This window comes from Pieris rapae, chromosome 18 (genome assembly GCF_905147795.1).
Source record: "Pieris rapae chromosome 18, ilPieRapa1.1, whole genome shotgun sequence".
Taxonomy (NCBI): domain Eukaryota; kingdom Metazoa; phylum Arthropoda; class Insecta; order Lepidoptera; family Pieridae; genus Pieris; species Pieris rapae.
In genome coordinates this window covers 6,772,340-6,916,518 of record NC_059526.1, presented here as the reverse complement: position 1 = coordinate 6,916,518, position 144,179 = coordinate 6,772,340, and the positions used below count along the sequence as shown (strand labels likewise).

Sequence of the window (144,179 nt, the reverse complement as noted above, 5' to 3'; positions counted from 1 at the left end):
GGATTGCCTGAAACACCCATTTTGCTGACATTTCATTGATTCGTCTACGTCGGATTAAGGGTGTGGACGGCGGAAGCAATCAAGTGTCGATCACGTTGCATTACGGATTACATTTATTGACTTGTTAACTGGTGTAAGCTTAATTCAATTTTGATTTATTAATTTGTAATATTACATATTAAAAGAAAACACATATACGATATACAAAGCCAAAACAGATAACATTGTTAGATGTAGTAAACAGAAATTATAAGTGTATTAAAAGAAAAACTTAAATTAAACAGACGACAACTTAATATTATAAAGAAAAAAACTAAATTGCTACTGCTATATAAAGTCAAAGTCTTCACCATTTAAATGCGGATTACAAGATGTTTGACAATTTACAAGAATAAATACGATCCAATTTTTTTTTTATAGAACAGAGGGGCAAATTGGCAGGAGGCGCACCTGATGTTAAGTGATACCGCCGCCCATGGACAGTCTCGATACTAGAAGGCTTGAGAGTGTCGAGAGGTTCTAGTCAGGTCATTGTGTTTTTATTATAAATGAATCAAGTATCGAAAAATAGAATTTATTGGAAAAGGATGGTGGTGGATGATGCTCTGTTACTGGAATAAACACAATCCTTGACATGTCTAACAACTGACTGGCCCGAAGGCCCAAGTGGCTAAGTTCTAATCTTAATGTATATATTTCTTGTGTGCGTGTGTATGTGACTGAACTCCTCCTAAACGACTGGACCGATTTAGACGAAATTGTGTGTTTTGTGTGTGTTCAAGGGGAATGGTTTAGATTCACAATTTTGTCCGCTGGACAATGTTTTTTTAATTAATTTTCAATTTATTAGTTGTTGTTGATTTTGGAATGTTTTACATTGGATCCGACAGACGGCGCTACCATCGCAGTGTCAAATTTTAAATAATATTCGAATTTTAATTTTAGTCTGTCCCGAAATTTAAAAAAAGTTTTGTTATCATTGTGTTATATCGTGTGTGACCATGTGCTGGATCGTTAGATATTGTCATAACATTTGAATAATAATTTTCATCAAAATGGCTTATTAAAAATTGAAATTTTGAAATTAAAGACGTGTAGACAGGACAACGTCTGTCGGATCAGCTAGTATATCTATAGTTCTTAAAATATCTTCGTTAGCGTGTCGCTACATTATATCTAATATTATCATTAGTTCATGTGTTACAAATTTATTTATTTCGTAATCCTGCAGCTAACATAAATTATATACAATTACAAACAAATATATATTACATCAGTTAGAATACATCATACATTTTACTACAAAAAGATTTACAAAAGGGAACAAACAAACAAAAATAATACTATACATTTAACTAAGTGTGATTCATTTTTTTTAATAAGCCTAATTTGGCTGTGTTGTGTGATGGTGTAAAAGTGAGGGTATGTACGGGATGGTGTGTAATGAAAAAAAAACATATCAACGCGATTTGTAGTGGTAATATTTTTTTCTAACAATAAAGTTCTCAAAAGAAAGTCTTTAGATGAATTACAATCTAGCCTGTACAATAATTATGTCTGAGTAATTTTATGTCGACTTAACTTCAAAAAGAGAGATGTCAAGAGATACTTGGAGAAGCGGGAAGACTCTGATTTTTTTAAGTAGTAGTTTTAAATTCTTAGTATTATTTGTTGCTTTTAAATGTCAAATTTCAGTTTTGTATTTTTTTTCTTTTGTTTTTTTTTAATTTATCTTTTGTCTTTTAATGCGCTTGCTTGTTTTCTGTTTTTTATACATAAATTGTTTATCTGTTTTGACTTTCTGTATTAACTTAATTGAGTATAAGATTACTTATAATTAAATAAATAAAAAAACTTTCTACAATACTAATGAAAAGCTTAAACTAAGGTACTGTTCATTAGCGTTCTATAATCTTTTGACAGTTTGTTCGTGTGTTTGAGATACCGTACTTGCATAAACAATACACTAGTTTTAGTTTATCAAAATGTTTAGTTCTCTAGCATATCATTATTCTAGAGGTGTACAAATTATATTTTAAAGGCCGGCAATGCACTCGCTGGTATTGAGAGTGTCCATAGGCGGCGGTATCTTTTAACATCAGATGAGCATCCTGCCCGTTTGCCCCTATTCTATAAAAAAAACTTTTCTGTCTACCAGGCGTCGAATATTTCTTATTTACTAAATAGGGAAATTATTTATATATTATATAATAGCGAACTGTGGAATCGACTACCCGCGGGGGTCTTCCCTGAGAGATACGACCTTCAAATATTAAAAATTCGAGCGTACTCCTCCCTTTAAGGCCGGCAACGCACCCATTAAAATGAGTGGGCTGCGATGACTGCCCTTTTCCGGCGTTCCTCAGGCTCGTTTGCCCCCTATTATATAAAAAAAATTATACATCTCTTAATAACTTTTAAATATGCTGGTATTTACGAATTCTTGAGACAAGAGTGTAACCATTTTAAGACTGCACTTGCAGCCTCCTGCTGTTGTAAGTGGTTAGCACTTAACTCTAATGCCGAGATCTATAGAGCGCGCTTTGACTTAACTCAAACTTTACTCACGAAAAACTTAGCTTAGTGTACACTTAGCATAAACTATGATTTGGTATTTATAGACATTTTAACGGTAAGATTAAGCTAAGCACAAGCTAAGACAGAAAATGACAAAATACAAAGTGATGTTTCATTTCACGGAATACCTTCTTTATTATTCTTTAAAAAAGTATAACAATAACAAATATTTAAACGTCTAAAACGGTACACATTGATTGATATCTATTTATTTTATTATTGCAATAACTAGAATTTTACAAGTTTACCTTTAGAAAAATTATTTAAAAGTTTAATGACATAATTACAGAGATGACAATAATTTTTTGTTATGTAGAACGGATCGCATTGTTATGACAACTTGTATTTACAATTAAAAATTTTCAATCGCTTTTTCACTTTTGCTGTTTCTGTTTGTGTGAGCTGTTACAAATGTTTAATTATACTTTAAAACAACGACTGGCTTTGACTTGGACCTGGACCTAGCTTTATCGAAAGTGACATAATAGAGAATATAGAGAGAGAGTTCTATCTTTAATAGAAAACATTGCAAGGGTAGGAACTGCAGCCGATATGAACCCCCGAATACCAAAAGTATATGTGCGGAACGAACACAACCAAAATGAAGGACTACGGTCAAAATTGACAAATACCAGTAATATAAATATTGCTTATGCTGTACTGCATAATATAGGTATAGAGTGATGGGATGCTTATGACGATGGCCATCTTGCTGATCAGACACCAGAAGTTGAAGAACACAAAAACAATGAAATATATCCTACCGGTCTAGCATTCCGGCAATCCGTGATTGCCCAATTTAACTACGTTTTTGGTAATAAAGAAAATCAAACAAAACTTATTGTATTTTAATCATTTATTTTCCGATTCTTTTTTTAACTGTAAAGCTTCTAATGATAATTTATTTTTTTGTTGAAGAATCTATTTCTAACTGATTTTTTAATTTTAAATGTTCCATTTCTATCTCATATTTTCTTTTGTTGTTGTCCAACTCTTGCCACAGCAATTTTTTTTAAGGTCCTCAAATGAAGGTTTATTTTTTCTGCTTGCTGATTGACTTTTAGTGGTGACTTCAACACTGGTTTCCGTCAACTCAGCTTCTTCAGTCCAGTTGCGGCTTGTTCCCGGCTGATTTACATATTTAAATGTGGCATCTATAGTGGACGCTCTTGCCCTCTTTGGTCTCCAGCTTTCACTATTATTGTCATGATCAGTATCAGCTAAAAAAGTAAACAGTCTAATAAGTAAACATTTAGGAATGTCTTTTATTGGCTAAGATAACCATAAAATTTTTGCCGCGGGCTTATACCTAATTAGTGAATCAAGTGTATGAAGATCTTTGTATTTATCTTACAGCATATTGATATTTATAGATAGTGTAGATACTTACAGTATGTGACACGGTAGAGAAGATTAAATATCTAAGATATTAATATTTTTAGGCAAACGAAAATAACAGATTTGAAGCGAGAGTTGAAGTTAGTTTGAATTTTGTTGTCAACATATGTCACTGCTATAGGGCAGATACGACAAAATAAAAAGTCAGGTAAAAGATATGATGGCAAAGTAAATTTTGGGCCATTATTTTTGTTAGGCTTATAGTCAAAGTTTTTGGTAAGTCGTCGATTTCGTGGACTTGAGATTAAGCTAAGCCAACACTCCGAGAGATTCGTAGTTTGCTCTATAAATACCAAATATGACTTAACTCGATAGTTTAGTCTGAGCAAAGTGTAAGTGCGCTCTATAGATCTCGGCATAAGTGCCCCACCACTTTGACATATCTCATAAAGAATAGGATAGTAGGTGATCAGCCGTCTATCTGTGTCTAATAGGGTCAGCGCCTCAAACTCAAAAGTCAGTAGAGGTCTATATTCCTCACCGAGTTTTCCTTCACAGTTTAATAAAATATTAATAGGTTTAAAGACTTTATTTCTCAAAAAAGACTTTAAAGTTTCACTTCCGTGAGAATAATACTTTAGATTAATATTACATTGTAGTCGTTCTTAAAATAATTACATTAATTCGATAGCCGTTGTACTTTAAAAATAATACTTTTAATAAATTACTAATAATACTTTTAAAATATATGTAATATATATATAAGTAATTAAATGTGTAAATTAATTAATTAAATTAATAAAAGTGTTTACAAACATCAAATACATACGTGGATCCAAACACACTACCTCGCTCCTAGCTTCCGTATAACTTTTTATCTTCAAGTCAAAGAAAATGAACACCGGCAAAACTTTTACGAAAATTATAAAACAAATGGATGTTTAAGACTGCGGCACGTCAATCCAAGTTTTTAAATTAAAGAATTCGAGATCTTTCGTATAGGTATACTAACAAGAAACTTTTGGTTTAAATACTTTACAAGCTTTTCATTAGGGTTAAGTTTGAAGGGGCACATTAAAGTGGAGGAGGTTTTCATGAATATTGTTGATTCTAATACTCTGAAAATTATAATTTAAGCGCAAAATCATTAGTCATAAACTTCGATAATCCTTGAAGAGAAAAGTTTTTTCACACTCGTTTGATTCATGCAGACATATAAACGTGACAACTTTTTTCTTAATGTAGATGACCCCCAAGTGCAATGGTTAACCCTGATATCATGAATTCGATTCACGGTAGTGCATTTGTGTGCTTATGACTACATATATAAATGTGACTTTGCGAGCTAACGTTAACGATAATTGCTTAGATCAGCTGCTATTTCATGATAACTGAATAATTATCTTTGACGAGAACATTAAATGATTTAATTACTTATTTATTGGTATATCCTCTATTATATATCTGTGTTCAATGTTAAATAGTTATGATCATAATATTACTGACCTTAATTGTGTGCGTGGCCGGCCTTTGTTTTAAATTGAACAATTTAAATGATTCCATCTATTTCCGCAAAGTTGGTATTTTTAAACCCAAATATAACACTCTTATTATCATCAATACAAGCTAACTCATAATGTCTGAAGCTTCTAAAAATAGGTTGTATTTAAAAATTCAAAATATTTTATCTGCGAGAAATCTCGGTTTTTCTTCAACACAATTCCTAAGAGGTTTCGAGCGACATCCGCTGTTCTGTGACGGAGCCTATTTTTTGCTTTTACTATGCTTTTTCTTATTTTCTGGAGTCGGATATTAAAGCAAGGATTCAGATATTTTCATAGTATTTTATTACTTTTTAATTTTACGTTTAATCAAAATGTTCATTTAATTTTTAACAGCTACTTGATGTAAAACATCATATTTTTTTTCGAGATATTATATTTAACTTTTAAGGTCTCGTTCCAGCTAAGGACAACATATCAGTTATTAAATATGTAGATAAACTGTGAACTAGTAGCATTAGGTCGCTCAGTAGGTCTTGACGTTAGATTTTGTTCGATTCCGGATCATTTTAGAACTATTTATCTATACATATTTATATGGGTAGGATAGGTTATTGATATTTGGGTTTGAGACAGGTCGGTTTCCTCACAATGTTTGGCTTCACCGTAAGAGTAAGGGGTGCACAGCTCTTATTCGAATGCCCTTAAAAATAAGACTGAAACCAATAGACTAAGACCAATACTTATGATTTAATTTTCAAAAAATTAATTATAGTATAATAGTATTACATAAAGCAAGCTTTCTAAACGTAAAAGTTAAACGTTTTCTTATGTACATACCAAAATTCAGTACTGAAATCTGTGTCTCATCTCTCTGGCGAAAAATGATTGTTTCTGTTGAAAAAAAAAACAGCACTTTGATGTTACAGAAAATAAAATGTAGAATTGTGTCTACTGTCAATGCCCCATTTATCAATCATACGTTTTTATATAGTGTAAAAATTAAGAAAAATGACAACAATACAGCGATGCTGTTTAAATGATCCCCGACTAGTCTGTAAACAAGCGAAAATTTACTTTGACTATGAGCCCTTATGAGGTATACATTTCTATCAAAAACCTTTTTTTCTCAAGTCGTTTAATATATTTTACTTTGTCTCCCTAGACGTTGCCTAGATAGAATCGGGGCGATTATAATAGCGAATCCTCATTCTTGAAATGAAAGCAAAGAACAAATGAAAAGACCCGAAGTGTCTTCAAGAAATTGGCTTGTCAGACTCTCATAACCGAAATGTTAGGCTTTTTTACTAAGGGATCCAAGATTATTCGCTGAAACTATTCAGCGTTTGTGGTGACAGTTATATGAAGCTTTTGTGCTTTTGCAAAACTGGAGCTTTTATCTGTGAAATGCTAATAATTCTTATAACTGGAACAGTCTGCATTACATTTGCCAGATAGGCCTATTCGAAATTTGAATTATGAATAATTTGAGTAGATTGAAATCTAAAGAAAAACACTTTTTTAACGGATTGACGTTATGTATTTTTGTAAACTTATAATTATTTAAACATAATTTTATATTTAACCGACGTTTCGCGTGCTACGTGCGTGTACAGCATGCGTGGGCACGGTGACTGAAGGCAAAAGGTATTTTCTTTAAATATGTAAAAGTTATGTTAATAAAAGACAATACTATTAATAAAAGACAATATATTATTCAATCTAATTATAAATTATTTAGCAAAGGCCAGCTACGCACTCGCGAGCCCTCTGGGCTGGATAGTGTACACGATGACCATAACATCAACCATTTTGAGAGCTTGTCATTGTACAGGTGTATACAAAAAAATGGATTAATTTTTTTTAGGTAAAATTTTAAAAAATTCTTGTGCAACGCATTCCTCAAAAAATTATAAAAACATCGTTGAAAGCATGCTCTGCAGGATTTAAGAGGAGGTCATACTTGTTATTATGTTTTTACTTGTGTAACTTATTTATTTAATTAAGTGTTAATGTACAAAAATACATCGATTATGAATAGATTAAAAACAATTATTATTATTATTATTTTACATTAAATATTTTAAATTAATATTTTTTAGGTAAAAAAATTGTTAATTCTGTATATAGTATATAGTAAAAAAAAAATATATCCCATTTTCTAAGTCCAATTAATTCTCTGTAAACACCGACTTGATCAATAAAGCTACACAAAGCAACATGACAAAGCTGGAAAGTTCTAGTTGAAATTAGTTTTATTGTCGACGACTGAGCGCCCCCAGCTATAGATTTATTTGCCTAGTATTGACTACATAGTCAATAGTAGGAAACGTATATAAAAGTTATGAAGTACTCTTCATACATTAACTTTGGCTATGATCAGCATTCTCGTGCCAGATACATGTCGTATTTTTTAAATCCACTCGGTGTTTATACACACATATAACTGACTGCTCACAGCCATAATTGGCTTACTTAGAAGAGCTTTTCGTGCTAAATACATCACCAGATGTCACTTTGACGTGAGTGACTCATCTGCTTTATCTATACTATATATATAATATAATATATAATATTATAAAGAGGAAAGGTTTGATTTTTTGTTTGTTTGTATGAATTGAATAGGCTCCGAAACTTCTTGGCAGATTTGAAAAATTCTTTCACTGTTGGAAAGCTACATCATTCCTGAGTGACATAGGCTATATTTCATTTTCAAAAAAAATAGGCATCCTTACTAAAATTACGATAACATTAACATTTGTTTATTATTTGATACAATTCTAACAGATGGCGCTGAGTTAAATGTAGTTTAGTTTAGGTCCGTGTCGTGGTACCAACGTTTCACATAAGTTCTCCTACGGTTTCCCTTGATTAATTTACTACTATGTAATATAACAAAAACCTTAGCCACAGCAACGCTTGGCCGAGTCTGCTAGTTTCGTATATATATTCTATGAAATTGTTTCTTTATTAAATATCCTTTTTATCGTCAATAATATCACACGTATAACATATATGCTATGCGTCTATAATTGTTGACGGTACTTGCACAACCATGTCATACGTACCGCAAATATCAATGCACAGTTAATTGTTCTTAACAGTATATTAAATGAATTTGAAACTGTTTTTACAAGTATTATATATTAAGTATATTTTTAAGATAAACTTCCTCCACCAGAAATCAAAGTTTCAACTAATGCACAATGAAACCGTTCAGGATAATACACTAGCAAAAAATGTTCAATACTTTAAACAGGTACTAAGTTATTTTTCCAACAATAAATCTTTGTGCTCATAAAATCTTCAATTGAGCACATGGTAAGCCCCTATAACATCACAGTATAAATCAGAATTAGTTGACAGCTTAGAGATATATCATTCGTGTTCTTGTGAAAATCCTACCGAAGTTTTGGTATTATTTTCACACTTTGAGGCAAATTGTACGTGACTGTTCTTGGTGATTTAATAAATTTAAAGACTGCTTCTATGTCCTTGATTATATAAAAATCTTACTATCTATGGTATTTTCTAGTAACTGACTAGCGAGTTAATTATAAATATGTGGTTTACAAAGTTGTATGAAGAATAGACAATTAGTAAACTATGGGACAACTCTTAAAGAAAAACACTTTTTAACGGATTATAGTTATGTATTATTGTATTTAAACTTATAATTATTTGTACATAATTTTAAATTGAAACCGACGTTTCGCGTGCTTTACAGCGTGCGTGGTCCGTTAAAAAGTGTTTTTCTTTAAATGTGTAAAAGTTATGTTAATAAAAGACAATACTATATGGGACAACTCGTCAAACCATAAAGTTTTTTTGACCCAGAACAAAAAGTTTTTATCTTGGTGGTGTCCACTGTCCAAGCGGTCCACTGGCCTGGCATTGTTAAATTGATTTTGTTTTTATTTATTTTTGTGTTATTTTAATAACATTGTTATAAGTTTTACTAAACTAACAATATATGGACTTTTTATTTTTTGTTTTTTTAATCATCAATCATTCTTTCAAAATGCCTCCGAAACCCAGCAGGCGTTAGTGAATACTTGTTCATATAAATTTTCTATTCAACTGAATTTTAATCATCTTGGGTGGTACATTCCACGAATAGCTCATAAATACTGTATCGCAACCACAATATTTACTATACGTGTAACTGTTTCTTGTTAATCAGGCTGAATCGTTATTTTAGAAAAGCTAATGATTGAGAATCAAGTCTGTTTATTATTTTTAACTGAGGTTTTAAATACATCCATAGTCTATATAAATCAAATCAAATCAAAAATCATTTATTCATATAGGTAAAATAATGTACACTTATGAACGTCAAAAAAAAGAAATATACATTAAATGATTCTAATTTTACATTCTTCATTATAATGCAATAATAACTGGCCAGTAGAGCTACAATCCTTTCTTATCTTTGCTTCAGATCGAAACCATTTCTTCAATAATTTTTCTAGGCTAGTGGGGTATTAATAGGAGATTACTATATGATTTTAATAATAGGCTTCATTACACAAATCCTTACAATAATCAATCTATGAATGATTTTGTTACATTGTTCCTAAGACAAACAGACGTTTCTCCAAGGGAAGAATCCATCCGGGAGATGATTCAAGGAAATGTCTTGTGAAGCGAACCATGAACTTTCAAGGTGATGTTATTGAAACGTTGAGTTATATTTATTATGTATATAATAAATAGTCTACCCAATCACATAATAGCCTAACACTGACCAACATAAATTCTAAATATATACTACTTTTACATGCATTTGTTGCGCTCCTAAACAAGACTGCTATGGTTAAATTAATACAAACCACAGCGGTTTTCTAATGTATAATATATTTTGTAAAATTATATAAACTATCACAATATTATATTATTTTGTAAGATAAAGAGAAAAAAAAGATGTAATTTTTCACAGTTTGATTGTGAGGATATGTAATATATTTTAATGCAAATTGACTGTATAAGGATAATTGAAAAAAATAAAAATACCACGTGAGTAATGCTGCAGGCGGAAGCTAGCTATGAAAGTTGATTTGAATAATGTTGTTAGGTAACAACGCCAAAGGGTATGAAGGTTATACAGTTTTTTGTATAGAAGGGAACCCTTGCAGGTACACCATATGTTCCTGTATATGCAATATCAGAATTATGGCAGTCCCCTGAGCTCGTAAATCTTATGGGAATTTTGCGATTGTGGTATAATTTTAAAAAGCTAATAATATACAATCTCAACAAGCTCTCTTAATATATGGGGAATAAAATCGGTAATATTCGTCAAATGAGAACGTAATTAAATTCATAAAAAGTTAGATATTGTTAATACTATTAATAGCTGACTGTAGTTGTGAATATGAATTTATATTTATTTTATATGCATTTGAGAATTACATGTACTAATAACCTATTGCTATATTTCCTGTATGTATTTAAAATTGAGTAGTTTAGTGTAGTTTTATGTTGTGTATTAATCTTTATTATTAGTTTATTGTCTGGGTTGTCAGGAAGAAAAGCGGTGTTGGCCTAGAGGCTTAAGCGTGTGTTTCTCATCCCCAAGGTCGTAGGTTCGATCACTGGATGTGCACCAATGGAGTTTCGATCCATGTGCGAATTTAACATTCTTTTTTTCCGACTCTGTACTTCTGTGATACAATAAATTATTATGGACGTCGGTTCCTGTACTGACAATAAAACATCGTTTTATTTATATGAAATTTATGTAGTAATTAATATGTTTACTGCATTTATCTATCTTACCACTATAATTATACTTCTATTAATATTAATAGATTTGATTACTTAAGGTAAATGCCTCCTTATATTTTTGAATTGTTTTTAGATTTTTACGATGGCCAAAAAGGGCAGCCATTTTATTTTAGGTTCTTTTTTTAAATAATTGGATGTCCCACGTCACGTAACATCGATTCCACGGTTTAAAAAAAAAACTTTATTATTTCAATTGAAATTTCTATTGTTGAATACGGGGATATTTTAAAGAAATATCGTAAAGAAGTTAATGTACTACGATGTCGTCTCTTGCTTAGAGCCGGATGTAATTCAGACAGATGACATCATGAAACAGCGATAATTTATCGAAGCACAATTTTATATTGTTTCTTCTTTCAATTAGAGAAGTCTAAGTATTTACAAACTGTTAATTTTAGCTCAATTGTTGTTTATTACACAAATATAAGTATAAACCAACACAGTCGTTTCTAAGATTACCTTTCAATAAATTAAACAAAACTTAGGGAAAGGGTTTCACTTACAAAGAAAATGGAACGACCATTTATAAATACACTCAGTTTTATTTATTAATATTTAAAACCAAACATTTTTCACATTTTCGAATAATTAAATCATGTTTTTTGTTATGCCGATCAAACAATAAACAAAAGAACGAGATTGTCAGGAAATATACAGGTAGGATTAAATATTCTAATTCAAAGTCAGTCAGAAGCCTTATTAAATACAACCAAATTATCAACTCTGCAACAGCGCTGTTGCAAAGTACAAACAAAAGTGGGAAAGTACAGCAACGGTGGGCCGTGGGACCGAGACGGAGCGATGATGTGGACCAGAAGCCAGCTGCCAGAAGAGGTTTTTCAAAACAGATACAAGAAGGGTACCGTTCCTCAAAGGCAAGCAATGGCAATTGCATGGGTCCATGGGCGATGGTTAGCTTACCAATTGTATCCCAATGTTTCATATATAAATAACTGAATTTGGAAAATATATATTTTCCTACACATAAATAAAAGATAGACTAATTAATGTTCAAAAGCTAACTAGATAAAAAAAATTGAAACGAAAGATTGATACATTCGATTTGTTTAGTTCACTCAATGTTTTCAATGTTGCTATGAGATTGAAACGCATTGAAGTGATTCGAAGTTTTCGCTTGTAATTGGAAGGGTACGTAGTGAAATTATCGGTTCAGAGTTACTGCAAAAGTACTTTCAAACATATGTAGTTTTAAATTGCTTTTCTCTTTGTCTCTCCCTTCGCCGCATCTACGCATTTGATAAACGAGTTTCCCTTCTATCTTTTTCACGGCGTAAACACAATATTTCCAATAATTAATATTCAATTCGACTTGGGGTCCTTCAAGAAAAGAGCGTACCAATTCTTAAAAGGTTGGCAAGCACTCGCGAGCCCTCTGGCATTGAGAGTGTCCATGGGCGGCGGTATCACTTAACATCTCTCCTGCCCGTTTGCCCCCTGTTCTATTAAAAAAAAACGGAAATCGTTAATCAAAGCATTGCTAAAGTCAAATTAAAGTTTTTTTAACTATATTAAATGCGTCTATAATTATTTTTACCATCAGAGCTGTGTGTCTTGTCATCTGTCAACTTTAACCTAATCAGTGCATGATAAATATGATATTTAAATGTTTGAATCTTTTATGGTCTGAATTCTGAATTCTGATAGGCGTCTACAGTGATCACATTCTCGTTCGGTGTCATCTTCGCTTTTCCTCACCCCTAGCTGTTCCTTCTATCTACGCATCATCTACGGTAGTCTCTGTAGTGATCAGGTCGATTTGGGACCGCCATATTGCAAGGCTGCGAAATATATCTGCATTTCAACTAGGACCCTAAATCGCAAGCATCAACCGTTTCAATAAATTCAACTAATACCGAAGCAGTACATAAATTACTTTAATTTTTTTATTTTTACTTTTAAATTGTTATAAAAGTGTGTAAACAAAGACATTTGAACAATACTCCAATCATTTATACACAGAGATTTAATCAAAATCACAAAACATGGTAAGTAAAAATCTTTTAGATTTCTATTGAAATATGAATATAATGAAACCCATTTCAAGTATCACTTGAATTACCAAAAACACTTAAATATTCTAGACTAAAAATGTTTCACGTCAAATTTACAAGCACTTTCATTAATTAGTCTAAATAAACAGGTAAATTGGTAAAAACAATTTTTCAAAGAGATTAATTATTACAGTTTTTTAGGTCTGACATATTTTGTATTCACTATTTGTGCGTAAGTCTTATAACCGATATTCTATACATTATTTTAGGCAAAATGTCATTTTAGATCTATGATGGCATACTTGTCTTGTGATTCTCAAAATGCATTTGAATCCAAAAATGTATTTAAGCACGATCAATGCTCATAAATAAAAAAATGATATTAAAATATTTAATCAAAATCTCAGGGATTTGTCCCTTGCCCCCTAGTCATCATTATTGCATATTTAATTTGCTCGTTAAAGAATTGCATCAGGTTTTACACACTTTATTACAGTGGATGAAGTAAATGGGGCCACAGCCCCCCATGGACATTTACTACTGAACGCTGCTAGCCTTTTAGAAATCGGTATATTGTTTACTTAAAGTATCCTATGTTGTATATATATTTATTCGGAAACACCAGACAGCTGATTTCACAAATAGCAGCTTTATCCTTGAACGACGACATCGATAGGGGTGGAATTTTATATTATGCCTACGGCCGATTGAATTCTTCTGTATGTGCATTCAAAGCGCTCCGGACAATACAATATATAAACCTGCTGTGTTTCTTGCCTGCTCTTCAGAGTCTATGACTTTGATAAAGTGTTCAACCCCACGTAAAATATTTGTTAAACGTCTTTATGCGCGTAGCAGATGTGCTGTAAGACATTGTACATTTATTATATTTAATTAGACGTTACCGCGTTACGTGTCAAACTCATGGTAAGAACCACATGTGTGTACATTTAATATTAAGTGTAAAAATTAGGCAAAAAACCTAATTGAAGTTATATCTTTTTTGAAATGAAAGATATATTTAAACCTAATAAATACGTAAGTATGTAATTAAACTTAGTATACGGTATATATGTATGTGTATTAGTAGTTTTTTTTGTTCACTAAATGTATTTTAGCTAAGCTAAGTACAGTTCGGGGGGAGGCCTTTACCCAAAGTACTTATACTAATCTATACTAACTACAACTAACGAACGACATTGTAGATTAAGGGTCTGTTTAAAGTTTAAAGAAGTTATTTCTCATTACAAAAAAATATTTTATTTACATGAGAAACTTAATATTAACATACGAGCGAGATACACGTCGCCATTAGCCTTCCCAATTTTACTGTACTCTGTTCAATCTTACATGCATCTTTAATGCCTTTTTGAATTTGTCAAACACACCAATATTGCTAATTTTAGATGGTAATTGATGTATGTATAAAGTACCAAATAGCTATGCGACACATAGATAATTCGGAAGATAAATGTTCCGAATAAGAACAATTCTATTCTATTATATTATATAAATAGCTTATTTGGAACTTATCCAGACATTGTGAAACAGTACCCTAAGAGTATAATTACTAAATACAGCCATTTGATATGTAATTTTGAACATTATGTGTATTAACGTCACTTTATTATTATTATCATTTAAAAATAAAAAAACAATAGATTGAGTCCAATAGTGTTTATTGACAACAATTCATTATGATGCGGATAAAAGTATAACATTGAGTAACCCTTTAAGTAAAGAAATACCTGTGTCAGAATTCCCAGCTCTTCCATGACAAACTTAATAGTAAATTCCATAATAAAATGGAAATCTATTATTTAATTACATCTTAATTTTTTTTCATATGTTTCCAACATGCTTGAGTAGGCAAGTGAGTGAAACTAAATATCAGGTCTCAAAATCATCTCCAAAACTGCGTAAGGTGTGTTCATAAACAAGTCCTTATAAGTAAATAAGGACTTACTTCCAAAATATAAATTCATAAAAATGCGAATTATCCCTTTCATTATGATTTTGATGAACAATTTCTAATATGTACAATAAACCAAACATTAATTTACATAAACTCGCCCAAAATAACGATATTTACATTTCAAATTAATTTAAAGTCGAACATTTCGTAAAGGATCCGATTAAAGCGACCGTGTGCCAAACTCAAATAACTGATTCGATTTATTGAACTAGCTAAGTTTGCGATGATTTTTTCCATCCGCTTCCCTGGGACGATTAGATAAATTTGTAATAATTATCTATGGTTTAAGTGTATAAAAAAAGCCTTTATTTGAGTACTAAATAATCAGGCATGTCATTATGTTTAATGTACGACCTCTTCCGTTCTACGCCCTTGATTTGAGCACTGTCAGTAAATTGTAAATTTACAATTAATTTATTTTTTTGGCGTTCATAGGTGTACTTGTTTACCTATATGAATAAGGATATTTTGATTTGATTTGATAATGAATACCTCCTATCTTCAACTTCTTTCTTCACATTTTTACTTTTCTCATCCTCGCCAAATGGTGACCTATTATTTTATTTATAGTAGTATTATCATAAATAGTTTATAATTAGTTCTTAAAAATGTATTCATACATTGTTTCTTAAACGTATAAACATTGTATTCCGATGTTTGTTATTACATTGAAAACAGAAATTAGCGGCAATGCAAGCAAAAACCTGTAACTTGGCTGAATACCACTCCAAGAACTTTGAACAATGTGTCCTCGAACTATTAATGCTTATACTCCACTAGCTACTATGCTATAAGTGATAAGTTTTAACAGGATTTTTATTTAGTAATCCTACAACTAAGATAAATAATTAATATAAGTCTAAAATAATAGATAATAGATACAGCCAAATATGGAACATACATAATACAAAATACTTTAAACATTTACAAATAAATAATCCTTAATTCAGCTGTGTTGTGTGAATGGTGTGTACAGGGTGTTTTCATGCAGGTTTAGTGCTATGGATATTCTTAATATTCCTTTTAAGCATATTTCGCCAATGAGCCAACAAGCCATAAAAATTGGTCGTTGTTATAAAATTATAACAAACACATTTTCAGTATTAATTTTACGAGTATTGCTAAATTATGTACAAATAACGATGAAAAGTGTAAATAAACGACTAGCGTTTAATTAATTTGCCAATGTTACCAGATCTATAAATTAATAACTATTTCAATAGTCGTAAATAGTGATTTCTGTCATTATAATTATTAAACATAATTTATTTACACATTGTTGCATATATACAGAAATATAGTTTAATTAAATTTAAAAGGCCACTGGCGGTTTACCACTGTGAGAAAAAATAATTGATAAGGCCAGCGCCAAATGTGCAAAACTACATATTTCTGTAGTATTATATATTTATACAATTATTTAGACAAAAAGAATGGAACAAAACAAACGAATTAAAAAATTATGTTGAAATGGAACATGGAATCACGATCATTTCAGTTAAAACTTTTACAGTTTATTAGCACATGAAACCTTTGAAACATAAAGACAGTCAATATTCCCTACTGTACTGTACGTGTGTATGTCTCTGAACTCCTCTTAAACGGCTGGATTAATTTTAATATTTTTCTTTTGTATTTGTGTTTGAATGGATCCCTAGATATTTTAGATTCATAAATCAGCTCGGTAGATGGCGCTGCAGTTGATAATTTCATACTTTATAGTATGAAATACATAAAACATAACAAGTAGTATATGATAGTGTCGTTCATACTTTAATGTATGAAATCGTTTGGTTACACAAATTAAGATTTAACAATAAGTTTAGTAGAGGAACCGATATTTAATAGTAGGGGCATGCATGCATAGCTTAGTTATTCCTGTGTTTGTACACATAACACAAAGATTTGATCAACTAAGGTGTACTGGTAACATTTCGCAAGTTACTCTGCAATGTTAATTAGTTTTTAATTTGTTAAATATGCATCCATATATATTTACGATTATTATTCGTTGGCGGTTGTTGCAGGGAGTGTCAACAAGCTTTAATGGTTTAATACATGAGCTTATAACTAACATAACAGTAGGGGGTTGCGACATTGGATCAACAAAAATCTAACTTGCCTTTATTTAGGGTTACTATATCTAAGTGACACTTCAATGAAGTCGACTATTTGGAAATTATCGGAAATTAGAATGTGATATTACAATTTATGAGTGACAGAAAAACTAAATAGCTGCAACAGAATATTGGCTTTAAGTGTGCGATGATTGCTCACATTTGCTTTACGCTTCTAATTCTTAACTAGTTTATGTAACTTAAATAATATTAAGTTAAATTAATCCCTTAATAATTTTATAAGTATCTTCGGTTAAATAGTTATTTTAAACTTTAAATCTTTGATGTGATATAGCTTATTTTAATATTAGTTAATGTAAAATTAGAAGCATTATGTATATTTCTTTATTGACGTTCATAAGTGTACATTATCTTACCTACATGTATAAATTATTTTTGATTTTTGATATACGTAATATCAAAAATCAAAAATAATTTATTTTCTTATTTCTATATATTTTCTGTATAGTAGTTTTATTCTAGGAGTAGGATTGTCTTCACATATAATTATTTAAGTAATGTATACAAATATTGTAAGTTTTATTTTAAAAGAGTAAGTGTGGAGTTTCTTGCCAATTCTTCTCCACACAAAACTACCTTTTGGAAGGGTCAACTAGAATCATTTGTATATTTTATTTAACGTTCAAAAGTGCCATTTTAGGTAGTCTAATTGGAATAAATTATTTGACTTGATTCTCACCCTAATAAATCAGAAAAACAGGTTTAGATTTTAGTTTTATCCTCTCATATAAGAGTTCAGTAGAACTTAGCTAAGATCTCGAGTTTGACCTCAAAGGGTCGTTTACACCCTGTAATTTATTGTTTAACTGAGCGAATAACTAACGATGTTATCTTCCGGACCGTAACGCTGACCACAAGAAATTACGGTTAGATAAATATGATTGATGGTTCTAAACAATGGGGCTAATTTGATTTTTTTTCCGCGATGTAGGTTATAAATGATTTGTATGGGTTTGTGAGAAAAATTAATGAGTTATCTTGCTGGGTTGTAAAGATAATTATGAGTGATATGTTAATTGAAAATGCAGGATATAAGGAAGGAAATGATAGTGAAAAGCAGAGAAAATGAAAGTCGTTCTGCTCCAAGTTATAGAAAAGCAAACTCTGGCAATCCCATGGCAAATGGCAAACCTGGCTGATCCAAAGAAAATTAAAAAAATGCTGGAAAAATATGGAGCGAAATTCAAAATCTCTTCCCCCAATGTCATTTCAAGATTCATTCACAAAAATATTCGATATTTTTTGTTTCCTATATATAATTATATATATTGTTTACTTATATAATTTTGATAACACGATTAATAAAGAAATTTATTTATTTCTCTTGTTGTGTGTAAAATGTGGAAATTTAGGTTGACACATTTGGCCAGAGCAAGGGAGTTAAATTAATTGAAAGATTGTAAAATTAGAATTGAGTGGAATAGATAATAGAATGAAACACATGTTTGTTTAGGTAAGAATATGTTTTATTAAGTATATGTCTATGTTAGTTTTATATTTGGTTTTAATGTTTCTTTACATATTACGTTTATTAGTATTTATTCAGAAATATACAGTATTTGCAGTAGTATTTAGTTTTATATTATAGTATAACTTTTTCGAATATAAAACTATATTATACAAATATAATTATGAAAACAGTCCAACACTTATGTTCATTTAAACTTCTCTATAGTAACTTGTCGAAGTTTTGAAACTTAAGGTTCACACCTATGTCACCTTTTAAACACCTAAGTTACATTTCGCAGTCATCATCATCTCCAATGGCTTTACACCCCTCATGAGCCTCCTCAGGCATATATCGACATGGTATCTGTTTAGAGCTTTTTCCGTCCAACTTCGAAACCCTATAGTTTCGCAGTCCTTGACAACTCCATGCCACCATCGCAACCTGGTTGTGAATTCAGACCTCGTCGTTCTGTCGTCTATGCGATGGAGAAAATACCACATTAAAAATTACTGTGACGATAATGACCCAACGCTTAGTCATATAACACAAATCAAGGTAATATAAAAAATAAATTTAAATACGCATAACCTTTGTGAACGTATGCCTGGTCAAATGTCAGTATTAGAGGAATTTGAGGCATCCTTTTACTCTGTTTCTGTAGGGTGAACTTTGGACACGGAAAGCTATTGCAATTTTATTCATTCATACAATGGATTAGGTTACTGGATACGATAAGCGAAATATGGAATATGAAATAATGGCGCTTTTCCATGGAGAGCGTTCAGAGCAGTTGTTAGGGTTATAATATACCTGCAGATGAGTTTTATCATCGGACGTCATTCGAATTTGTCTATGACGGTATCCATAACATTAAGTTGAGCTTTTGTCCGTTTGGCCACTGTTCTTTAGAAAAAAATCGTAAGGAACTTTACTGTGTGATTGCTATAAAAATATAATTAGAATTTAATATCGCGCGTTTGTTTATAAACGGTTCCTGCATCAAATACATTAATGAATGGGTGCAAGCTACGGCTACTATCAATACGAGGACGTCATAATTTGAAACGCTCAAACAAAAAAGCTAAGAATTCTTCTCGATATGGCTACAGGAGCTGTCGAATCGGCCAGTCGATGGATTGAGGATTATTTAGGTTTGAAGACTTCAGAAAGCACCTTTCTGTTATATTATGATTATATGTATTTCAGCGTCAAAGTTATGACGTTTATAAAGCTTATAAACCTGCGAGCCGTTATAGCATTGTTTTGTACACCAATGGATCCTTCCAGATATCTAAGTCTTTGTTTCTATCTTGTTACGCGCATTTCATTTTTCGTTTTTTGACATCCGTTACACTTGAATGAGCCGGAAACACTGTGCACAGTGGACGTTCTGAATTGACAGATATACTGACAAACATATCAAAACACTATATTTATAACTAATGGCCCAACTTCGTCCATAGAATATTTTAAACATGTCTTTCTACCAAATGGACTTTTTGGAGTTTTTATAGCAGTATTTGTCTTAAGGGTTGCTTTTCAATCACTGCTATGCGCCAATGGATTTTTCTGTGCCATTAGAACACAGAAGGCTCTCCAGCTTTTTTTAAACAGGGCACGAACCTATCAATATACCCACGTGTGCGAATAGGTTGCTGGCCTTTTACGTATTATAAACTGCGTCAGATACTGAACTGTTTTGAGAAAACTAAACTGTTTTACTCATCGAGTATAATATTCGAATTGCGTTTGACCAATTTTCAAAGCTTATTAAAACGTAGAATTAACATTTAATCACTTTACCGTGGCAATTTACCACGCATAGTTACATTTGGGCAACAAAATTGCCGTTTAATGGCGAATTATGAACATGATTTTGGTAGCGAGAAAATAGAAATTTTTAGTTAATTTATAAAAAAATATATACCAAGAGTAACTAAATATATATCTGAGTATAAGACGTTTATTATTATACTAATACTATTATTAAGTGTTCAGAACTAATATAAATAAATATATAATAAATAAATATAATATAATTAATAAATTGGTCGTGCAGCTTTGAGGGGTCCACAAAAACATGACACCTAATTAAGTAAATTTATAACAGAACTAGCTGACCTGGCAAACGTCGTTTTACCATGTATTCATATATAATAAAAAATAGGGGTTGATCGTAGAGGAATGAAAATTTAGGATTGTATGTATTTTTTAATGCTGTTGATACACTTGATAATATAAAAATTTATCTCAAAATTAAAAAAAAATATTTAGGGTTGTCCGATTCTCAGACCTACCATATGTTTATATATGAGTTTAACCACAAACACCGCGACACGAGAATTTTATATATTAAGTCAATAAATGAAAAAGCAAAAAAAAACTGTTGTTGAAAATTTTATTAAAATGTTTACTGTTTCCTTTCTAATGTATTCGTATCAAGCAACTGTAATAGGAAATAAGGAAAATAAATAAATGTATTATATGTAGGGATAACTAAGGCATTATTTTTCAGCAAAGTTTTATCCAAAAGCAACTGTGTTCTAGATAAAACGCGATTTAAACAAACTAGTAGTAAATTAATTTAGCAGTGAAGCTGAGAAGTTTTCATTATTCTCGTTAGACCGGATTCAATTCTCTTATTACGTAAATTGAAGCAAGGAATAGTTCCTCATTATTATTATTATTTTGTTTGCAGTAGTAAAATTTGGTATTGGTTAGGCGTGGGAGAGTCTGAGACTCACCCGAATGCCATAAGGGTGTCACAAACTAAGCATCATTATAGATTTGAAGGAAGCTGGAATACCGTGGAGTGGATTATCATAGCTATTTAGCTATGATAATTCACTCCACGGTATTACTTAAAGTATTATAATTAAACTTAAATAAGTTTAATTATAATACTTAAAAAATAAACACAATGCAATAAATTCATCTAATACTAGTGACATTCTTTAATTAAACACGTCAAAAGAATTTGAATGACCAAATAAGAAGTGAGATCAACGTAGATCACGGAGTTGTTTAAACAACGTATTTCTATTCCAGATCGCTCTCAGGGACAAACTCGGGGAAAATTAGGAGAAAATGAGTGAAGAAATTTTCTTAGCTTAGAATAGTTAAGTAAATTTTAGTGTTAAACTGAATTTCATATTATATTGTATTACACGAGTATGTGTCTTACTATATTTTTTTTTTGTTTAGTAACAGTTAACTCGATAGCGATTCACATTAGCGAAATTTATAATAATTAGTCGTACAGTTCGCTGTTTTTAAATAAAAACAAACTGTTTAAAAATTCAATTAGCACTTATTAACATTGCAGATATGGGTTGTTTCATTTGAATTAATGGATAAAAACCTTTTATCTCACCAAACAATCTTTCATTTTATTGTTCTATAACTTTTGACGTGATTACGTCTTATATTTGTATGGAGTCGGCTGCAGGCACGAAAAAATATGACGTATGCGGCGTTACCTCGCTCTGAGGCGTTCCATTTAATACTTGAAGTGCAAGCAAGAGCGCGGAACGAACGCCTCCGCGCTTGGCAGCGTTCGATATCTGTGTCTCTCCTATTGGCGGTCGAGCAGCCAAACTCGGTACAAATAAATGTAATGTGATCAATTCAATTGTGATTTCCATTTTCCTCCTTCTCCATATTCATACAAAATAACTATCAAATAAAATTAAAATTTTCTTATGAAAATTTCAACCATTCCATCAGTATTTTCTTATGACGTTTTCACGTTCAACTATCGCCAGTAAGCCGACTTTACACATAACCGATTTTTTTAAACTAACTGAAACAAAACACGTAAACACTCTCATCACCCTCAACTTACATCAATAAATGACTATCGTCCAATCCAATGAAAGCAATAATAAAAATAATGAACTAAAAAAACCCTCGATTTCTGTAATACGTGTATATTATAGAGCAAAGTGCATGTTATCCCATCCTTTTGTCTCGAAATAACTTCCGCCAAGGATATTGCGCAAAACACTGACGCCCTAACTTTACAGCAAGTAATAAACTCGACCTTTGGAAAGGAATTTTTACTTTTTACAACGGAGACTCAGTTTGGACAAATTGTATGAAACAGGATTATATCAGCTTCTGTGTTCTATATGTAAAATAAAATAATTTTAATTACTACTAATTTACTCAACTAGTGCAATAATTTTAAAATATCCGCTGGTGTTTTTGCTATTATTATTGTTTTCCTGAGAAAATAATACTGTGAATAATAAAGTTTTAATCTACCAGTTTCCCAATTACATTCCCTTTATATCATAACTTTTATCAAAAAATATTTAGTTTATATTATCATCCTTCATGCGTTTGAAAAAATTATATTAAATTCCGCTTTCCGACCTAAGCTAGACGGCCGTGATGTTAAATACGTTAACGCAGTTCTTAGACGAAGGAAAAGCTTTTAATACGTTATTAATAACAGCCAAAAATCTTAAGATCAATTTACACATTAATCCACCAAGTCTTTTAAATAGCGGCAAACACACACATCCGAGCATGCGCAATTACGCACACATGTAAGGACTACTGAAGACAAATTCAGCACAACCTCCTGCACACAGACACAACCCGGCACACACGCAAAGCTAGTATACGGCGTTAGCGTTTACATGTACGTACGCACACTTCTAAATTTCATCCCCGGATTGCTATGTCCGTCAGTCTGGTTCCGGCAGCCGTAGTTGTTAGTAATCAAAGAGGTTAAATATTACGAACTTCGTAGTGAATTTGTACACGATAGTGTGACTTGTGATGTAACTTAGTGAAGTGAAGTGTGTGTTAAGTGCGATGAGTGGTTTGTTTGATTGAATATTAAACAAGTAAGTGTATATATTTATTATTTTAATAACTTTAAGACTATTGAAATAGTTAGGTTTATTATGAAGAAACACGCTTTACTTTACTTAAATTCATTTCTAGGATAATTATTACCAAACAGTATTTAAAAAAAAATATTTCCTAATATTTCTTATTTTCGGGTTTTTAAAAAATTAAATTTTCAAAAATTAATGTATTACTATGAATTATTTGAGAACTATAGTATCATCAAAAAAGTGTAAAAATATTAAAGAAAAATATTAAAAGCCCGTATTTTGAAACATGTACATTATACATGTAATTATTCATTTAAAAAATAAATTAAATACTTATAATTAAATACAGTTAAATACTTTGGCGAATACTTTGTTGATTCGATAATTACTTGATAATTACTCGGTGAATACTAAATTTATATAATTGCTCGGTGGTTTTGATATCATTATATACATACCATCATTATATATATATATACCAGCATTGCGGGTAATGATTTAATGATAGCATGCATTTGAATACATTTTGTTTCCAAATATAAATATTTAATTTTGTGAGTATAGTAAACTATTTGCGACTTTACTTAAGTATTGCTTTTGGTCTGTCTAATGTTTCTCATTGTACCTATAATTATTATTTACTACAAGTTCTTTAACCATATTCCTAAAAAATAAAAATAAAATAAAATACGTTTATTTTGGAACATAAGATCATCTAGGTATCACTTATTCCACGTCAATCAATTCGAACTTGTAGGCATCCCTACTCATCGACAAAGACAGAGGGTGTAGGCCGAGAGAAAAAACCCGGCGTAAAAAACTCTCGGTACTCTTTTAAAAAAGCAAATCATCAAACAATATTTAAAACAAATATATCAAATTAATTAGAGGCAGCCTGCCCAGTACTAGTCATTGTATATAGTCTATGAGTAAATCCAACCCGAAACAGTTATAGTTCTATTAAATAAATTTGCGATAGTTGTAAATCTCGTCTTAATTAGAAAGAATACTTTATATCGAAAGTAAAATTTATTATCATAATGAGATTTAATTAATTTATTTATTTATTCAATTACAGACAGGGCTAAACTCACAATAAAAATAGACTATAATATATACAATACAATTTGTATATATTATAGTCTATTCAAATATATCAACAAATTAATCAATGAAATATGATAGTCGCGTCTTAATGAGAGAAATAATGCCAATTAGAACGATAATAATACTTTAAAGAAGTAGACTAATTTTCTATTAAATAAAAGAATACATTGAGTAATATATTATTACATTCAATTGTTTATATATTTCCAACACACATACAGTACCTTTAATGCTGGCAGCATTTACTCATTGCGTTACCTTTTCATCGAGGGAATCATCAGCTCGGAGGTGACCACTACTATCAGTACTTATCGGATTCAGTAATTAATTAGTTATAAACAATTTGATTAAAGTCTTGTAAATCAAAGGATCAATTTTTATTGGATATTTATAGGCAGGAAAGCATAGATCATCAAGTCGTAAGTTCGAATCACGTGTACATCAAGTATTTTTTGTATGTCTTATTAAATATTCACTCGTACAGTGAAAGAAAACATCGTGAGGAAACCAATGTCGGACACAAAAAAGGGCGTGCGAGAGTCTGATCTTCCTATTAAGACAAAAATACGAGAACCAAACACACCTGATATCAAGAACAAGGGTTTTAGGGCTTTCTGATAACGCTTAATATTGAAATAAAGTAGTGTTTTTTCTTTTATCTTTTTTCCTTTTGAACATTGAATCCAATTTACATCTCCATTTGTAAACTGTTTAAAATAAAGATTTATTTTATCCTTAAGAAGCTTTTGATATGGCAATGAGATCTAAACAAAATTTTCGTACTAAATTTATTTTTGATGTAATAAATATTTTAGTAACTATAATGCGTTGTTCTATTCAAAATAATATTATTTTCAATTTAAATATGGTATTGTAATAAATTCCGGTTAAAATTTCTAATGAACGGTATATCTAATTACTATATAAATATTTTCTCAAAACGTAAGAAATTTACGAAAGATAAAATATTTTAAATGTCGAATTAATTCGATTATACCTGTTCACAAAGGAAATCGTGTCATATGCAAAGCTAAGATAATATTGTGACGCTATTAATTAATTAAATATAATATTTACTAATATAAATTAATATATAATAATATAAATAATAATAAGCTTATGGTATATTGTCTCAAAAACATAATAAAAGTATATAATCTAATTCCAACACATTTTAAGATTTAATTTTAGAATAATAAATAAATTTTCTCTGATATTAAAATGTTTTGATTTTTTATTGATTTTTTTAAGTTTTTTATTGTTATTTGGTCCAGTCGCTCGGAAGTTTTGCGTCTACATTTCGGCAATTCATTTGTCTATGTACTTACTACTTAAAAATCAAAAACCCGCACACTTAACAAAAGTAAACTTTCGTCTCTTTCTGCCAAATTGTGTTAACGCTGTAAAGATAAGACAAGATATATCATGAACTTACAAATTTAAATTTCGAATGCAAGGGAACAAAGGCTATCATTGGCTATTGCAATATCGACCGTTAAGTACAATGCATACTAATCCATAAAACCTCCTCATTGTTTCCTTTTTACAATCAATACAACTGATGCCCTAATTCCAGAGTAGGTCTTGAATAACTGCCAATATGTAATACTAATAATATGTTCCAAATTTGAAAATATTACAGTGGTTATAAGATTCTCAGTTATATATAAGGCTAAAGGCTGACTCATGTAAGTTGATCACAAACTATATTTTTGTTAATTGAAACACCTTTTAGCTAGCTGTAGTCTGATGTTTTGTCTTACAGAAGTGTTATTTTGATACAAAGATCATTAATATTCCATAAGAAGGTTAACTATTTCAAAAATTATTTTACACCGAAACCAGGAACCTACTGAATTTTATTTGCCGTGTGTAAAGCAAAAGATTCGTTTCCGAGTTACAAGGTACTCTCAAAATACATGTTCCGTTTTACTATCACTAACTTTAAAATCTCCTTCCACTACTTAAAAAACACAGATAATTGGTTATTATAAACATGTTGTTTAACGAAGTGTTTGTCTCTTTTATTTTATCACAAAGTGACATGAAAATGATAGCGACGAAACATTTCATAACTAAAGAATAATCAATAAACTATGAATAACTTTTGTGTAATTTTTAGATTAGATTTATTTAGTTATGCACTTTACCCTAAATATATATTTTTTAGTTTCGTCCATATTAGGGTTGCCTGAAAGAGATTGCTTGTTAGCGATAAGACTACCCGTTGCATGTTATATTTTTTATGTTATTTATGTAACGAATAATAATGATATGAAAAAAAAAATAGTTTCGCGCACCACCACTACGTGGAACCAGCTTCCCACTGCAGTATTTCGGAACGAATTAGACTTAGGGTCCTTCAAGAAAAGAGAGCACCAATTCTTAAAAGGCCGACAACACACTAGCGAGACTTTTGGCATTGAGAGTGTCCATGTGCGGTGGGTATCAATTAAAAACTTCTATTAAACAATAAAAAGTTACATTTTAATAGAGAGAGCTTTTCAATCACGTAGTCGTGTTTCCCGGTACAAACTAGTTCTGTTCTGTTATTGTAACATAAAAACTATCTCACATATTGGTGAACACATTACAGCCCTTTTGCGACTTTCTTCTTTCTTCTTTTTTATAGAATTACTAGCGGATCCGACAGACGTTGTCCTGTCTACACGTCTTTAATTTCAAAATTTCAATTTTTAATAAGCCATTTTGATGAAAATTATTATTCAAATGTTATGACAATATCTAACGATCCAGCACATGGTCACACACGATATAACACAATGATAACAAAACTTTTTTTAAATTTCGGGACAGACTACAATTAAAATTCGAATATTATTTAAAATTTGACACTGCGATGGTAGCGCCGTCTGTCGGATCCAATGTAAAACATTCCAAAATCAACAACAACTAATAAATTGAAAATTAATTAAAAAAACATTGTCCAGCGGACAAAATTGTGAATCTAAACCATTCCCAGATCCCCTTGAACACACACAAAAAATTTCGTCTAAATCGGTCCAGTCGTTTAGGAGGAGTTCAGTCACATACACACGCACACAAGAAATATATATATTAAGATATTCAAATTCAAAATCATTTATTAATTTTGGTAGCACGATGTCAATAAAGAAAAACATTTTAAATGCTTACTGCTTCTGATTTTAAATTTACTACCAGTTCTCAAATCAAGGGATAAAAAGAACTGCCAATAAACTCTCCGCCACTTAATTAATTATTTCTCTTAAAAGACAACAAATATGTTCCAGCTAGGAAATGTTTATTACAAAAGGTTTTCACGGTTAAAACCTTCCCTGAACATCCACAAATATTTCAAGATCATAATTAGCCAAAGCGCTCCAGACATTCTTGAGTTTTAGCGAGACAAACGAACAATTCATTTTAACTTATATAGATTTCTGTCCCAGGCCAGATAGGTATAAAAACGTGGCATTTAAAATAATATTTCTCTCGTTGTAATTTCCAAGCAATTTGTACAAAGTGTATAGAGATCTCTGTATAATATTTGCATTCATAAATAAGTATTTTCTGCATTTTGATGCTGTTTTATTTAATAACTTTTCATTTTAATAACACAATTTTATATTTATGTACTTAATTTCATATTATTAAAATTAAATTTTATCCAATTTTTAATTAAAGATATCATACGTGGAACATTCTCTCTCAACTCGGTTAAAAGCCCAGTTTTCTACAAATCTTTGAAGTAATAATGAAATAGGTGCAAAAAGCCCCAAGTCCCACAGTCGATTTACTGATATTAAAGATTAAAAAGCCCCCTAATCAATGTTTATGAGTTATAAGTAAATTCCTTTTTCATTAGGGAATAATAAAACAATGAAATATCGAGAACTGGGGCGCCTGAGCACTTATAATGAAAACAGAAAATTTATTTGCAATTCATTTTCACACCTAATAATTTTGTTGATTATTTTCGGACGGTTTGATAGGAAAATATTGGTTCTAGTTTTCAGTACTTCATGAGTCGAATTAACGGGCAGTCGTTTAATAACAAAATGTTTATAAAGGCTATGCATAATATATGTTAATGAAATTAACAAATACTGCTAATGCATTTAAAACACAAAATCTTGTGACGATAAACGTGCCCACGACGTAAACATATGATATATATGTTATCTATAATAAATAATATAAAAGTATTAAATTATTCGAATTCCTAATTATGCAAAAGCAGAGAATTAATGTATGGATTAAATATATTCTCTTGTATTACACATTAAATGGGAATCTTAAAATAATTTAAATCTTTAAATAAAATTGTTATCTGGGACCTAATAAGTCGACTTATATAAGTGATCTGCGCTTAAATCTGTTGTTTTAAATATAACCTTAAGCTTTCGTAAGCTTTCAACGCTGGAGAGCTTATTTAACCAAACACTGTATCATTTGTCTCTATTTCGGCTTGCATCGACCTACAAAGAACTTGATACCGTTAAATAAGTTTTCAAAATGCCTACATAAAAAGTAGCAGGGTTGGCTTAGTGGCTATAGCATGTGACTCTCATTTCAAAGGTCGTAGTTTGGAACCAGGGCTTTGTACAAATGAATTTTCTTTCTATGTACGCATTAAACATTTGCTCTAACTGTAAAGGAAACATGGACAAGGAAACCTTAAAGGAGTAGGAATTAAACCCAAAAAGTCGACGGCGTGTGTTTTTTTATAGAACAGGGGGCAAACGGGCAGGAGGCTCACCTGATGTTAAGTGATACCGCAACGGATGCCGATTACGTATTCACTATTTGACTGAGAATTGATTATGAAAGAATCTGAGGCCCAGACCAGAAAAAGGTAGCACCACTGATTTACTTATTTTTCAAGTTATTACAACCAAAAATTCATATACAACTTAGGGTCCTTCAAGAATAGAGCGTATATTCTTAAAAGGCCGGCAACGCACTCGCGAGCCCTCTGGCATCGAGATTGTGTAGGAATAATCATGGAAACCATGGGTGGTGGTATCACTTAACATCAGGTGAGCCTCCTGCCCGTTTGCCCCCTGTTCTATAAAAAAAATACAAATTTGCATTAACAATATCAACTAGACTTTGTTTAAATAATATCCGATTTAAATGCCGAAATCTGTTCTATAAGGTTCTGTTTTAATAAATGAGAGGCTTTGAGTTAAGAAGGCAATCTCTTTCAGAATGGTTACGTAATACTTTGTTTCACGAAAAATTCGTTTTTACATTCATTCCTCAAACAACATTAATGCAAATATTAAAATTGAATTTTTCATTTGGTCCTGTAACTTAATACGCTTAATCGAATTACATTTAAATTTAATTTAGTCTTTATCCTCTGGAGGTTGTTAAGGAAAGAACAGCCGGTTTTAAAAATCCGGCAACGTGCCTCGTAGTAAAAATCTCGCTTTTATCAAATCTATATCATTTTATAGTTAAATGATAGAGTTACATCAGCTTGATAGCTGGAAATCTTCTAGAGTCCGTTTCACAAGGCATTTTCTGTGGAAACTGTGGAATCGACTACCGGCGGGGGTCTTCCCTGAGAGATACGACCAACAATTCAAAATTCGAGCGTCAAGGGAGGTGCTCTTAAAGGCCGGCAACGCACTAAAAAATGGGTGTCTATGGGCTGCGCTGACTGCCTTTTTCGGCGTCCGTCGTCGTTTCCCCCCTGTTGTATAAAAAAACAGTTAAATGATACGTACAGAGCTTTTTACATATTAGTTACATAAGTACGAACCACTTTTTGAACAACATGTATAAACATGTTTTCCTTGTCATGTTCTCTGAATATCGAGGCTAAAGCATATTTATTACATACATTCTTATGGTAATTGAATTATTATTCATAAACACGCAACCCGGGACCTTCATACATCAAGTAAAGAGCCGAATTATGCTGAGATTACAGTAAGTAGCTGATGACGTTTAATTAGTTATCCACTAATGAGTATTATTAATGTTGAGCCATTTTCCTTATGTGAAGTGAAGGGTATGTCATATATAATATCTTTACCGACACATTGGTTTTATCAAATTACCAAATAAAGAACGATTGCTTGAAAACAATTTTTTTAAATTTTAATTATCTTTATAATCCTTTATCGTCATTTACAATGTATGCAGACAATTAAACTGAACATATCAATATTACAAAACTTTTATTCTTAGGCTTTATCAACAACGAAGTTATAACGAAAAAAGCCTGAACTGAGCAAGTTCTGAATATCACTTCCGGGCCGCTTTTTTGATCGACTTAGTTGAGCATCGATTTTAAGTGCCTGTTCGCCCTGTTAAAAAAAACTGGTTATATATATTTATTTATTAATTAACACTTTGTTGCATTATATAAAAGGAAAATATTAAACATAATTTAATGACAAGCAACTGGCGGCCTTATCGCTTTAGAGCGATTTCTTCCAGACAACCACTGTGAGTAAAGGAAAAAACCACTATGAGTATATTACATAAGGTAGGCAAGAAGTGCAAAAATACACATTACAAATAATAAAATAGGGGAAACAAAAAAAACATACTTAACAGAAACAAAAAGAAATAAAAATAAACTAAACTGATACAGGTTACATAAAACAAAACAAAAAGTAAACAGTGCACATGAATCATGACAATCAAATTCAAGACCAAACGAAAACCTCATTTGTTGATAAGCAGGAGTAAAAATTTGTGGTCATTATGGGGCAAAGATTAAACCAGATGACGTTTAGTTATAGCCCATAAAAATTGACGGATATTTTATCACCGAACCAAATAAGTGTGATCATCGCACCGTGACCGTTAGCGAAAATTGCTTCCTAACTTTGGATTTTCAGGTGGCTGCTGTGGATATAACGTTATCAAATTTTGTCCCCATTAAGAATTGGAGGGGAAATTAACACTGCCAGCAAAACGAGACTTGAAATCTAATAATTTAGACTTAATATCTTTTTATTTCTATCTCTCTTTAAATTTTTGTTCTTATTATCCAATACGTTGTCAACATATAGGATTAAATTTAAAGACGTTATTTCTTAAAAAAGACATAATGTGCCTTGCTTGAGAATAATACTTAGCATAACACTATCTTCATTCTTAAAAATAAACCAATAAACTTAAAAGTAATGATAAGAAATTAATTTAAAAGTACATAGTTATTTTTTTAAAAATAAGTGCTTCTCACTTATATATTAATTACTATTATATATATATATCGATTGAAATAATAACATCCTATACTGAACATATCAATATTACAAATCTTTTATTCAGGCTTCTAATTTTATCAACAACGACGTTATAACTAAAATAGCCTGAACTTAACTAACTATCGATCGACATTTGATCGACTTGGCTGAACATCGATTTTAAGTGCCCGTTATCCCAGTTCTATAAAAAACTTTTTTATAGAACTGGGCAAATGGGCAGGATAGGATGCTCCCTATTGATATAATATAATCATGGATGATATACCTAATGATATAAATACTGAAGTATTTTCGAACAAATTCAACTAAGGGTCCTTTAAATCTTTATAGGCCAGGCCGGTAACGGTAGTTTTAAGATTTTATTTATATTATTAGTTATTATTAGTAATTTGTTTTTTGTTTATTTTGTGGCCGTTTCTTTTGTTTTTCTTTTGATATATTGCTTAAGTTCTAAGGTAATTGATGTGTACGTGTAAGTGTGTTAAATTTGTGATGTAATATTTTCTTGTAATTTTTAGGCATACACATTGTTTTAGAATGTAAATAAAAATAAATAAAACGCACTCGCGAGCCCTCTGACATCGACTGTCCATGGATGGTACAACTTAACATTAGGTAAGCCTGCTGCCCCTGTTATATAAAATGAAAATAAAATATATGTATTTGACATAATATTATTTACTGGTGCGGTCAGGTATCAGGCTATACGAATACAATTTTTTTTCTTCTTGATTACTTTTACACATTACTTTTATGAAATAGTCAGATAAATATTTAATGGGACTTTAAATTAATATAGATAGATATACTGAAAGCATTTAATATGTAATCGCCTATTAACCAGGTATAAAAAACACCAAGTCACAAGATAAATGGTGCTCCAAATAAATGAAAATAGGTCGTACGTTGTTTTTCTCCGGAAATAAGGCGACAAATATTTGTTTCCGGTTACGTAAGCAATATCATAACAAGCATTAACTTGATTAAGGATGTTTTTTTTTTGTTTTGGCGAATTTAATAGTGTTCTTAAAATTATTGAAATTATTTATATGATCTGAATTTTCAGCATGCCTATCCTTTCTTCCAACACCAACCAAAAACTGACTATATCTCACAACAAACCCCACATATATAACATATTTTTATATATGTGGGGTTTGTTTACTCACAATATATATTTAGTATATAACAAAATACATGTCATATTGTGTCAATGACACATTTGTCATGGGTCATTAAAAAAATGTTAACATTAATTGAATCTAATTCAAGTTAATTCTAATATACCTAATAATTAACCTTATTTTTATTAATAAGCCTTTATTGCTGACACCCGACACATATACCTCTTCCAGCTGCTTCAATTATTTTCTGATGTTTGCTCTTCTTGTCCAAGTTGTGCCTCTTATATTTAAATACGAATTACACACTAATAAATGATGAAATATGAATATAATTATCGAATAAAGATTACTATATTCATATTTAAGTAAGTTTTATTTGACTGACATCTTTAAACGAGCGATTCTGTTTAAGTTTAATGATAAAACACGAATAAAATGACATTTTCTAGAAATTATTCCTAGCTAGATCGATTTATCGCCCCTGAAACCCCCTGTATACTAAATTTCATGAAAATCGTTGGAGCCGATTCCGAGATTCCAATTATATATATACAAGAATTGCTCGTTTAAAGATATAAGATATCGTCTGCCCATCGTTTCGTTTCCTCTTTTCCATTTTCCATCGCATGGTTGCCATTATGTGATTTTTTTTGTCCATTTCAAACTGTTTAGTTGCCCCTTCCAAAAGTTGGTTTCGTGTAGTGAGGATTGATAAAAAACTCCACACTTATCTTTAATCTTTGAAGTGTGGAGTTGAAGATTTAAAGTGTACAGAATACAATTTACAATATTTGTAAACATCAGTTAAATAATTATGCGTAAAGACAATGTGCTACCAGAATAAAATTACTATACAATATTACAATGTACTTCTGTGGCTCGGATATTGAAATTGTAGCTAGGTTAGGTCTTTCGTTTTTGGGATAGAATCAATGGAGACTGTATTTGCTGATAAATTATCAGCAGAATTGAATTGTCCCTTGCCCCAGTGGATATAATTAGGGGTAACGAATAAGTTTATTTTGGGACAATTTCGTATTCGTCAGGACAATCGTGAATTGTGAGGAAAAACTTTGTCATCACCAAATAATATTGTTTGGATGGCAAGTACGTAATCCCCTGTGTTCCAACTCAAAACAACTTTATTTTTCCATTCAAGGAACTTAAGATTTCACAGTTCCCTATTAAAAAGCCTGTTAAATAAAATTAATACATAATATAAAATCTATGATAAATCATTCAATGCTAACACTGAATCTTAGGCTTGAATATTATTGTTTTTTTTAATACAACATAAAGCAGGAGGAATGAACGTTAAGTAATATCTCCGCCCATAGGCACAAAAATTAACAAAGGGCTCTCAAGTGCGTAACCGGCTTTTTACAATTGGAACCAACGATCTTTTCTTTGAAGGACTCTAAGTCGAATTGGTTAGAAAACACCCCAACTGGTGCGCTGCAAAAATTCTCTTAAAACCGTTCAGTTCGACAGACATTATAATGTGCCTTACACTTTACTCAATGCAGGTATTATTAGTGACATTATATTGGAAAAAGATTCTAAATATTCTCAAAAGAATTAATGTTTGAATATGTCCCCTTTATTCTTAAGATAAAGTATAAAGGGACCCATTTTGGGTCATTTATCCTCGCATCAATGACGATCAATTATACCTACGCGATTAATTAGATACTCTTTTGACCTTAAATGACCTTATGACACAGCTATTCTTCAAAATCGGGTCAAAGTTATTAATGATCAGCAAGTGCCAGATTTGCTTAAATCTTTGGTTTTGCCTCTTTGATTGCTTTTTTGCTATGACAATAATTAAAGTCGAAATCTCTTTGGTATTTTTTTCCGGTCATATGCCTATTCCTACCTAAGCTAACTAGATGATCTTTAAGTACAAAGTTAGGGTTTGAACGGCCAAGTGTTTCTAAATCTCTTAAGTCTTCAGTTTAACACTCGGTTGCCGCTCGCACGTTTGTGTTTCTCAAACTCGACGCAAGTGTTTAAAAGTATGAAGTTTCTTGTCCATTTGTCTCCATGAAACTAACTTTTGGAAACTAGATTTTTTTAAATATTATTGATTTTGACTTTTAATAGTGTCTTTAATAGTCCTAATTGTCATAATTAAATAAATGATTTGACTTAAGGTGGCGCTGCCAGATTTCTTGGTGTTAGGTACTGTCAGACAAGATAGACCTACATACAAACTGTTGTATCAATCACAAGAAGGAAGTATTAGGGCATGATATTGCATCTATGTTAGTTAATTGATAATAGTATAAGCATTCACCGCCGTCGCCGGGGTTACCTGACCGCGCCTGGCCCGCGACAGACGCGAGTGGAACCAGATCGAGGAGGCCTATGTCCAACGGTGGACAAACCAAAACCTACCTAAATGATTATTGATAAATGTTAAAGTGTATTTTTTCTTAGTTCAAAATCAATGAAACTTATAATATATTATAATTAAGTTTTGGAAATGAAGATTATTTTTATTATTAAATGCATTGAAGAAATCTCTTAAAAACGCTCACACAATTACACACCCTCACACAAAAAACAACAACAAGTAAAGTATAAGTAATTTGTTATTTCATAATGGTCTTCGTATGTATGATGTAATCCGTTTATTTATTTATTTATCTAAAAAAAATATAATGTTATTACAAAAAAGGTGGCTAAGGCAAGTCGTTTCTTCACGATGATTTCGTTCACCGGGCATCGAACCTACGGTCTCAGGGTATCACACGCTGAATCCACAAGACCAACTCTGATCTTGAATTATCAATAAACTGTTAACTGTGAAAAAAACTTGAAACAAATTATTATTATTAAATAAAATCCCTACGAATAGTTAATGCAATTTAAAAAGCATGTTCGTGAATTATACCAGGTGTATTTAACTTAAAAGCTATTAAAATAATATGTTTAACGAACCATAGCCCACAAACCGGACGGCAAATATAAAATAAATTTAAAAAACCACAAAAATTTTGAATGGAAATATTTTCACCGATATTTTCGTTTATTTGAAGTGTTCTGTGAATTTTAATTATGACGCTCGTAATTTGGTGTGTTTAGGTACAATATTTGTGTTGTAAATATTGGTCGGGACGTCTTTTGCAGTGAATATTTTCTGTCTGATCGCTGACTTGAAGAGATGAGGCGAGGTGTAATTGGGTTTGTAAGCAGCTAAGTAAGAAGGAAAACTTAATATATTTATTGACGTTGTTTCTGTGTCAACGATTAAAAAATAGTGACTAAAACGACACGTAATTCCTAAGTTTCATTATCGTAGAGTATCAACTCGAAGTCCGTTCCTCAAGAGGAGATCTCTAGGCTGAGAGAGTCTGAGAGATAGAGAGGGTATTACTTAACATTAGGTGACGCGCCTACCCGTTTGCACCATATTTACATTAAAAAAACTAATTATGTATATCAAACTGTAATAAAATTATTATGAGTTAAGAGAGCTTGAAGTTATTAACAGTTTATTTGTCTACATTTCTATATGAATAATATCAAATTATTACACTTAGTAAGATCATTGCTACCTTAAAAATAAATTAGTAGCAACGTAATATGATCAGTGAAGCAGAAACAATATTGGTACTGCATTGAAAAAAATATAAAAATCTATATCATTTTACTTAATTATTTCCTTATTTTACAGTACGTTAATCCTAATACAATAGAAAACTATTACTATTATTATTTTGTTTATAGAACAGGGGGCAAACGGGCAGGAGGCACACCTGATGTTAAGTAATACCGGCCTTTTAAGAATTGGTACGCCCTTTTCTTGAAGGCCTATTTTCTTGACCGTAAGTAGAATTGATTCGGAAATACTTCAGTGGGCAGCTGGCTATTAATAAAAAAATCTAACTAAAATCAATATAAGCAAAAGAAGTATAAACTTGATACTTTTCTATGGACCAGTAATAGGTAAGTTTACTATTGAGACGTGAAGATCATTATGCGATAATCGAATGCATGCCCTTATAGATGAAAATCGTGTGCTTAACCAATCAACTAAAGCCTTAAATAGCTTTATAAGCGCTTTGATAAAAGCTCCGCTGGTGCTGGTTCATGCGGAAACTTTATTTTGAAGATCGGAACCTTTATTTATCGCGTCGGGCGTAATTCATCCATTCTTCAGCTATTTATTTTAGTAACTTCCAGATAGTGTCTAGTAATAGATAGAGTCTTTCTAGACGAAACGGATCGATGTTCATGTTTAGGCTTAAAATTAAATGTGTATAGCAAGGACCCTTATAATCCTAGGAATATATATAAAGTTTCGTAAAAAGGGCTTTGTGTATGATTTTTTTTAAACCATTACTTTATTCATTTTTTTTACAGAGTGCTCCCGTTTGATAGAAGGCTGTTCCAATAAAGAAATAAGGATGTTGTCGTCGGTCAGACCGTAAGGACCGACTTCGACGCAATATGCAAGCAGATTATATCTATAATTCATTAAATAGGCTGCTAAATATACGTCAGCAGTCGTATTTTTAGATTCTAGTGAGCGGGTGCTGCTTCGGAGACCTAGTATCTAGTTACACACTCTATTCATTCACTCACTGACTCACTCATTCACACACTTACACCCACACACTCTGTAATGCACTCAGGCGTGTCGGTTCCCAAATCTTACACATTCTAATGCATAATATACTTAATACTTAAAATGAATGAACACCCTTTTTAATACAAAGACAGTATTGTTGGTAATGTAGTGTAAAAAGTTTATCCATTACAAAATACAAGTATGTACACAAACAAAAATGTACTTTTGTGTTCTGACTAATCATTTTATTTAAACCGACTTTCATCATTATCACACATTGTTGAGGAAGAATAGTTTATACTTTTTTAATTAAAACCTAAAAAATACCTTTGTTAAAAAAATAAATAAAACCTCCAAATATTGAAGAAACAATTTTAGCAATGGCTGCTAAACTTGAGTTACACAGAAGTGGAGGATTTTTTTTTTCTGTTAAATAATATGTATTGTGTATTTTATTATCACTTATAATACTAAAAATAAAATCACCAGACAAATCGATCGCACTACTATTATTAAATGAATTCACAAATAAGACGGCGGCTATCTAGACTCATCTTAAACTCCAATGGAATGTATGACGAAAAACCTAGATTCCACTAAACGTACTTGACCCACGTAATTTCCATAATTTCCAATACGACAGCATTTTGACCCAATTTTCCCGGCTTAGAGCGATTCAAAATGTTGTATACATTTGCTTTGCATGCTTAGACCGTCTGCTGATTGAATTACAAATTCCCTTACCCTTACAACGGGATCTGGATTTACATTTGACGGAGACTAAATTGCTAGTAGCCAATTTCAAGATTGCCTAGAAAAAATTCACTAAGCCTCTCTGGTCTCTCTACTCCGAAGACATGTAATACTGTAATTACTTTCTGTACTAGAGTATTGTATTGTCTGACCAGAGAATCTGACTAAAATAGTATGACTTATTGAAATGAAATGCCGGCAACACACTCAACCGTATTTAGAGTATCGGTCGGCGGTGATGGCGACTTTTTTGCGATTCTGGTGTGATTCAATTTATTAAGGAATGCTATATAGAATCAAGTAAGATATAAAAAAATGAGTGTGTTCAAGTACACGCGTTAGACGTTATACTTTGTCGTAAAAAGATATTATTATATATTTTCAAGAATTAGAAAAAAGGTCTTTAATACCTTAAAAGTTTTAATTAACGCATTATCTAATTCAATAAAGTTTATTTAAATATCACAAATAAACTAAAATGGTGACTGTAGCTACCTTCAAATATGGAATGCGAGAAAACCATGCAAAAGATTTTCCGTGCAAAGCAGTGTTAGAGCAGTATTGGCCTGGTGACTCATCCCTGAGGTCGTTGGTTCGGTAGGTGGGTTCGGCCGTGCATCACTGGACTTCTATATACGAATCTAATATTCGCTGGAACGGTAAAGAAAAACATCGTGAGGAAAACTCGAAATCTTAGACCCAAAAAGTCGAGGGCCTGTGTCAGGAGGCTGATCATATTAGATTGAAAAATGATCATGAAATAGAAATAGACAGATTCAGAAATCTGAGGCAGACAAAGAGATTGTAGCACCATCTATTTATTTTTAATTTTAAGATTTGTTTCTGTAAGAACGTCTCTATCACGTGAGCTATAGTGATAGTGACACCGAGTGCCGACAGTACATTAGTACTTAATTGGATAAGTGAATGTATGGAGACTGGAATAACCATTAATATGTGTAGCAGTTCTTGTATAGTTTCTCTAAAATAAACTGATTAAGATTTATATGGAATGTTATTCTAATTTTTCCATCCAGATGTTAAAAAAAAATATTTTATTTTAATTCACCCAAGAGTCCAATACAATACCTAAATTAAATAAATTGCTAAATTACCACTTTAAATGTATACCATGATTATTTTACTTTGGTCATGTCGGATGGCCGTACCATTAGTTTTAAAGTTATGAAATGCACTTGTTTCTTCTCGTACATAGCCGGATAAATAATCTCCCTATATTTAACAACTAAATTAACGACATACTTATTATCAGTAGACTTTTCTGCGGACCTTTATTTATTTCCCCAAGTCCCAAAGATCAGCTAGATAAAGAATCAATATTGAGAACGGAATCTTGTTAATTGAAGCGTTAAGTTCATAATTAACGTAAGCCAAAGTCAATTGAAACTTAATCCGACCTGATTTAGAACTTTTTATTGATAAAATACCTCACAATAAGGATATTAAGATTATCGTTTGCTCAATGAATAGGTATTAAAATAATTTTAGTATGATATATATATATTATTTATACATCTATTAGGGTATTAATTAAAATATTGTTTTGATGAGTTTATTAATTTGCTTACACGAGATGAGGAGAAATCATTGGAATGCTAATTGTGGCGGTTTTAATACAAAACTAACTAAAATATCTTAATACATCTTTTATGGATCATACTTACTTAAAATTACTTACTAGTCATGATGTTGTCAGTGTGACAACGTAACGTAAGTAACTAACGAGTTTCAACAAAAAAATTACACAAAAGACAAAATGACAAATGAATAAAAAACAATTGCCAACCGTCACTACATTATCTATGATATAGCTAAATAATTGCACAATTAAGAGGGTTCTTAACGTCACCTACGTCTTTATTAAGCCACTATAAATCAAGGTATAAATTATTTAAATGAAATGCCATAAACGGCAACATTTTGAGGCTTATCGCTTCAAGGGAGGACTATTCAAGCAGGCTTAACTGAAATTACGTCTGATATAAATTGCTTCCCAATACCCTTTCAGAGCTAGGCGTATAATATGTTTTCAATTCTGAATATTCATTAAGTTCTAGCGGAGCGTGTCATTAAATCGTGTCGATATGATTGTGTTTTGCGCCATCTAGTGGCATTGTTTGGCATTAAAATCCATGTCTATTTCATGTAATAAACTTAAATTTCAAATTATATACGATTTAGAATAGCATTAGGGTATTAAATATCGTATACATTTATTAGAACATAGAGTTTACAATATTCTTAACCTATGTACATAATAACAATAATAGTTCTCTCTAAATCTGATTAAGGGGCACACCAACCAGTTCCTGTATTTTTCATAAAGAAGTTTCTCGTACTCTTTCCGCGAGCGAACCCAGACTACGTCAAATGGCAGTCATGAAACTTGCCTGGGACTTACAAATTTTCAAAGCTGTTTAGTTTTTGCCGCCTTTAATTACAATTGCCATGGCCTTGATTATTTTTGATATAAACTTCTTTTGACGCGACGGGAAAATGATGAGAGTAAAATTTTACGATGCGCGCGCGCACCAACACCTAAATTCGACATCGTAAAGTTAGGTCTAGGTGGCATGGAAATCGATAACTATGTTCAAGTTGTATATTCTAATATTTTTACAAACTTACAATTTAGTTGAAATTGCACGAAAATAATTTTTAGGTTTGATTTTTAAACACGAAATTATACACAGACCATCCAGTTCGCAGTAGTAAGACTGACATGTATAGGGGGAGGGGTCAGAAGGGATTACATTTTCAGCAATTTCGCTCTTTTTATGCAAACAAATTGTGAGCACTGATGACGATTACAGGGCGGCGCACTAGCTGTCTACTATGAAAGTTGGCTACACTGAATGTACATTGACGAGAGTGAGGCGAAAGTTATCGCCAAAATTTGTTGAAGACGTTGTTCTTCTACCTGTCAAACATAAGAAAACTTCATATTTACAGGAATATTATGGAATTCTATAAGGTTGGAAAAAATATCGATTTCCAAATTAACCGCCCCAAAACTTCCTTATTTTCTTGAAGTTTTAAAGTTATGATAAATTACTTTTAATATTAATATTAGAAATTATTATTAGACTAATGATGACTCCATTATTATTATTTTCGACCTTTGAGTATTCGTTAATTTTAGATCTGGCAACATTGACAAATTAAATAAACCACTAGTAATTCTAGAATTACCCTACTGATTTATTTATACGGATTGAATTAATTCGACTTTGATGTTATTGAATTGAATGACATATTTTAATGACAGTGGCAGCTGACACTCACGCCAGTTCTCCGACGTTAATAATAATGACTAGGAAAGTTATGAGTAGTTAATGTGGTATGTTCGTTCGTGGATCTAGTTATATTGCCTAATGGAATAAATCGCAAGTATTATTGGTTATAAACTAGTAAAACCTTAACCTTCTTAATTGACGAGCTCTGTGGCAGGATTAATGACAGCCAATCCAGCATCATTAGTTAAATAAAACAGCGAACACCTTAATAGTTTTATTTATCTGTTCCTTCGAAATATTACTTACATACATATTCATGTCCTTTGATATCTTTGTGTTTTGCCACTTATAATAAATAAAATCAAAACACATTGTTATGGAAACATTTGTTTGATATGACAACCAAAAATGAAAGAACTAAAAATACGACTTACAAGTTTACACAACCTTCTTCAAGAGAACAAAGGCATTGTACTAAAGGCCAAGTTGTTGTTCAGGTCAGTGAGTCAGTAGAATTGAGTGAGAATTTTGACGGGCTCTTTATAACTAGCTGGTGCCCGCTGTATGTCTAAAGTTGGTACCTACTGCATGGTACCCCTAAGTCAGAATTCATTACGTTTTTGACATAAACCAGTACCTTTTAGTTTTTCTTCATACACAATAATGAATTATTTTCATTTAAAGAAAACACTTTTATACGGATTTTAGTTATGTATTATTGTATTTAAACTTATAATTATTTAGACATAATTTTCATTTTAATTAATTTTGTCACCGTGACTATGCACGCTGTAAAGCACGCGAAATGTCGGTTTAAATTTAAAATTATGGTTAAATAATTATAAGTTTAAATACAATAATACATAACTATAATCCGGAAAAAAGTGTTTTCTATAAATGTGTAAAAGTTATGTTATTTTCATTTAAATATTTTGACAATTAACGTTTTATTTTAATGGCTTTAATTTGTGCCAACTGGGTAAGGTACGGTAGCCAGTGTGCTGTAGATGGATGCTGCTGGATGATGAATGCTATGTGCCATATATATTTGATTTATATATTTAATGATTGAAGTTTCGTAATTCGTCAGCCGTCATAATTGTGTAATGAAAACTTTTGATGAATGGAATTAATTTTGGTTGTTAAATGAAACAAAAAGCATGATTGCGGATAAGACTATTGCAGAAAGTATTTTGTAAAATAATTTAATTTTTCAAAATATGACATAATATTAACATGTCAATCAAATTAGACAAGTTTTTAGGTCAACGTTACCCAAATTGATTAAATGTTTTATTTGGTTTAAAGATACTTAAAAAAAGAATTTAGGCATCTTAGTAGCATACATTGTGTTATAAGTTATTAGAAAATAACCTATAATATATATATATATATAAGTTGCTCTGTAAATTAAAATAATAATAATAACTAAAAAAATGTGAGTCCTCACGAGACGACTGGCAGATGTGAAACATCGACATTATCACGAAAAGTAATATGCAGAAAAGAACAGATTGTAATAGGAACTAAATATGTCATAATGATAAAATAAAATATTATGATTTTTTTTCCAGATAACGATGACTATTTATTAAATAAACAATTATTTTCATTAAATACAAAAATTTACTACTGCATATAATATATTGTATGTATATACCATTATATAGCGTGGCGACGTGTCGCCACGGCATGCGTCGCCACGCCAGGAATCGGTTTTACGTGCGGCTATAGATGTTTCACATCAAAATAAAAAAAAACTTGATCTATGACAAAAGGGTTGTGAGTTGTGACAAGATTCATATATCGATAGTCCAAACACTAAGGAAACCCTGTGTTGTGGGTAACTAGAAGACAATTATTCCGTTGTACATGGTACTATGGTTAATTAAATATTAACATATAAACAATAAAACTTCTTGTAAAATTGATTCGCTAAAGTACAATATATTTTTCAATAGTGCAAGAAGATCGCATCAATGTTACAGCAGGCATTGTGTGATTAATGAATAGAAGCAATATCTTAGTCTTATGCTCATTCACAGATGAAGCTCTCACCTCTAGATAGGAGCTCCTTCCACTTGACCGTAGTCAAAGAAGGCCAGTTAAAATCGTTGACGACCAATCCCTTTCCGAGTGGCTTGATCAATTGGACTAGCGTAGCGATGGGGGTCACTCTGCTTCTTCTACCGCAGTGAGAGTGTTCAGAGGAGTTGTTCGTTTCAGCTGTTGAAATTCATCATACGAAACGAGATACGAAAGAGGATACGAAATTCCACCCGTTTCACCTCGAAGTCCGTCGAACTACAACCAAGGATTTTTTAGGGCACTTTTTGCCGCTCATCTTAGGGTTATTCAAGACCTTAAAACCTTAAAAGGCCGGCAGCGCGCTTGAGATCCTTCTGGAAGTGCGAGTGTCCATGGGCGACATACACTTAACATCATGTGAGCCTCCTATAACATAAAAAAGTAATAACAAAATAAATATATTAATTATCGTAGTATAGATACGTTGCCAGCAAGTTATACAGGCTTGCTAAGTTTTCCCGACGTGATCCAATTAGGCTAACACGGCATTTATTACAAGAGATAATATTATCTTTGCCTGCAGACTCAACGAAACTGATTGAGTGATTCATCAAGTACATGATTTTAGTGGAATTTGAATATTAAGTTAATGTTTATTAATACATTATTTTATTCTAGTTAGCCTATGGTGATAATAATTATATTAAAGTGAGTTTTGCTTTGTGTAACTCTATTTATTTATATATATATTATATCTATTGTTTTTATTGATCTACGATAACTGATTCTCTGTACCCACGGGCATAGGCCTCCCCCATTTTTTTAGTGTTAAAATTTAAATTTGAAAGGACATGACAATCTTTGAATGATATGGCACTATTGGTAAGTATATAGTCGATGTCATTTTTAAAGCGCCCGTCGGAAAAGATGGACATGGTCATCCCGACCATGTCCATCTTTTGTTTTGTTTTTTCTTGTATAGTGAATTTAAGATGACTAAGGGCCTGGTTCACAATGTATGGATAAAGTGCCAATTAGCTATGCAACACATAAATTATTTGAAAGATAAAAGTTCCGAATAAGATACTTGGCATTTCATGACAAATAGCGCTATCTGACAGCCGTGAAACGCAAAAATACTGTTTATCCTACAAATAAGTAACAAATAGCTTATTTGGAACTTATACGGACATTGTGAAACAGGCCCTAAGTGTTGTTCAAAAGATAAATCTATTAGTTTCTGTCCATTTCTTGATCTTTTTCCCTCGTAGTGAGATAAAATACAGTAAGGAGTTGTAAATAAGTTATGTTTTATTAGAGACCAAAGGTTAAAAAGTAATAAAAGCATTGGTAGCCTATTATTTGGATTATATTGTAGTTAAAGTAATCCTGAGTGATAAAAATGAAGAGCTATAATAGCTAATTCTTCAATGCGATTGTTGGTGGCGCCGTGGGGTTTTAGTGGGTATGCGCAGTAGCGAGTCCCACAAAACCCTTCACCACCAGGCAACCGTGGCGCGGGAGGGTATACGTAACGCATTTCCCCACGAACAAAAAAACAACCATAGACAAATAAACCCCAAATTATAAATATATTATTGCTATTTGGGATTGACTTTCATCTAAACTGACGTGTAGAGTTTTGTGATCCAGTTTTTCTTTATTATAAAAGGATCCAGCTGTCCATATCCCATTTGCTTGCACTAGACAATTAATTCGTAATTAATTAAAAAAAAATAACTACTATTTTTTCAGACCTAATAATGTAATCAATTTAAGTTAATTTTCTATTAAAACGTACATGTCTCTCACTAAACCTATTAAATCGTTGTTCTCCAAATCGAAACTATCAATCTCCTCACCTGTCTGTGGGAGATTGAAGGATTGGAAATCGATTGAAGGTTGAATGTAAGGCTTTTTGGATAGTTTGTTATCTGTTTAATACGTTGAAATTTTAAGGAATAATAACTTAGAAGATCGTCCTATACCAGCTTCGCACAGCAGGACATTATTTTAAATTTTCTGGAAACAGGTGTAGATAGCTTTTTTAACTGTAGTTGTAGTTTCTCAGTTTATACGTTTCAACATTTATTTGTTTTATTCTACTTTACATTTTCCCGTTTTACCTCAAATTAGTGTTGCCCAAAATCGGTCTTGGTCTTGCAGTCTTGGTCTTGTTCTTGCATTTTTGCAAGACCAATACCAATACCAAGACCGCCTTATCGTAGCAAGACCAATACCAAGACTGAAGCCTGCAAGACTTGAGCAAGACAATACTTAAGCCTGCAATACTCTTGCGTCTTGCAGTTAGGACAAACTGAGATTTGGGCGTTATCAAATTTCTTTAACAGATTTAACTTTATCGCTAGAGAATTAAGGTTCAAGGTTGATTGGGAAAATGTGACGTTCTGCGAATAAACTATTGGTCGGTCGGTGTATTATATACCTACATATTTGATAATTTACCGACAAAGACGCCGCGGTTTGCAACAAGTGTATCACAGCATTTGACACTGTTTGAGGGCCGCATTCGCCAACAAAGAGTTCGGACAGAGGCACACAAAATTGTTACCTATTTTGGTAGGGTTGGTACAGGAGGATAAAATTAAATGACCGTGAAGATGTCTAGCAGTAGGTAGGTATAAATTGAATGCTCTGAGTTTCTTGTACAAATACATTCTCACCCTGGCTGTCGGGCGAGATGATAATTAATACCTAAGTAGGTATTGCATCTATTGAATTGCTAATATTTTGATTTCGAAATAATCATTGTTAATATCATCGGTAAATGATAGATTGTGAGTGATATACCTAGGTACTAAAGTGTGAGCAGCAAGATTGAAAATTGTATATGACATGTTAGTGCTTTCGTTTTATTAACTTAAGTTTATTTTAAAAAAGCTCTCAAGTAAGATTTAGAGTTTACTATTAAATTACACACAATAAATTATTGAAAAACAAAAAATTATGAAAAATATATTAAGACTTGAGTAGGTACTTAGGGAATTAGTAGAAAAAATATTCTATCGTGGATATTTTTTAATACCTAGTTATTAAAAAGTGATAAACGTTGTGTTTACTTAATTTTATTTTTCTGTGCTAATGCCAACATTGACAATCCTACCAAAATAGGTAAAAATTTAGTCCTAGACCTTGTGTTGCCGCCGTCGCGTCGCTTTCATGTCAAAGGTCGCCCGCCACTGCCTATGGTTCCAATGAATAAAATAGGTTTTTGGGTGCTCAGAACGGACGTAGATTATGTTGTCCTCGAAAGGAAGATTGTAGTCGTAAGGATATTATAAAAAATTTAGTTATAATAATATACCTAGTTTATATTATTATGAATACCTATTATACCTTTTTGAAGGAGATTGCACTGCAAATTTGGAAGTGGGTGATTGTTTAAACTTGAAACGTGGAAAAACTCCAAATTCATATTTGGAGTTTTTCCACGCGACGTCATATTGCTTTACGCATTTGGTTTTAAAATCACACATTTCCAAAAATCGAGAATTGCCATGTCGGTTTATCAACTTCTATCGTATCTACTCTAGTAGCTAGTAACCGCCATAAAAACAGCTGGCAACGTATAGTTCCAATAAAAAAGGAACATAATAATAAACCGTGCAAATAATATCTATACATTATTTTTGCGTAGGCACAAAACCTATCTGATTTTGATTCTGATACTTCTGTTTTTTAATCTTTCAAAGATTTATTCTATCTATCAAAGAATGCCGCATTTTTCTTTGTCGGTCTTCGGCTCGTGTGCTTATAAATATGAGTTTTTATTTCAATTTCAGTCATTTACAATTGAGTTTCGCTTCGAGTCTATCTTATTTATTATTCTCGCCTATTTACCTAGCTAGATACTCTAAATTCTTATTGCTTTCGGAGTGAATGTTTAAATTTGACATGAGTGACGAATAAATAGCAATAAGCTAATAGGTATTTACAAGTCTTGCGAGACTTGCGAGACTCTTGCTGCAAGATCAAGACCAAGACCAAGACTGAGAGCGCAATACCAATACCAAGAACAAGACCAGGTGTATTGACGCAAGACCAATACCAAGACTGGTCTAAGTCTCGTCTTGGTCTTGCATTTGGGCAACACTACCTCAAATTATGTTTGGAATCGGTTCGATGTCCAGTTGAAATAAAAACAATCTATTTGCAATCTAGTACTTAGGGTGAAATCTCCGAAGTGAGTTCAAAATCCAATACATTTTTGACATACCGGAGTCAGACTTAGCGAAGTCTCGTGTCTGACTTAGAATAAGTCGTATTAACAATCTACCCTAAAATAGGCAGATATACATATCTTTAAAATAAAATAAAATATAAAGCTCTAAGGCAGACCAAGAAAATAACGTAAAATTCAAATTCCAGTAACGCATCAAACAATATTTTCATGTGCCCATCAAAAACGCGTTGACGCTTATTCACGATTTATCTACCTCCAGTAACGTAATTGACAGGCTGACAGCTTATATCTACTGCGGCATTGTGATAACCATTCCCTGGATATAGGGACCGTTTTCCTGTAAACCATTTTGACAGGTATAACTGCTATCAGAAGGAAGATCCAGTCACAAATCATATAGAACAAACAGAGCTTTAGGCGAAATCAGACACAAGTTATAGGCCGAGAGACGCCTACTATATTTCCATTGTTGTATTTAGAATCTTAAATTGTAAAAAAAAATGTAGTATGTAATTAATAAGTTTCACTTCTAACATTTGTACTTTGTACGCACGCACTTTTGTTACTTTGCAGTAAAGACACCCAGCTCTGCCTCAAACCACCGATTTTTTAATGATGTATGACATTGAATACTTCAACAGTACGTGTGTATGTCGATGAACTGGTTAACGACTGGACCGATTTGAATGCGTTTGTCGGCCCGGTAGATGGCGATGCAGTCAGTAAATAGTATGCAAAAGAAGATCTGCCGTGTCCGCTAGTATATTAGAGCCTCAATGTTTACTGATTAATAAAAACATTATTTTTAATAAGGATTCAATTCTTTTGAAAGGGGCTTCTCTTTTATTGTTTTTTAATTAAATGGTGAAGTAGATGGAAAAGGTAATGGCTATTGCGACAATAAATGCTTACTAAACTTGCAGATTTATTAAGACGCTTATTTTTTTCTACAAAAGCTTTCGTAACATGGAACTTACACATCTTTTCAATAAATTGTCATCTCCTACACTATAGAGTGCGTATAAATTATGCCTATTAATACTAAGATATAAGGTAAGCTGTAATAAATTTAAAGCAAGGTACTAAATTTATCTACGTCCTCGGATGATCTATTTTCTGTTAGTTGGATTATCTTCACAATGGAGACCGATTTTGACTAAAGCTATGAAAAATGTAAAGCGTTACGTAACGAAGCGGTTTACCCTCCCATAAGAACTTATCACATCATAATTATATAGAAGTTAAGTTTAGGTAATCTGTAACAGGACAATCATAGACGGTTAAGTGGTACATTGTGTACATGTGGTGGTTGACATATGAGATTGTCTAAATAATTATTTCTTACAAAAGGTTATGAGGGAACGGACTCGGAACGCATTCACAATTTTCACACGCAATTCGGGAGTAGTTTAAAATTTAAATGTAATTCGGTAGGTTCCTGTTGTATGCTTAAATACGTAAAAAAATGTTCTCTGCATATTTTATACTCTATCCTTATTTTCTTATACGTTGGATTGTATTCTAAAAATAACACAGCTGCCTGTTACCATAACAGCTATGGCTTTTCTGTGACAAAAATGGCAACCATTGCAATTTGAAGTCCTAAGATCGTATTCAGGTAATTGTTTTCTAATATAATTTTTAATGTTAAGCTATTGCATTGATTTCATCGGTGACGTGGCGCAGGTGCGTTAGAGTGGAATAGAACGCACGTGAGAGTGAAACAGACTGAACCATAAGAAAAAATCTTGAAATTCTATCAATGAGAAAAAATCGTGTTTAAATAAATAAATAATGAAGTATTTCCGGCCCAATTCGACTAGGTCCTTCAAGAAAAGAGCGTAACGATTCTTAAAAGGCCGGCAGCGCGATTGCGAGCCTTCTGGCAGATCGAGTGTCGATAGGCTTTGGTGTCACTTAACATCAGATGAGCCTCCTACCCGCCTGCCTCCTGTAACATTAAAAAAAAGTTGTTAAAAAATGCTTTGCAATAGCTTTACCGTGGCAGTCTCCGAGTGCTACACTGTTTTTCATATTAATAACGATAACCTTAATTTTCATCTTTCTCATCTGATTATATTAGCCGCCGGCTATTAAACATACCTAAAATCCAAAATTCATAAATACATGGTAAACAAATTAAAGTCAGTTAAATAAATAATTTATTAGAACATTTTATTTAAATCGACAAACTTAATAGGCAGAAATTTAACAGGATTCATAATTCTTTACGCAAAAAAACAGGAAGCATTTCCTGCCTTTCTCGTTGCAAGTTCTGAATAACGGCTTAAAATTGCATGCAAAATTTTCTTTGAGCGCTGCAGTTTGTCAGCCCTGCACATTTTATGTCACAGCAAGGCTAGGAGACCCGGGAAGAATAAAATCGAGATTAAAATTACTATTAGAGAAAACATTTTCACATATCACAACATAATATAATCTTCATAATTAATTTCCCACTGTTATTACTTATTAGATAATTTCGTTTTATAAAGATTTTCGTTGTTTGTTATGACAACGAGTATGTAAGTGCGTGCTCCTGTTTCACCATGCCTCCTGGTAGTGGACAAATCTTTGTTTTTAATTTATTTTTATTATTCTTGATTACGCAATATGTCATATGGAACATGATGGTGGCATAATGGTTGCAGCTCCTTACAAACGTTGTGTAAAAAAAACTTGGCGATTAAAAAGGGTAGCGGAGAGTTTATTGTCAGTTCTTCTCTTCCGTTCTTCGCCCTTGATTTGAGAACTGGCAGTAATTGTAAAATATACATTAAATTAAATGATTCTAATTTAATATATATTTTCTTTGACGTTCATAAGTGTACATTATGTTACCTATATGAATAAATGTATATCCAGAACCAACCTTTTTAACAGAATGCTCAATCTGGTCATCGATGAATTTTGGCCAAAACGCGCATTGTAGTTACTGAATTAATTTCAATTTTCAAAGACAAAGATTATAGTTTTATTCACGAATAACAGACATTGTTGACAGCGCCCGTTTAAGTTCATTTTAACGGTGAAATTTTATACTAATTTGTAATCCTTTTGGTGGAGATTCCGAAAGTTCTTTAAAAATTGCTCAATTTCCTGGCAAAGCCAAATATATTTCTATAATGGTGCGCATTAGAGCAGTGTTGGCCTAGTGGCTTCAACGTGCGACTCTCATCCTATCATCGTAGGTTCGCTCCCTGGTTGTGCACCAATGGACTTTCTATGTTGTAGCGACTTTTTTAAGTGTGTATTAATGAGTGAATAAGTACAAGTAGTCCTTTATCTCCATTGTAAGTCTTTTAATAGAAGCTTTTTCATAAAAGTAATAAAATCGCCAAAGTTTCAAAACAATGAATTGTCTGTATTAAAAGATGTAAACACTAGAATACTCGGAATGTTAGCTGGCTCGTCGCCAGAACTTTTCCTATATTTCTTGATATTATTTACACGTTTGGTGCAAGCGAGAAAATTATAGAGATTTATACTGTCAATAATGCAAGTGCCAATAGTATGAAATATTTAACACGAAATTTTTAAAAATATACGTAGAATTTAATATCAATAGACGTTTTTTAATATCTTATTTGTTATTATGGACGATCGACTACATAAAGTCTAAGGTTCAAATCCACAATTGGACTACCTACTCTATTGCTCCATTTTGTAAAGATTTTTTATGATAAACCTGCTTTCAACTTTAGTTAAAATAAGGTAGGATTTTACTAACGTCTCCGTTTAAATGTATAGTATATAGTAAAAATACATGGTTTCTACTATTAATCGTCGATAGTATTATTTACTTCATAATTTGGTAAACGCCTCTATTGTCTCCAAAATAAAAGCCGTAATTAGTACAAGTCGTACATTTTAAGAGTAATTAGCGTTGAATAGAAATATACGCGTAGCAATTAACATATATATTCCAAATTCAAAAATTGAATTTCGAATTGAACCAAATGTCCACATCCGCCTTAAAATTAAGCCAGTTTCAAAAATAAAAGTAGTTGAAGCGAATACAAATTGAGCAATGCTAAAACTTTAATTAAATCTCGTCCAACTTCTCAATACTTAATACTTGAAAACGAATCCAGCAATTTTGATATTTTTATTTTTCTACTTCCGGGAACTATATTTTGTTCAAACATTTTCTCGAAAACTTGGAGTGACTTTTCCACATTTAACATTCGTTTGCTTGAAACATTCATACTTACTTTATGTCCGTAGGCTAGGCTTCGATCCCTTTAAGCCTATGAAATAATGAATAAAAATTCCACCGGGAAATCAAGAACCAATTCGTTGATAATATCAAGATGTAATTATCATAACTTAAATCTTCCACGAGATTTTTAAAACCACTTTATTAAACGATGTCAAAAAATTATGTTCCCACTTACTCGTATCATGCAGAAAACAATGAGATAGAATTTGGCTTGATCACTGGCCAAGGTCTATTGAAGAATGCAAAATGACAATTATTTAGTCCTTGGCTATTTTATACATTCACAAGGAATATAATATAGGCACAGGATGCGGATCACCTACTTGCCTATGAGATTGACAAATTATTATGAAACAGATATAGAAATCTGAGACTCAGACCTAGAAAGAGAAAACCCAGTAGACCGAGGTTGTGTTGGTGGGATGGAGTTGTCACTAGAATAATAGAGGTTCGATGCGGGAAGCACTTGAAAGATTATCTGAGAAGGCTGAGACACACAAGGGGATGTATAGCAATTGATGATGATTATGATGTTATCCGACTTAAAGATCGCGCCTAAAATATATTTAAACCCTAAAAATGTATTACCTTCTTAATAAACACACAATTATGTAACTAAAGCTCACATTTCAATTGCGTAATACTGCGCCAATTTAGATTTAATGAGTACGTGAATTTCAGCGAATTATTCTTTGCAGTGAGATTTGGGGCTGACTGTTTATATAACATTAATTATAAAATTATATTTGCTTCAGAGCGTGAATAAGGAAATTCATTGGAACGTTTTCGATTTTTAATGAGATCAGTAAGATATTGGAATAAAAATTCATAATTAAATTAATAAATAGGAAATTAGTGATAATTAGTTCAATATGTATAATGTATAGAGCAGTGTTGGGTTAGTGGCTTCAGCGTGCGACTCTCATACCTAAGGTCGTAGGTTTGATCCTGGGCTGTACACCAATGGACTTTCTTTCTATGTGCGCATTTAACATTTGCTCGAACGGTGAAGGAAATCATCGTGAGGAAACCGACATGTCTTAGACCCAAAAAGTCAGTCAGGCACTGGAGGCTGATCACCTACTTGCCTATTAGATTAAAAAAATGATCATGAAACAGATTCAGAAATCTGAGGCCAGGACCTAAAGAGGTTGTAGCGCCACTGATTTATTTATGTATAATATATAAAGCTCGCATTTTAGCAGCGCAAAATTGAGGTATCGTGATATTGAATTACTGTGTACCTACTTGTAATTTCCATCCTCAACGTATTGATCATATGTATATCTAAACCTCACAGTCTATTTATTTATTTATTTAGGTAGAATACTCACTGCTTGACTTAGAAATTCGACCTCCATGTACCTCCAAGGTTTAAGCACCTTTACAAATTTACACTGCGACCCCGGGAATCGAATTCGATACACTTCACTGATCGTACACTTAATAACTCCAATAGATTTAATATCGTTTGACTTCCGAGGCTCTTAGTAGAATCGTGATGTCATATAAGCTTCCGAATTATGTTAAAAAGAACCTGGAAAAATAGAAGAGGACACCAGATGATTAGGTTAGGTAGGTGGGCTCAATTTCCGCAACTAGACTCGAAATTGGTCCGTTTTGCGTAAACACCAGATGATTAAATAAAAGAGAAAGGATTGAAAAATAGAAGCTAAGATGAGAGACAAATTCTTAAGTAATTAATAATAATAAAATAAATTAAAATCAAAGATTTGTCCTCAATTAGGAGGAGGTATAGTGATATAGGAGCTTACATGGGAACAACACACAAATACATAGTCGAAATAACTAACGAGCTAGTCCGTATTAGGCCTACGCCTAAAATTGGAAATCTATACCTACTCCAGGTATAGATTTCCAGCAATTAGGGTGGTTGGTATACCATACATATATGCCTATATTAAAAGTTTTATTTTTAAACTTCAAATTGTTGTCAACATTATTTCCAAAATTATACGAGTATATATAATAATATATGTATGCATTTAACATTAACATTAACATTATACATAAAAATATATCTAATAACTAACCTTAAAATTTAAATTTTAAGGTTTTAATTATTAAAAAATATTATTAAAAGGAGTCCCTTTAGGCAAGGTTCCGAAGATACTGGCAGCGTTCCCCCTTTCAATAGCTAGACTAATTCTTTGTGCGAGGTCGCTGCCAGCTCTTCGTTCTCCTGTGGTGTCGACTAACCTTTTTGATAATTCCCCAAAAAACTTTAAATTTTTATACATATCTATATGTTATACAGCTCTTAAATCTAGAACCATCCTCGATAGAATGTTTACACACATGTCTTGCAATTTACGTGTTTTATGGCGTATTTTAGAGGTCCACAGTGAAACGGGCGAGACATCACGATTTTATTTGTCACCCAGTTTATTTACGAGGCTCGTTTTCTTGGTGTTCACTCTAAGTGTTTTGTCCTGAATAATTTATGGGTTGTCTTGTTTGACAGGGATTTTAATTTTTAAATTCGCGCAGCCCGGACATACAATGGCCACTATTTAAGCCTTGACTTGTTTATTATCACGGAATGTGGTTAAAAAGTGTATTAAGAATATCCATAGCGCAAAATCACACACATCATGAGCACACCCCACATACACACCATCACGTACACATACTTTAACATCATCACACAACACAACTAATTAAGGCTTAGTCAAATAAATTAAATCACATTTAGTCAAATGTATTAAATAATTTTTGTTTGTTTGTCCCCTTTTTTAAATATTTTTGCTGTTAAATGTATGTATCATCTATGTATTCCATCTTTGGCTATATTCTTTGTATATTTGTTTGTAATTTTATATAATTTATGTTAGCTGTAGGAGTACTTAATAAATAAATAAATAAATAAATAAAAAGTGTATTAAGAATATCCATAGTGCAAAATCACCTGCATAATAAGTACACTCCACACACCATCACGTACATACCCTCACTTTTACACCATCACACAACAAAGTGTATTTGTTTGTAATTATGTATGATTTATGCTGGCTTATGCTATTTATGCTAGGTTGGATTTAGTGCAGCAAAAATATTTGATTTAGAATCATACATATATTTATAAATACGAATTGCTTTTCGTTTGCTATATATCTCAAGGCTGTACCGATTTGGCTAATTATGATCGGACTGTTTATATTTGATATCTTTGTAGAAATGTGACTTAGTTGTCATATGGTTTCAGAAATTTGTGTTTCTTATCTATAGCATGAGGTTAAATCTCTTTGATCTGTTTAAAAAAAATGCATTAAGTTTTGACACAAATACAAATCTACATGTAAGTAATGCGAAGATTACCAATGCGTGTGTGAAGAGCGTTAATTAGATTTACCTATGTTTTTAAATTAAGAATCACCCTCTTAGAAAATTCTTAGTAAAACAATTATTACTTTGTAAATTAATTTGAATGTCTTCAAGTTGATTGAATGTTTATTACAAAAGTTTTTGTTTCTTGAGAAATTTAATAATTCTAACAATAAGGTGAACAATTTTTATATGAAACCTGAATTCAAAATATGTATCTAATTATGCCGAGAACTTTGGACATTAAATGTACGTTAAATTATTGCTCTTTCTTTTTCGAAAAATAATACACATAATGTTCAATAACCTTTGACCTTTGTTGATATGCTGTATTCAGTTTGCTGAATTTAAAAAAAGATTTATAAGAGTAATTTTCGTTTATAATATTTTAATAATTATTTATATAATTAATTTGAAAAATTACATATATATATTTTAGAATTATTAGTTACTATATTTGTATGTTTTATTTATTATACAGGGCCATGTTTTATTTGCTTTATAAAACTTGTACATCTCTGAACCTTCTTCAAGTATTTCTTCTATTACCCTGCTCTCTTTGGCAATACCTTTGTCTGGCTTGCGATGACCTTGATTATTATGCGAAGTATATCCGCGAAACATACATTTTATTTTCCTCGTAATACGATTATCTTTTTAACTAAAGTTTGTAAATTGATTCCATCGCTGTTAAACCGCTAGGCGACAGGCGTTAGTATACTAGTGTTACTTTGATATAATCATAATAAACCAATCGTGTCGCGCCGTCAAAGTGCCGCGCATCTCCGACCCGTTCGACTTAGGGTCCTTCAAGAAAAGAGCGTACAAATTCTTAAAAGGCCGGCAACGCACGCGAGCCCTCTAGCATCGAGAGTATCCATGGGCGGCGGTTCTGCGGCGCTCCTGCCCGTTTGTCCCCTGTTCTATAAAAAAAACGAAAACATGGTAGAGCTTCCTATCAATATTCATTTAAGTATCCATTAGGGTTTCCGCATACCACTAAAATTAAGAAATTGTAATGTTTTGTAAAATGAAATTCGTTCCGATCTTAAATAATAATTTAGGAGCTTGAAGCGTATCGTAGATACACCCTAAATGTAAATACTATATATATAATATATATATGTAATACTATATGTAATAGTAGTAGTATTTTCTATAAGATTTTGATGTATGTGGCAACATAAATACAGGACACTAAGAAAAAGACTCAGAACAGACTTTTAAGATGAGTGAATATGTATTTTTTTCCTGAGCGTTTCTATAACAATATAAATTAATTACTGTTGTTTGTGAAGAATAAACCAATTAACAAAGATAAAAATGGGTTGTGATTTATAACAAGATAGTACATCCCATAGCTTTATTACGTCACCTTAACATGTCTAAGACATACGGGTTTTCTCCAAATTCTCCAAACGACCGCAGGGTTAAGAGTCTCATCTGCCCACTTCTATTGCAACAACAAACGAAATTTATTAAAGAAATTATGTTTTATTTAAATACAAAACAAAAGGCTAAGGGTCTGTTCACAATGTACGGATAAGATCCAAATAAGCTATTTATTACTTATTGGTAGGATAAACAGTATTGTTGCCTTTCACGACTGTCAGATAGCGCTATTCGTCATGAAACGCGATGTTTCTTATTCGGAACTTTTATCTTTCAAATAATTTATGAGTTGCATAGATATCTAGTACTTTATCCATACAATGTGAAACAGACCCTTAAGCTCGTAAATTTAAACAACTACTTGTTGTTTGCTATATTTCAAAATTAATTTCGAATTTAATTATCTTATTAACAAAGGCAGCTTGCCATAAATCATTTATTAATTATTTACCCAAACAATAGTAAATATTCTCGCTTAACGTATTCCAACAATGTAATATTTCTGATAACTAATTATATATTTGGAATAACTAGATACATAACAATATTTTATAAAATATAATAGTAAATTGGCGTTTTGTGTGAGAGGAACATAATATATATTTAAAAATATATATTTATTTAATAAAAGTATGCACTATTGCTACCTATGCACTTTTGTCATCTTATGGGTAGTTCATTGAACACTGACTATAAAACATATGGACAAATTCAATTTTTGAAGGCGGCGTTGACTGCCCCATCCGAGTTGATTTTTTTACCTTGCAAGACAGTTATCCTGATTTAGAAAAAGTGGTAATTTTTTGGAGCAAGGTCCTCTTGGTGAACTTCCTTTAATTTGGTAGCAGTAATAGTGCAGTGTGTGGTTAAGCGTTATCGTGAAGCAGCAGTGGCCTAGAGCGATTGACCAGTCTTGGTTGCTTATCACCTAGCTTTTTCATCATGGTTTGCAGTTGCTGACAATAGATATCGACAGTAATCGTCTGGCCAGATTAAAGATATACGACCCAGGCACTAGTTTACCAAACGCTTATTACTTAGCTCGCTTGGGGCATAGGTTGGGGTTTAGCCATTGCAATGAGCGCTTCCAATTAGGGTTCACTTTTCAGCACACCACATTCGATTTAAAATCCCTTTGTTATTGTGTTACGTAACGCAGCAGTCACCGCGCGTTTGTCGATCTGATTCACTCAATTCGTGAAGTACCTTCCAAGCTATTTCACAATGGATGTGATTTTACAACTTTCAATATTTTTAACAACTTTGGTCTCCAACAGTCCACGGAGCTTGTTATGCAGTCCTATTTCATAAGGACCTAATATAAAACATCTTTCAGTAGCTTAGTTTATCAACGCCGTTTGAAATTATACATCTAGACGTACAATATACAGAATTTTTAATTTTCTTGAGCCTAAATATAATTATAATTAAAAATGAAAACAATTTAAAAAGGTTTGTCCCGGTGGAAGTGTACCTTAAACGCTGGCAGCATTTACTCCATGTACAATATTAGTATTTTTTACTGGCAACAAACATTAAATAAAAATAAGTTCATTCATTATAACAATGAAATATGATATTCTTGGCTTCTGTCATCTTAGTATATATATCGATATAATTGGTACATAATTAATGATTGAAATACTAAATTAAGTAACATTTTATCGGGATATCACGGTGGCATTTCGCCAAAACTTTTGAAATGGATGAAGTTTCATAATTAAAGACATTATAACATGGGCTTTTATGCCTTTGAAATTACTTACTTAATTTATTTGACCTCGTTTCAAGACGTGTTAAAGTTCCGTTTAAATTGGATTAAAAGAACAATATTAGGCTTAACGATTTTATTTCTACGGTATCCGTAGCTATATAACATTTGGAGGTTTACTTTGATTCCTGACAAAACATAATTTATGAGTTAGGTAGTTCTCACATAATTACATATTTTTTTATCTTTTATTATTACATATTTTTTCTATCAAAACAACTCAAGGACACTTCTATAACTATAACTTATATATTTTTATACATATCTAGTGTTTGCATTGTGTCATATTTCTTAAAAGTATAACCAATTAACCTCTAAATTTAATCCGAAGCGGTCGCTAAAGTTGATTTCCTAACAGAAAGATTAGAATCATTTCTATTCAATTGTTGGATAAAACATCTTGTTCTGAAATGTCACCTTAATACACCTATTTTTCCTACAATAAAGTTCACATAAAATAATGTGAGTTTACATGATTTAAAATCTATACAGTAGTTAAGGCTAATATTCAATATTATGTAGACTTAATTTTCTACAATACTAATGATTAACTGAAACTAAGGTAATGTTCATTAACAGTCTTAGTGTTTAATAATGTTTTGACTCTGCATTTGCTCTTATATTCATTACACTAGGTTTATTAACTCAAAAGGTTTAGTTCTCTTTAGGCGTATTAGACTTTTCCTTGACTCTTGACTCGCAACTACGTGTGTAGTAATAAATACTATATATATATAATATATGTCGGAGAAATATCGTCCCTCCATCGATATAGACATTGTCATTAGCGTAATTAGTGGACGTCATCTGGGTATAGTGCTCAAAGGACACGAATCTCACCATATTTAATTTAGATTGATTTCCTTTCAAGCAGCGGGTACAGGGCACCCGGTCAAGGAGATCGGTATTAGAATCTACTCAACCACAAATCTCATAGACCCAACCCGGTCCAACGTCTCATCGCCAATTCTCCACTGAATACACTTAAAAAAAATACGTTTATTATGGAACATCAGACAGATGGGTATCACTTATTCCACGTCATTATTTTTGAACCTTCATTCCTACTCATCGGCAAAGAAGACAGAGGGTGTAAGGCCGAGAGAAAAAGCGGACGTAAAAAACTCTCGGTATCTTTTTAAAAAATCATCAAACAATACTTATTTTTAAACAAATATAGCAAATTAATTAGAAGCCTGCCCAGTACTAGTCCCAGGCCTTTCTATCAACTAGATATTCGCTAACTTAATAGTAAGCTTTTTTTGAGGGATGGCTAATATACATATTAATCTAATTTAAGGGGCCTCATCTGACTCGCAAACTCATTTCAAGACGTCAAAAAGGATGAGAAAAATCTCATTAATATTGAAGCACTTTGTTTGTTTAATTCTCAAACTTATTCCTTTAATTCGCAAGTTTTAATGATAAGCAAAATTCTCTTAATGATACTTTTGAATTTTGATGAGCGAACTTATTTTTCGGAAGTTACGATATATTTTAAGAATACTGAGGAATCCGGGTTCTTCAAAATATGTGACTTATAAAAATAAAATATTTATACAACAACTTATATCTCGAACTAAGATGTAATAGAAAATGTTGAGCAATAAATGGGCTCGGGTGAACATTTTAAGTATGTTATAAGGAACAAGGTGGTCAGCTTGAAAACAAATGACGGAAAGGATTTTTGGATTTTTGATTACACATTTTAGAGTCGACAATCGAAAAATTAATCACGCCCAAATAATATCATATTACTATAGACGTCAAATCAAATCCAGTTTCTGAAACGTTGAATAAAACTGCATATCAATTTAATATAAATGACACAAATTAATATTCTAAATTGAGAAAAGGCGCTTCTTCAATGCGTTATTTTGGTTGTTACAAGTCTGTTAACTAATATGATAGTTATTGCTTTAATAAAATCTATTTTCATTTGTAAATTTTTTACCAAGATTATATGATATATTAAGTGTATTATATATAATGAGCTATATTAAATGGGCATTTGACAATGACAGTCACAAATAAAACAAAACACAACTTATCCCCTTAGAAACTAATCCTAAAATCCTCGCATTAACCCAAACAATAGTAAATATTAATCAAGTTAAAAGGCTAATGAATAAGCATACAAAATCAAATACATTATCCCCTGTCGCCTCAAGTATTCCTTTGTACATAAGCATTCCTAAGTGCCACTACGATAAATAACATAGGTCAGGATAAATTCTTTCACATTTGCTTTGATTTCGTGTTTATACAATACTGTGCTGTTTTCACACGGTTGGATATTCTTTTTTTATTCATTTTGGCAATAAATATAGCCCCCACATGGAGTACTGTTCTCACCTCTGGACCCCCAGTACCAGCTCCTTCCACTTGACCGTATTCAACAAAGAGTGGTTGGAATCGTCGACGACCAATGCCTCTCCGAGCGGCTTGATCGGTAGATATGTGGGGTCACTCTGAAATGAAAAATGAAATATTATCATATAATGATTTTTGAGGATTTGTTTATAAATTTTTATTGAAATATTTACAGAGTTAAAAATAGAAATTTATGCGTCATGGTGGGTTTAACTTTTCAATTAGATTTATGAAAAACTGAAATAATTAGAAAATGTCTTTTTATATTTATCTCAAAACTCAAACTCAAAATAACTTCATTCGTATAGGTAACCAAGTACACTTATGAATGTCAAACGAAAAGATGTTAAACTGATTCAAAATTTACATTTACTAGTTCGCAACTAAAGGGCGTAGAGCAAAAGAACTGGCAAGAAACTCTTTGCTATATTTTTCAATCAGCATTTTTTGAGTCATACAAATTGTTTAAATAGGAGCAAATCTATCACAAGGATTAAGATCATTTATATATTCGTCAAATGTATATACAGTTTTATTGATAAATTTACGTTTATCAATAAAACTGTATTACTGTATAAGTTTTGACTTTATTCAGTGATAATTCTCTAATTTCACTTGGGAGTTATACGAACGAATACAATTTCCTTATAAAGAGTTGTTTATCTTCTGTAACCTGGTTGGTCGTAAGCTAAGATTAGTTCTGTTTCGAGTATAACTGGTGAAAGTCACCATTTGTTTTAAAATTATTATTTAATATTGCCAATTTTCGTTTAAATAATATTCTAAGTTACATTTATGCTAAACACACAATTAACCTCAAAGCTATAAATCTAAGTTAACTCAATATCAGAGGCCGCATGTATAATAAGTTATTCAAATAACATTTCGTGAACAAAGCATCACTGCGTACGAAACTTGGATTAACGTGGAACGCAGAGATAATTCCTATACGAGATGTAGTCTAGGAGCTGCTGATTCAACAAGTCACTGTCTAGTATTGACTAGACTATTAGTAAATTTGATTAAATCCACATACCACCTGCCATGACACATATTTTCCCGAAAATTACAGGGCACTGTTTAAAAGAAGAACGAGTTTAGAAAAATAAAATAATAGTTTTATATATTTCTGTACAATGTCTGAGAGGTTCTTTAAAGTGAAACAAATAGTTTTCGCGCCTTGTTTAATGACGCAAGTCTTCTGGTCTCAAGGTATTTATTGTGAATAAAGCAGGAAATAGACTTAACCTCCATGATTCTGTAGAAGCCGTAGTACGTACTCAGCTGGATTCTCTGCTAAACTTTGGCTAAAAAATCTTGACATGTGGCTGTGGTTGCAGACCCTGGATACATGACATTACTGTAATTAAAACCTAGGGTAACAGACGATGAAGGACAATCATTTCTGAAAGTTTTAAATTGTATAATAATGAGCCTTATGTAAATATGCAAACAATATTAAAACTGTTCCTTTTTTACAGGTACGTACCTACCGCTGCTGAGCCTAATTTTATACAATAAAAACGTAAGACTTTGTACACAGTTACAACAATTACAACAATACGTCGTCATAATAAGTTAGTGTATGTCAAAAAAAATCACGTACACACGCCTTTCTGTCTTAGTTTTGATAATTTGTGGGAGCAATTTAAAACTGGGTTGTAAACCTCTTATAACATAAAATCCTACACTTTCTGCGACTACTTGAATAAAACTCCTTTAACGGCCATAAAGGGGAATTTATCACATTATTTACATATCTTAGCAAGCAGTTCACAGCAACGTCTGACCACTACTGTAATAGATCGAGTTATGTAAATAATATGAAATGATGTTATTTATAAGTTGTTAGTGTCTTTTCTAAATTTTTTTTTCAAGTTTAACTTTTAAAAAATCTTGAAAAATTTCGCGAGCCCTCTGGCATTGAGAGTGTCCATGGGCGGCGGTATCACTTACCATCAGTTGAGCCTCCTGCCCGTTTGCTCCCTGTTCTATAAAAAATAATAATAATTAATTAAGCATCTCCTACACTATTTTGTACGTCACTTGGAGCGCAATTAAGTGAGTTCACGAGTTTTGATTCACATTGAGCGGTAACTTGATTCAAAATGTTCATTCGATGTGAAAACGATAAGTAAGCTATACGAAACTTTAATCTGTAAGTTAATTAATGCGGGATGTTAATTGGCGTGAATCAGGTTGTAAATTTCTTAAAACCTCAATGCACTCGAAGGCATTTAAAAGGCCGGCAAGGCGCTCGCGAGCCCTCTGGAATTAAGTGTCCATAGGCGGTATAACTCACAATCAGGTAAGCCTCCTGCCAGTTTAGATGCTTTTCTTTCTTTTTAGACCACGTTTAATTAGACAACTTTTTCACGGCATAAATAAAAAATAATAATAATCAGTGATCAGCCTCTTGTACCTGGACACACGCCATTGAATTCACAACATATTAAATCAAAAGTCTGTAATATAATTAAAATGCACTAAGAAACTCAGTTTTTTATGACTTAAATTTAGAAATTGGAGATTGATTGAATATTAAATGGCGACAATTAATTTAATTAAAGTCTCTCAGCGATGAAATAAAACTGAAAAAGGCTTACATAGTGTACAATGTATATTAAGTGTATTAAATTGCAATATTAAATGCTAATTTGCTGTCAAAGACTTATGCTGACATAAATTGTCTACTATTTAATATTATTATAGCATAATTAATTTTGTAAAACTAAATTAAGTTTTGTTTATTAAAACCTTGATAGCTTTAAATCTTCTACAGTCCGTTTCACAAGACATTATTTTGCGAACTAGCGAACTGTAGAATCGACTCCCGGTGGGGGTCTTTCCTGAGACATACGACCTCAAAAAATTCAAAATTCGAGCATACTCTTCCCTCAAAGGCCAGCAACGCACCCACTAAAAATGGGTGTCTATGGACTGCGATGACTGCCCTTTTTAAGCGTAGGCTCGATTGCCCCTTTATTAAAAAAAACAGGGTACAGCCGGTGTATTATCAGTGCTCCGTCTTGAGACCCTCGAGAAATAACGCACTCACATCCCCATAAATGTTTATATACGTATAATTTGGAACTTGGGGAAATTTTCGTGAGGAGTAGAGACAAGTGGATGAAATTGGATAAGGCCTTCACTCCGCCAGAGGTCGAGTACGTAAAACATAATGACTTAGAGTTATGTGTAGTGTAGTGATCGAATAAAGGCCATTTTTATTTCATTGATTTATAATTTATGTCTATGTATTGGTCGTGTCCTAACACTCCAAGCATTTTATTGGTTATGGTTGAGGTGAGGCATTTCGAGAATAGTGATGTATAGGCATCATTCTAAAATTAAAAATTAAAAAAAAAAAGTGAGAAAAGTAAACGCAGAAGTGCTGGTCTAACCCTAGGGCCCAAAAGGCTTAAATTTCAGCCGTCTATTGTTTTCAACCTGCTCTGCGGACGGGGCTACCGTGTTCAAACACCATCCCATACCAAAGCATGTTTCAAAGGATCAACTACATCCCATCCAGTTGTTTGTAAAAACATACATTTAACTACTTGTACATAGCAAGTATTAGTCCAACGTGTGTATTGGTCTAACGTTGTAAAACAATTATAATTTTCAATTAAAAAATTATTACATAAATCAAACACTTACAAATTACGCATAACAAAAATCAGTCATCGTCATTTAATTCATATTCGAATATTGGAACACATTCTGTATTCGAATGAGAATTCTCGTCAAGAACTCGCACTGTCCATAGTATGTATATAAGTTAATTAGGTATTTAAATATGTTCACCGGTGGACAAAAAAACTGTGTCCAGTTTGTGTTTGCACAACACCAAATTCTTTCTATTTAAGATTATACAATAAATAAAGGCCGGCAAAGCACTCGCGAGCCCTCTGGCATTGAGAGTGTCCATGGGCGGTATCACTTAACATCAGGTGAGCCTCCTGCCCGTTTGGCCCCTGTTCTATAAATAAATAAAAAAATATATATAATACTGGGAATTTAACCAGAAACCTTCTTGCAGGTTGAACGCTGAACTAACCTACAGTGAAGGTAGTAGTTACGATTTTAAATCCCTTTATTATTGAGAGAATCAATTCTCGTACATTTTCAAACTTCGACTGTTATTTTCGTTCGCTCATTCATGCATTACTTACGTACATATTGATTTATTATGTTTCAAAAGTTTGTTGGAAAAAGGAATTTTTAAGAAAGAATATGTGAGAACATTGGTTTTAAGTGAAAAGTTGGACTATCTCTTAATGAAAGATCAATGTTAAAAATATGACTGTCTTTAGTATAGAAACTAAGTAATGTTTCTTATTTGAATTGTTGTTTTCCATATATATATAACAAATAAATGCAATGAAATGAAAGGAAAATTTTCGAATGTTATATTAATTTTATTTTGTCATATAATACAAAAATTTACATAATATAAGTTAAGTCTTTTAGAATTATTGTCAAAGTTAACTTTAAAAATTTAATCACCTTCCCCTTGAAAGAATTCCACGTCAGTGATCTATAACTTCTAGGAAGGTGATTAAATAGTTTAATAGCCATGGCGTTGCAATTGTTTGCATACATCGCGGTGCAGCATGTAGGTACCCACAGCCGTGTGAAATAATAAATTAAATATATATTACTTAACCATTACTATTCCTAAAAAATGCAGATATTTTCAAAATTTAATTTCCCCTTTTTAATATAGTATTTATATATGAAATACGTAAATATTAGTATATAACTACGACCTATTTAAATGCATTTTTTAATTCTATAACAGGGGTCACACGGGTTTGTCAGGTCCAGGGATCAACACTGCTAGGGGTTCGCTAGTGTAAAGAAGAACGTTTATCCTTATGAAAACCGCTACGTATTATTTCAGAAAGTGTTTTTTAGATTATTATTATTATTACTAACCCATATGGAAGTTACTACTATAAAATCTTAGTCAACATTGCGTTCTTCTTCTAACAACTAAATATACACAAACGTCAACAGTCGAGAATATATAAAGATCAAATACAATATAAGCTCAGAAAACTGGCTCCATAATGGAGTTTGCTACTTTGATATAGAATTCAAATACTAAGTTTAGAACTTTTATTTATACCGGAACTTCGAAAGCTATGTAAAGCCGCGTACAGACTGGTAACGAATCGTACATTTTCTTACATGTTCCAGACAATTTGTATACACATATTTTAGTAAAGGTGCTATGTCTACTTTTTTATGTAATAGGAGGCAAACGGCAAGAGGCTAATCTAATCTTAAGTGATACCGCCTCCCATGGAGATTCACATTGCTAGGAGTTATTTAAATTTTCCATTCCAAACTGTCTTTACAACAAGTTTTCGTTTCTACGTATTCGAAGTGAGGCCTCTACGTACTACTGTATCTAAAAAAAACGACGAATCGATTGTGTTTTATTTGACTGACATTGGCCAATCATAGACACTAAACGTGCCATAGCCAAAGCCAATTAATTAATGGGCCTGCAATGTTGATATAATTATGACTTTAGTTTTTGTCGTTTTATTAAAAGAACAATTTAAAATTCTATCATTGCTATTTGTGCTTGGCTATGGTAAAGAGTTTTTTAAGTCGTTAAACATAATGGCGGTCGGTCAATTTTATGACAATGTGTATGAGCCCTAAGCGAGCCTTTTTCGTAACTATTGATAGCTCAAAAGATGAAGTCTTTTCAACAGACATTATTTATATTTATGCAGTATGTTGCGATATTATAATTAAGTGAATTTATGCATTAATGAAACAAAATACACGCCATCCCGATACCATCCCGTAGATTCTGTTCCCTGTAAAATTTTTTTTTTTTTTTTTTCAAGAGCGCATCGTGCAATCAGTCTTCTGACTATGAGCAGATAAGTTGTAGGAGCACTGACGGGTGGAGACATTCCTCAATAGGAATATCTACCATAATAATATTAGCTCAGACAATGTTGCCGAGCTCCAGGGTTCTTCGTCGAGACGGCTTATACACTCGGGTAGGGTGAGTTGAACAGCTAGGTGGTTAGGATGATTTTCCAGCCTAGTCTTGTACTTCTGGGCATACAATTTTATTTCCGCTTCGTAGGTATGCCCAGGTGTTCATGTACTTCAGCGTTTTTAATAAAATAGAAATGTAAAATAGAAAAAGAAAACTATCCTTGATTCATGAAATTCAGATCCTCAAAGCGTAAATAAGAACTAGTCGACGGCGTTTTTCAGGCCCAGGAGCCTGATCGCCTATTAGATTGTTAAAACATGATACAGAAATCTGTGGCCTCGACCTTAAAGTTTAAAGCGCTTGATTGTGTTTTATAATATAACTAGCAGACTCGGCCAAGGGTGGCTGTGGCTAAGGTTTTTGTTATAATACATAGTAGTAAACTATTCAAGGGAAACGGTAGAACTTATGTGAAACAAAGGTTGGTATTTTTAACACAGCGCCATCTGTTAGAATTGTATGAAATAATAAACAAATAATTTGCAATATAATAAAATTGCGACTATAATTGAAGATCTAAGCTATCCTATCTCTTAAATTGGACCAGTCTGCTCACGGTGTGCCGATTTAATTTTAAATCGGTTAAGTAGTTTAGGAGTCCATCGCGGACAAACATCGTGACAGGAGATTTATATATATTAAGATTAATTACCTCCAAATGTTGTACTTAGTACTCAATACTAATTTTATTTCCTATTACCATTCAAGAAAAGTGTGGCAGATATGCGAAGTTAAGATTGTACCAACATAATATTTTTTTACCATATTCTTGCAAATAATTTATTATTTTTAAATTTTTCTTCTTATCGGTTATATAAATAAACAACTAAGCCTCTATAAGTTATGGTTTCATACAATTGCCGAAACGTGTAAATCGTAATTTCGCCATACTATTGACATCGAAGCCATAAGTGGAGTGTTTTTCAGCAAATTGGTCAGCGACAGACACATCAAAATGACAAATAAATATTCGATATCATGATTAGTCTATTGAAATATTGTCATATTGACGCCATTTGCCATAACTGTAATATTTATTTATAAGTTATCCTACAGCTACACATATCATATACATATAAAAGAAAACACATAGACATTATACATAGCTAAAATAGATTAGAAACTTGACTATGTTTCTGTGTTATATGTAATTACATATCTCACTCACTCACTACTTACTCACTTACTCACTCACATCCACTCATTCATGTACACGGGCGTATTGAAAAAAACAAGTATAATTAAAAAATGGTGTAATCAAATTATATATTTTTATCGAGCCTGACTCAGGTATTTTTTTACTTAAAATGGTTCCAAATCTTACACACTATAATAATTTTTTGTCAAAGTAATAAACACATTTTTTTATTTCACTTTTTGTTATGAACACAATATACGAAACAAAAATCAATTAGCCATAAACAGAGAAAACTGAAATTAAACATTAATTTATTGACAACTTAATATTTAAATATCTAAACATGTAACGCTCCTAAAAGCTATCTAAAACATTTAATACCATAAAGCAATATCATTTCTTGGCGTCAGTCTTGCCCCACTTGGCAGGCCGAGTCAATTCTCTTGAAATTTACTCGGATAAAGCCTTCCTACTTAGAATTTGAGGAAAACGCAAAAAGACCTATTTACTATAGAGATACTAGCGACATTGAGACGATAATAATGTTACACAGATGAATAAAGCTTTTTCAGTTGCTGACTGGAATAGGCTTCAGGAAATCTAATTAGTGCACCCTCTTTGAACTATTTTAAAATCAGCTTGGATTCTTTGTCTGTAAAAACGCATCAGCATCAGGTACTAGGCTGTGTGATTATACACAAAATAATAATAATAACTATATTCTACAAAACTGCTACAAATTTACACAAGGATCTTTTCATCTTTATGTTTTTAAAAAACACGTTCTTTATTCAAATTTTACCTTCTACATGCATGTTTTAGAATCTTTGCTTCAATTGTTCGCCAATAACATACTGTGACAATTATGGACTTTGACAATTAATGACTTTACGTTAGTGGGAAAACATTTGTCATCGATAATTTTGGCGTTTAGTAGTGTCAAATAACACAATATTTATTTAATTTGTTACATTACTAAGGGTCTGTTTCACAATGAAGTATCTTATTCGGAAATTATTTATGTGTTACATAGCTATTTGGTATTTTATATATATATACATTGTGAAACAGGCCTTAAGTCTATTCATGAGTATTGTCATGGAATTGTACTTTTGAGTGATAAATAGACATATTATGGGTCTGTGGTATTATATAAAACTAATTATGAATAATAATAATAATATTCAGCATGTTAAGTTAAGGTATTTGATACCTGTATAAAAGTTTTCAAACACATATTTCTTACCAAACTTATAACCTATGTTAGCTGAATCGAAGAAAGCCATTTCCTTACCTTAATCATACTAAAACCAAAGCGAAAATGGTCAAAGGGAATTTGACGACCTCTCAAGGAATACGGCGATATTTTATCCAAGAATTCCTTCGGGAGATGGGAAATATAGTACTTATCAATAATGTATGAGATTCAGTAGATTACATTTTCTTCCAATCAGTGATTTAAGTATCTAAATGGTGTATTTGTGTGTCTCTGTTGAGATTGCGATTCTTCAATGTATATTTGGCAATATAGGCTCAGGAAAGCGTGGAAATTCTCATGTTTCGTTGAAAGAATTTGGTACGCCTTTTGAGACAAGGAATGTTCTTAAAACCTCATCAAAAATGTTTGATATAGCATGTTAATATTATAAATATATTATAACATCAATAAAAATTTTAATATTAGGTATATTATATAGGACGTAATAAAACTACATATATTCTAATACACTTATTATAAGTATATATAATATATTTAGTTTATGTAGTTTTATTACGTCCATGTATTGTGGCTACGCTGCACCTATATCTGTACCAGGTAACACTGATATATTTATCAAGTACTCAAAACAAATTACATGAAACAAAAAACAATTATACCAAACTTATAGGCCATAATATATACAAATGGTTCAAAGATTTACAAAAGAAGAAATGAATAAAAATAATTAAATACCAAAGTAATGCTTATTTCAGCTGTTTTGTGTGATGGTGTGAAATTGAGGGTGTGTGCGTGTTCACGATGCAGATTTAGCGCTATGGATATTCTTTATAGTGCTAAGCATATTCCGCGGCAGCTATTAAAATTACAACCAATGCGTCACACATGCGAAGTTGTAGGAAATATTAGGACATACTTAAACATTAAGCAGTGTTGGCCTAGTGTCTTCAGCGTGCGACTGTCATACCTGAAGTCGTAGGTTCGATCCCAGGCTGTGCACCAATGGACTCTCTTTCTATGTGCGCATTTAACATTTGCTCGAACGGTGAAGGAGAACATCGTGAGAAAATCGACATCTCTTAGACCCAAAAAGTCAACGACGTATGTCAGGCACTGACACAGACAGACACAGAAATCTGAGGCCAGGACCTAAAGAGGTTGTAGCGCCACTGATTTCTTTTACATAAACATTAAAACAAAATAATAACGAATTTTGCCATAAGTCCTTCAAATGTAAATAAAAATATCAAAGAAGATAATAATCTCATATCTTTCAAAAGGACAATTCACAATAAGACGCCGCCTTATGTTTTGTGTTTATTCAATAAAAAATATAATATGAACACGTGAAATATTATTTGTGAATGTTTGTGACGTGAAAAATTCGTTTTTTCTTATGTGGAGTATGTAAAATTACATATCGACCTATCCGTAGAACAGAGTTCCATCTGCAGGATTGATAGTTTTCAGTAGAGGCTAGAGAAGTTGTTGACTTGTGTAATTCTTAAACAGTGAGACTTGAGATTTTGATTTTTTGGTATGATATGACAACACCCCGGCCTAGTTAAATGCTATGTAGTGTATATTTCTTATCCTCTTATTTCACGAGATAGTGAGTTTTATATAAACATAGGACGTTTTATGGCGGAAGAGCGGGTGCCCGTAGTGAACATTGTACGTTTTTTTACGGAGATGTATGAATTAAGTGACGTTCTATATTAACATGGGTATTTTTTTGTTGGAATTACCCATCCCTTATGAGTCCTATGTAAATAAACATGTTAAATTTTTTAAACATAATGTTCGCCATATGATCCCATGTAACTAAATAAAAATTAAGAATATTATTAAAAATAGTTTATTAGTTATAAAATCTTAAAATAGATATGTTAACTATTAGAAGGCACCACTTTGAACATAGTCTAAAACTACAGATAGGTACATAGTATAGGAAAATTACAGGAGACGCGTATGGAGAAATTTAAACTTCGCATTAGTTATATAATCAACAATATTATGTTCAAACAAACATACTTCAGTTTCAACAACAATAAAATTTTACAATAAATAAAAATAAATAAATAAATATAGCTAAGACTATTTTTTTTGGCGCAAAAGTTAAAACTTAAATGGCATTTCGTATCACAGGCACTGTCCCCTTCATTTTGAGTGTGTCCTTTCTGTAAGAAGCAGTGTATTATGCATTTATTGAACTTTTCTGCTGCGTAAACGTACATTGAAAATACAAAGCGGTTACGATTTTGGCCAGCATTGTCAATTGTCTGACCAATAGCGAAACTCTTTGACCCACGGTCAACATTAGCCTGAATAAAATCTAAGAGACAACTCCTGATCTCATTTGAGCCACGTTTTGCCACAGATTCATCCCAAATATAGCAAACGGCCTTCCTTTTACCCATGCCAAAAACTGTGAAGTTAAATGAAGAAAACTTTCTGTTATAGTAAACTAAGTTTATATTGCCATGAGGACGCTGCAATACATTTTAAAAATCAAACACAGCAGCAACCATGTTTCCATTTGACTCCTCAGCGTCTTTCTTATCTTGGCCTTTTAAGTTCCTTTCGATCTTCTTATTAGTCTGGTGCTGTTGAAAAGTTTTTTTTTCTTGGTCTGTTGGATTATTTTTCAATCGAAAAACGTGACATTCGTCGCACTAATCCCTTTTGGAAATATGAAAAGCTAGATTGAAGTTTAAGTTGACAATGTCACGATATTGGCGTTTCTTTGTAGCCTTAGAGATGTATTTCTCGGGTTCGAACCATTCAAGATACAATTTGAACATTTTGGCGATACTTGTCTCCTTGTAGGTAGAGCTTTTGGCTATTCTTGCGTATTCGATACGATGGATGATGGACTGGGACATTTGTCCCAGTTGCTTAATTAAAAAAGTTGCTGAATCGCTTGCATGTGACCATGTTCGGGCAAATGCCTACAATGCAAATGCGACCATGGTCACAAACACTTTGTTTCATTGCGTGATCTATAACAATCTTATGATTATCGTGGCGACTCCGTCTTTCCTCTTCTAAAATAGCCCTTTCATCGTACTTCTTCCATGCATTTTTTTATCTCATATTTATCTCGGCAAGAGTATTAATAAGCAATGTTTGGCATACTTCGATTTCTCGCAGTAAGATTCGCTAGAACCTGTGATCAGCGCCAGATAATAGTTAAAAGTATGCTTTCTATTACTAGGAGTGTCTTGACTCACTGACTTTCCTTTTATCGTGACATATTTCTTACCTAAGTTCTTAAGGCATTTGCGTTTAAGGTCTGTCCATTCTTTTGGGCACCTCTTACGTTTTCTAGTCGTTTTAGGATTCACGGTGGGATAGCTTACGTGCGAAGAAGGTGAATTCGTGGTGCTAAAAGACGACGAAGAAATTACAGATAATAAGTCTGCATTATTAGGGCAGAATGAGCTATCGCAAATCGAATGAATATAAGTAGGAGATGGCATAGAAGTTGGCAGTTCTCGAAACTAGAAGGCACTTGCAAAGAAAATGTGCTAGGTTGATTTCTGTAAGCATCTTTGGCAGACGGATCAGACACATTGGGTATGAAGCTATCACAAGTAATATCTTCGGTCAGGTAATATCTTCATACAGAACTTCTTCCCATATATCAGCTAGTTCTTGACTGATTTTTTTTTTTCACCGGAGGGCAAAGGTGAGCTCTGTTGTCTAATGTCGTTGTCATCAGCGTTCAGAGCTGTAGTATAAAAAATACTGTATAGTATTATTATAGCTATTTATAAAACATTATAAATAAATTAAGTTAACAGACCGTAAATAAAAAATCGTTATAATATTATTATTTAACGATTTTTTTTAATGAACAACGTCCTAACTGATGACATTATCCCAGTAACAACGTCCTATCTTAATATCAAACCAAGAAATCATATTACAGATTACGCAGAAAAACGTCTTAAATTCATATGATACGCTTAAAATACCAAAAATGTTCATATAAAATCGTCCTTATCTTTCATAAGACTTCTACTTTTTACTATTTATTATTATAGAAAAAATTAATACTCTGTCACTTAGCATTATGTCAATTGCTTTTTCGCATGATTTTCGCACTACAAATGCTTTTCTATACCTCTCCGGCAAGAAACGTCCTATATTAAAATCAATCACCCACAATGCTTTACTGAGTCAAAAATGCAATATTAAAGCAATACAGATATGATGTTTGTTAATATAAGAATTTATTAGTGTGTATCGCGAAATAATACAGCTGAAATCATCAATATACCAGTAATTACACTTTTTTTCGAAAATTTGAAAATGGTGCACTAAGTTCCGGCCTTTCTGCATCAGTTTTTTGTAGAATATCTAATATTTTTTTTGAACGTGACATCTTTAAAAATATGTGTTTACATGCAAAGCAGTTAATTTATTTTGTACATCAAAACAAAAAAAAATCTGAGCGCATAACACAAATACACCCTCTCTCCACCGAACAACGGCCGGAGTGACAAGCGGACGGGGCGTCTGCGCGGCCGTCGCTTACCGCGTGCCGTCGCTTGATCACGTCGTGCGTTTTTATACGGAATTAATGTCAGATAGTACGTTATTCGATTCTATATCTCCGAAACTAAACAAGATACGAAAATTTTAAAAACGCACGTCTGTAGAGTTCGTATTCCTTATCTCGTTTAGCCATTAAACTCATTTTTGCTCAATGATCACATCGGACTCTGTTCTACGGATAGGTCGATATATTTCTTGATAATTTGGATAATGTCAACCAATGACTTGTGTAATATTCTCTTCGTTTGGGAACATGTTTGTATATATGTTTAAGAAAATGTATCATAACATTATTTATAGTATTAAAAATATTCGAGTGGCGTTAAGTAACCCAATGTTAGTTAAGTTACATATATATTTTAGGTAATAAGGTAGTATTTTTTATGTAATAGAAAGCAAACAGGCAGGAGGCACCTGATGTTAAGATGACCCCACACTGACGCTCATCTCTTTAAGGGACCTAAGTCAAATCAACTCCGAAATACTTAAGTGGGCAGTTGGTTTCACAGTCGCTGGTGCGCGGCAAAAACTGCCTTAAAAAACTGCAGTAGTGGAACCACGGACGTCGAGGTAATACGAATGGTATTTTGTATTCTGCCTTGACGTCCGATGTTATGTAATATAATAAAATTCATTAATTATAATGTAACGTTCTTCTTATGTGAGCATCAGCTATTTCGTTATAGGTATTTAATATATAACCCATAAATAACAAAATTCATAGTTTTTTTAGTCCAACAACCGCCACCGAACTCAACTCTGAAAATGTTTAGAAAATGAAAAACAGCTTCATATAGAAATTTGCCAATACTTTTATTGTTTTTCGAAGTTATCTCCGTTCCTCTCTACACATCATCGCATTCGATGGAACCACTGAGAAAAACAGTGGGCCCATTCTTCCTTAGGGCATTTTCGTTCGCTTTCACCGCATCTTCAGGGCTCGTGAAGGAAATACCTCCAATTTTATCTTTAATTAAATGCTAATCGCAGCCTATCATAGCTTTGTTGTTGAGTAAGCCCACAAGGAAAGTCATAATAAATCATTGACCGAAACTTTTCTCGCGTTAGGTTTATTGTCATGTTTCAAATTTGCCGCCAATTCACTAAAACAAATGACAAATGAAAGCAATATACTACATAAGGTTACCAAAGAGTTCTAAAATTGAAATTCAAAAAGCTTTCATTAGCAATGTTTATAACTGGCCAGTTTTAAACGTTTTCAGTGTTATCCACATCTGTGATTGATGTCTGGAACCGAAACATAAACAGGACAAACGACGTTTCATTTTTCTATTGAATTCGTGAAAATTGGAGAATATGTGATTTTGTGACCCAGCTAAGATTAAATGTGTAAGTCTTGATTCGGTTCTAAAAATTAAATTGTATGTGTAGGGTAGCCTTTTTGTGTCCAGGGGCGAGACTTAACTCTAATCTCCCAAATAGGTTTTTGATAGGGAGGGGAAACTTAGCGATTAATTGCGACTAAATCTGGACGATAATACCCTGAGCCATACCAATTTCTTCACAGCTCATGAAGTAAAACAGCGGTGCATAGCCAGTGTTCGATGTTCTTTCTTTTTTTTTGACATTCATAAGTGTACCTACAAGCGTGCCAAATAAATAAGTATAAAGTTTTCCACGTAATTCAACTAATAATTTCGTAGACTCGTACAGATTAAATGGACTCCACAGAATACAACCGTAACAATATTTCAGAAGTTCTAATTAAAACCTTTGAGATTCACTAAACACATACAAATTTACATATATATAATGAATGAAAGTCAAATGTGTTTAGTAATATATAATTTAAGAAACAACATTTAGAGTTTGTTATCACAGTTGAAAATCACTTTTATCCCATTTTTTTATAACACAAACAAAATGCATTTTTACTAACAAAATTAAATGAGAAATCTATTAACACAAAATAGATAATTCTAACCACATAAATCTCTGAGAAAAATCTAATTTAAGAAATATAATTATTTCTTTACACATATTTAACTAACATTGGGATATTTTCCCTCATATTAATAACGAATAAGAGTCGATTTTCAAGGTCTCATTTTTCCACAGTTCCATGTTTCGTCATATTTTTATTCAGGCTATTATTCTACATAGCTATTATACTAAATGAAACATACTGCGCTATAACCTATTTTCCAACGTAACTATATACTTTCCCTTATGTAAAAGGCTATTTAAATGGGTCGCAAGTTGTTTACAAACCGTGCTGGTCATATATCAAGATTTGCTGACTCAGTCCTGGCGATTCGCAATGTATGTTAGTGACATGATAGAATATCCTGGAAGCTTTGAGGCGAATCACATAAGTATATTTTACATTTATTAAATACGATGGAAAACATTTTATATTTTCGTTTATGCAGCGTAGTGTAGTAGTTAGATGCTATATGAGGCCAAGAATGTAGTGCCACAGGATTTTTAGACATAAATAGAATTTATTTATTAGTTATATGGTTCACAATCAAGCATATAGTATATTTACAATTTTTTTAACCTAAAAAGTAATAAGAACTGATTAAAAAGGAAATCAAAACAATTTTAAAAAAGATAGAGAATTGATGACTTGTTGATGTTACATTAAAATACTGTTCAATTACTGGCATGCCTTTTTGAACTTGTTTACGATAATAATATTTTTTTAGCGATTTTATTCCACCATTTGTCACACTGTCATTTGCTTTACTGCAATCTCGAAATTAATTATATTCCAGCCAAACGTACAGCTGTACCTATTCTCAGCTACAACAATGAGCTAACTTCACGTCAAATACAAACTAATACAAAGCAACTTAGCAAATGCTTTTGACACGATACGATATTATATTTTCGAGGTGTTATTTGTAATTGTTATATTTTGCACACAATAGAAAAAATTGCTATCATCAAACATTTTTTTTACAAAGCAATCTTTTAATATTGTTTAAGACTACTCGTAAATACGCTATTTGACTAATCAAGAACTACCCTTGCTTCAGTGAAAAAATATATTTATATAGAAATTATTTTACCCATAACTGATGTATTCCCATATAATGTAACAAAAGAAAATATTACATTCAGCTTATAGCAACATCTCTGGTCCAATGGGTAAATGTAAATTTACAATTAATTTAATTTTTTTGACGTTCATAAGTGTACTTGTTAACCTAGATGTATAAAGATATTTTGTTTGTTTGTTTGTTTGTTAATCTCAATTACGCGACACCGTTACTACAATTACTGACAAATCAAGCAAAACGCACGTCTTTTGGTTCACTCTTCTCTGTTGTCTATGAATTATTCAAAATGATGTGAATGTTTTAGTTATTTCAACGTTTTTTCCAACACATATTACGTACATAAACTCTCGCTAGACGTTGCTGACCCAGTTTTGTAATTAGTTTTTTTAGTAATTTAGTTTCTCTAATTTCTCTGTAATTAATCACATATTTGTGTGGTCTATATATGGCAGCCTTGGCACATTAATTTCAAAACGGTATAATTTAGCTCACGTTTTTGCTACGAAAGTGAGGACTTGGTTAGTATGTGATTAGTCTTTTTAATAAATAATAAATAAAAATTCAATGTTTTTAAGGTAGCGTTCAAGTTATATTACGTTTTTAAAGATTCTTAACACTAGACCCATGCTACTCTTTATTTATTTAAAGGCTTATATCAGAAATACAAAATAAATACGATAACCGATTCTGCGTGCCTACGGGCAAAGGTCTCCCCCATTTTCCTCGATTTTTCTTTATTATACACTAATTCTGTCCAGGTCCTTCCAGCCATTTTCATGATTTCATCGGTCCACCTGTTAAATTGCCAACCTCTTTTTTATGGTCTCTTCGTTGCCATAGTGTTACAATTTTGCTCCGCCATAGTCGTCAAACCCAACAATGATATAGATATCAATAAATACTACTCTTAACTACTAATAATTCCAGTAAAATGTAATATTGTAGTCCTTTCTGGCAGTGACCTCTTCACTGCCAGAAAGGACTACTACTAATTCAAACAATAAACACTACTAATAAAAAATCATCGTGTCGGCTGTCGTGTCGTGAATGATAAATGGAACAGTTAGTAGAATCAGTCGATAATCTATTGTTAGGGTCAAACCCAAAACTTTTGACAGATAACAAGCTGCCCCTTTCAGAACAAAAACATCGCGCTCCGGCGATTTATTAGAAAACATTGTTCGGACGTGGTTTTGTGAGTATGTGCCGGATAATTAGATTTCACTAAAAACCTTAAACACTCAAGCGAGCGAATAAACTCAATATTTACGCTTTGTTGGTGGTATTTTTATGAGTTTTACTTCATAACTACTTCACGTGATTAATACAATTCAATAACTTCAAAGTATCCATGCATGTGTATAATGAAGCGAGGAGTATGTCAGGGCTGTGGCAAGCAGGTCCAAACCAAATCTTACTTCAGAGTTTTCATTAAGACGAAGACACTGAAACTTGTTCTAAACAAGCATTTCAAACAAAGTTTCAAGTACCTGAGGTGTCTCAGGGTGTCTTGGCAAAACTGAAGCCCTGCTATTTCATGGCCCGAGGATTCTCTTTCAGGGGCATTATTGGTGGTTGAAGGCGTTAGGATGTCAGTGACCTCATCCATGAAGTATCTTGATCTTGTTCTGGATGGTCGTTGGAATTTCGAGCTCCATCTTAAATCTCTCGAAGGAATCTGAAGAAGGTGGCAGGAGCACTTGGCAAGCTCTTGTCTAACCTTGGAGGCCCATGTCAGAAGGTGCGTCAGCTGTACTGCGGAATCATTCTCATGGGCGTGTGAAGGGTGTAGTGTATGGGTTCTCGTTACCCCTCTGAATAGCAGGGGAATATGAGTGTAGACCCGCACCACAGTCCCTGTCAACCTCGACATCCTTGGCGCGGGTCTGCGTACGCGCACTTTCACCTCATTAATAACAAAAAAAATGGCTTCAGCGTGCGACATACATCTCTTAGTAATCTGTCTATGTGTGCATGTCTAGTTCAAATGGTGGAGGAAAACATGATGAAACCGGTAGATAGCCATCTACCGGAACGCTGGACGTCTTCATCGCGAAACAGATACAGAAATCTGAGGCCCAGGTATAGATCAAAAAGCTTGAATTGCAGTTTTTTATTGATGGCTGGCAAAAACAATTTTTATTATCGGCGTAACCAACTTGCATTAAACTGAAATTTACAAGTAGTTTTATTTATTCAAAGAGGCATAGTATCGTTTTCGTAATTGAATGTAAAGCTTTCTTTGAAGCCTTTACTAAAAAATTAAATTCCAAAGCGCTATTATATAACGAGTACCGCACTTGCCCTTTTAAATCATGAAGCTTTTGACCCTTTTGAAAGTAAAATCGCTGAAGAAAATTTCTAGTGTAAATGCGATAAGCCCTCGCTGTCATTTTTATATCCAGTTGTGCAACCTTTTTTGGTCCATATCAACTAAATAATCACCTACAAATTCTATAGTCCAAATAGTAATTTCCTAAAGTCTAAATTCGTTTATAATAAAATACCGTTGTGTTCATCGTCGAATCTGCTGCGGTGTCCACTCTATCATCACTCCTGTACCTACCGACTATTTTCAATTTGTCATTTGTCTATATAATATCTGTATATGTATTATGTTCCTTTGTACTTGCATTTCTATGTACAAAAAAAAGTGTCGCACTTGGGGACAGCCGTAGTAAAGCTATTCCACAACATTTTTATCGACCTATGCAGCTATTTTTAATGCAGTTTTTTTTATTTGATTTGTACCACACTACCAGGCTCAGACAAACACGCCTATATAGTCTGTCTCACTAACGCGTCCCAACTACACCGGCCGCGCTTACGCTATAATATCACCGATCTCGTCAGAGGGATGTGAATACGCAGTATGCGTTCTGTCCCACTCTATCGCACCTACACTACGTCACCGATTACGACAGACCGATGTGAGACGTAGTATGCACTCTGTCCCGCTGTAACGCGTATTAGCTGCTCCTATATTACGTCATCGTGCGTTAGGTTTTTTTTTATTTTCTTTACGGAATTTAATGATTCGGTCGTCACGCTCAAAGTCCGCGATAAAATGTATACAATAGCTGAATATTACTTCGAGTTACAATGGTTACCAAAAAACAAAAATAAAACACTGATCTGTATAAGTTTAAGGCAAGGAAGATCAAACTTCAATGCCTGAAACATGGGTCGAATTTTCGAAAGCATGCCGGTTATATGCGCTGAAGAAAGAAAAGTCTATTGTTGGCGCTCAACCGGGGTACGGGCCTTCAACCATGTGGATGATGATTTTTTTTATTAATGTTATGACTTACTTTATTTTCATTTACTGTTATTTTATATAACCTTATTAAGTAATTAAGGATCAATTTAAATGCTTTAAACTAAAAAAAAAACCAAATGTAGTTGAAAAAAATTTTTTTTTAATTTGGTCGGGTTGTGGAGCGAGGCCGCGGGCGATTTCCTTGTGTCACCCCCTAAGGCCGCTGCTGCTTATGATATAAAAAATAAACATATAATTATTAAGATTCATCTTATTTTCTTGTATATTTTAGTTCCAAAATTCTCTCTTAACAACATTATATAATTATAAACTCTAAAACATACCGATACACTTTACTTAGATTTACGACCTCTTCAGCACAATGTTATATCAAAAACAATTTTCGCAAGACTGCAAGTTCTAAAGAGAATTTCCGCGGATTAAGCTCTCCGTGTCGATACGTTGACTCAAAGCTCTTCAATAAATTCTACTTAACAGAACTTGAAACTATTTAGTCTTAGAATTGGCTTTGAAGTTAGATTGGAAAATATTGCGGATTTATTAGCAAATCTGGATTATTTGTTTTGTAGATTGTTTATTATATTTTATACAATAAAAAGCAAACTAAAGCCGATTAATTTAAACACTTTAATATCTGTAGTTTCGAGAAGTTTTATTTGAATATTATCATCTTGCGAAAACGAAAAGTAATTTTCTTTCACCTGTCATAGGGCCTCGTTTAATCAGAAATTAACCCATAATGAAGTCGGTTCTGAAAAATAGGCTACATTTTACGTTTCCGATCGATTGGAGATGAATGCCAAATTAAACATGAAAATTTTGTGGAATTTTCCGCAAAAATTTCCTTAAGCCGCCGAGAAAATAGAATCGAAGATTTTTATGTACGTTGGTTAAGGAAGTCTAAATTCCGGTACTCGTACTCTAATTATGACAGAAATAATTTTTATCTTGTCTTATTTAAAAGATTAATAAAAACTTTTTGGTATAGAACCCTGTTCTAGAGGAGGCTCATCTGACCTAAAGTGATACCGCACATAGAAACTCAATACCAGAGGCTTCGCGAATACGTTGCCAGCATATTAAGAATTGGTACGTTCTTTTCTTGAAGGACCCTAATCGACCAAATTCCACATTTGTTAGGAATTACTTCAGTGGGCAGCTGGTTCCACAAAGTTGTGGTGCGCGGCAAAAAATGCCTTACAAATATTAGCCTTAGTGAATATACATATTTTAAATACTTTTCATTTATGTTTAAAATAATTTTAAAGTTAATTGAAATCGGACAACAGTTCGAGCAATCGTTGTGGGACAGAATGTAAATATAATGAATAAGCATTGTTCACATTTTTATTAAATTAATTAAATTTCGAGTTCAAATTTGTTTCAAAAAATGAAATGCTTTAAAAACATGGATTAGCATTGTTGGCAGTTAATGCTCGTTATTTTTTATCAAATTCAATTTCAGACTTATTTTCCTGGTAGAATGAAATTATTTTTTATGGCTTAATAAGGAAATTTGTTTTATTATTATTATAACTCATTATCACCCAATTCCAGAGGGCTCGCGAATGTGTTGTCGGCCTATGAATCGGTACACTCTTTTCTTGAAGTTGAAATCGAATTGGGTCGCCTTCCATTATAAGACAGATGTAGGCAATACAGTATCGCGCTGGACTTTTGGTTTAATCCTATTAAAATATCATTAATTTTTTAAATAGGTGTACTTGTTAAATTGGTGCGGAAATTTAATTTTAGCCATATTTATTTCGTCATATAGTATTAATATTCAAATAATCCTCATAGTTTCGCAAACATCATATAAGCAATAAATCAGATTGCCCCGTGCCCCACAAAGGGTTAACTGCAACTATCTATCATAGAATTTGATGACAGAAAAATGGCATCGCTATACGATCGGCCTTCAATCAATCATAGCTCAACCATTTTTCACTGTCTCTTAAAAATTAGGCATATGTAAGAAAATACGAGTATTTGCATGAACAAATATGCTAAAAACATTAAAATTTTCTTGTAAATCACCTGACAGACAACATTTCATAAGTATGTACTATATTTTTTCTTTAATTAAATACTCTACTCCCCTGCCATTATGTCCAGGGACTTTTTCTATCTCACAAATTAAAAAAAATATATTATTTAAACTTCGTTACATTAAATTCAAAACAAATAACATTGATTATTTTGGATGCAACAGGCGGCTTACCGCTAACAAGCGATCGCTTTCAGACAACTTTGGTTCACCTAATGTTACGCAATAGAGCACCTAATGCCACAGAGCGAGTGCGTTGCCGGCCTTTAAAGAATCGGTATTAATAAGATATAATACGCTCTTTTCTTAAATATACCTAATCGAATTTGTTCGGAAAAACTTCAATAAAACTTAGAAAAAGAAATAGTATATTTATTTAAAATGGGCCAGCTAACAGATATGCTGACACATCTTGCGGTTAATAAGACCGAATCCTTGAATGAAGGAGTCACTGGCTCTCAATTATTATTTTAGTTTTTCGTACTCTCTAAGACACAGAATTCAATAAAAATATTAGTTGGCTTAGTCTACTTTTATTATTCCAATTTTCCAAGTACAAAATTAAGATTGATAAAGCGATTTTTTACCCTTAATGGAATATTATTACAAACATTTTTAGTCTATAATGTGAAAAACACATAACATTTTTTTTTAAATTGTAATTAATATAATAATTAATCTGTAATTTTATTCAAGTTCAGTTTTTGATCTTTGCTCTTATTTCTATTTGTTTTCTATCTATTTCTTTACTTGCCCGGAAGGGATTATATTATCCAAATGTATATTGTACCAAATAAGCAATACAAGGTCCAATCGTTTAAAATACTCAATTATATACCTACACATAAACGTTCTAGCGGCGAACATTTTATTTTTATAGTATCTTGAATTTATACAGGAAATATAAGTAGGTACAAGGATCGTACATTACGTTTTATGATGCGGTATAATAAGGACCTTACTAAAACCTTTTCCATGAGTGACTTTTGTGGCCTTAAGGCAGTGAAAATAGTACCCTTTTTTTTAAATCGTACGCACTTGTGAACCGACTGGAATCGATATATTTTTTAACTGACGCCAAAACATTTATTGTGTCAATCGATTCATGCTACTACTAGGGTACTTCAAGAGACAATCTTTAATCAGACAATTAAATTAAATTTAGGTCAAATCGTCATTAAAACGTAAATTTCATTAGGGGCCCGATTTTTTACACAATAGTTTAACTTATTTTCTTTTTCATAATTTTAGATTCTCAAACGACTTTCCAAACAAATACATTATATCTATAAATACTTTTCTATTCGATACGTATATATGATATCATACGGCCACTGTAGATTAATATTTTATGTGTTCATTCGCCATCATCGCATTTATACACGTAGTCTGTGGTTTCTAACCCGCAAACACCTGTACAATTCATAATTCATACACTCGGTGTGTTAAAGCGAACCACGAGTTTTGACGAATACCTGGAATTTTTAACATCAAAGCGTTGGGACATTTTTGGAATAATTTAAAGAAAATACTTACCTTTTCTGTTTTATAAATGTCAAAATATATATTCTTTGTGAATTAGAAAATTTAATATACGGTATCATTCTCAAATTAGCTTAGGCAAAGGCTGAGACAAAACTTTCATTCATGTCCATTTACTAAGACAATTGTTTTTCCTGCACGATCATACTATTCGTAAAAGTTTTTATTGTTTTTAACTTAATACAATATTTATAACTTAATGCCAGTTAGCTTTCTAGCTAGCTGCTAGCTGTTAGCTCTCTTTATAATTTTACGAAATAATAGAATGTGGAATCGTGGAATGGCTATCCACTATCCATGTAACGTTAAATATTAGAACAGTATTCCGATTTTAGATAGGATTGCGAGGATTAACTCGATTTACTGAAGTTACGGTAAAATATATCCCTTGGGGTTTTTGGTAAGATAAAATTGGAAGTGAGAACTATTTGAGAAAGAAATTCAATTCTATATCGATTTTAATTACAATTTTTAATATATGACATTAATAAAAAAGTATCTATACAATGCTTATAAATACTGAATAAATAAATATTCTAGAATTAATATTCTGTATTTGCACAAATATAATAAGTTATTTACCAGTGTTGGCAATCTCTGCATATGGCAAAGACAAAAAGAGTAATGGATAGAAGACTATATCTCTTTCATTGTCTTTGGTAATAGTTTCAGTGATTTTATTTATAGAACAAGGGGTTAACGGGTAGAAGGTTGATCTGATGTTAAGTGATACCGCCGCCCATAGACTCTCTCAATGCCAGAGGGCTCACGAGTGCGTTGCCAACCTTTTAAGAATAGGTGTACTCTTTACTTGAAGGACCCTAAGTCGAATAGCTTCGGAAATACTTTAGCGGGCAGCTGGTTTCATATTGTGGCGGTACGCGGAAAAATCTGCCTGAAAAATCGCTCATTTGTCTCTGAAAAAGCGACGGAAGTCAAGGGCGTAGAACGGGAGAGAAGAACCGGCAATAAACTCTCCGCCACTCTTTTTAATCGCCAAGTTTTTTTACACAATGTTTGTAAGGAGCTGCAACCATTGCACCATGTTCCATGTGACATCTTGAGAAAATTACAAATTAAAATGGCTACACAAAGAACACTACTGAAGAGGTTTTTACCAAAAATATTTATAAAATATTCGCTATACTGTAGACGGTAAAACATACTTTAACCAACATCATCCACAAATATTGACTCGATCGTATTTACATCCGAAACGCATCACACCGCTTCGACTTATGGTAATTTCTTACGTGACATAAACATTCCGAATATTTTGATACGAATTCCGCCTGGGAAAGATATCGACATTACCATTTACCAATGATGAGCTCAAACACAGATACGTCACGCACAGCTATCAAAGATCCGACGGTAAAACATAGACAGTAGAGTATAACCTTGGTTATCGAAACGGTAACCATGGTAACAAACATGGCCCAAAGTCCACATTTTATAATACGTCAGCTCATGCTCACTATATTGGTTACGGCTTATCATCAATTTTTTTTATAGAACAGGGGCAAACGGGCAGGAGGCTCACCTGATGTTAAGTGATAGTATCACTGTCGCGGCGGTATAACTGTGATACCGCCGCCCATGGACAATCTCAATGCCAGAGGGCTCGCGAGTGCGTTGCCGGCCTTTTAACTCATCAATACATAGTTGCTGGCTTATTAAATCTATAGATGCTGTATGTTTATTGAAATTTGTATGTAATATATGTCAAGATTCACAGGTAGTGAAATAAATGTAGTATTAGCAAACTGCAGATAGCTGCTAGATAACCAAACCCGAGAATATGTGAACTAAGAACTTAACAACCCTCAACAAGTAAGGATCCCTATGCCTGGGATTTTCCAAAGCCATCGGGCAATTCCACCACGTTATGTGAAGGAGAAGCGAGAATTGAATAAGACAAAGTAATATTCAAATCTAATTTATTGCACATAAACTATCAATATATTATGCTACTTTTAGATATATGTAATATTACTCTTGTGAGCTGTTGGTGTATCATCGTCAGCCGTGTCAGCGGTTGAACAATGGTCAAATATAATAATAACTTCTTTGTACCATAGTACTACCAGTAGTTTACCGAGGTAAATAAACCTTTTGATAAACTATATTATTTTCGTAATATCACATCTATCTTTTTTATTCATCATTGCCCATTTTATCCGGCAATAAAGGCGAAGTGAAAAGAATAGGCCGAGACTTTAAAATACAGACGCATTCGAAAAATATCCATTCACTGTCGATTTATTCCGAGTAATTGTTCGAGTTTCCTTCGCGGAATGGTCGACTGACTGAGGATTTTCCTCTTTATAACCTTTCTTTTTAGATCATTTTGAATAAAGGAGAGTTAATGATGCATTTAACAAAGGTTTATCAATACAACTATATTTTTCAGTATATTTTCTTCTGCGACTGTCGATTTCATTATATATGTCCACAGCAGTGATGATCTTTATATATATAATATTAATTCTGCTGTACATACACACGGTATGTCACTGAAATCTTCTAAAACAGCTGGTATAAATGTTCTGTGCATTTCGTAATTAAACTCCTAAACTGCTGGGCAGATTTTAATTAAATTTTTTGTGCGCTCAAGTGAAGTCGAGAATGATTTACTTTATTACACTTTTTTTTTGTACGTAAGACGTATGTACATGACAATGTGTGTCAGATCCGCTAGTAATATAAAAAAATAAAAGTTACGTCACTCAATCATACTTCATATATAAAGTAAAAGGCAAGAGTTTGAAAGTAGCAACACTTGTCCTAGTGCGAGTGACGTAACGTAACCTACAAAATGTTATAAGTATCTCTATACCTCAAACGAAAAAAAACTCTATACCTGTCAATAACCCCCCCCCCCCTTCAAATACCCCTCGCATGTCAAAACCGTATCTATCGGATTTGACAAATTCTCAGCTCTGAATCTTGTCATTGAATCTGGCTATTTGTAATCATGGTTTCGTGATTAAAACTTCCCCAGAAATGCCTCTTATTATTAAACCCATTTGTTTTCTATTTTAGGTCAAAACCATTAAACAGTGTTGAACATGTTATTATGTATATACGTATTTACAAAACGAAATTCCTTTAAATACGTATTTTAATTTTCCTGCATATTTCATTCTGTTCGAACTTAATTATAAATTTTACTTTGCATAATTATTTTACAATATTGATAAATATTGGTAACGTTAAAGGTATTTTTTTTAATAATTACTTAACACGCCCGCCCGCAAAAATTATTTAAGGCCTACTCAGTTATCACAAATGGTACCTCATTTATTTATTCCTTATTGCAATGCATAAAACAATGATTGTAATTGATGTATGTAATTTCAGGCCCTTCAAGTATAACGTAAGCGAGGCGGGTCTTTGATTTTTAATTTGGTGATTACGTCAACAGTAATTTTTTACTTTTATACACATACTAGCGGATCCGACAGACGTTGTCCTGTCTATACGTCTTTAATTTGAAAATTTCAAACTTTTTTTAATAAGCTAAAACATTCTGGACCATTTTGATGAAAATTATTATTCAAATGTTATGACAATATCTAACGATCCAGCACATGGTCTACAATAACACAATGATAACAAAACTTTTTTTTAATTTGATCGCAGCGCTAACTGTCGGGACAGACTAAAATTAAAATTCGAATATTATTTAAAATTTGACAGTGCGATGGTAGCGCCGTCTGTCGGATCCAATGTAAAACATTCCAAAATCAACAACTACTAATTAATTTAAAAAAACATTGTCCAGCGGACAAAATTGTGAATCTAAACCATTCTCGAATCTCCACGAACACACACAAAAAATTTCATCAAAATTGGTCAAGTCGTTTAGGAGGAGTTCAGTCACATACACACGCACACAAGAAATATATATATACACATATTACCCACACATTGTTGCTTGAAAACGGAATGCATTTTCGAGCATTTATCACATAAAATGAATCTACGTTTATGTAGGTTCTATTATTTTTGAGAGCTTTGCGTACTTTTGGTGGCAAGGGGGAAGGGGGTTTAAATTGTAGTAAATCTGCTTACGTAATTCTTGAACAGCCCCCTTACAGTTAGGTATAAAATCTATAATCATTGATTATAAGTTACTTAAAAATAGATATTTATCTAATAATTCATAAGCGCTACAATCCTTTTCGGGGTTGGATCTTAGATTTATCTGTTTCATGATCATTTGTCTAATAGCAAGTAGGCACGATTTCAATACGATGTTTTCCTTCACCGTTCCAGCGAATGTTAAATGCGGACATGATGGACCTTCCATTGGTGCACTGCTAGATCGAACCTACGACCCCAGTGATGACAGTTGCACGTTGACTCCACTTGACCAACACTGCTTATCATATAAGTTATGTAAACACGTTAAAATACGTAAAAAGCTGTAACTCACTTAAATAAGTGTTAACTAATAAATACTTGGTTCAGTCCATTTGGCTGACGGCCAAGTTTTGGTAAATGCCACAAAGTAGGCTATGCCGTGTTACCAAGGAGGCATCGTCGAATAACACTTGATTTATTTTAATGGAAGATGAAATTCTCGACTATTAATGGTGTTTACTTAAAATACTTTTAACTGCAGTTAGGCAGTAAGTTGCTGAAGCAAAACGTAAAAGTGCAGAGCTTAGCAATATTTAAATTAAGATTAAAAGACAGCAACGCACTCGCGAGCCCTCTGGCATTGAGTCCATGGTGAGCCTCCAGCCCGTTAGATGAGAGCCCTGTTCTATAAAAAAAACATCTATTGAGTGATCCCAGTTATCTATTGTCAGTGCACGCAAGTTATACATACTTCTCTATGACTGATAAATTGTATCTTTAGCTTATAAGTTCAAGACAATAGTCCCTTACATGAGAATAAAATAATGTCTTTAAACCTAAACGTAGTTGACGCCTTTTCAATATAAGATATATAATTAAAACTCATAGCGAGATTCAGTTTTAAAAAGTAATCAAAAATCCTTTATAGCCAGCAAACAAAAATTTGTAAGGAATTAATTTTATCAGCACACGATTGTTTTCACAACGAATGCCTTTATTATAAAAATAACATACGCGTTGAACTGTAAGCCTGTGAGTTTTTAAATTTGTTGAAAAACTATAAAATCAGTCTGTAAGTCGGATTTAAAATATAAGCAAATAATATTTATCGGGGTATCATAATCATCAATGAAAACAGCCCCTTGTGGGTCTTAGCCTCCTTAAAGACTCTTCGCCCTCCCTTCCCCTTCACCCTTATTGTTTCGCGGGCTTTGACAACAGCGCAGTCTCTGTGTACCGGAGTTTCTTTTGCCACCGGATTGTAAGTTCAGTAAGAAACTTGGGGTTCTGTCGTCGGCATTCACACATGTTCCAACCACTTCAGCCTGTTGCACTTTATGAATTAAACGATGGCGCCTTTAAGGATGCGTCTCTGCGTCTATTATCAGTACGGTGCATACAATACAAGATAACGATATCAAATTCTGGGGCTTTGAACCGGCCAGTCACTTCTTAGACTGGTCTAGTATACTGGCTGGATGAAGGAAAAGCAAACCTTTCTCGAAATTGCAGAACTTTTTCGATTGTCAGCAGCCACGATTGAGGTTGAACACGAATTAGATGTTTCAAGTATCGGTTGTTTATCTTGTTGCATCAACATAAGTAATAAAATGAGTTACGCTTATTGCAAACAGCAAAATTGTCAGGATGTCATATAATTTCATTGTATATGATTTTCGGTATTATATGAAACTCAATAAAAGTCGGTTCTCATAAAAGGAATAATTTACGAAACGTACCAGGTCGTTCAGTTGGGAATAAAGGTTCGAATATAAATATTATTGTACTGGATTTACTATTACTATAAATTGTGATTTTATCTACGCTAATATTGTTGAATGGTAAGATTTATGTTTGTAATAAATCTGAAGTACTGAATTGTAATCCTATTCTGTAAAAAAACATAATATTGTGATTATATTGAATACCTACACAAACCTTGATATAACTAACTGGACTATCGAACTAGGGGTCTTCGACCCGTGGAAGGAGTCCTCCCTGGGGTATACGCATTACTCAAACTCCCTAAAAGACTGGCAAAGCACCCACTAAAATGGGTGCCCATAGGCAGTGATGGTTACTCTTTTTGTGCGTTCCGTAGCCTACTTAGGCCTTCTATCTGATATAATAAAAATATTTATGGTAATTCACGTTCCATCTATGCTTTAAGTTATTGTATATTACTTGTTTAAGGTTTGTTTAACCTACTCCTGTATTTCCTCATAATATTATTCTTAATAGTTATTAGCCTCTAGCTAACATAATATATCTCGCCAGCGATCGCTCGTTGCCCTTAATTATTTGATTGCACTATTTTAATATACGTGATCGTCACGAATAACAATTCAAGGTATTAAATCATATAAAATAATATACTACTATGGCGCTTGGTTTCACTCATGAGAACGCCTCTTTGTGACTGTTATGTAGTTTTTATAAACCTATTATTTAATATTTAAATTTGAACCAATTCAAACAAGAACACAAGTCTTCGCTTGCTGTATCTACTTTTAATTGGTAATTGACTTTCTATAAGTTATACATGTCGATTTTTGTGTCTATGCTTCCATACGTCAAATCTAATGTAGTTTTATTCTTACGGGCGTAACACTTTGAAATACATTAAAATTCGTATAATCTCGCCTTGATGTCAAATTATTATTATTACTTTAATCGCTATAAATGTTAAGTCTATGAAACAATAAAGGCTACTTCGATAAATCGCCAGCCTTCAGGAGAGGACATTACATTACATTTGATTTCATAATCAAAAAAATCATTCTCGGACAAAGAATAATTCTTGCCTTTCTCGTGTGTGCTAGTCGCGATTCGATGGTTAGAGTTAACAATTCAAAGTGATCACGTGATTCACCTGAATAAAATTTGACTGTGATATGTTATACTGTTTCTTTACCGTATTTAGCTACTAAAGAAAAATGTAGTTTGTCAAGTTAAAATCAACAAAGTTCTCAGGAAAACCGTTTAATCCGGCAGCAGTTTTAACCGGACGGGCATTAGTCGGCTACGGATGGTCGCGTGCGAAACGTTTTACAACGGACGTACCAGTTTCCACGCTACAGGTACTTTTCAGAATTTTTCTATATCAATGCATAAGGTCTCTGTTATATTACATTTACAACAAAAGTATTAACAAGTGATTATATTGTTTGATTGATATGATTGGCAAATCTTCTCGTCAACGAATCGTTTTGAGTACCTGCTGCTAGCAGCAGCCAGCTGGTAATGTATATTTAGAATTTAATTAGTTAATAACGGTCATATTATTACTTATGTGAATAAATAAATTTATTAATAAAATATACATTATTTAATTCAATACATTAAACGAATAAAAAATATCATTGTAGTAAATTCTAATATACCTAATAACTAACATTTAAATGTAACAATTAAAATATATTATTAAAAGGAGTCCCTTTAGGCAAGGTTCTGAAGACACTGGCAGCGTTTCCCCTTTGAATAGCTAGACTAATTCTTTGTCCGAGGTAGCTGCAAGCTCTTCGGTCTCCTGTGATGTTGACTAACCTTTTTGCTGTTTCCCTAAAAAGCCTTATAGCGCTAGGACCCCATAGACCACGGGTCTCGACATCGAATGAGACAAAATCAATTTCGGAGCCTAGAACCCTGTATTTGCAGGCTTTTCAGCCGCATCACAAGCCGCACCAGCTCTGTTGTTGGTTTCATGAACAATATTTTAAAAACTAATAAAAAAAATTGAAAAATTTAACAAGGATGTTTTTTGCTAAATTTTTGTAACTCTGCGCTAAAAACGATTACGCTCTTGACAATTGAATGAAGACATCGCGTTTTATGTTCACAATTAACTTTAATTTCCTTAAAGGACTTCTCGGAATTTTCTTATTTGCAAAAAGGGTTGTTTATCTTTTGTGGCGAATAAAAATTCGCGACTGTTTACTTTAACTTGCAATTACTGATAGGAATCTATCTAAACTATCTATCTAGTAGACTAATATTGGGACGGCTAATGGCGACGTGTACCTCGCTCGTAAATACATATTAAGTTTCTCATATAAATAAAATAGATTTTTGTATTAAGAAATGAAGTTCTTTAAACATTTTTAATTATTATTCGACTTCTGGAAACAAGAGAAGTGACTACAGTAAATTATTATAATAAGCCTAAATAATATCTAATATTAAATACTACGAAAGGCTGTAATCAAGTTTGTCTTTGCCCTAGTTATCCATCAACAAAACATTGGAGTCTGAAGCGGTAATTACGACAGCAAATGATTATAATTATCACTCAATCAAAATGTTGCTAAGCATCATTATAGCGTGACCTTGTTTTACGAATGGCCCTCGAATAACCCTTCGGGAAAATTCAAAATTCAGTAAAGATTTTGTTTATTAAGATACAACTATAAAGAGAGCGGAAGCGATTATGAAAGCGAACAGGTACGTATACCCCGCCGTAAAAAGCCCGCCAAAACGCTTCTCAGTACAAGATGGCCTCTCTCTATTACGTACCACACCGGTAAACGCGTAAACAATTAATGTTGTCACGTTCTTCTCGTGTTTATAATAATTCTTGAATTACACAAATACTATGTGTATTTTTCGATCAAAAAAACTACAACATATACTATGTTTTAGACAAGCGAAGACATATTGTTACTAGCATTCTACGTCATCAGCGCTGACGAATGGGCGTTTTGTGTCACGTGAGTGGCAGTTCCAGGCAGTTTTTGCCGCGCACCACCACTTTGTGTTACCAGCTGCCCACTGAAGTATTTCCGAACCCATTCAACTTAGGGTCTTTTAAGAAAAGAGCGTACCGATTCTTAAAAGACTGACAATGCACGTGCGAGTCTTCTGGCAATATGAGTGACCGAGGGCCCGTTTGCCTCCTATGACATAAAAAAAAATACCGCTTTATCGCTATCGTGTAGAACCTAAACATACCTTAGTAGGTACACTTATTATATTGCAACTTGAAGACTGTAATAAATGACCGCTCTTAATTTCAGTTTCGAAGTGTCTACTTCGCTTAAATTTTGGTCGGAGATTTTGCAACTATTCCCTCGTTAATCATTTTTAGAAATAATGGCGTGATTCCGACTTTATTAGATTTCGTTGCAAACAATTTCGTTAAGACGTCACTTAAATACAACGCACGCTAGATATGCGCCTAATATTAGGCTATATGACAAAGTCCGATGATCATTTGACAGCTGAATTTTCGCTAAGCACGTTGTTTTGTCATGCTCTTCCTATAACGCCTTATAAACAATACTAATATCAAGTTCTCGATACTTTATATAGAATTTGTGTGAAAATAACTGACAACTAATTTTTCATTGATGTAGATCAAAAGATGTTCCGTTCAAAGCTATCGTCATGTGCATCGTCGTTGACATGTCGCGCATTAAAATGACAATTGACTTTTTATTACCTGAATTTATTGCGAAGCACTTTTCTATTCTTGAGTTTTATTTTTGTCATTTGTTATTATGCTTACTTATAGTATATATAAAACTTTTACAAAAGTATTTCTTGATCATAAATTAATATCAGTAGTGATAGATTTTAAACATCAAAACAACTGTTATAAGTAGAAAAAAATATGTATTATAAATTTGAATCAACAGAAATATTAATATCAAATCTATTGTGATATTTATGTAAGTACTATATATATTATTGTCGAAAATTATGCTGAACGGATATGTAATTTGTACCTACAGTACAATTTTGTATTATTACATGTAATAGTTTTGTAACTAAGGAATTGAGTACGGAATAGACGGGAAAGTTGTATGTTTTTATTGTTTCTATCAAAGCCATTTTTATTTGAAAAATAGCGTTTTATTCTTTGACACAAATAAAATGGATACTTTAAAATTTCTTAACGTATAGTTTTCAAACGTAATGGGGTCATGCCGTGGGGACGTTGAAAGCCTTTCTAAAAGGTGTAAGACAATAGTGCTCCAATTCCAACTTTGTGCAATTCAAATACAGCAAGTGTTTTGAGATAAAAGTTGAGGAAATAACTAGTCTTAGTCTGTACCGAGGCCCCAAAGTCCCCAGAGTGTAAGCAGTTCTCTGGGGCCTAATAAATAATAATGTTAGGGCCATAATAAACGAATTGTTTTGAAATAAAATTTTGTTTACTTTTTTATACATTTAATATGCGGTAACTTTGATAAAGAAACGGAAAAGGCTGCAGGGTACGATTCTGATTCTTGACTTGTTTCTCGGCTGTGCACCAATGGACTGTTTTAATTAGTTCGAACGGTGAAGGAAAACATCGTGAGGAAACCGACATGACTTAGACCCAAACAGTCCGATTTGTGTCAAGCACTGGAGGCTGATCACCTACTTGCCTATTAGATTGACAAATGAACATGAAACAGATAAAGAAATCTGAGGCCCAGACTTAAAAAGGTTGTAGCGCCACAGGTTTTTTTAAATAAGAAAAGGAAAAATACTTATTCTTCCTGTTTATGAGTTTATTGCCAGTTCTTCTCTTCCGTTCTACGCCCTTGATTTGAGAACTGGCAGTAAATGTAAAATTAGATTCATTTATTGTATATTTCTCTTTTTGAAGTTCATAAGTCTACATTATTTTACCTATATGAATAAATTATTGTTTACTTTGACTTTGGACTTTGACTCTTTCAGTTGTAGTGTTATAAATGATATGAACAAAGAACATTTTATTGTGCTATGCGCAAAGTGAAAGATTTCTGGCTTGGACTTTGAAATCTATGGGCTCCCAAATACATCGGGCCTCCGGTACTTCCCACGAGACCCTGTTAAATACAAAGTTGTACATCAATACATCTTACTTCCACCGCAACAAAGAAGGCTCTCGGGGCATTAAAACTTGCTACTCGAAAGGACGTTAATGGCCAAAAACTTCAACTTTGTATACTGAAGTACTAATTGCGAAGTTTTATTAATGTTTTTGTACAGTTCCGTTACTAAGACTATTCGTCCATCCATTTCGTTAAATCTAAATCTGCAACAATTGAAATATTTAAGGACTATCATAATTTAAACATTTTTATTTTCTATCTGTATGTATCTTCTACTGTTTCAATAAGGGTCACATTTCAGTATAACGACCTATTCAGGCTACCAAGCATGCATAAAATAAGGTATGCATGTTTGTTCATAAATTCCGCAAAATGTGTATTTCTTTTCTTTACAAATAAAAAAATATATTTTAAATTACTCTCAGAGAACAGTCAGATGAGTTAGATGTCCACGCATATCTGGTAATGTTTCCTTGGTGTATAATAATTAATTATAAGTTATATTTTTTTATTATATAGGTATTATTATCCGAATGCAGACACTATCTTTTTATAGACCGACAGCATAAATGTAACTGCTTTATCAATCAATTACATAAATTTATACATTGACAGCTGTCAAGTTACTATTACATTACTGTCAACAGTATTGTAAAAGAGGGCTGGATTTCCGCCATTTCCAATTTGGAAAGAAATTCGATATAATGCTATTGCTTAGCAACAATAGAAAAACTTTTCAACGAGACATTGTATAGTTGGTACATAAATCTGCTTCTATTGATAACTTCAACAACGGTATACGATTAATTCAACCTTCACTAAGGAGATGAACTAATCAAGTCAAACACGTCGTTCCCAAAATTATACACCGTTTTGAAAGAAACGCAGATTTGCGCCATACTGTACGATTGATACGATACCCATCATGATTTCCCGACCTCCAGTGAGATATACGAAAAATAAAACTTATATAGTACTTATTGATCTTTATATTAAGTTATCTTATTAATCCAAGATGAAAGCAAAAGACTTAATATATGCTTAATTTATGTTTTTTCTCCTATACAATCTTAAATATATAGAATATAATTAATATAAATTATTTAAATAAAAATATAATGTTTTTGTTATTTCCTTTTCCTTTAGGGAAGCGATCGCTTGTTAGCGATGAGGCCGCCCGTTGCATGTCATATAATTTTTCTATATTTTTTTTTATATATTATGTAACGAAGTGTAAATAAATAAATAAAATTAGAAGTTTCTTAAGGAGCAATAGAGATAAATTTAATAAATATAACGATAAGAGTTCGGATGAGAAAAACGTTAGGAAAAGGTCAAGGATAGAGGACGTTACAAAGAGTATTCGAAATAGACGAGAGACGCCTTCCAAAGAGCTTTTCAGATGGGAAGTGGAGGAAAATTGGTTCACAAAAACTGGAAAAAGGAAAAATAGGCACACAGTACAAGAGGAAAGGTTTTGCCAAGAGTGGGGCAAGAAAAGGCAGATTGAGAGTGTCCTGAAGGGGATTTTGGCGGAATCGGCAAGTTTGATTTTCTTTTAAACGTGTATTTTAACAATATCACTTGAAGTTTCTAGAAGAAGTGAAAGAAAAGAGTCTATTCAATGATTGGCCAGCCCCCTGTTAAAATATATAACTTATATATATAATATACTAGCGGATCCGACAGACGTTGTCCTGTCTACACGTCTTTAATTTCAAAATTTCAATTTTTAATAAGCCATTTTGATGAAAATTATTATTCAAATGTTATGACAATATCTAACGATCCAGCACATGGTCACACACGATATAACACAATGATAACAAAACTTTTTTTAAACTTCGGGACAGACTAAAATTAAAATTCGAATATTATTTAAAATTTGACACTGCGATGGTAGCGCCGTCTGTCGGATCCAATGTAAAACATTCCAAAATCAACAACAACTAATAAATTGAAAATTAATTAAAAAAAAAATTGTCCAGCGGACAAAATTGTGAATCTAAACCATTCCCAGATCCCCTTGAACACACACAAAAAATTTCGTCTAAATCGGTCCAGTCGTTTAGGAGGAGTTCAGTCACATACACACGCACACAAGAAATATATATTTTAAGATATCCTAAGCGGAATTATTGTAAGCGCGTTTCAAGGTCATCATATATTGGGTCGCTACAGTCACAATCAAATTAGGTAAAATGTTTTTGTAAGCAAAACTTGATCATTGATTCACGGTCGTTGAAGGTTTAAATTCTCTTGAAGGATAACTTCGCTTTATCAAACAGAAAGTACTAAAATAATGGTATGACAAAACATCACCGATATTTGAATTGTATTGTTAAATAATTCAGTGCTAACGTCCGTCAGAGTTGCCAATCAAAGGGCAACTGAACTCAACGATAGAATACACTACTGACATATTGAAAATTTACAACCTGTAAGATCTCTATGGTTCTGTGTGGTTTTGCAATAGCTGTTTTATTAGTATGCTAATGAAGCAAATCCTTATAACAATAGCTATTTCAGTAAAATTCAAATATGTAGCCTTATTTAGCCTACGCGTGATAAATGAAAGTATCGTAGAAGCGGAAGGGCCCAAATGTGTTAGATTTTGGCAAGATCATCTATCTTACGAACTAGCGTAGCGATAAGCGATTTATTTTTCTTAAAATAATCCGAAGACGATACGGCGTATAATTTGTTTTATGTTCATTTCTTCAAGCATAGGTCACTAGTGAGGAATAAAAAAATATTGTTTCTAACATAAAATAACTAATAATAATAAAGATTACATAGTGATTAATAGAAAAAATTAAGTTTGGTCCCTTAGTGTGTGACTTATTCGTTGAGCGGGGAACGCGCCACCTCTGGGATCACCATCTATAAATACCATATTGAAGTTTAAGAAAAGATCGCACCATTTCTTAAAAGGCTGGCAACACCCTTGCGAACCTTCTGACAATGTGGGTGTATATGAGCGGCGGTATCACTTAATATCGGATGAGCTTCCTGCCGTTTGCCTCCTATTATATAACCAAAAAAAATTAAGAAATAAATTCAAACACTATATCTAAATGATTGTGTTTTTCAGACAATGCATCAATCACAGAAGTACAACGAATGGATGCGGCATGGCTAGCACCGGGGTACAGAGAGCAGAGATGCAAGCACGAACCATCGGGCGCCGTCTCCAAATCAGCATCCTGATCATTGTCATGCTATTGGGCTTCAATGAAAGCCAAGGTAAACCATAATACTTTGCCCATACAACCATATATAAATCAAAATTGTTCTGATACTAATCCCAACACTAGAAAAACCCTGTGTTGTGGGTTGGTAGACTATAGTTTTCCCGTTCTCTATGGTACTTAAAATCAAATAAATATATATACAACTATATAACGACAAGTCTGACATCCCTGGATTCTTCTGTATCTTAAGATTTTCACTTACACTTGTTTTTAAAAAGAAAATAAAAAATTATATGTATTAAAACATAGACATATATATGTATATTTTAATATTAAGTATTTGTACGGTTTTATTTACTTTATTTGTTTATATTGATTATCAAATATGAGTGTAAAGAGCGAAGAAATTGCATTCTGTCTGTCGCCAAAAAGGAAAATTCTTCGTAGGGTTTGGTTATTAGAATGCAGATTGAAAACAATCTGAGATGATGAATTATTGGGTTCGGGTGTTAGACGATAAAGCGTTAAAATAAAGTCCACATTTATGAATCTTGACTTTTATAAATCAATTGACGTTTTTGTTAGTATAATGCTAGTTAGTGTATCATTGTATGGGAGACAAGCTAAACCAACCAAATCCGAAACATTTCGACACTTTAGGGGATTTGTCGTTAAAGCGAGGGTCGTTATGCAGTGTACATAATATGTCGGAGAAATATCGTCACTCCATTGATCCATTTAGCGGGTTTAGTGGGCGTCATGTGAGTAAAGTGTAAGCACAAAAGACACGAATAATTATCGTACAGTATAATATATATTAAATTTATATTCCTTTGAACATTATAAAATATAACACCGTGGCTAAAATTATAACGAGCAGTGAGTTCAAGGCACTGATATCCCTTTTAATCACATATCACGTAGAACCGACTTGCTTCAACATCTCATCACCACAATGCCCCTGAATATAAGATGTCTAAAGTCAAGATCCCAGTCAAGATTTAAAATGTAATATCTTAATAAATAAAAATAAAAATGTGTGCGTGTACTAGTGTACACACGTAAGTGTGTGTTCTTTATGATCTTATTATTCGAAAAATTATCTACTATATTGCAACTTTACAGAAATTGGTTAAATAAAGTTAAATAAAATAATGATTAACAAAAGGCCTTTATTAACATAGACATGAATACAAATAATACAATTTAAATTTCACCTTATTACTACTAAGATTATTACAGGATTACATTTATTGGAATATAATTATTACTATAATTGTTATCATTATTATATATGTTTGTTATTAATAGCTTCGAGTAAACCGTGGTAGGGACAAGAAAAACATGGCGCGTAACCGAAAAATGTGACGGTATTTTTTTTTCAACGCCGATAGCGAAGTTTCACTTCCAAAACTGGATTTTGATGACATTATATTAATCACTTAAGCCAAAGGACAAAGGACATCTGAAATCTCATCGAAAATTGTCGATCCGAAACATTGATTCGCTATACCCATTATACAGATTGCATAACACCAATTAGTGCAGGACGGTCATAGGCCATTATTTTGTTTTTACGACCACATTCACTAAACTGCAAATGCTAACGGGAATATTAGTCTGTGGTCTGTTTGTTGAGATAGAACAAAATTAATTTCATTTGTTTATTACGCATATATTACGGGGCTATATTATTATTCATATTTGCGATATCATCTATGTATAAACCAGCCCGCGAGTGCGCCGCCGGCCTATAGGCCACGAGCCCTCTGGTATTAAGGGTCTTATCACTTAACCGTTGGCCCTTGTTCTATAATTAAACTGGACTTCAGATCTTTTTGCCTGATCTACGCCCTTGACTTGCGAACTGGTTGTAAATGTAAATTTAATTTGTTTTTTGACGTTCATAAGTGTACTTGTTTACCTATATGAATAAAGATATTTTGAGTTTGAGTTTGAGTTTGGTATTTTTTTTTGCGCCAAAGAAGTCGGCTTATTTCTGTTGACTTCAGATTTAAGATAACCCCATAAGAAAAAATCCAGAGGGGTTAAATCAGGACAGCGTGGAGGCCAATTTATGTCACTTCTCCTGGAGATCAATTTGCCTGAGAAATTTTCACTAACTCATGGCAGAGACGTATTTGACTAACATTTTCACACAACTCCCTGCAAACTAAATGTAATCTTTCTTTTGAGACACAAGAAGACATAAAAAAAAAGTCAGAAACTCCCACCCACAATTTAAGATTTTAAGATGAGGTAAGGCACCTCAAAACTTTGATGCCCTTGTAAACTACCAGAAGGCTCCCAATTGCAGTCTGCCGATAGAATATTTACGTAATGCATTTGTGTTCAAACTTAGAGACAAATCAACACTAAGTCGGACAGGATTTAACCCGCAATTGTCAGGATTATTTGTTAACTTGCGGCTAACCCAGCTTACTGAACTTAATTAGGTTTTAACTAAACAACGAGTATATTAAATGCCGGTTTTAACCCATAGTGTAAGACGATTTAATCAGTATTATTTATTACTAATATTAAATGCTTAAAATTTAATTATACGTGCGAATATTGTCTGTACAGAGCGAGCTGTCAATTAGAAATATAGTTATTAATAATCTAAGGGCCTGGTTCACTGGTTCTGTATGGATAAAGTACCAAATAGCTATGCAACACTTAAATTACTCGATAGAAAAAAGTTCCAAATAAGATACTTCGCGTTTCATGACGAATAGCGCTATTTGACAGTTGTGAAACGCAAAAATACTGTTTATCCTACCAATAAGTAATAAATAGCTTAGTTGGAACTTAGCCGGACATTGTGAAACAGACGCTAAGTAATGTTTTTTATGTTTATTAATTTGAATCATCGATATGGGTAAAGCGAAACTCCTTACGGTTAAATATTTTCTAAAGAGTTCACAGGATTGATGAAGCGGCGGATAAACAGGCATTTCCATGATAGGGCCCTACGATAGGCCTAGTCTCACTTAACATCAGGTGAGATTGTGGCAAATGTTTAACTAGTTCTATATAAAAATGTAGCAATTTCATCACCCAGATCGTATCACGTACCGTGAATCTGTGACGTCATTTAATACCATAAATTTTCGTAATTCTTTTGTCCTACATCCCTTTAAAGCTCTTATACCTTTATATTTATCAGTAAAAATAGTTTGGTCGATAGAGTTTTTAATTGGCCCTCACAGAATACATAAGCGACACCTACCCGAGAAAAGTGGGTACTGCTGAAAGTGTGAGTCGGTTTCCACATGGAGAAGCAACCGTGAAGAACCGAGTATAAGTTATTTATTCATTTACTTCATATTTCTACATCTAACATAAATTAAAGTTAATTAAATACAATTATACTAATTATATAGCCAAAGATGGAATGCATAATATTTACAAAAGAAAAAACAAAAATTTATTCAATACATTTAAGCTATTAATACTATGGCGGTGTTCTGTGAAGTGTAAAAGTGAGTATGTGTATGTGAGGTAAGCTCATGATGTAGGTGATTTTCCGGTATGGAAAGTCTTAGTACAGCAAGTATTCTGTGAAAGCTTAAACAAGTCAAGATAATATAGTCATTTATTAACATAGCTTTTACACATTTAAAGAAAACACTTTTTACCTTTTACCACGCACGCTGTGAAGCACGCGAATCATCAGATAAGTTCAAAATTATGTTTAAATAATTGTAAGTTTACAATAACTCATAGCTTCAATCCGCTAAAAAAGTGTTTTCTTTATATCAAGGTATAATAAACAATATTTTTATTATTATAAATTGCAACAGGCATTATTACTGTTTAGATCGTCTTGAAACCTACTCTGCTAAAAGACGAACTATGCGATAAATTGACTTTATTTCATCCGCTATAGTAAGAGACATAATAAAACGAGGCAAACATTTTCTTTACAAAAGCGAACAAATTAGAACACTCTTAGCATTCTTCCGGTCCATTGTTGGAGTACAATGAGGATTCTGTACACTGCACGTTTGATTGCAAACAATATTGTCGATAGTTGAAGCACGGCCAATTTATTTAAAAGTATTGCAAAAGATTTTAACCTATCATCGAAAGGATGCAAAAACTATTAAAGAAAAAAAAACTACTATGTTGAACCAGCTGCCCGCTGAAGTATTTCCGAACCAACTATAAATATATAACACACTATAACTTAATAGTTAAAAGAAATTTAATACTGCTATATAAAATCAAAGTCAAAAGCAAATTTGTACCAAATATACAATTTGGTACAAATTTTTTTTTGGCACGCCATTAAGTATGGCAGAATGTGCGAACTTTAGATTTTACCACTATAACATTTTTCTTAATAAAATCAAGTCAAGTCAAAAATCATGTATTCATGTAGGTAACACATTTACACAGTCAAAAAGAAATATACCTTGAATGCTTCTAATTTTACATTTACTGCCAGTTTTGAGAACTCAATCAAGGGCGTAGAACGAAAGAGAAAAACCGGACAATAAACTCTCCGCCCCTATTTTTAATTGTCAAGTTTTTTCTTTTACACAACGTTTGTAAGGAGCTGCAACCATTACATCATGTTCCACATGACATCTTAATTAATAAATAATAATAAAAGAAATTAAAAGCAAAGTTTTATCATTATTATAAGCTGAAATTGTCTATGTCTTCATGTATGTATTGTTTCGCAAATAATTCGTGTTCAAGGTACAATTGTAAATATCTTAGCGCATACGATAGAGAGATCCTTATCTTCTTTAACAAAGAAATTAATGTATGACAGCAAATCGAATTAAAAAAGCTATCTAACCGCCTTACCTACGTGCAAAAATAGTAATTTTATATGCAATTTTTAAAGGCCAAAACAGTCATTAAAAATCTCCATAATTTTTAACAGCGTGTCTAGTAGAATATAGTAGTCATTGCGAAGCAAAAATGGATTTCCAATATACGTTAAGCTTTATTGCATGTAAATCGGGGGCTTATAGCATCTATTGAAATATCGAGCTTTAAGCGCGCTCTCAAACATATTTTGTGTCAATATACCGTTAAATGGGAATATAGGTGTGATTGAATTTGGTAACGTAAAACTTTACTTGACTTTTGTTTAATATTTATTTTGCATAAATCAAATAAAATTAATTTCTTATCTCTTATTGGTTCTATTATACAAACACTTGCAGCTGAGCTCGAAATGAATCGTTTAGTCATTTAGAAGTAGACCGTTTACATACAGACCGGATAATACTTTGTTCTCGTGCAGTCGATTAGAGTGAATGAATAGACATATTTTTAAAATACTGGAACATTGTATCTACCTTCACACTACTAAAATGTTCATGACTAAGCAGTGACATAAGATGAAAGAAAAGCACCGTTATCAAACTACAAAGAAAGTTTCTTGCCAGTTTTTCTTGCCAGTTCTACTTGCCAGTTATTCTTGACCGCTCTACGCCCTTGACGTTAATAAGTGTACTTATATAAATAAGGATATATTTTGATTGTCGATATTAGAAGACAGAGAGAATCACCTCTAAAGCCATAACTAATTGTGTTTTTGTTCATACACTTTGTTGTTGAAATATATTTTATTTCCAACACAAATATATTATGTATATACCATTTTCTTAACCTATGTAGGTTATTGTTATTTTAAATATACATACTATGCAGTAATAATAAAAACAGTAACTTAAAATTTAAAACAAATATAAATAGATTGGTAGCTGTGGTAGTGTACTTTTAACGCTGGCAGCATTTCCTCGCTGTATTGCAATACTTTCTACTCTTACTAGTACTTCGTTGAGCGAGGAGCACTAGCTCTGGTGACACAAGATCGCCAAATCAAAACAGAAGATGGCGATATAAATTCCATTTATAAAAAGCAAAGAACGCGTTATTAATGTGTTTCATTAGGACGTGGAATTGAAGCTCTCGATAGGCCGGAAATTGAATTAGTTTCTCTATATCTATCTAATTTAATTCTTGATATTTTAGATTGAATCTTATTTTTAGCTTTCGTCTTGTATGCAAAGCGTAGGATTACCTTTTTACGACCCTAAATTTCAAGATAGCTTTCACTTAGATTAAAGAGCTTACTGCCGCTCATAAACTTATATTAGCGTAATAGAATAAAATCATTTATTCATTATGGTACACAATGTACACTTATGAACGTCAAAATGGAATACATGTTAAGTGCTTCTAATTTTACATAACTCCCAAATCAAGGGCGTAGAATGAAAAAGAAATGGCGATAGACTCTCCGCCACTGTTTTTAATTGCCGAGTTTTTGTTTTATAAAATGTTTGTTTCTGCAATCTTTACACCATGTTCCACGTGAAATCTTAGGTATTAATAGTTTAACATTTTTTTTGTCCTTTGTCACAAGGAGGTATGGCAATTTAGATTGGTAGACGAATTATTTTTTCCATATAAAATTAAATCTTTACAAAATAATGGCATATAATGCTTCCGTCGCCAAACACTGGCACACTTTTGGACCCTGAAGCACTTGGCATTGCCATCAGCCTCCACTTGTGGCTATAACTTGTTGGAAGTATATATATACTTTGTGTCCTTCGAAGTAAGTATTCTTGGATACCATACCACTGTCAAAAGAGTGGTCATTTTTCTCGCCACGCCGCACTCAATGACATTATATACGATGGCATATACAAGCGGCCTGATGGAATGACCTTGATCCCTTGAAAGATGGGATGCGCATTGGTATGGGATGCTACATACCTCGAACAAGCAAAAATGCTGGGGCGGCCGCAGTCTTAAAAAAATAAACAACGAAACAGGAAAATAATAAACGATTTAAATACGAACTTCAATTTTGTTCCCTTTGAAATAGACTCTTGGGTGTATTGTTATGATTAGTTACATAAATAAAAAGATGCCTTATTATATTGTTTTTATTTTATTCATTGTATATATTTTTCTCAAGTAAAACTTCGCTTCAGGTATAGATTTATTAGACCTAAACATCTACGACAATTGACAGACACAACTGTCTTGTCTACAAAATTAGAAAAAAAATCAAGAATCCATTATCCTAAGTAGGATTGCAGCGCATTGATTAAATAAAGAAAATCAAAATATCGATTGGAAGCCAAGCTGTTGATTTATTCAATGCAAGCGTACAGTGTAGTTCCTGACGATAGGCCGGGAGAATAATGAACACAACAGACGGAAATATTTACCTATATACACATAATGGACTGGTGAAGTCTGTAACTCTCATCCATGATCTATCTGATGTTTTTAAGAAAATATCGTGAGGACACCGGTCATAGAGAAAGTCTTCATTACTAATCTATAAAATGAGTCATACACATTCTGATTCCGTCTCCCGTTTCAAAAATCGCAGGCTGGAATTTCACTGAAAGATTACGTTCATTTCTTGTAAAGTGAAACATTTTTCCTCCCATCATTCCTAGACATTAAATAGGTCCATTAAGACGGTGGTTGAATAGGCATCTGAACAGGCGTGACCTCCAACAGGCCACATTGGTCTGCATTGTGGCCACATGTCTGTCCAATTCTATATAAAAAATGCAGACGTCTAAGCTGGACCTGCGATTTTTATTATTATTAACAGAATACTTGCGTATGAAGCAATTAGCAAAGGAGACATCTGACCCAAGAGATTAAAGCGGCACTTATATTTAGACTTGTTAATTCTGCTTTAGTGAAGCGTGTACAAAAGTCATTAACCTTAGTACTAATGAAACAACAATATTTTGTTAGGTTTTAACCTGTACGTACGAAACCTGCTCATAGCGATAATTATTTACTCCGTAAAAATGTTAAATATTAATATAGAATATAATTAAAACAAATATATCTTACTTGTGTTATGATTTATTTACTTAAAGTGGGAATGTAATAAATAGATTTTGGAGTGATTAAGTAGTACAATACATAGTGGTAGAAGGACAGAATTTTTAATGAATGCTTTAAAGTTTGGCTTTCCACGACAGATTTTCAAGACACTTCTTTCGCACCATTGTTTTACTTAGGGCGGTTAAAGCGAAGAGCGTACCACTACCCACCTTGAAGCATCCATGGACACTTTGATAGGATGTCCATTGGTGGTGGTGATACTGCTTTTATTTCACTCTATACTATTTGATTTGATAGGATTCACAGCGTACATATAATAGATAAATTATCGATTAATGAATATAAATAAGAGTTGTGTTTTAGGTAAAAGATGAAACAAAAGATAACAATGTATCCGAAAATCATTTTCATTTGAATGTGGAATTTGAGTAGGTAGCGTAGAATTTTCGTGTTCGTCTTTCCAGTACCATTGTACTAAGCTCGTAGCCACTTCCATTTGCATTAATTCCTTGTTGAGACGATGTAAAGTCGACAAAATTGCTACTAATTTCAAAACTTTAGCTTTAATTTTGTTGCATTGCAGAGTTTTAAGTCGTTATTTTCTAGATCCAATTTGTATCATTACGAGAATATATGAGGGTACTTAATGAGATTAAAGTAGCACAGATTTAACGAGGCTTTTGGTAGTGTTTACGTGTGTAATTTTTATTAATTTTTATTTATGTAAAATATAGTCAGCGTCTTATACCGTATGTGCCGTATGGACAGTTGCAATGGGCTGTTTGCTACCCGCAATTTGTTTGCGGCCTTTGAAGGACCGAACGAACCCGAACTACGGCCTTGATTTGAACTGGTAGTAAATATAAATTTAGAAATAATTTAACATCTTTTCTATTGACGTTCATAAGTTTAATTGGATTCCATGAACAAAGTTATTTTGAGTTTGAGTTGAGTAGTTTTCGTTAACTGTAGCTCTGATTTGGTCTCTATTGTAAAACAGAATAAAATGTTCAAAAGTTGGAGTATTGAATGTATTCCCAGTTATAGATACGGTTTTACAGAAACAAAATGAATATAGAAATATGACAGCGTAACGGTATAGATATACAATAAAGAAGACAGTTTGGCAGAAATAAAACCATGAAGTTAGAGCCCAGACTTTTTGTCATTGTCTATTGTCAATGAATTAACATACTCGTACGATGAAATAAAAGGTCTATGTCAAAGACAATGACAATTATTCAAAACCCTTGCCAATAGTAAGTCATGCTATTGAATACATATTTCTTTGTACTCTCCAAAGGTTTAGTCATTCCAATTTTTTCTGTTTTATGTAAAAAAGTCTCCTCTAGCGAAAATGCTCTCTTAACTATAAATTTAACTTTATAATTAAACACTGTATTCTCGTTTACATGAAACTCTTGAAACAGAATTTCGCCTCAGGTGGCTGTTTAGTCAAGTTGCAGAATTCAACAGCCTTACGAATTGTTCAAACTTGGCTAGGTCTGTATACCTGCCTATTAAAATTATATTATTACTAGCTTCTAGGAACTAAATCTCAGAATACATAACATTACAAATAAATAATTGTTAAGGCGTCTGTAGAATTGTTAAATGTGCCAAATAGAGTACATTATCAAAGTCGTTACATACATATAAGTACACACTTAACGTGTGTGTAGTAGGTACATGTATGTACTATAGGTACGGATTACGCGTTAGGAGTTTAACTTCAAAAACAAAAGACGGTACGTCGTGTTTTGTTTGTTATTGGTGAATAGCATCTGTAGTCTATGGACACGCGACTCAAGCTTGACCAATTACAATTAAACGAAACTATCGCTTCCTCTTTCGATTTGGATTCACAAGGACCCACTGAAGCTTACTTGGAATAAAAATAGTAATGCTTCATATGTTTTTGTTTCATGTATGTGTTATGTCAAATTACGTTTGTGAAAATGTGCCAAATTAATGATTAATACAAATGAGCACTGAGTTGGTACTTTTTTTATGTAATAGGAAGCAAACGGGCATAAGGCTCATCTGATATTAAGTGCTATCGCCACCCATGGGCACTCACATTGCCAAATACTCGCAAGTGCGTTGCCGTACTTTTAATTTTCATTTAGATTTTCAGTCTAAACTTACAATAAAACACGTTTTTGCTTGATTTAACGACATCTCTGCTACTGACTACACTGAATACAATTTTTTCCAGTTTGTTAATGTTGAGTTGTATTGTTTTTGTTGTACTTAATTTACGACATAAAAAAAGAAACGCCTCATTCTTCATTACATTCTCTATGAGAAAGTAAAGATTATGTAACAGTGTTTCCTACCTAAATAAAATAGTTTCAATGCTGAAATGTTAAGAAGATTAATTACATTGAAGTATTGATTAAAAAACTTGTTGGAACTTGAATATCTTAGCTTGAACTTTTTGTAAACTTTGAGCCGTTTTAAGTGATTTCGAGGCAAGTTTTTTGCTTCTCTTTTTTTCATTTCGGATGGTAACAGTATTTTAATTAAACCATCTTTATACTTAAAACATTGTATGACGGCTAAATTGCTTCACAGCAAATAAAAATGGGCCAAATCCGAACATGTAAAATCTTGATAAAAATTGCTACCTATTCGTGTTTTTATCAGTTTAACCTTTTATTTCCTGTGAATCAAAGACCAATTTGCACCTGCATCATGTGTGGCACAATATGCGAACTAAAGACATATCATAACATTTTGGGACCATATTCTTGCAAATAAATTATCATTGTTATCAAAAAACTCGAAAAACGTGAATGAAACCAAAATATAGTTTCAAAAGCTAATGGCGAGTTTTTAGGATACGATATTTACTACAGCTAACATTAATAATATATCTACCAAAAAACAATTATAGTAAGTAAATATATACCCAAAGATGGAATACATAATAAAGAGTACAAACATTTACGAAATTAAATACATTTAACTAAGTAATTCCTAAGTTAATGTGGCTGTGTGTGCATTGATGATAAATTTCCATACCTGCTCTATGTTTATTTTTTTGCAATAAATCATTTACAAATACACTTTAAATAATTTGGGAAATACTTCGATGTTAAAAGAAAACTATCAACAATTCACATTGAAGAGTAAATTCAATAAAGTGGAAATTTCTTGCGGTTGAAAAATAGTTACGTTTAAGAGGCTTAGCTGTGTCAAGAGGCTTCGCGTTAAGTTAGTTATATTAATAACGAGCCAGCTAACCGGGGCCGGCTTATGGTCACAGGTTTCCAATTACACTTGCCTTTATGAAATACGGTTAATTTTTAACCCGGCCAAGATATCGGTGGCATTCTGTATTAACCGTCTTTCTGGAATTGCAAATAGGATTTTCATTTATATATATATATACTAGGGGATCCGACAGACGTTGTCCTGTCTACACGTCTTTAATTTCAAAATTTCAATTTTTAATAAGCCATTTTGATGAAAATTATTATTCAAATGTTATGACAATATCTAACGATCCAGCACATGGTCACACACGATATAACACAATGATAACAAAACTTTTTTTAAATTTCGGGACAGACTAAAATTAAAATTCGAATATTATTTAAAATTTGACACTGCGATGGTAGCGCCGTCTGTCGGATCCAATGTAAAACATTCCAAAATCAACAACAACTAATAAATTGAAAATTAATTAAAAAAACATTGTCCAGCGGACAAAATTGTGAATCTGAACCATTGCCAGATCCCCTTGAACACACACAAAAAATTTCGTCTAAATCGGTCCAGTCGTTTAGGAGGAGTTCAGTCACATACACACGCACACAAGAAATATATATATTAAGATATTTATTTATTCTTGTTAAGGTAGCCGACAGCTATTTTGATTTTTTTAAAACCTGTGTAATAATTAACAAATAATAACGATGAACGGCCAACCCTAGTAAAAAATAACATTAGTGTTTGTGTTTATTGTATGCGTGTTTGTGAGAGGGTATGTGTTCTTAAAAGGCCTGATACGCACTTGCGATGCTTTCGACTTGGATGAGATTCTGCGCTCTGCATTTATAAACTAGATTTTATATAAAATTCAATAGGTTATCTTAATATATATAAATCTCTTGTCACGATGTTGGTCCGCGATGGACTCCTAAACTACTTAACCGATTTTAAAATTAAAATATAATAATTAAATTGGCACACCGTGAGCAGTCTGGTCCAATATTAGAGATAGGATAGCTTAGATCTTTAATTATAGTCGCGTTTATATCTTCGTGTGTTAAAAGTACCAAGGTTTCACATAAGCTATCATCCTTTCACATAAGTTCTCCTACCGTTTCCCTTGAATAGTTTACTACTATGTAATATAACAAAATACTTAGCCACAGCAACGCTTGGCCGTGTCTGCTAATCTTAATATATATATTTCTTGTGTGCGTGTGTATGTGACTGAACTCCTCCTAAACGACTGGACCGATTTAGACGAAATTTTTGTGTTCAAGGGGATCTGGGAATGGTTTAGATTCACAATTTTGTCCGCTGGACAATGTTTTTTTAATTAATTTTCAATTTATTAGTAGTTGTTGATTTTGGAATGTTTTACATTGGATCCGACAGACGGCGCTACCATCGCAGTGTCAAATTTTAAATAATATTCGAATTTTAGTCTGTCCCGACAGTTAGCGCTGCGATCAAATTAAAAAAAAGTTTTGTTATCATTGTGTTATTGTAGACCATGGGCTGGATCGTTAGATATTGTCATAACATTTGAATTGTAATTTTCATCAAAATGGTCCAGAATGTTTTAGCTTATTAAAAAAAGTTTGAAATTTTCAAATTAAAGACGTGTAGACAGGACAACGTCTGTCAGGTCCGCTAGTTTTATATAAAATTCAATAGGTTAGACGACACTGGTTCTAAACTTTATAATCCACTTTATTTTTGTTTATAGCATCGTATTGAATTAACTTGTGGTTTATTGTGTTAAGCTAGTTGTATAAGTCTGATTATACGTTGTTTATACAACGAAACGAAGTCTGAAACTTCGAGACCCCATATTGTTAATATTTAGTACAGACCTGTCGAACAACAAGATATATTCACTTAAATATTAGGCCAATTTAAAAGAGGGTGCTGAAAGCTGTATAATTCAAACTTTCTTAACAGGCCATACAAAAGGTGTTAACTCGACCAGTCCCGAAGTGCTTTGAATTCGCTTAAACTTTCCCTTTACTCCGGATTATAGCACAATGAAACCGCCACTTATATATACCGTAATTTTATTGTTCAATTTCATAGCTTTTAGCACGTGACCTTTTTAATCGACTGTTAAATGCATATATTTAATAAAAAGCTTTACTAATTGGGCACATTTAAATACTCGTGGAATTAGTCTTTATATCTAGTTTTTGTATTTATACTCCTAAGACTAGGTATGTCTTTTTACCGAGTACGACTCGGAGGCCGTTGAAGTATCACGTAAGCAGATTTACTGTCATTTATTCCCCCCCCCCTTCTTCCTCTTGTCAGCAAAATAAATCAAACCTCTAAAAAATAATACTACATAAACGTGTTAATTTTTTCCTTTTCTAGCATAATATTGGTAAAATGTGTCAAAAAGTATTAATATAATATAATTATTCACCAAATAAGAACCAAAGATCTTTACAAAACACAATTTTGTTTAAATGATAGAGTTTGCACAAATTTACCTTTTCCAAAGAGATCTTTTAAAATGCGGACTTAAATTCACTTCAGCTCTGCTAGGATTTAGCGTAATTATTTAAACCCATTTTATCATTTGCAAGAGTATTCTTGAAATTATTTTTATCTTTTCTCTTGAGAATTATTAAGAAAGTGCGTATTGTTAGTTAGTTAAGTCGGTCAAGGACTGTAAGCTATTCAAGCCTTTATTTAAACAGATTTTGTATACTAATTTTTAACACAAGGCCGCCTTGAGATAGAGATTTTAAATGCTGAGAACATGACCTACAAGTCCAATATGTGACCTTAGTAATAATAAATATCTAATGCGTAATAAATAAATAACTAAAAGAAAAAATATTTGTTGAAAAGAAATATCTGTTAATACAATCTGTATCAGTCAAGCATGACAGTGACAATTGTACACTAACAAAGACTAAAGATGGACCGAAATAGCTGAGAGCCTCTTAAAACCCTACTCACTATAACCATCGCTTGTAGAGTTTATGAAAGCTTAGGAAGAAATAACAATGAAGTCCTTAGCAAGTGTACTTAAGGAAACGTAACACTGATTTATAAAAGGTTTAACTGATACACGGAGACATTTTGCGCTTTAAAAAATATTTTTGATGATAAAAATATATATAGATATCTATGAGTATTGTATTATTGTATTATTATTTACTCTACTCCTCTATATCGATCGAAATATGGAGTGTAGTATTACGAAAAAAGGTCATAAAATATCCGCAAAAATTAAAAAAAAATCAAACCAGGATGGGTTGAATTTTTTTTGTCACTTAGGAGTACAAAAATTGATTACCACTTCTCTGCAGAAGATACACACAAAAGATCGGTCAAACCGTTTGAAGGACACAAACGGTAGCTAGATTTTTCTATATGATCAAATATTCTGTATTCAAGTATTTTAAAGGAGATACATAGTATTTCTAATTGTTTAGTATTTATTTACCTTGGAAGATCGGAGTGGCTATGGTATGTAATGCTACTTGTATAGACACTTTAGCCCCGTCTCCCCTCCCTCGGATAAGACTGCAGAACAGGCGGAAAATAATAAGCGACTCAAATAGACAAGTTTTCCTCCAACTTCGAATTTGTTCCCTTTAGAGAAGATATTTTTGGGTATTGGGATTCAAGTGCACATATGTTAAAGATTTCAGTCGGCGTCTGGTAGATAGTACCGGTGACCTCACACCTGGTGCTTTTTTCGCTCAAGAAATAAGTATCGCAGCTTAAATGTTGTTAAAGGTACAATGCCACATTGATCAAATTTTTAAGTTTATTTCTTATATTCATTTTAAATTATTATTATTACTATGTAGGATACGAAAAATAAATGCTGTATATTTCATTGTTATGATTACTTATAAATTTTGTTCTTTTAAAATGTTTTGACGTGTCTCAGAGGATGTAACAAAAGCTGACTTACGAGAAGCTCTTTTAAGAAAATTATAGGCTTAGAGCCAAAATTTTGTGTGCCTTAGTCTATAGGTAAGTAGATGTACAAAACATTTACTGAAAAACTGAAATTCCAAAAATGTTAATAAAGTTTATCTATATTAATTTAATGTAAAACCAGCCGATTTCGTTGGCTCCAGTGTGGGGCGTGGGCTCCACGTTAGAAAATAATGCGTTTGTGTCAAAAACTAGATGTATGCATTAGACTGATTCAAAAAAAAAGATATATTTACTCCAAAAAAATATATTTTGAATCAGTCTAGTATGCATATACCATATCTACTACGTAATCTCTCAAATAATTACTGCATTGCTTTTTTAATACACATTAATGTTAGCTTCTTAATGTTTTTTGTTATTCCGTTTGTCCCCAAATAGAATACCAAATTACGCGATTAGCACGAACAAAGGTGAGTTGATTAAGAAATTATTTGGGACGGGGACAATATCTCGTGTAATGCGGGATAGCCGGAGCCTTAATTTTAAGGGTCGACCTGAGTGAAATAGAGATGTGCTAATCAATGTGATGTATACGTCCATACGTAAACGAACGATAAACGCCTCTGAACTTTAAAAGACGTATGACAAAGTTTTTCAATGTTTTTTAACTGTTAATTCAGCGTTGAGGTGTTTAACTGTCATTCTTTTAGTAAAAATAGTTTCCCCTGAGATCTTAAAATTTTAAAGCATGTAGATATTGCAGATTTGGAGCGAATAATATTAGCCAGATAGTTATCATTTCCAAATGTAGGTACTGGATTTTATTTTAAAATATGTGCAAGTCCATGGAATGCTAAGATAAAGAAATGTGTTGATTAAGATATTATATTACTAATAAAGTATTTATACGTATATAACATTTTAGGCATAAGGAATTAACATCTTTTAACAGGCATCATTTAAACAATACAATCTATCTATTCTAAAACACATTACAGTTACGTTGAAAATAAATTTCACAAAATATTATAGTCAAAACATTACACCAATAACCCGTTTTACCCTTTCGGCTAAGACATTCGCTTATTACGTAAATTGTATGGCTTTTCTCGTGTTGGCGTAATTTATAAATATTCACAGTACCAGAGACATCCCTACTCAGTAAAAGTTGGAACAAATTAGGGTTGACACGTATTTTTGGGAGTTCAGTAATTTTAAAGTACTTAGTGACGTTTGAATCCGAAGAACTTTTTGAAACTTTTTTAATTAACACCGTTTCTGATAATTTCCGTTTTTATTTACAAAAACTAGGATTTTTAAAATCCAACGATTTTCTTGAAGTTCCGTAGCTTAGCCTGTGGCAGCGGCGGTAACATACGAACGTCAAATCCTGAATGGCGCTAACAAAGTTATTCTGACAGCTAGAAATGTATACAACTTCTCGATCTAAGCCAGTGCTTAGACTGGTCTAGGTAATAGACGACTGTAATGTTTCACTTATTATAAACTTAATAATAAATAAATCAGTAGCGCTACAACCTTTTTAGGCCTGGACCTCAGATTTCTGATCTGTTTTTGATCTAAGACAGGCCGGTTTCGGCAAGTTCATTAGTGCACCACCAGGCATCGAACCTACGACCTCAGAGACGAAAGTCACACGCTGAAGCTACTAAGCCAATCAACTATCAATAAAACTATCAATAAACTTATATGCATATAACGTCGTAATTATATGAATTTGCATACACTTAATAAAACAAAACATTATAAAATTTGAACTACCAAAACTACTAAAGTAAAAACATCTCGCATTAGTCAAATAAATGATTTCTTCGCTTTTTTTGTTTTTATACACTGGTCCTTTTAAGAATTGGTAGTACATGGCAAAAATTGCTTAAAAACTCTCAGTTGTGGAAATTTGTATTTTGTATATTACCTTGTCATTCGATGATGCATGGTATATCTTAAATAGTTATCTATAATCCCAGTGATGTAAAGAAAATACATGTATATGTCTCCTCAGCCTTAAAAGCTGGAAAATTATATTTATGGGAAACGAAAATTGAGGAGCAGCTATTTTAGCTGCCTACACAACCCTTAATTGAAGGTTCTATTGCAACACATGCATATTGCTAACCATTACTAACACTTACGTCCAGTAAGTGTCAAATCTCTGGTTAAGTGTAAATTGAATTGCATGATAACTGCCCTTTGATAAACACGTTTGTGAAATTTGTACCAATTGGTGATTAACTGTTTCGAAATAAAAATAGTCTATGTTATTCAGACATAGCATTGGTGAAAGAATGTTTTAAATCCATCCGTTTTTAATTTTTTTACAAATATACTTACGATCTTTCTTTATAATTATTTCGCACGATTGGACATTTAATTTGGAGAATTAAATGCTGCCGACTGAAGTATTTCCGCACCAATTCGACTTAGGGTCCTTCAAGAGCGTACCAATTCTTAAAAGGCCGGCACCGCACTCGCGAGCCCTCTGGCATTGAGAGTGTCCATGGGCGGAAGTATCACTTAACATCAGGTGAGCCTCCTGCCCGTTTGCCCCCTGTTCTATAAAAACAAAAAAGATAAAAAAGCCCATGTTATTATGGCATGGCATTTCGTAGATAGTATCGGTGATCCAGAGCTGGTGTTCTCCTCGCTCAACGAATAAGTATCGAATACAACTAAGAAAAGGGACAAACACGTCAACTGATTAACCAATCACGCGATCGACTCTCCGTATCCCCCCCCCCATTTGTTCTGGTACTGTACCAGCTGTACGTAGGTTAAGAAAATTATAAATACTGGATATTTCACTGATTGTTAGGTGTCGGTATTAAAAAGCGATTAAGTAATTCATCATTATATACATAATACAAATTAGAATTATATTGACAAAGAATTTGTAGTATTTTCAATAGTTTCAATTGCTATGATAAAAATTGCTTTCAGATACTTTAGGCATACACACATAACTAACTAACTAAAAGCTAAAACCTAACTATAATAATTATGTATTTTTATATCGCAGCCAAAACACAATTTAACAGACGAAATATTTCAGAGTACAATAACACATATATATTGCGTATGAATAAGGCGGTACACTCGGCGCGTGAATACGTTGGGATCAAATAAATAGCCTAATAAATACTAACAAGAAAAATACACTATAAATTAATTACAGTGAACTAGGGCTTCGTATGAGGAATGAACAGCTTATAACTCGAAGCCCCGCAGTTACACTGATTATTATGTCGCTAACAGGGTTCAAGTGACACGCGCGCTTTGCTTACACAGATAAATGTATGGACTATGACATGTCAGTCTTCTTTCCCGATGAGTAGGGATGCCTACAGGTTCGTATTTAATGACGTGGAATAAGTGATACCTTGATTTTCTTATGTTCCAAAATAAAGGTATTTTTCTTTCTTGTATGTATCACTATTTCTTGTGAAAAGGTGGTGACAAAAAAATTTTCTTCTATTAAATTTATTCGCTGTCACTAAGACTGGTGCAACTACTAAAGCAATGAAAACTTTGCTTACTCCGCCGTCACAATTCCGCTTATAACGTGTAATACTAGCGTTAATAAAAGACTTTCATATGCTCTGACAGTGAAATGAAGTTACAAACTAAAGATTAGCCTCGTTTTAAATATAGTGGAATTCCTACAATTTCAAAAGCGTATTCACTATTCAACATCTGACCCTTTTATCGCGTCATTCAGCCAAATTGCTAGACTTAAATAGCAATTCACATCTCATTTCTTGCTTTTTATAATGTGTATCTGTCTGGTTTGTAAGGTTTTTAAATTAAATAATTTTATCTTATCGGGGCGAATTAAAAGTTCAAGTTCAGAGCTTGAGTAATTTTACGCAAAACTGGAAATGCAAGTTTTGATTTAATAACGTTAAACACAGGTCTTAACTTTCGTAAATGTTTGTTTTAAGTTTGAACCTTTCTTTAAAAATATAATTATTTTTCTTATTAATAATACATTTTTCAATTTAAAAATAACTACTTCAACATTGTAGACATTAATAATGAAATAACGAAATTCACTTTTCTTTTAAAATAAAATTAAATAATATATACATTTTTCAATCTTAAATATAAAAACCTACCTCAACTTTATAGATCATTCTATTAATAACGACATAAATAAATTTGTATGTTATTTTTTTAATCAATTAAATTTTACCATACAAGACGAACGTAACTACATTTTTGCGTGTCATTTATCTTTATTATTAATAACATAACTTACACGGAACATCTGTTTGCCGAAAAGTTGCGGTCCTCCTGATGTTTTCCTACGACGAACGAGCCAGTGTTAATTAGGCATAAAGAAACACCCAAAATGCATAGCCTGGCATCAGATAGTTTAAAGTCAGCCAAGTCGATTGTAATGTACAAAAATATATACTAGCAAAATCTATTATAACGACATCGAACGGACTACTTTTACTGTGGTAAAAAATCGATGGTCAACATTATTGAATGTGTGATTAATATGAATTTTAAGACATTACAATAAAAAACTTTACGTAGGTACATAAAATTATCATTTAACAAATTCTGTTTTTTATAAGGCGGTCTAATAGAATTCAGCGGGACCTTTGACTTTGGTTAATATAATCGATGGTGTCGTAAACGGTTCGACTATAATTCGATTTAACAGCTACGATTGCCCAACGCAAAATAAAAATAAAAAACGAAATAGAACCAGGATAATTTATAAGGAAACAATTTCCACTTCGTTACACTTACGATGGATCCTTTCAAAGCTACCCGAGTTTTTCTATTCCGCTTAAAGCTCGTAATCACTTAAAGCGGTACTAATAAAGTACGGATTATCGTTGCTAATATTTTCAGCATGTCTCAGTTTGTGCTTAGTACTGCGTTGTGAACCCCGTGGCGCTATTGTGGGGGCGAGTAGGGCTGACGTGTTGATGGATTCCCTGTCACTGGGGGTACCCACAGTCCATGCATCAAGACATACGGGGAGCGGCCTGATCTATCAACTTGTTAAAAAAAGGCTCCAAGTTGGTGCATCCGAAAACAATAGTTCTTTTTCTTATGGAAAAGGAAAAGCGGAGGAGTAAACTACTTTGTCTAATATACTTAATTTTGTAGGCTGAGATGTAAATGGATAATGATAGCTCTCTATACGTGCGTATGAAAACTTTTTTTGAAAGTAAACCGCAAAGAAAACTCGACAAAAACATCTCATTCTCTACAAGTGTGGCATGGTTTACACTGACTAAGCCTTCAGACTTAAATCCAGTTGCAATATCGTTAAGCCAAAATTCATTAAAACTACCGTAAGTACGAAACTGTATTAAACTCCATTTCGCATTAATAATATTAGTTTAAACTGGAAATTCGCCTGCATTAGACAAAGGTACCCTACATAGTTTTTGGGTTAGTTATAATTATATTTAAACCCTTATACATTTACCCTAGCCGAGATGAGTAAATGCGTTCATCCTTCAATTCACTAATCATCGCGAGCTTGCTTCCGACTATTTAAGATTGTCTCTAAGACTTTCAAAGTGTTATCTGCAAGTACTCTGACTTTTAAATCACCTTAACTGTTAAAAATTTGCGCCAGTCATGTATAAAATGTTTTAAATGAAGCTCTGCTAAGTGTCCTCAGACAGATTTTTAAACTTCTCTCTCCTGAGTCAGTAGCACCTGAGCGTGTTCAACAAGGAAACATCTGAAACGGATTATGTTTCCATCGGTCTCTAGGCAGCGCCCCTGTTATAACAGGTTACAGTTTAGTGGTGATCTGTCTTTGACATGATTCCTCCTAGTTGGATATAGATAAGTTATATAGATAAGATATATATAAGATAAGTTTCTCCGAGTTCTCTCTCTGCTATAGTATTTAGACTCGCCTATTTCCCCATAAGCAGACGATACATCTCAGATTTCACCGTACGTGGAGTTGGGACAAGTATCGGTGCTCTTCCACGGTTTAATAACATGTTCCTCCAGTAGAAATTTTCTACTTCTTCTATATATCATATATGGCTGAGTAACATTTTGGTACAGAAACAGAAAAGAGATTGATTAAATACATACAGTTCACACACTAAACAACATTTGAAAACCTCAATTTTAGAGGTATCTTCAGTACTGGTTTACTGAATACCTTTATTTACAGTAGGTATACAGTATACACACATTAAAGTTAATTACAAAAGAATAACATAATTTTCGAGTATATTTTAACTGTATTATAAGTATTAAAAAGTTAACTGAAATCTATGGGAAGTAATTAACTAAGATTCTCTTAATTCCAGGTACAGCGCATTACGGCGAAGACAGTGTCGGCTCATTCCCGTACTTTGAATACAATGTGCCGCGGAATGTTACTACGGTGGTAGGACAGACCGCCTTCCTCCATTGTCGAGTTGAGCAACTTGGAGATAAGGCAGTAAGTAGTAATGACATTTGTTTCAGCAAATTTCACCAGCTCTTAGAGATGTGAAAAAGAAGTTCGATTCTGATCCAAGATTAGTGCATTATGGTCAGAACGAAACGCCTACAGAGTTTTATACCTGAATTATATCTGAGTCACGGAGTATATTTTATCTTATCCTAAATTATTTGAGGTAAAAATCGATCTCGCGTGACTCATTCACGTTGTTATCAGGTGTGCCGGTTTCCTCACGATTTTTTTACCGTTCTACCGCTTAACATCAGGTGAGCCTCCTGCCCGTCTGCCCCCTATTCTATATAATAAACGCGCTTTTTTATAGTAATTCAAGATATGATTACCTTGAGCACTATTCGTAATTCTGTAGTCATATTATCTAAAGTACTTTTGTCTTCTTTCAACACAGCGTAAACTCAATTTTATAGAAAGAGACAATAGAGTACTTATAATAGTAAGCCGTAAATAATCTTATATCTCATTAAATGAACTACACATGTCTACACAGTAATTCATAATTTCACGTTACAACTATCTTAAGTAAAGCCTCAGACAATGACCTATGACAATGGAGAAACAAATTGTAGGGCTTTATACGTAATTGTTTCGAAGTTCTATTTTCCGGCGATATGATCCTTTTGTCTTGGTGTATGTGCAAATGTACGAGGCATATTCAAAAAATAAGTATATATGGGCATTCTGCTAAGTGGAAAATCGTTGTCCTAAGCAAATTTTCAAACTTTTATGCTCCCAAATAGTAGTTATCATTAAAATATACTCAGAGCAGTAACCTCAATTTAATTCTTTTGATTATAACAAGTAATCACCACCCACTTAGAGACACGAAAAAATACACATGCTAAAATATATTGTAGAGAAATGCACGGAAAATCCGTCGCACTAAGTAGTTTGCAGTTTTCGTTTAATTAACCCTAATTAAAACGAAACTAGCTGGAACCCGGAAGCGAATACTTGCTAATTCTACTGCTACATACAATTATATACACTATATATTTTGATTAAGAATAAGGATGGTAACTCTAAAGATCTACTTCCTGCAGCATTCATACTTAGTTAATGCAATGAGATATTATCCAGTCGACATTCCTTGTGTTCGCGGTTAAGGTTAACTTAACCCTGAAAATTCTTCAATTGAGATTCTAGCTAGCCCCCTGTTTGTATTAATTTTGTGAACTTGAATGGGTTTATTATATTTATCCTTAAATCGTATGATCTTGTAAACAATTAATCTATCTATTTGTACATCTCGTACATGGCCTAACTGGAATTCGTATTAAGGAGCAGATTATGTATACAAAAGATATATTTATGTAGTAAATACTCAATATACATCAGTGATTTTTATTTTTATTTTTAAACTGTATATAAAAAATCAGTGGCGCTACAACCTTTTATGGCTGGGCCTGAGATTTCTGTATCTATTGTGAGATATTATTTTGTTCCCGACTTTTGATATGAAACGCGAACCTAGTTATGGTTACCAGCCATATAGCACGTTTATTTGCAAAATTTTCCCGAGAAATTTTCCGACTTCAAATATTATGTTACGTTAGAATTTCCTTTGTTCCATATAAGTTTGGCTTTAAACTTTAACGGGCTGTGAAAGCTTCAACTATGTGAAATGCTTAAAACCTAAGTGTACTCTGCGGTCATTGATAGTAATAATCCGTTTCTTGCCAATAATGCTTATCTCTAGATAAATGGTATCTTCAAACACAAAACTCCGATGGAGTCGAATACAGTAAAAAGTTTCGTTATGACAACGCTTTCCAATCCTGATATCATTTTGATTCTCCAGTTCTTTTTTATTCTCAAGGAATAATTATAGGGTAGATTCACAGGGAAAAAAAATCTCTTTAATATATTGGTTATAAATATTTTATCATGTTGGACTACGACTACCATTCTCAATCGTTATATCACTGCAAATTTAATTAGAAACTTTAGATAAACTTTTTTTCTTACTCCCGTGTTGTAATTATCATTGCAATATCCCACAACCTAATATATTATGGTCAAACAAATAGCTACATGCATTCACAGCCTGTTTTATTCTGATACAAATATAATTTGAAATCTGAGGGAATTCTTTGGTCTCAAGGTACAATTCTACCTCACCAAAAGCTAATCTAATAATATATTAAGGCCAAACAAAAAGTGTAGCGCCGTAGCTCCGTAGCACTGTAGATCAACGTTTCTACGTTGTATATAACGATATACCTTATAAAGCAGGCTACAGGCTACATTTAGATTTACGGTTATTGTAAATCTATAATATTACATGCCGACAGCTAATTGTATTTTTCGGCTATACAATGAGCAAAGACAATGACGAAAGACGAACTTGGAGAAACTTATGGTTAACACAGAAGGCAAAAGATCTCACATGAACTGCCGGTTAACGAGAGATATATTTCATGCTGTCATGAGATGGTGTAATAGTACGTTTTATATTTTTATATTCCAGCAAAATATAAATTATGTGTATAAAAAAATCATTGTCACATTTAGTTAAGTGTCAGCCGAGCTGGTGGGACAGTTCTTCCGCAATATAAACTAATCTACACTAACTTAACAGCTTCCCTTATCAGACGTTTCCGCTGTCTAGGTATAAGTAACATTTGAAAAAATTTAGATACAACATTGACAATGTATCTCATTGTATTTGACAATAACATCCCAATTTAAGCTAAAGTTACACTACAAGCTTCTTTTGTAATGATTTGCTAACAAAACATTCAAAATACGAGGAAATTATCAGTATATCCGGACAAAAAACAAATGCATTCCCGTCGGTCGAGGTTTCCGGTTCCGAAAGTTTTTGTGGCTTTGAGGCGAATTCCTTGCAAGAAACTTGGAATGTTATACCAAAGTTGTAATAGTATTTGAGTGCTGGTGATGTTTTTATTGATGACCTGTCATATTTAGTTTTGATACTATTGGCAAGAAATATGTGAGATATTCTTTTATTCAACAAGTAAGAAAGACTAAAGACAAAAGTGTAAACAGTGTAAAAAGTTATTTAAGTCTAAGTTTATTTATTTCAACAGTTCTACATGCTTGAATTAGACCGCTAAAAAGCCATGTTAACAATTTTTTTTTTCACTATTAAATTGTATTATGTGCAATAAATAATAATATTCAATGTTACTATATTGTAATATAATTTTGTACCTATGCCTATGCCTATAGTATGCCAAATTTTGTAACTATAGTAATGCTATTTACTGGTAAACGAATGAACGATAATAGGACGTTGGGCTGACGTATTCTCATTTATTATACACCCGTATACTCTAATGATGTAAGACAATATTATAAAGGGTATAACGTGCCAATCTATATGTATAATCCGGTGTTCATTTGTTTGTGCTTGATTCCGGCTGTGCAAAAATGTTGTGCACAATTTTAACGCTAGAAAAAAAAATGAGGAAACCGGCATTTTTTTTATAAAAACCGGGGCAAATGCTCCTACAGGACGTCCAAAAATTCGTCGCAATCAATGGATACACATTTTTAGTGGGTGCGTTGCTGGCTTTTGAGGGAGTTGTACACTCTTACTTTGAATACTTTTTGAATTAGGAAAGTTATCTCGCACTTACATTCATTCACCTGTAGTAAGAAAATTTTTGACCATGATGTATCCACAGGTCTCCTGGATAAGAAAACGGGATCTGCATATTTTAACAGCTGGAATACTCACATACACTTCCGATCAGAGATTTCAGGTATTTGATTTTCTTTTTATTAAATATGAAATTTGAAATTGAAATTTAGTATTATTTACTTTATCATTTATTTTATTAAGCCTTTATTACTGATATATAATACAAGGTATATATCACCACTTGTTTAAGTTACATACTTATATATCAGTTGTAGCGGTATTGGTGATCAGCGTGTCCTGTGACTCATAATCCAGCTGCTTCCATAGTTTCCAAATGTTAGCCCTTTATGTCGCAAAATTTTAACCCTTCTTGTCCAACTTGCGCCCCTATTCTGTTTATATCGTCTGCCCATCTCTATCTGTCTTCCTCTTTTCCTTTTTCCATCTCGTGGTTGCTATTCTGTAAAATTATTTTCCTATTTCAACCTGCTATGTCTTTTCATTTGCCTGTTCTAACGACTTTTCAATTGCCTTATTTTCTTTATAATTTCCTTTCGTCGTTAATCCTATCTCTTCTGCGGAAATACACATAGTGGGTGTAACATTACACCCGCCATGCTTCTTACCTTATTCTTTACTTATTGGGTATGTTCTCAACTTAAAAAGATGTTTCTGAGTGAGGTAATTTAAATTATTTACTTAAGATCTTTTTAATGCAATCTTTTGCGTGTGAATAAAATTTCAATGATATCTGAATATGAAATGCTATTACGAAATGTTTAAATATCCTATTATTTAATGGAAGATGTAGTTGAAGGCTACTGCAGAGTCAGTAATTACTTAAATTTAGATTGATCACTTCAATTTCATCTTAATTATTTGTCCAGAGGCTAAAGGGACTCTACGCACGGCCTTTTTAAATCAGGCTAATAGTTATTACCATAAAAGTAATACCTCTTTTAATAAATGAGTAGAGGAATTGTTAAAAGATTATTTCGTATGAAAGATTTTAAATACTAAAAATATGTATATTTTTTGATATATAAAATTTTTTTTTGTTGTTAGTGCGAATTTTAAATATACTGAATACATTTTTAAACACATTGTCTTACACGCATATAAATATGAATGGCGCAAATTCGAAAGAAGTTTTAAAAATACGTGTTCCAAATTCAAAATAATTGAAAAGTTTTTGTGTAACAGTATTTATGGCCAGACAAGTTATATAAATCTTTCAGTGCGTGGGTTTTTAATTAAACTCATTCTAGACGGCTTGATTAAATTATGACATTTATCGGGATTCAGGAATGTTCTAGATTTAAATTTTGTTGATTTGTTATGTAAGTCGTGTGTCATCTCTCAGTTAGTCGACAAATTACTGCAAGAATCAATAAAGGAAAATTATAATCTAAATTGAATGCTTCTGCAGGTAATCAGACCGGACAAATCGGAGAATTGGACTTTACAAATAAAGTTTCCGCAAGAGAGGGACGGCGGTATCTACGAGTGCCAAGTCAATACTGAACCCAAGATGTCGCTGGCATTTCAACTGAATGTTGTTGGTGAGTTTCTAATCTATTATGTTTATTCGCTCTATAATATTGCTATATATTAACTAGCCGCGTCCTGGCTTAGCTCGGTAGGATCATATCACCAATGCGCTAACGATGTGTTTTGATAATTATCCTTATTTAGAATGGCCCAGTGGTTGCAACATGCGACTCTTATCCGACGTCGTAGGTTCGATCCCCGGCAGTGCACCAATGGGCTTTCTGTCTGCGCATTTAACACTCGCTCGTACGGTCAAAGAAAAGCCGGCAAGCCAACCCAAAAAGTCGGACATATGGCAGGCACCAATGGTTGACTTATTATGACTGTGCAGATAGAGGAACCTAAGACCCTTTTAGACTAGGCCTTAGTTTAGCCTTTTGTAGTAATTTTAATAAAGAAACAAACTGTATTTTTGTATTATAACGAAGAAACTTAATAACTTCTTGACTGATTTAAAAAAATCTTATTTTGAATTTAGGACGCTACATTATCCCTGAGTTTACATTTATTACCAAAAAATGTCCAGCCGTCCGAAGCTTGGGCTGGTTTTATTAAATTAATACAATCATAGAATGGAAAGCTTTCGGAAAATTTATTCGCGTAACAAAATGTCCTAAGTCACCTTCACCTCTTATGCAATTTGCGCACTTCATAACTAACAAACACCAGAGACAAGTATTATAACACATTTCGTCGCTTTTCTTTTCCAAAGTGGAGCAGTACTTAATTAATTTTATAAAATTGTATAATGTTTGAAACAATGAAACTGGTTCATAGCTACCTCATTTGTTAGGAAAGTTTCTTGCAAGTTCAGACATCGCTTGGCACTGCACTTTTCGCTTTTTGTTAATTCATTCATAAATCAGTAGATGTCGCATGCAATTAATTTAGTATCTTTATTGATTTCAATAAGATCAATCAAATTATAAAGGTACTAAAAGTGCGTGCGTTCAAAAGACACATGTCAGAAGTTAAATTTCTTTGTAAATAAATTATTACTAAGGTAAGAGCCCCAATTAATGATCATGTACCAGTATATGTACACTCCAGGTATTTGTTTATCTATATGACACTGTATACGTGATAATGATACTATAAATAAATAAATAAATCAGCGTTTACTGCACAAGATAACAAAACGAATACATCAACCAATAGCGTGTATTTTTCTCGATCTCCCTTTCTCACTCTCTCTCAATCGATCTCAATCGTTCTCTCCCTTTTCTTCGACAAAAACGCTGCACATCTTCGTGACGTTTCATCAGTAAAAATTCTACCATCTAAAGAAGTTTTACTTCAAAAACAATTGGTCAGTTATTTCGTCTTTCAATGTCAGTACGAAAAATATGTAAGTACTAAGTAAATAAATGGCCGGTAAAATTGGTGGAATGGGTAGTTCGATAAATAATTCGGCAGTTTTAGATTACGTTTAGGGTGGCCCACTCGTAACTGCCCATTTAGCTATTTTACTGCTTAGTTATGATCCATTTTATAATTTTTACGACGACTTAAATTGTTAATCTATAGACACGATACGACAGATGACAGGCGGAAAGAAACTTGAACACATAGCTGATCCTATGTCCTATATATATTTTTATTTTATAGGCACATCTAACCTGTCTACAAAGTAAAAATAAATGTATTCAGATATTTAAGCTTATATATAAAGTTATCATCAAACCAAATTACACTTGGCGAGTCTACCAAATGTTTACAATTCCCATAGGAATAATTTCATACTTTCAAATTTCATTGAACCCCATTCTCTTACGTATTGTTGAACACTTCGCCCCAATATGAAATAAATACCGAGTTGAAATAAAAATTAAACGCAAATAACAACCAAAACATGTTTAACACAAAGCACTTATGTAAGCTGTTTATAAAATATCTTTTACGCAGAAGCCGACATTTTGGCATTTTGCACAGATTAAATTGTCCAATGACATTGTTGGAGCTATAAAAGGTGGTGCGGATTAATCTGAAATTTGTACCAGGTTTTATCCAAGATTTTTTATTTTTCCAGCGATTTTTCTTCCGAGATTTTTATCTTTTATATCTAAATAAGCCTCGTTTCACGCCGAATGAATGAGTTCCAGCTTTTGTTTGATATTAATGATAGCGTTTTGTTTTCGTTTTTAACTTTAAAAATGTTTTAACAGAATAATTAACAAACAAATATATGTCTGCTACATTAAAAACCTAGAATTGCTTTTAATATCTCTCTTTTAAAACTTATAATTTTACCTGAGGTGTACTATTGTTAGGAGTTTGGCGTGATTTTATAATAATACCTAGGTAACACTGAAAATCTTTAGAATATAAAAAACGGCTTAATGTAGAAAGTTGCCGATACTTTTTACCATAAAGTCATAATAAATTATATTTATATTAACTTGTGTAACAAGAGTTTTAGATTTACCGTCAATTCACAAAAACAAACGACGAATGAATGTAATATACAGATTAGGTTACCAAAGAGTTCTAAAATTAAAATTCAAAAAAGTTTACATTAGCAATGTTTCTAACTGGCCAGTTCGAAACATTTTCAGTGTTACCCACATATTATTAACAAACAATTATATATAGCAGCTTAAAATTGCTTTCAATATCTCTGCTTAGAATCTATGTCTTTTAAAATTTATAATTTCACCTGAACGCTTGAGGTATAGTTAGACGTTTGCTGTTATTTTATAGGAAACAATTTGCTTTTTTTTCACATAAAATTCTGAGATAGGTTCACAATTAATCTATTTTCCTTCTTTTGGTACTTCATTACTGGAGGTCCTCCATTACTGAATATTGCTCTTCACACTCATAAAGCGTGTCTTGTCTACATACATAAATGTTCACTTGCTTACGATACGAAGCCATGTTTTTTTCCTTCTACTAACACGCCGTTTGCCCTATATTAAATCTATTAGACGTGACAAATCATTTACTTAGGATTTTTTCAGAAGCACTATGACAGTCTATTGCGAATGTTTTTTGCACATATTACGGACGTAAGTCTTATGTTGATAGTATTTTATAATAATATAGCTTTTTATTTCATAAATATAACATATAAATAAACATCGACACAAGAAGTTAATAGTAATAAAAAAATCTTCTTTTTTTTCTCTTCCAAAGCGTTCCCAAATTTTTATTTTGTTTTAAATATAAATACGTGATTTAGAACCACAACATAAATTCCAGTCATTATATAGTTTATTCAACAGAAAATCTTGATAGCACAATTTTAGTTTATATTATGCATCTTAAACTAAAATTTATTTTTATTTTACTTATTATTGGACATGTTTCCAATCTCAGAATTGACAAATTGATGTAAATATGGCTTTTCAAACTCAAACTCAAAATCAAGATATCTTTATTCATTTAGGTAAACATGTACACTTATGAACGTCAAAAAACAAATTAAATTTACATTTATCTTGAATTCCATATCATAGTAGCTTTTTCAAAATATTAATTTTTTGAATCATGGCCGATTTCTTTGACTTTAATTGGACGAGAGAAAACGTATTTTTATATATTTTATATGTTTTCTCTGGATAAAATTCTGAATATTCAGATGTCTGCAAATTTCGAACTTCACCTTGGGCTAAGTATTCGGCCATCGAAGACATGCTTAGTCGAATTAATTAGCGACCTTGGTCATAAATTAAGTTGGCATCACTGTGACGTCATAAATTCAATTTTATGTAAGCATCCATAACATATATAATGAGTAATATCTGAAGTCACTGATTGGGTCACTCAAACACTCTCATAATTATATTTCTACGTCCAAAAATTGTTATTTATAATGTAAGTTGGTGGTCAGCTTGCAGTGACATCCATTCCTAAGTTATGATATCCTTTGGTATGTGTATTCAATTATGCAATAGTATTGTTAACATTTTATCAGAGAGCGTAGTGTACGCTCCGATATTCCTAGATAATTAATTAATTAAAAACAAAAAAATATTAATCATAGAATAGAATGAAGTTCTACTTAATCATTATCAACGTCACAGAATAGATAAGTTATTTAAAAAAAGGATAGTTTCTATTCATAAATAGTGTCTTATTAAGTTTTTTAAGAACGCTTTTACGCCACCACAACAGCGCCGTATTCGATTTTTAAATTGGCTCGATATGTCATGATAATCAAGATGGCGGCTTCATGTTACGTACTTTTTAGAAATTCGAATTCTTACAGAACTCACGAGTTTTAACCAAAAATTCAAAAAAAGGTACATTCACAAATAAAAGTTTTCCGTCTATTGTGTTTTGTAGTAATGTTTTAATAATATTAATATACAAAATGTTTTGTCAACAGAAGCCAAGGCACATGTCCTGGGTCCAGCTGATTTGTACGTAAAGACTGGCAGCTCGCTGGCCCTGACTTGCATACTGAGTCAAGGACCCCACGATCTTGGTACTATCTTCTGGTATAAGGGTATGTAAATATTATTTTTCTATATATATATAGAAAAATAATTTTAATTTATTTGGGTGTTTAAGTGATTTTACTATAATTTAACAAAAAAAAATTGATTTGCTTGAACCCGGCATTGGTATAGTGTTTAGAACAGATACTAATTTCAACGTACATTACAAATATGCTTGCTATCATATTACTTATAACCTAAAGGTTAAAGCTCACTTGGGGTTTCGTACTTAATCCATAATCGAATTATGTATTAGTATAGGTCGTTCAAACTTTATAAATTACCATAAATTTGCGCGATCCACTTTCAGTCGCTTTTGCTCCTAAGGTTAAACGCACACGATAGCCTTATTTTTCGTGGAGATACTATATTATTTTACAATTTGTATTTACAACTTGAGGCACAGTTTTCCATGTATCTAATTCCCATGTGGAATGCCCATCGATTTCCAACACAATAAAATTCCTTCAAAAATAGACTATATATACCTACTCATAACGTGTCGCGAGTGCCATCTTTCTGCATGATTGTCTCTGGGGTTAATGTCAGGTGATCCCTTGAACCTTCCAACTGAATAATCCATATGCAATATTTCAATTTTTTTTACTACGAATGTAGTTAGAGTGCGAATCTCATGCCTGAGTCGTAGGTTTGAGCCCCGGCTGTGCATTTAACATTTGCTCAAACAGTGAAGGAAACCAGCTTGCTCTAGGCGTGTGGCACAGGAGGCTGATCACCTACTTGCCTATAATATTGACAACAACATGAAACATAGTGAAATCTGAGGCCCAGACGTCAATATTGTATTGCTTATATATAATAGAAACACATACATTTATTTAAACTTTATATTGTTAAATCGGCTTGAGTATTAAATAAAGTTGTCATCATTTTGTAAACATGTAAAATAAAACGAGTTTTCTAGTTGAATAAACATAGACATACCCTTGTATTCACATTTGATTAACTTAAAGTTATTGGGTTTTGGAGAGTCACCTTGGATATCGTGTGAAAACAGTCTAATTCCAAGACATGTGTTTGCTCCGTAAATTGAGATGGGTTTGAGTGCTCTTGAAGTAGTTAATTGATATTAATCTGATTATATTAATAAATCTTAGTAGACAGGTCATGAACATATCACTGTTTTGTTACTAATTTTAAGTAATCGTTTGTATTTCAGTGTTTGTCTTTTATTATGAAACGATATTTTAAAAATTAAAATTAAAATTAATTTTATTTAAAATTTTCCTCATATACCTATAACAGTATAACTACAGTTGATTTTGTATTGCCTTTCAATAAAATGAAAGTATCGTTATCCAGCGATTCTAAAATTTATCCTTTGACGTTAAAGTCTAGTGTTAAAACGTGCACTTCTATAACTCAGGCAGTAACCCTATGTAAAAACAAAGATCGCTATACTAGTACTAGAAGCAAATAGATTGAAAATTTGAAGTTACATAAGTTGGATAGTAAATGCCAAAAGAAACATTATTGACGGTCTTATAGCAGACCCATGCGACTTACAGAGAAAGATTTCGGGATTAGCGTGCATATGCAGGTTACTCAATTGCGAGTATTGCATGATTCTCGTTTGCGCTGCATTTACAACTCATATATATATATATAGGCAAGTAATTAAACGTCATCGATCCAATTAATTTGCCTAGCAGTTTCATCAACTGGCTGAACATCTTTCAGGACGTTAATCAAACAGCTGATTAAGCTAGTTGGCTGCGACATAATTATTACGATCTAAGAAAAGTTGCATCCTCATTCGTTTAAATATCAAAAATCATCAGTCGATTTCACTGTCATCCTTTGTCATTGTAAATTAATATTCCATCCTTTAAGCAATATCTTCAGCTCATTGAATTCGTACAATGGAATATTTTACTTTGGAATTCATTTCTTGCCATTCAATGTATTGTAATGGAGTCAACCTGAAGGAATTTTCTTGATAAAAGTGACTGTTAAAATGCTCATAGATAATAAATCTGATTAATAGTTTATAGCTAGCTAGCTTTGATTGAATGCTCAAGATCATGTATTCAGAGGAGTTTTTCGGATAAACACCTGCAGCTGAGTATCATCATCGGATGTATTTCCGAACCAATTCGACTTAGGGTCCTTCAAGAAAAGAGCGTAACAATTCTTAAATGGCCGGCAACACGAGCCCTCTCTGGCCCCTGTTCTATAAAAAAATAACCAAAAATTTATCAATCTTACTTCCTTGCTGCAGTCACCAGTGTATCTCATTTTATTAGCCCTTCCCGATATTCCCACACTTTTTTAATCGCCAAGTTTTTTCTTTTACACAACGTTTTTAAGGCAACCATTACACCATGTTCCATATGACATCTGGAGTAATAAAGAATAATAAAATAAATTTAAAAAAAAGATTTGTCTTCTATCTATCAGTAGGAGGCATGGTGAAATAGGAGCACACTTACATACTCGTGGGAACAACACTCAAATACATAGTAGAAAGAACTAATATCATTTCAGTTATTAGTTGATTTTCATACACATCATTAATACGAGTATTTATTGTCAACAGGATCAAATATAATAGAATACAAGGAAGTTGAAGCGAATGATATTGTGGAACAACCAAGGGTCCGGTTGAAGACTGAATGGACGGAACAGCTCACTTCTAGGTTGACGATCAGCAAGCTGTTACCTACTGACAGCGGGAACTACAGCTGTGTGCCGACTATGGCAGAGTCTGCGTCTGTCAATGTACATGTTATTAATGGTAAGGAATATTTTAAAATACATTTACGAGTAAAGAACATTTGGTGAAATATTTTGGACAGACCACTTCGGTTTGACACGATGTTCAACCATTTTTATTTGATACAGTTAGCTTAATAGATGATTATTGAAACAAATATTTGGAAATATAATGCCGTAGCCGTAGTAGCAGAAATTTTTATTTATATACTATGATTCCTAGCCAAAACATTCATTTTGTATCACAAAAGTGCTCTATTACTCATTTCTTTATTAATAGAAATAATTTATACGTAAATATTTTCCTTTGGAGAATATTTTTACGGCGTATATTTATGTAATGTCGCAATAAAATTGTACAAATTTTATTCGAATTAAAATTGTATAAATACAGGTTATTTTTGCGAGAACATCTGCATATGTATGAGAGTTGATGTTAATTAGAATTCAGATTTTATATTCAATTATTAAAGCCTCCGAAAAGGGTTTTTTTTCAGCAGCAATGGCATTGACAACCAAAAAAAACACGTTTGTTTCACCGGATGCTTAGTGCCTTGTATAACTAATACTGCCAGAATGCCTGCAAGTGTGCCAGTCTTCTAATTCGGCATCAGATGACAGTTTTCTTTGATTGTGATTGGTTACTCATTGTGTCGCGTATCTGTGGACACGGCAGTGCGCAAGTCAAGTTCAGCAAAGACGCCATGCGGCGGCAGTTCCAGCCGGTTTCTTTATAACTTCGTTCTTGATAAAATAAGAAGCCTGATTTTTTATTAATATGTATAAATAAACCGAAGATTCGTAACATTAATACACTCACTATAAGATATTGTTGGTTAGATAATTACGTAATCGAGACAAAAGGTCTTAATTAGGACGGAATAAATTAACTAATAACTTAGTATTATATGGACCTCACAACTTTTGACGATAGAAGAACTGCCTACAAGACTTGTTCTTTTTACAAGTCATGGGTTTGATGGCTGTTTTTTTATGTTTACATAGTGACCTCTTAGATGTATTAGTTCATTAGAAATGTCATTGAAAAAATACTTGTATGACTAATATTTGTATGTAAATTGCGCCACACGCTATCAAAACATATTGACTTTTAAAAATCTATTACAGTAGAACTTAAGACTACTCAGAACCATCTATTTAATTACATCAGGTAAAATTCTTTTCTTTGCAAAAAAAACATGTATACTCTTATATAAATCTAAAAGTCGCAACTCAGCTCAAATTCATGTCGAATTTAACGATGGTAAATTAATGCTAATCAACAACCTTGATTTATTTTAACTAAGATAATTTTGTATTATTTAAATGGAGTCGATAAATGAGCGTAATTTGCAAAGCTTTTAAGATTAGAGATAATTAGGTGAGTTTTATTCAATGGCTTACTTAGGTCATTTTGTATAATTAGCATTACAAAACGCGTTTATTGTCTTATTTAACGTAAAAATTAATGGTTTGGACCCTTAAATAATTAATCATAACGACTTAACTTTTTGTTGACCTGGCCGGAAACGGATAAAAAGCAAGCATATTTATCTGGTTTTACCTTTTAACCGACGAAAGGAATGAGCATAGTTTGCCGTGCAACAACACATGTGGAAGCTGCTCAACTATTTCATTTCATGAAGAAAGCGTACCAATACTGAAAAGGCCGGCAACGCAAGCTTCTAGCATTGAGAAATTCCAAGGTGGCGTTCAACATCGCCTCTTTCGTTCAAGTATTACGTAACGATTTTGAGGGGTGGGGGGGGGATAAAACGTTACGATGCGGGGCGGGGATTGAATTATGCGTAATTGTTAATATTATTTTCGACTTTTCAATACTTTATTATTTACTACTAGTAATGGAAAATATCGTGAGGAAAGCATGCCTTAGGCCAAAAAGTCGACGGTGACACAGAGAGTAGATCACTTGTCTATTATAGACAAATGATCAAGGAACAGATACAGAAATCGGAGATTGTGTTCAACCAATAAGGTTTTATATAGGCTTTGGTATATGTATAATGGTTATCTAATAATTAATAATAATAATTTAGAGCTATTATGTTTTTAATTGTCTCTTCACTAATAATTGGTATTTTAACCTTTATTTAAGACTAATTAGTAATTTAAATTTAACCTAATTTATCTATATTATACTGCCATACCACTGCTTACAGTCTCAATTAAAAATACACTTTGTTCTTGTGTTCTTTTACTTACCAGTGTTTAGCACTTACTAATCACTTACTTACTTATATGCAATAATTAACTATACTAGATACAGCGGCATCTAAAATAATAATATACCTACTTGTTTATGGAGATATATTAACCAGATTTTTTTTATACTTGTGCTTCATTCTCATGGAAAATCTTTTTTCAGGTGAGCACCCAGCCGCAATGCAACATGGCAACGCAAACACAGCATCCCCTTGTGCACTATCGGTTAATCTTCTAATCTCTCTATATTGTACTCTAGCTACTTTATACACTAGTACAGTAGACGGAATTAGATGAAAATTACAAAAAGCCTTGTAAAATGCAATTCAGCATTAAGTGTAAAAATGTAACTAACTGTATAATTTTAATTCTATTCTTTATAATCGATTTTTGAATCGACAATACGCGGCTACTTGCATAATTATCGCTCTAATAAAATAAGACGAAAAGAAAACCATCTCTTTTTATCCTTGGATTTTCATTTATCATCCTATTTTTCGAAAAGCAAAGGCTTGTAGTTGCCTAGCAACGGATTAATGAGAGAAATATATTAGGTCCTTACATATGAAATTGGCGTTTTGTATGGGAGGAAAAAGTAGATGGATTTTTTAAATAGAATATATTCAATTAATCAATGAATCATTGCTCTCACAATATACACTTTTTCATCAATCTTATATGTAGTTTATTGATCCCTTTCCTAAAAAAAACCATTCGGAAAAATTAAATCTGTGAATGCGGTTTCAACTGTATCCATCAGAGTTAAATTTATTATCTTGTTAAGAATAATAATAGGAGCAAGAACCAAACCAATTGACTAAATTTCCAACGCGATATGTATTCATGTTTTCCATTTTAAAGAGTGACGCAAAGAAATGAAATGAGATAATTAATTTTTTTGGGGGAAACGGGAATTTTTTTTTTCGAAAAACAAATGCACGAATCAAAAGCCGTAAAAAATTAAATTTGGAATTCCGAACCGAAGGAGATGTTTCAAAGTGGCCAGTACGACAAAACGTCCAATTGATATGTAAGAACCTAATGGTAATCAAAGGGACTTTTGTGTGTGATTGTACATGCAACGGTACCTCATAAAGTTATGAGATAAAGTACAGTAGTTGAATCATTTATTTTATTTTGAGAAAACATCTTATAAATAACCTCTGATATTTTTTCCTATATATTTCACTAAACAAACTGCACTATAACTGCAAAATTTACAATTAACGATTCGTTAAGCTTGCTACGAATTTCTAAGCTAAACGAGAGGGTAATGATCCGTTAACGATTTTACCGACAGCATCTTTAGAAGAATTTTTAAGAGACTAGCTTCCGTTTTGCAGCTTTCCGCGTGGATCTAGTATATATTAGAAATATATACGATCTCTTTCACAATTGTTATATTTCATTCAATTTAAATAAACAAGGATTCTGTAGGTCCTATTTAATGAAATTGTTCCATTTTTAAAATTTATTGAATTCAGTCACTTGGAACGTAATCGCATCTTCACTAGACAACCCGGGTATGCCCGAATCAATACGGGCCGTATAATTGGATATTACTTGGGATTTACAAAAACGTTGCAACCCTGAGTTCGTTGGCTGTCATTTACGATATTTTTACCGAATAAGATGATATCTGTTAGCCCTCTGTTATATAAAAAAGCAATATAAGAAGACAGAAAACAAAAATATATATATATAATATCTAATATTCTAGTCTATCTTATTTTAGCTTCTTGCCCTGGAAGGTTGCGTGGGTATTTGGAACTTACCACCACCTCTGCTATTCAGAGACTGGGTCAAATTAAAACCACCTCGAGTGGTTTCTGCTATGATGGTCAGGCGCCATGGTCACTCTCAAATTCTACCTGAGCTTAAACGGCATAACTGTTACGTTCGAAATCACCAGTGCATTATAAGGAGGCTGTAGATTGGCATATCTTCTCCTAATAACTCCGCGAGCGCTTAGCACATAACCGTAGATCACCATTCAAATAAATCACTTTAAAACACTTGACATTTTATCTGCATCAAAAACTCTCTTAATTCATCATTTTGACTAACCGCCACCGACACGTACTTCTAAAACTCCTCTGCTTTGTACATAAAATCCCTGAGCAAAAGGGAACACCCATACAAAATCATTCAGCGTCACAAAAGATCAATAGCGCCCATGTAAGACCTCTTTCGCCTCATTTATTTTCGTTCTACCTACATATAAAATTATCTTTTTACCCTCAAATTGAAAGTAATTTAATATATCGAGAATAGGTCGCGCAAATTCACCCTTTTCGAACATAATTCGATTTTTAACTAGCTGACACCCGCGAGTCTTTCATTTCGTACATTTTTGTATTATAAGCCAAAAGTTTTGATAACACTTCAATAATGGAAACTTGGCATATGATTGCGACATCGTGAAAATTATTCCGATATTTTCATGCCTATATTATATAGCTGATGAATAATTATTTGAATTAATTATTCAAATAAATCTCTATGTACCATTTCAAATAACATTTCCGTCGGTTCGCTTAAATAATGTGTTAGAATTTCCATAGGACAAGATTTTTGTATTACCAACTTAGTTCCGAGTAATCCAACTTATTCTTTAAACTTATTAGAAGTTTCATTTCCTAGTACAATTCCCGCTAAACCCAATATGAGTATGTTCTTACTGATTAAATTGACTTACACGTTTCGTAGATAAAGATAGAACGACGTTTTTTAAATGAAACTTCTTTGGTAATTTTTTTACGGATGAATCGTCACGAATATGTGCAGCGTTTCTGTAGAAGAAAAGGGAGAGAGCGATTGACACCGTTTGAGAGAGAGAGAGAAAGGATGACCGAGGAAAAATACACGCTATTGGTTGATGTTTTCTGTTAGTAGTTATAACTTTAGATAGAAATTCTGTCGTAATGTTTTGTGCAGACGCAGATTTTGATACTATTATGATGGGGCTTTTAACTTTTTTAAATATTAAATTCAACTCTCGTTTTGACAAGTCACGTAGAAATTTGGCCCTTAAAAGGAAAAATGCTTCTTTTTATACGACTAAGTTTTACGTCTGTTGTTGTACCTCAAGCCAAGTATTACGCAAACAAAATACGCAATAAAAATTCCGCATTCTTGACTCTAGACAAAAAGCTGACAAATATTATTCTACCCTCGGTAAAATTAAGCGTTTTAAAATCATAACTTGGGGTCGGAGTTACCACTTTAAATTTTAAAAACAAACTGAAAGCCTACGTTTTGAGGATCTTGATTGAAATGTAAATATGCTTAGAACAGAAGTGTTTATATTGCGTCTGACGCCCGGTTTCTGTATGAAACAACAGTGATAACTGGTACGTGATGTAGATATGTACGTAGTAGTCATATAATACAAGTTTATATCGGTTGTAATCATAAATTATTTAAACCTTTGTTTGCTACTCTTACTTATTATGTTATCTGAGAAGCAAAATCGTTACTTCTAATTTTTACTTTGTATCTGTAGAAAGATTATCATGATGATAGCAATTACTTTTAGAATATTTTTTTTCTTATGTGAGAAGCAAACGAAATACTTTCTTTAAATTTGTATTTGTTATGTGTCTGTTTTCTTCAAATGTATTAATAATATTAAACTGTATTATTTGATATGGAATAGATTAAGGGTAACCTTTAATTTCAGAGACCAGTGTTGCCTTGACTGCAATTCTTTAAATAAAATTGAACTCTTATGTTCGTAATATCATGGTGATAATTATTAACCTTTTATCTTTATATGCCCCTCAAGTTGCACGAGACATAATAAATGCGGTTTCGATCACCGCAACATTTGCTCCATACATGATTTTTGCGTAACTTACACCATCTCCCCCCTACTCCCCCCTCTTCACCTCCATCTAAGAACGGAATGTTTTTCCCTTTTTCGCAACATGTTTCATTCTTGCTCCGCTCTCGGCTGTAGCGTATTATAAAGCTCTCGATAAACTAACACGCAAGTCATTTTTCAATTCGCCTTTATAACGTTAGTATAGATTCCATGCTAGTTTTAATTATTTGTTTATACAAATTCTTTCATATATTTTTCACAGAATTAAATAATTCAAATCATGATATATAAAATACATTAGCAGTCTTGATTTTTAATTCGCAACCAAGCAACCAAAGCTATATCTTTATGAGAGGAGTTGGGTGGTAGTCGTGCCGATCCAAGATGGTCGCATTCAGATGTTCAATTGTTATTTACACTATAGGCTATAAAAAGCTGTTAGTAAATGAGGTTGTAATTGATATAATTAGAGCAGTGCTGGGCTTCAGTCTGCGACTGTCATCTCTTAAGTCATTAGTCCGATGCCTGACTGTCTTAGGACTTTCTGTATGCGCATTGTAACATTGGCTCGAACGGTGAAGGAAAACTTTAGCAAACCGGCTTGCCTAGGACCCAAAAGTGTCGACAGCGTATGTCATGCACACGATTGACAAATGATCATTAAATAGATACAGAAACATGAGGCCCAAACCCAAAATGGTTGTAGCGCCACTGGTTTATTATTTAATTACTATTGTGATTCAAAACATGTGAGAAAAGCTTTTTTTTAAACTTTGATTTTCATTTTTGCATGTGATTTGCGCTGTATTCCATTTCTTTAAATTAAGATGGTTTTCCTTAGTATATAGATTTAAGATACCAATAATTGTATAAATTTAATAAGCGGTAGATCTTTGTATCTTATAATCAGTGTTCAGTTAAATTTAGTTAATAGATAAACTGAATTTAATAATTCTATTATGTACATACATTTTTACACGATAGAAGTTGAACTAGCACCCACTTTAAACGTCGTAGTTACTGTAAATATCTTTGTAAATAAGATTATTTAAGATTTTTTATCAATACAAAGTTGGATGAATTATGTATTAAACTTGTCTTAAGGTACGGTATGACTTTGACAAATAAAATAGATATATTTATTGATGTTTTTATTTTTCGGAATCCTATTACAATATTCATGTGTCCACGGATGAAAGCTCCTCAAAGTTATGATAACATAATAAAATAACCTAGTTTAGTATTCTCAAACGACTGAATAATTTCTAACATTCATTTTAGGGCTTTTTGCGCACCAACATCCTTCCTCCTTGTGGAAGTATGTAATTAAAAAAGGCCTTAAAAGGCCAGTAGCGCACTTGCGAGCCTTTTGGCATTGAGTGTCCATGGGCGGTGGTATCAGTTAACATCAGGAGCCTGCAGGCCGTTGGCTGTTCTATATAAAAAAAAACAATTCCAATAAAATGATACAGTGGACACAGAACTTAATCTTTAAATATTGGTTGGCTGTTTTCAAGTTAATGTACCATTCTCCATTTTACGGGTTTTATGGTAATTCGCGTATATGCGTCTAAAAATGATTTTTTGATGAGTATGATGCTGTTTATCCCTCCAGGGGCAAAGACTTGACTAAGAAGTTTCATCCAGAGGACGTGTCTTCTAATGCTGGCTGAGCACCTGCTTCTATGTTCCTGCAATCTACAAATAGGAAAATTGTAAATCTAAAAATATATTTTTTTAACAGTGGCCTTCTGTCTTCAGCGTGCGACTTTTCTATGGTCGTTGGTTTGATCCCTTGCTGTGCACTAATACTTTCTGTTCGCATTTAACATATGCTCAAACATCGTGAGGGAACTGGATAGCATACCTTAGACCCAAAAAGTCGACGGCGTGTGTCAGGAACAGGAGGCTGATCACCAACTTATTATATTAGGTAAATCATGAAGAAACTTAAATCTGAAGAATTATTTATTTTTACATATACTTTTAAGAGGAATTTTTGTTGATAATATAGTTTTAAGAATTTTCCTGATTATAAAGTGACCAGTGATAAACGCGCTATGACATTTATATCTACCATATAGATATATATGTTGAACAGTAAATAACTTCAGAATAGTAGTGATATACAGTATTAAAATCGTGGATAATACTTGTATAATCCAGGCATTTACTGAAATACCAAAATAAACCCATTCATACATTTACGAGGTAGTTTTATAGCCAGTTTTTGCTATCTTTCAAATATAAATCTTCGTATTGGAAATATTATTGAGAAATGTATTTTTATTTTTGCGAATAATAATCTATGTCAGTGTTTGTTTTTGGTTCCTTTTGTATTTGTATTATTATGATTAGGATATTAAAACTAGCCAACTAATAATATTGACTATACTATATACTTGAAATTATGCATATAACAGTAAGTAAATGTCTGTAAAAATGTACCATTGTTGCATCTCTTTTAAGAAATCCTAGGTAGGTAACATATAATTTTAAAGATTTAATTTTAGAGAAAAACAGTTTAAAATGTTTTATACTAAACGATTTTTTTGCTACAGATCAAAGCCATTTCCGTAGTTGGGAACACTATTATAAACCAACCCATTACAACTTCGACTTATCAATTTTTTTTTGTTAATCTTAAATGTTTACTCGTATAGGTAGTAGTAAGTATACAGTAGTTATGTATTTTATTTATTTACACTTCGTTGAAAGAAGTACAATACAATAAAAATATATAATAAAGAGTGCAACGAGCGGCCCTATAGAGATCTTTTCCACGTATCACTGTAAGAAAAATAAGATGATCACAAGATCACGAAATATTCTTTAAAGAAGTAAGATATATAATATCGATGTTACTTATTAGTTAGTTATAGAATTGAAACATTGTGTAGCGTACAATAGTAGCACTGCTTGTTCTTTCCACGCGTAAAAAAATAGCTAATGATTAGGTATGTTTAATTACCACCTATCACTCCTTAAAGGTGACTGCCACAGCGATTCCTGCTGAAAAGGCCTGCTAGAAAGGCGCCGCGCCGACCCGTATTAACAGTTATGTAAAACGTTATTTTTTTTTCTGATATGTCTTACTTGGCTTGCCATAAAATATATAGTGTAAATTTCAACATCATATTCTGTATACATTTTCGTCAAAAAAATGAATTCAAAGTGTCAAAAAGCGAAATTATTTAAGTCGTGTATCGATAGTTCAATATAGATACATAAACTACTCCTCTCCACCATATATTTTTTTCCAAAAATGGAAAGAAACAATGTATTTTTTTGGAGTTTGGCGACCAGACACTTAAAATATTTTTAACAAGAATTACGATCCTTTAATTCATATGAGTCAGTAAAACTTCTTGAGTGATATTTCCTGACCACTGACCTGTATGTATAATAGTAATTATAATATCCATATTTGGGACAGCTGCCATAATATAGCAGATATTCATAAATGATCATAATTCTGCTAATAGTTACGCCTATTAAGTACTCAATGTATGATAGAGCTTGATATAAGCATTATATTACGGATTGTTTAACTGTGTTTACTATCGTGAACGAAGTAATTAATTATATAATTTTAATATGGGAACTTCTTTAAAATTTCTTTGAAGATTTTGCTAGAATATGTCAACTTATTATTCAATTCAATTCAAAGTAACTTATTCATTTCGGTAACTTAATGTACACTTATAAACGTAAAAGAAATATACATTAAATGCTTCTAATTTTACATTTACTGTCAGTTCTGAAATCAAGGGCGTAGAACGGAACAGAAGAACTGGCAATAAACTCTCCATCACTCTTTGAATCGCCAAGTTTTTTTCTTTTACACAATTAATTAACCTAACCTAATCGAACAGTAGATTAGCCTAGGTACTGCTATATCAAGAAGTGGAGTTTGAAAGCAAGCAATTTTTTAGTGGCACAGGATACTGGAAGACTTTTTTGTTCGCAGAGGCAGCGGAGTAAGTAAACCCTTGAGTCTCGAGCTAATATGGACATCTGTCACAGAAGGTTATTCAACTAGCTAATTAAAATATAAACACAGATACCATTTATTCCCCATATTAAAAGTATGGCCAACTTAAAATGACAGTTGAAAATGTAACGTTCTATTTTTAAAAATGTATAATTAAAATGAACTACGAACGTGTGGAGTGGCGTACGGCGCGGCTTCGGTTTATTGCACCAATCTCCTGCATGTTATATCAGCTCAAAAAGCAATTATACACAAGTGCTTTATATTTTCTCTGAAATTGGCATATTTGTATCAAAATTAATATTTACTTTGTAAATGTTGCGGATATTTTTATATTTGCATACATTGTTGACAGTGATATGGCCCCAAAATTTAAATATACCACAAGGACATAGTTCCATAAAATAAATATTAATCTGTTATACAAACTTGACAAAATGGAACTGTAAACTAATGTTTTATGGTTTCTTATAAGAAAAATATATTATTTGTGTGTAAATTACGTCATTGGATTTTTTTTGCCTTCGATAAAATCTATAATTTAAATAAAGAATACAGATTATAAAATATTGGCTCCGCAGCGCGCGTAATTTCTGTAAAAAATAAATTCAAAATTTGAATTCTTAACCAACCTCTGTAGTTATCTGGCTGGCCAGAGACAGTAAAAAACATATAATTAATATTAGTCGAATATTGTCAGTGCAGAATAAAAAGATATGAATGGCAGCAATATTATTTGATAGGAGAATCAACCGATTCAGAACGAATGCGGGTTTATTTTACAGTCATTCGGTTCAAATACGTTCTATTGAATGGATTATTTATACGGAAACTTAGATTACTCGGAAATATTAATGGAAATCTGGTTGAAAGGGGTTAAAGGGGTTTTTAAATTTATATAACTAGGTTTGGATGCAATTTATTTCACATACACAAAAAGAATATATTAGATATGTTATCAGTATCATATAAAGATTTTTTTGTGTTCTTAAGGGTTGCTTCGGGGTTCAATATCCCAAATTCTACGGGCTATTGTCATAAGCAGTTCCCAACCGTTTACCATGTTTTAGCGTTACAAACTAAAATAAACACCAGGTAACCAATGTATACCATTAAAATAAATTAATAAATGAACTAACAGCTATATAATAATGAATATGTTGTCATAGTTCGATATACCCGGTTGTGCAGGTAATTCGACTTACGAGGCACATGGAACAATTTTGTGTATCTTGTCGCATTAGAAGGAGGGATTTTTGTTTCGGAGTGTTTGCTTTTGTAGCCGCTGTAGTATTCTGTATCCCATTGGAGAATTGGTTTTATAACAGTTTTGTAAAAGAGATGAGAGTTTACTTACTAACTTACAGTTAGAAGAATATTACATTAATCGCAAACTTTATGTCATACATATTTAGCGTTTTGTTGAGAAAAATATGTTAATATCAAAAATATTCTAGAAAAACTTGTTAGACAAAAGTAAATATCCTTTAATCTTTTTCTCCATAACTTTGAAGGTGAGATAGGGAATTTTGTGGTATCATATGTGTCTTGGGACCGACCACTGCGTCCTTGCCATAAATATACCGAGATATGGCTCTTATAACACTTACCTGAAAGAATGTTCAGGGAAATATCATCTTTAAGACAGAGTAATACAGTACATTTTTGATCAAAGGAATTATTATAAATGAGCACAAGCTACTAACATAATACGTTCAGTTTTGTACATACATTTTTATTAAAAATTTGAAATTAAGTTTGCAGAACAAGAATAAGAAATATTATATTTTATATTACGGTTATATATGTATGTATGTTTTGTTTTATAGAACAGGGGGCAAACGGGCAGAAGGCTCACCTGCTGTTAAGTGATAACGCCGCCCATGGACACTCTCAATACCAGAGGGCTCGCGAGTGCGTTGCCGGCCTTTTAAGAATTGGTACGCTCTTAAAAGGAGATCTTTATGTGGACTCTGTTTCCGCACTTAGACGCTCAATAGGTTGGTTGTGCGTGTTAATTGCTTTTACTTATATAATAATAATCTAGTTACACAAAATTCTACTTACTAAAGTTACTTACAAAAACTCTACTCGGGCTGTAAGGTTTAAATGCACTTTAACCCTTTGCCTTATTTCTTTTGAAACTGTTTTTTTTTTATATTTTTTTTTGTTATGTGTGTTTTTGTAAAAGGCAATAAAGGATAAATAAATAAATAAATGCACTGGCGCAAATTAAAGATTGAAGTTGGTGCCTGGTCGAAGGTACCGGTGACCCTATAGATGATGCTTTCCTCGCTCAACGAATAAGTATCATAATACAGCGGAAAATTGATATCGATATATTTTACAACAATCTTATAACTTACTGCAACTTTGTTTAAAAAAAGTAGATGAATTAATAAATAATTACTGTTGA

At 32.5% G+C, this 144,179-nt stretch overlaps 1 protein-coding gene across 1 annotated transcript; it reads left to right on the top strand.

The window, feature by feature from the left end:
* Positions 1-23,492: 23,492 nt before the first annotated feature.
* On the top strand, positions 23,493-134,505 carry LOC110999396 (lachesin-like). The gene is made up of 8 exons (XM_022268425.2): positions 23,493-23,635; positions 97,837-97,988; positions 119,230-119,363; positions 123,035-123,112; positions 124,421-124,553; positions 128,873-128,992; positions 131,545-131,742; positions 134,107-134,505. The coding sequence occupies exons 2-8, from the start codon at positions 97,877-97,879 to the stop codon at positions 134,238-134,240; spliced, it is 909 nt and encodes a 302-aa protein (XP_022124117.2). The 5' UTR covers positions 23,493-23,635; positions 97,837-97,876; the 3' UTR covers positions 134,241-134,505.
* The last annotated feature ends 9,674 nt before the right edge of the window (positions 134,506-144,179 follow it).

Coding starts and splice junctions, on each gene's coding strand:
- LOC110999396 (XM_022268425.2), top strand. CDS start 97,877: ATGGCTAGCACCGGGGTACAGAGAGCAGAGATGCAAGCACGAACCATC. Junction 119,364..123,034: donor AGCAACTTGGAGATAAGGCA/GTAAGTAGTAAT, acceptor ATGTATCCACAG/GTCTCCTGGATAAGAAAACG. Junction 128,993..131,544: donor TACTATCTTCTGGTATAAGG/GTATGTAAATAT, acceptor TATTGTCAACAG/GATCAAATATAATAGAATAC.